The sequence below is a fragment of the Scophthalmus maximus genome, chromosome 6 (genome assembly GCF_022379125.1).
Source record: "Scophthalmus maximus strain ysfricsl-2021 chromosome 6, ASM2237912v1, whole genome shotgun sequence".
Lineage (NCBI taxonomy): Eukaryota > Metazoa > Chordata > Actinopteri > Pleuronectiformes > Scophthalmidae > Scophthalmus > Scophthalmus maximus.
The window spans coordinates 15,212,516-15,319,859 of record NC_061520.1 but is presented as its reverse complement, the minus strand read 5'-3'; the positions used below and the strand labels follow the sequence as shown (position 1 = coordinate 15,319,859).

The 107,344-nt window shown below is 41.8% G+C and overlaps 9 protein-coding genes across 14 annotated transcripts; 3 read left to right on the top strand and 6 right to left on the bottom strand.

The window, feature by feature from the left end:
* Window positions 1-2,975: 2,975 nt before the first annotated feature.
* Window positions 2,976-14,572, top strand: LOC118310009 (transmembrane protein 198). 3 transcript variants are annotated; one of them, XM_035632725.2, is made up of 5 exons: window positions 2,976-3,355; window positions 12,020-12,266; window positions 12,408-12,983; window positions 13,423-13,496; window positions 13,740-14,572. In XM_035632725.2, the coding sequence occupies exons 2-5, from the start codon at window positions 12,113-12,115 to the stop codon at window positions 13,887-13,889; spliced, it is 954 nt and encodes a 317-aa protein (XP_035488618.1). In that variant the 5' UTR covers window positions 2,976-3,355; window positions 12,020-12,112; the 3' UTR covers window positions 13,890-14,572. The 3 variants fall into 3 exon arrangements, with proteins under 3 accessions (XP_035488618.1, XP_035488617.1, XP_035488619.1); XM_035632724.2 differs by having other exon boundaries at window positions 2,977-3,355; window positions 13,423-13,571; XM_035632726.2 differs by having other exon boundaries at window positions 2,978-3,355; window positions 13,423-13,500.
* Window positions 14,573-14,779: 207 nt separating this feature from the next.
* mmp19 (matrix metallopeptidase 19) lies at window positions 14,780-19,425 on the bottom strand. Its single transcript, XM_035632720.2, has 9 exons — window positions 18,849-19,425; window positions 18,637-18,722; window positions 18,412-18,542; window positions 17,866-18,078; window positions 17,529-17,774; window positions 16,777-16,902; window positions 16,304-16,468; window positions 16,092-16,219; window positions 14,780-15,989 (listed from the first exon to the last, which is right to left on the bottom strand). Exons 1-9 carry the CDS (start codon window positions 18,939-18,941, stop codon window positions 15,759-15,761), a joined length of 1,419 nt encoding a protein of 472 aa, XP_035488613.1. The 5' UTR covers window positions 18,942-19,425; the 3' UTR covers window positions 14,780-15,758.
* A 1,227-nt stretch (window positions 19,426-20,652) lies between these two features.
* Window positions 20,653-29,850, bottom strand: suox (sulfite oxidase). Of its 2 annotated transcripts, none has more exons than XM_035632715.2 (5): window positions 29,656-29,850; window positions 26,514-26,584; window positions 26,069-26,246; window positions 24,605-24,865; window positions 20,653-23,943 (listed from the first exon to the last, which is right to left on the bottom strand). In XM_035632715.2, exons 2-5 carry the CDS (start codon window positions 26,570-26,572, stop codon window positions 22,720-22,722), a joined length of 1,722 nt encoding a protein of 573 aa, XP_035488608.1. In that variant the 5' UTR covers window positions 26,573-26,584; window positions 29,656-29,850; the 3' UTR covers window positions 20,653-22,719. The 2 variants fall into 2 exon arrangements, with proteins under 2 accessions (XP_035488608.1, XP_035488609.1); XM_035632716.2 differs by lacking the exon at window positions 29,656-29,850 and adding an exon at window positions 29,158-29,602.
* A 1,640-nt stretch (window positions 29,851-31,490) lies between these two features.
* mcrs1 (microspherule protein 1) lies at window positions 31,491-38,559 on the bottom strand. 2 transcript variants are annotated; one of them, XM_035632722.2, is made up of 14 exons: window positions 38,479-38,559; window positions 37,379-37,533; window positions 37,037-37,175; window positions 36,771-36,935; window positions 36,505-36,614; window positions 36,284-36,392; window positions 36,047-36,185; window positions 35,337-35,412; window positions 35,219-35,247; window positions 34,860-34,952; window positions 34,638-34,720; window positions 34,414-34,501; window positions 32,668-32,795; window positions 31,491-32,585 (listed from the first exon to the last, which is right to left on the bottom strand). In XM_035632722.2, the coding sequence occupies exons 1-14, from the start codon at window positions 38,488-38,490 to the stop codon at window positions 32,499-32,501; spliced, it is 1,413 nt and encodes a 470-aa protein (XP_035488615.1). In that variant the 5' UTR covers window positions 38,491-38,559; the 3' UTR covers window positions 31,491-32,498. The 2 variants fall into 2 exon arrangements, with proteins under 2 accessions (XP_035488615.1, XP_035488616.1); XM_035632723.2 differs by having other exon boundaries at window positions 38,349-38,533.
* Window positions 38,560-39,435: 876 nt separating this feature from the next.
* On the bottom strand, window positions 39,436-46,211 carry LOC118310005 (25-hydroxyvitamin D-1 alpha hydroxylase, mitochondrial). The gene is made up of 9 exons (XM_035632718.2): window positions 45,850-46,211; window positions 44,747-44,937; window positions 44,307-44,497; window positions 42,834-43,034; window positions 41,955-42,118; window positions 41,706-41,872; window positions 41,522-41,603; window positions 41,159-41,356; window positions 39,436-40,677 (listed from the first exon to the last, which is right to left on the bottom strand). Exons 1-9 carry the CDS (start codon window positions 46,075-46,077, stop codon window positions 40,564-40,566), a joined length of 1,536 nt encoding a protein of 511 aa, XP_035488611.1. The 5' UTR covers window positions 46,078-46,211; the 3' UTR covers window positions 39,436-40,563.
* Window positions 46,212-54,294: 8,083 nt separating this feature from the next.
* Window positions 54,295-62,891, bottom strand: mettl1 (methyltransferase 1, tRNA methylguanosine). Of its 2 annotated transcripts, XM_035632257.2 has the most exons (6): window positions 62,676-62,891; window positions 62,254-62,366; window positions 61,943-62,127; window positions 58,117-58,230; window positions 56,025-56,126; window positions 54,295-55,754 (listed from the first exon to the last, which is right to left on the bottom strand). In XM_035632257.2, exons 1-6 carry the CDS (start codon window positions 62,753-62,755, stop codon window positions 55,638-55,640), a joined length of 711 nt encoding a protein of 236 aa, XP_035488150.2. In that variant the 5' UTR covers window positions 62,756-62,891; the 3' UTR covers window positions 54,295-55,637. The 2 variants fall into 2 exon arrangements, with proteins under 2 accessions (XP_035488150.2, XP_035488151.2); XM_035632258.2 differs by lacking the exon at window positions 58,117-58,230.
* A 1,990-nt stretch (window positions 62,892-64,881) lies between these two features.
* Window positions 64,882-71,815, bottom strand: LOC118310136 (E3 ubiquitin-protein ligase MARCHF9-like). The gene is made up of 4 exons (XM_035632962.2): window positions 71,357-71,815; window positions 68,175-68,330; window positions 66,487-66,679; window positions 64,882-65,796 (listed from the first exon to the last, which is right to left on the bottom strand). Exons 1-4 carry the CDS (start codon window positions 71,696-71,698, stop codon window positions 65,477-65,479), a joined length of 1,011 nt encoding a protein of 336 aa, XP_035488855.1. The 5' UTR covers window positions 71,699-71,815; the 3' UTR covers window positions 64,882-65,476.
* Window positions 71,816-77,227: 5,412 nt separating this feature from the next.
* On the top strand, window positions 77,228-87,573 carry cdk4 (cyclin-dependent kinase 4). Its single transcript, XM_035631448.2, has 8 exons — window positions 77,228-77,490; window positions 82,356-82,590; window positions 82,700-82,835; window positions 82,988-83,155; window positions 84,113-84,222; window positions 85,379-85,429; window positions 85,515-85,650; window positions 86,615-87,573. The coding sequence occupies exons 2-8, from the start codon at window positions 82,373-82,375 to the stop codon at window positions 86,714-86,716; spliced, it is 921 nt and encodes a 306-aa protein (XP_035487341.1). The 5' UTR covers window positions 77,228-77,490; window positions 82,356-82,372; the 3' UTR covers window positions 86,717-87,573.
* Window positions 87,574-87,712: 139 nt separating this feature from the next.
* Window positions 87,713-106,769, top strand: LOC118309386 (arf-GAP with GTPase, ANK repeat and PH domain-containing protein 1-like). Its single transcript, XM_035631443.2, has 20 exons — window positions 87,713-90,219; window positions 90,761-91,979; window positions 96,261-96,319; window positions 96,523-96,610; window positions 96,901-96,986; window positions 97,108-97,249; window positions 97,370-97,504; window positions 97,627-97,748; window positions 97,891-98,052; window positions 99,193-99,276; window positions 99,544-99,648; window positions 99,734-99,893; window positions 100,954-101,082; window positions 101,202-101,339; window positions 101,493-101,552; window positions 101,834-101,985; window positions 103,193-103,283; window positions 103,944-104,166; window positions 104,352-104,655; window positions 105,124-106,769. Exons 2-20 carry the CDS (start codon window positions 90,845-90,847, stop codon window positions 105,403-105,405), a joined length of 3,657 nt encoding a protein of 1,218 aa, XP_035487336.1. The 5' UTR covers window positions 87,713-90,219; window positions 90,761-90,844; the 3' UTR covers window positions 105,406-106,769.
* Window positions 106,770-107,344: the final 575 nt, after the last annotated feature.

Here is a 107,344-nt window from a genome sequence, read left to right as displayed (position 1 = left end):
GACTTTTTGAACTTGCCCACAAGGACTTTATCAACTTGTTACAGCCTTCAAAGATTAGAGAAGGCCTCCTCGGTGATTCTCCTGCTGCAACAGGTTACAGTTATAATTGTTGGGTACATTCTGGGGTAAATATACTTGTCTGTTCAGTTGAGGGGGCGAATAAGCTTCCTGATTTGCCTATCACATCATTCATTTTTCCACAGAACTTGTTTGGAGTGGAAACTGAACTTCACGTTGCAACACAACAAGAGTCATATGTGAGTATCAGGGAAGAAAAGAAGACTTCAGTTCAGTTTTCCACTTATTAAATCAACAGTTTCTTCCGTTGCCAGCAGTAGAGCAGAACAATTGTCTATTGTTAGATCTTCCTGCAAATACATTTTCATGATGTTTCAATAAATGATCAAGTTATATCAAGAAACCGTGGAATCTACAAGGCATGCCAAAGCAATAATCTATTATCTATAATAGTCTGCTCAGTCTAATCAAACCTGACCGTTACTCTAACCCATAAAATGATCCCCATATGTAAATGTCAACTGTGGACACCCTGGCGCTGGTGAACGCTGCACACGTGGAAGTAGTTGCTGAACTGTTAGCATTGTGGCCGTACATTCACTGTTATAAATAAATAAAATCCTGTCCCTGGCACACCCCTCACACAGCCACCTCCTCCTCCGCCGTACCCCGGGGAGGGGAATGAAGTGCTCCCACAGTCTCAGCACGCACAGTTCTAGCTCATTCCCCCTGAATGTACCAACCCAATCCACAAGGTCCTGTGTCACCAGTTGGTGCTGTCTGGGAAGAGAAAGAAAAAAAGAAGCCTCCAAGTCCTCTTCAGTGTGTAGCTATAGGAATACCAAAGAGTTAGGATGTGATTCCACTTGTGTATCTTCACATTCAAATTCTGGTCACTGTCCCAACATGTGGAGTTTATTACAGGCCCAGTATAGATAGTGCTGTATGTCACTCGTGCCTGCATTTGACTATTTTGTAAATAAATAAACTCTTTCTGTATGAAGCAGTTATACACCATTAATCAGGACCCTTTTGCATTGTCAATATCCCATCAACAGCCAACTAGTGACATCGATCTGCAGCCATAAATGTCGATACATGACGACCAAGAAGGGTCACAGGTTCCTCTCTTTCTCACAAGCCAACAGCTAAAGTTAGCGTGTTTTACTATGTGTGGCCAAGATTACCTGGAAAGCAGCATTGTTGAATCGATTATCCTGGAGAAATAAAGTGGGTTGAGTTGAACAAATTGTCAAATTCGCTAATATATGGATTTTGGCTTAGAACTTTTGCAGCACTCTTTCCAGAGTATCCCAGTGTTTTGAGTGGTTTACTGGTTGAGTGTCCACAACCTGGCAACTCAAAATGTGTTAGTTTGAGTCTCTATAAAGCCTTCATATTAACCATTTAAAAATCATTTAACTACAAAAACAATTTTTTTTAAAACACCTCATATCAGAACATGAGGTCAAATTGATGTTAACAGAACAATTGTTTAACAAGCCTCTACAGAGGGTTTTTAAGTTGTGATTAATGCGTCAAGGGACTCCCGTCAGTTTGTTCTATGTTCCACTGAGTGCAAACAAATCAAAGTAACCGACCACTAATCAAATTTGTTTATTACCATTGCCAGTTTAACCTGTTAAGGGGCCTCGGGGCAAAAATTTAATTTGACCCCCCAACTGAAAATGAACACTGCAGCCTCCAAGTTCTTATTAAGTCCTGTCTAATACTAAGAATACTTATATAAGAAAATGCTCCTTGTGAGCAAATAAAGTAAATGATAAATAAATGATAAAGGTCTAAAACTAAAGATCATCACAGGACAAGGACAGATAACTCTTCTAGATAATAAACATGACCACCCTTAGTTGATATTATACTTAGGTGGGGCAATAACTAAACACAGTTGTGGCTAATCAAATTGCTAAAACCTGTGAAAATGGATGAACCTTTGGCCTTTTGGGACCCTCGGGGTCTGTGGCTCCTGGACAGTTGCTCATTTTCCACAGTCAGTTTTCCAGCCTTGTTTCTATGATGTAATAATACTACCTTAGATATGGTTTTAATTACTATAAAAAAACAGAGAAAATATAAAATACAGGAACATTTGATCTGGACAGGGTTCCTCTATAACTCCGGGGGCCACAAAATGGAGGAGCCTTCAGAAGTGATATTCTATTTCAGTTGTGCAAATTTCAAACAAATGTGTGATTCACCGAGTTATGTAGACCAAAATCATGTATTGTTAAAAAAAACAAAGAGGGGGTTGTACGCCAGAGTATTATGGCCATATTGAAGGGGGGGCGCAGATATTTTGAGAATTCAGATTCTATATTAAAAGAATAAAGTCAAAATTTGTCTAGAAAAAGTCACAATATTTTCGTGAAAATGAAAAGAAATGACCAGCCCTTTCCTCCTCCACAAGAGAGGCCATTTCCTTCGTGTCTGCGCAGTTCTTTCTTCGGAATAGACCGTTCCCTGCACAATCTTTTCAAAGTCCTCAAACTTGTGATGATGTGGTGATGAAAAGTATTTTGTACATCCCCCCTCTAAAGTGTCAACGACTCTTTCTCGTAAAATGACAATTTCATTCTTTTCATATGACTCTATTCTCATGATATTACCGCTTTTTTGTGAAACAATAGGACTTTTTTTTCTAGTAATATGCTGACTTAATTTGTATAATATTCTGACTTTATTTGTGTAATATCATGACTTTATTCGAATAATATTATGACTTTATTCATCAGAGAAGCACAGGTTTCATTTAAGCAGCTCATCAGAGCCGGGGGGCCCCACCGGCCCCCCCCCCCCGGCCCTTCCAACGGACCAACGGACGACGCTGGATGGAGACACGAGGGGACTGGCCCGGGGGAGGGAGGGGAAACTTCTTTCCTCCTTTGTGTTTTTTTAAATGCAACCGTCCCTGCTGCCGCGGAGAGGAGGAGGAGGAGGAGGAGGTGTGTGTGTGTGTGTGTGTGTGTGTGTGTGTGTGAGGGACCGAGGGAGGATCGGTCAGACTTTCCAGATACTGTGTGGAGTCACAGACCAGAGGAACTCCCCAGCAGCTAGAGAGTCGTCTGACTGGGACCGGGCCAACCTCACACACACACACACACACACACACACACAGGTCTGCGCCCGGAGCGAGTTCCGCCTTTCGCAGGGGATCTGCATGCGGCAGGGAGAGAGGAACTCCACGATGCCGCTGTTGTCGTCGCTTTAATGAGTTAGAAAGAAAAAGGGCGAGCGAAGAAGAAGAAGTTGGGAGAAAAACCGGTTCTCCCTCCTGCTCCTGTGTGGACGGTGGAGGGGAAGGTGGCCCAACTCATCGGTGAGTTTATACCATCACTTCTACTTGTAGACGAGAGTGTGTGTGTGTGTGTGTGTGTGTGTGTGTGTGTGTGTGTTCTTTATAAAAACCTATCATTCAGTCACGGGTCCCTGGACGTGTAGATCCAGTGAACTCCATGGAAACAATATCTCCAGATCCACATTAACCTCATGATCATATCTGAGTGATTCCAGTCCAGATGATGATGAAGACCGATCAGAGCCAAACTCCACAGATGGAACTGTTTGTAATAACACGTAGCTCTGCCTCGATGCCCCCCCTCCTCCTCCTCCTCCTTTTAAGCATTTTACACTTGAGGGGAAATAATGCAACTTATCCATCAGCCTGTGAGGACACGGACGTTAATGATCCAGGATAATAAGGTCTCTATTGGTGTTCACTGAACCGGCCACGGAGACCAAAGTCCTCCAGCGCTGCTCTCACCAACTCCAGGTTTGAAATGGGTTGTTCAGCAGTTGTACTGATGGAATATGGTTTTCAGACAATCAAAAAAAAGAATATGGATTATCCTTCAAGTGTAGTTATTATCTAGTTATTTGTGTGTCTTACTCCGCAGGTTGTTTGAATCTGAAACAGAGCTTGTGTTTCTTTTCATTCTTTTATTTTCATGCATCCTCTCAAACCATACACAAGCTGTCCTTCGTGTTGTGAGGACAACAGTTAGCGTCCCTTTATGGCCCATGTTGCGGCCCTGTGGTTCTGCTGTGCGATCCGAGGTGGGAGCGCCTCTCGTGTGGTGACAGGCCTACAGGGGAGAGCGGTCTGTAGTTATACAGCGCCTCAGTTCAACCCCCCCCCCAACCCGAAGTCTACTTGACCTACTCTGTCAGCCTGCACCAGATGGTTTTGTCCCTTTGAAAAGGCAGAAAAGGAAACCCTTCCCGGCCTTGGGAAGAAAAAAAAAAGGGGAGGCAGGAAAGAAGGCATGGAGAGCGAGGGCTGACGAGAGTTACACTGCACATGTTGTTTTTCACGGTACCTTTTAATTAGCACCGACACAAGAGTCTCCTTTTTTATTGTGTTTTTTGGTGTTGTTGTTGGAGAATACGCCGCCACCGCGCTGACTTCTCTTCACTCCCAGCAATTAAACACACAATATGACATCAATGTAAAACGTACACTAAACTTCATTGAAAATACCTTTAGCAGCTTTCAGGCGAGCGCTGCTGGGGACAGACGATGGTCGACAGCTGACCCGCGAGGCCAAGCTGGAATTCCCGTTTTTATGAGGACAAGCTTTAATTTGAAGTTTGGGTAATTGCTGTGTTTGCATCTGCTTTCTTCTAAAAACACAGGCAGTCTTTTACCCCCCCTTAAAGACAACAGAGCCAAAGGCTACGGTTTATTCTTTCAATTAAGGTGTTGGCCCGCTGGACGACCTTCTCCGTATCCACGAATCCAAACTTCCCAGAGAAGGAGGCGTCGAAGTAAAAACAAATACACAATTCTTTAATTTCTCTTCGGCCACAGCTGATTTAAAACCCTAAGCCCCCTACAGTAAAATGCAGTTTAGTCTTTCATTCAGTCATATGGTGTATATATTCATGAGCATTCCTTTGGGAACAATGGCAGGATCATGTACATGTAAAGGTCAGCATCTTCTCTGCCGTAAGTTGTTGTCAAATGACATTATTCAACCTGACAGTGAAGCCATCACAGATGCAAATTCAGTATCACAACGACGCTATTGAGTATTGATTTTTTTTGTAGAAGACTTTATCTCAGAAGTCTTCAGGATTGTTGCGTTATCACTCCAGCTCTGTTGGCCATGTGCTCGGGCCCCTGTGTCCGTCCACAAATCTTTATGCCGATGAGTGATGGGCTTGTCATTATGAGTAGGGGCGGCGTTAATAAAGAGCTGTATTGTAGAATGAGCAGTAGACTCATTGCGGCGGTTAATCTAATACGGAGAATGCAATGCTTTGTACCTCCGGCTTTCTCCTTTTCCATGCTACTGTTTTGCCTTCATAAATTAAGGCAAAACAGTAGCATGTCAATAGTTCCAGGTATTGTTGTCTTTGTTGTAGTGCGGAAGAAAATGTCTTCACCTCTCATTTTCTTCTTCTCAGTTCCCGTATGAAAGTATCCTGAAGGTGACCCACATAGCTTTTTTGTTGAGTTTGAGTGTCACATTACTTTGCTGAATAGAGCTTTAATGAGGTAAAAGGTGAGATAATTGAACACATTAGCCTACATCGTGCTCTCATACAGTACAGTGACAAGTAACCAACCCAACTTTTAGGCTTCTTCTTCAATGATTGTCACAGAAATAGCCTCACACTGTGATGTGAAGAACAACAAGAGTTTGTGTGTGACTCTGCCGTGGAAGGATCTGGAGACTCCTGGGTGCAAGAAGAGCCCCATTGTCACGGAAACCACACAAAACCGATACCAGTCATTTTGCAACATCCATCCATAGGCTACTTATAGGACCTTAAACACGGGTTATAGTTGTGACATGAGAGGAGTGTTGGCTTGGCTTGGAAAAGGAAGGACATGCGTGATATTTTAGGATCATGAGATCGCTGTAGGAGGTACAATTATTGCAGACTGGAATCCGACGGAGAGGGTTGCTCTAAATGACAGAGCTGCAGTGGAAGTGCTGTAGACATTGGCACTGCATGGAGCCTTTATCCTTACGCCCCTCGTGCGGCTATTGCAAAACCACCTACAGAAGATCACAATTCAATCAGTGGTTTATTTGATTTTACCATGGTAGTCGGCCTGAGCAACTGTGTTTCTTTGTCACTTGTAATCTCCCTGTGTCGAAATCAAATCACAAGTTTAAGAGCTAAATAAAGTTTTAATAAATACTATTATTGTATTATGATATACCCTACTGGAATAGTAGCGGCTCGACGTACCAGGGAGGTCAGAACGTGCCCGGACATTAAAAGGGCGTTGGTGTCTCGCTCAAGGACACTTCTGCACGATGGATGGATACATTTAGCTTCTCTCGACCAACATGCTGTTCATCAGCGGCATAAATTATCCCTTACACAGTGCTGTACTGTCATGCACTCACTAACATATGGACATCAGACTCCACCACACCGCCTACTAAATGCTGCTCTCCACCACAAACCCTAATGGAGTGTTGTGGAACTGCCCCTCCTTACTACACAGACTGTGCTGCCTCCTCTGCTGCTGGCTCACAGCTCCGACTCACTGCAGCACACTGCAGGGCTCATTTGGTGGATGGACATTAGTACTTTGTGTGGTTATTGCCATGTTAATGCCCGTGTGCAGCTGTGATATACGGCGTGCGCACATGCACCATTGACATGTGACTCTCTTCTGAAGGCCTCTCATTGTGTTTCTGATCTTTTTTCATGTCTCTATAAGTAGCTCTCTGCAGTCTTTAGTTGAAAGGCCTCTATTGTTTAGACTAAAGTCAGGCAGGCATGAGATTGAGAGATTATGAGTGAAAAGAAGTCACATAGTACTAATAAACTATTGCCACAAATCAGCGACTATTAATGGGGTCTAGAGCCTCGGGGCAAATTATTTGGCAGCTAGAATACGTATAACAGCTGCATCATCTACTTCGAGCGCAACCAAGTATTGCAAAATTATAATATTTCTATTTCACAATAAAAACGACCAAACTCTGGGAAAGCCCAACTGTGCTGTGTGCAAAATGAAGTTGGCTAAATGAAGTGGGTCAGCTTTAGTAGGCAAATATCGGAAATCGTTTTGCATAAAATCTGCAATTTTGGAGAATGTGTGGTCACAAATATGTGAATTATGGACTAGAGAGGGAAAAAAATGTTTCCTTCAGACTCTTTGTTTTGAGTAAGATTCACTTCACAAAGTGAACATGTTTGTGTCTTATCTTGTCAGAGAGTTGTATCAGATCCTGTACGTAGGTGTCTGATTCAGAAGTGTAGTTATCGCTCTGGGTTAAACAGCTGATAACCAGGAAGAGACCCCAGTGATGTGCTGGCAAGACAACTGACAGAAGAGATTTGACTTTCAGGGCCATGCAGGGGAAAAACGTCCTGCTGATGACGTTGCAGTTAATACTTGTCCCTAAAATGGCTCATTTGTTTTGCAATAAGAAGTTTAAAGATGTGAACGCACCCACAATGTTATCCGGGGACATTGGGATCCAGTCACTCGAGCCACATTCAAAGACTCATGTCTGTGTATGTAGTGTGCATGCAAATGTATCCCGTGGGCTACACAGTGCGGGCATCTTTGTATTGTTTGCACAGCACGAGAGAGAAAAACAGCTGACTTAGACACACACTCTGATAAGGTTGCTCTAGCGAGGAAACAGGTATTCACTTCAATGCTTTTAATCAAGGTTAGTTTTATTGCTGTATGCATTTATTCATCTGTGTGTGTGTTCAGTTTCAGCAAGGAGGAAGTGTGGTAAATCTGGATTAAACAATAAAAAGTGTGAAAAGGGTTTGGAGCCTCAGCTGCTACAAACTGAAACAACAGGAATGTGACTGTTGTGGTACGTTTGGTGACTGTGACAGGAGACACATGGGACATGTGGCATTCAGGGCCTGCTGCATGGATCACAAACCGAGTGTATGTGAACAATAGTCACAAAACTTCAGCAGGTAAACTTGGGGAAAAAGTGTAGAATCACAATCATGTGGCGCTTTGTTTGTTATGCAAGTTGGTACGTCACAGCAGTAGCTGCCCTGCACTAACACCCGCTGAAATCATCTCAAACACGCAAACAGAGGCACTTGGTGAAACAATGGCAAGTGTTTCAAGTAGATTAGCCCGCGAGCCAGACGGATTACAAGCTTATTGCCTTCATTTGGCAAGGTTTGCCTTTACTGTTGTTAACTCATGGACAACGTGCTTCTCTCTGGTGGTTTCTGCTTCCTCTGCCGTGCAAAGGCCCAGGTAGCTGCCTCATCTTTTCCCTTGTTGTATTTGTTCAGATGAAATGTGTGTTGATAGTTGAAAAGTAGCTTCAGGTCTGACGATCCAACTCTTTGGGCCCGTGTCAGAAACACAAAGGTCAGTTCCTGCTCGAAACCCGATGTTCCACTTCCTCATCTGGTCCCGCGCTTCCTGCTTTGCAGGGACAGGAAGCTGTCCTGACTGGATCAGTCTTTCGGCTCTTTGGAGTGCTCAGATGGAGGCGGCATGATTTATGGCCGCGCAGACCCGGGTGCATCTCGCATTCTTGGTGGAGTCGCCCAAGGGAAGCTGTCAGACGGACAGATTTTCAGTTTCTCAGCTGGTCCTGACCGTCAAGTCGGAAGAGCACTTGCAGAATCCTTGGCTGTGATCACACACACCCTCCCCTTGATTAAACACACCCAAATTAACTATGTGGGGAACTTGTGGCCGACCCTGCCTGTTCCTCAGCAGCTGAGCACTCAAATCTGTGCTGCCCAGCCCCGCAGTGTTTGTTCAGGGGGAGCGCGCTCTTGGGCAAGTTCGTGTTTCGAGGGCAGCACAACATTTCAACAGCTCATCTGCAGCTGGTCCCCATCGTGTATCAACTCTCAGTTCCTTAATAAATGCCTGTTCAGACTGGTAACGTGTTGTGTTTTATGTGTTGTCTTATATCTGTGTGTTTGACACTTTCAGGCCTCTAATGGTCAAACTAGTTTGTGCTGGGAAAAGAACAGTCACAGAATCAGTCAGTTCCTCACTTTGGCCAAGGCTGAAATATGGATTTTGATGAAATTGACCTTCATGTTCCCCGGAGGATGAATCCTACAGACGTTGGTGATTCTCTGAATTTTTCCTCTTGTATGGCCAGTTTTGTTCTTGACATTTTGACAACTTCTTTATGGTTAACCATGAACTTTTTTCCAGATATTTGCCTCGCCTGATAAGAATTCAAATAATTTCTTGATCCTCTCACTTTTCATCAAACACATTTCATCAGGTCCAAAATCTGGATTCTGAATCAGTTCTTTGATTAATGACCAAAAACCTGAAAACCTATTTCCATTAGCTTTAGCTGTTTTTGTGTATTGTTTTTGTTGGCTTATGTGAGCATGGTACGCTGCTAAACTAGATGGGGAACATTGTAATTGTTATTTGTGAAAGATCAGCATACAGCATTGTCACTGTGAACTTAGAATGTTGATGGCTGAGTTTCACCCTGATGGCTGTTTAGACTCTTGTAGTCTTGACTCGTATTGAGTTTGTTGCCAGGCGACCTCAGCTTGTAGAAACTCTGAGAGGATTTTGGGCCTCGCGAGGGAGAGTTCAGTCATTAGGATAGATAGTTCTGTTTCTGGTCAGGACCACCCTCCCTCCATCACTCACCGGCCCCCTGAAGGCAAATACGTGGAACCCAGCTCAAAGCAAACAGTTGAGCTCGAGCAGTTTCCTTGGTGCTCTCAGTCATCTTGATGTGGTCCCCTTGGTTTTGTCGGCCCAGTTTCCTCTCAGTGCCACTAGAGGTCACAGCATGGGCCCAGAGTCTTTGTTGTGCCCCATAATGGCTCCATTCTCCCGCAGCAGCACAGACTTCCAAGCCGGCCAGTCATTGGACACCATTGTGACTCAAAACGGTGGTAACATGAGGACAATGTGCAGAAGCTTGGGAGGGTCCATGGGTTTACATGCAATTACTGTTAAGTTCAAAATTAATTATTAACTAGTTCACGCGGGTTGATGAAAAATTGAAATCTAACATCTAACAGTAACCAAATGATATGTAGTAGAAAGGCCTTTTTTTTATTGCTTGTTAGCATTCATGACTTATTCTCACGGTAGGATGACCACAAAACATTCATTCAAAGTTGTGGTCTTCTCGAAGCAGAGAGTGATTCACCAACATGGAGAGGGAGATCATAGAGACGCCCAAACCAGAGGGAAACAAAAGCTCGTAACAGTGAAGTTCCTGTCACCGTCTGTCCTCTTTCTAATCCTCATATCCTGTTCATGTTCTCAGACCAACACACTGACACTGGAAGTTTAACCTGAACTTCCTACGACGTAGAGGTGTTCCTTACAGATGTGAACAGAATACGATAACTCCACACAGGAAAGTCCGGATCAGCCGTCAAACTCTTCTTGGTTTAAGGTGACAGCGTTAACCAGTGAGCCACCGTGGGGCCCCGACTTCCGTGTTTAGTTATATATTAACCTGTTGTAGAGTTTTGGTTTTCTGCCTAAATTGGCAGGAGTTGATTTGAGGTGTGTATTCTAGACAGTATACAGAGCAGTTGCTCATTTTGTTAGAAAAGCTGACGCTATATCCTTCTTTAGTCAACTGAGCATGTATCGCTTCGTGTTCCTCAGGTTCAATTTATTTGCAAATAGTTTCACAATCAAAGCTTAGTTTGTTGCAAAGCGATGACAAATTCTTGTCACGGCTGTGAATTTTAGAGTAGTTTATTTTTTATGAATAACGTGAAAGCACGCACTTCAGCTGTACACAAGAAACCTATAAATATATATATACATATCCTCACTCCTAATTGTTGTACAGAATAGGGCGAGTATCAAATCTACACATTCACACTCATCACAGAACCAAAGTAATTTAGCTGTAGTACATATTATCTTAAGCTATATTTTCATTCTCTTTCAGAAAGGAAATGAGACACTGCAGTTGTCAGTAATAGAAAGCAAAAAAAGAGAGAGATAGGTTCTAAAAGAACCTTGAGTTGCTGAAGAAGTTATGAAAACTTTCCAATGGGCTTTCATTTTTTCCAAGTACAGTCATTCTTACGCAGGACACAAACTACACAGCCTCGTGCCTCAAAAGAGACTGGAAGAAAGTGTCACATTTCAGTGCTGGACAGAAAATGGATTTGATGTTGGGAAAGGTTCAGGTGACGGAGGAGGAGAGGTAGAAGATAGACAGAAAGGGGAAAAGAAAGATCTGGCAAGACCGCGTGTTTCCCAACTGTTTGTCTTGAGGAGAAAACGTGAGTTAGCTGTAATCGGATCTCAACTGTGGTGAGCTCATGCACGAGGCCTGCCAGCAGCCTCACAAAGAGCAGTCCACCCATGAGCCCTGAGCCCCAGTGCAGCCCTCTGTGGCTCTCTACAGGCCTGCCAGCTGAAATATCATGTCATTTTAGTACTAGATGGTTTTAAAAGGGCAGTAGTTTTGGATATATTTTGTCCACTAGTGATTACCATCAATTAAGCTTACAGTATGTTTGTGTCTGTACAATAAGCGCTAAGCAAAGTGGACAAGTAGGAGCAACATCACTGTTATAAAAAAATCAAATCAAATGCTGAATTACTTACAGAGAACATAGCTCAACGACTCTCCCTTCCCATGTAATTCTTCTACAACAGTTAAAACTAGATTATTTCTGATTAGTTACTTGAAAGAACTGATTCCATGGATCCAAATTGCTCTTGTCAGACGACTGTCAGGGGTCACGACCCTGGACGTCTGAGGAGGAACAGAGCCAGATCGGGGCCCTGGCACACGGATTATAGTGAGTGAATGAGCCGCCTGTGTGCATGCCCAGGCATGCTGGGTCGTACTGAGTCGCATAGCGTTGTGTGTGTGTGTGTGTGTGGACAGCTGCACATACATCACAGTAAGGAAGAGGTCGCAGTCACACCCAATCTGTAACGCTGAACTACATTTCTGTGTTGTTCAGGATAAACCGATTGTATTTTAAGATCCAGCCACACTTACTTACCTTTCCTAAATTAATCAACACTTTCTTCCTTCCCTTACAGTTGCCTAACCTGCTCAGATGGACTTCAGATAACGCCACCGGAAGTTCTACCCTTGTCCCAAACCTCTCCTCAGCCTTCCCACATTCAGCCAGAATGGCAGATCCCACTGGGCTGAGCCCTGACAGGGCTGGGGCGGGCGCGACCGAGGTCGACTCCTGTAGCCTGGAGATAGAGAGGAAGTATGATGTCATCCCTGCCGTCATCTGCTCCATGTGTTGCCTGTTTGGCATCATCTACTGCTTCTTTGGTGAGGATGCCTGCCCTGTCCCAGACCTTGACATCGAGCGAACATGGAACACGGGATGACATAACACAGTCAACACATACATGCCAATAGATTTACATTATGGCTATATGATGGATCTCTCTCCTGTGTCTCCTCTTCCAGGTTACCGCTGTTTCAAGGCTGTCATGTTTCTGTCAGGCCTGATGTTCGGCTCCGTCATCATTTTCTTGCTGTGCCACAAGGAGCACGTGCTGGACACCCAGCTGAGCGTCGAGGCCAGTGCGGGGATCGGCCTGGGTATAGGTCTGCTGTGCGGTCTGGTGACTATGCTGGTGCGAAGTGTCGGCCTCTTCATGACCGGCCTGCTGCTGGGACTCCTCCTGGCCCTTGCCGCTCTGCTGGTCACTCACCAGTTCTACACGCCGACCACAGTCTGGGTGCCGCTGGGCGCCCTCCTGGGAACGGGCATGCTGTTTGCTGTGCTCACGCTGCAGTGGCAGAAGTTCTTCACCATGCTCTCCACGGCTGTGTTCGGAGCCGCTATCATGACAGTGTGTGCTGATTACTTTGTGGAGATGCTGGCACTCGCCACGCACGTGTACGAGTGCTTGCGCCTCACGCCGGGGCCACCTCTCTGCTGGTACAGCTGGGTCATTCTGGGCATCTGGCCCGCCCTCAGCCTCATAGGAGCGCTGGTCCAGTGGAAACTGACGGACGACAGTTTCTCACACACCGAGGGTGAGGATGAATTATCATGGCGCTTTGAGTTCTGTCGCGGCGATGGGTCACTGACCATGTTTATCAAAATACACGCAGAAATGTGGTCAAGAGCCACTTACTCCTACCGAAAGTAACATTAAAGGTGACTTCCGTTCAATCACATAAAAACATATTTGTACCAAGAAAAAGAGCTTTGTTCACTCTTTAAAAAATTCCTTACATTTTCTCAGTGATGATATTCTGCAAAAACTGTAACAGTTAAACTGACAACAACCATCTCATTTATTATAAATAGGAGCAGAGGGTTTGTGTTCACCTGCAAAAACGTTTAAACTGAAGGATTTTTACTTACTAATATTTCACTTTGGTCCAGATATTTACATTTGGCAGAATAGACCCAAATGTTTATACAAATACGCTTAATTTCATGCCCTTGTATCTTTCCCTCTCCTCTTAGTTGTTATCAGTCGGCGGCAGAAGAGAGTCCAGCTGATGCGGATTCGGGAGAAGGACGCCAAGAAGCGTCAGCAGGCAGGTGGGCAGGAAGGCACTTACCGTCGTAAACCCACCCCAGTGAAACGTTACGCTGGGGATCTACTGGCACCGGTCAGTGTCACCCAAAATGGCGTGTGCTGTAGTTGCTGATTATTGTTATTGCTTACCAGTAAGACAAAAGTACTGAAAAAAGACAGGCATGTTTCTAGGTTTCTTTCCAAGTTGAGAGTATCTTTGTGCACCTCACTTATCTCTCATTGTGTCTGTGTCTTCTCTTAGAGCTACCTGCAAAGTCTGCGGGACAGACAGATGGGCACAGGCACTTCCCTTAGCAGCCTGGGCACTGCCAACCACACCATGATCGACTTGGAGTACGACACCGGCTCCACTGTGCCCCTCACGGCCACAACGCCAGTGGTCCGGGTCTGAGCAACCCAGTGATAAGAAGGGACTTCGTAATGCTCTCTGGTTCTTCAACAGTGTCTCCCTAATGTAGAACAGAGCCTATGAACTGATCCACTCAGCTAAGGGTTTTTTTTATTTTATTATTGCCCTTAAACTGATTTGGAGCGAGGATGGATTTTCTCCCATCAGTGTGTGTCGGTGAAAACGAATGCTGCTTTTTGTCGAGAAGCCAGAAGTGTCAAGCTCCTGCTTGGTGAATGCTACAACCACTACGAACAGTGTGTTTCTCAGAGAAACATTTTAAAGCTAACACAGTAAAGTTAGGTCCGCCATTTCATTTCACCGTGTGTTAAATACATAACAGCAAGTATGAGCCTCGAAAGCAGATGTCGATCTGTTTTGGAAGTGAACATGACGAAGCAGTTTGTTTGACGTTACATCATGTACTGTACTTGAAGAGTTAGCGACTTGCAATGAAGTGTTGTGTTATCACCTGCCTTTCTGTTTAACTGTGTGGTCATAGGATTCATGGATTTGTGTAGTTTTTTTTAGATGAAGCGTGGTGAGAGAGTACATGTAGATGATATGTTGCCATGATTGTGACAAAGTGAAGCAAAAACTAAATGATGCAAATGAAATAAACTGTTGGTATGTAAAAGCTCTTTGCCTGAGCTTTTAGCAGGAGGTTTTATAGCAGCACTCTAATAATTCTGTGACCTTTTTTGTTTGTTTTTGCAACGTAGCTGCAGTCAGGATACAGTAGGTGAGGAAGTTAGACTGTTGCTTTTGGAGTAAATGTTTAATAATTTATTTTATGTAATGGAAAAGTATCTGGTAGTTTTGGGGGGAAAAAGACTTAAAAAAAACAAAGCATGTTTGTTGTTCATTTGTAGATTTTTAAATAATTATCAATCTTTTTTTTGTTTGTTTGTTTGTTTGTTTAATTTTTGCAGGGGACAATGCACATGTTACCTGGATCTGTACATACCTGTTGATAGAAATTTCAAAGATAAATAAATGTGTTTGATACAAGAACAGTTTTCACTCACTGCTCCCGTCAGACCAGTGGCACTGTTTGTCTCCTCGGGCTCTTAGCAACACTGGCAGCGTTACCAGCTCCACTTGTCATGGGCAATAAAGAGGTCATGAGGATTTCCTACTCTGCAATTGGTCGGGTTGCCATGGTGCTTCTACAGTTTTTTGTTTTTTTTGACAAACACAATAGAGGACAGACGGGCCTTTCATCAGTGTGAACATTAAATATTTTTCTATCCTTTTCAGTGGGAAAGTTGAGCCACTTTTCTGGTTCTTCCAGAGGGACAGTTTTGCTGTTTTACATTATGTCTTGTTTAATGTTACAAAATCTTTACAAAAATCCGCACACAGACCCACAGGGCTTCTCGTAGACCAGTGTGACTCATGCGATGATAGTGGAGGTGTTACGAAGAGGAGCGAGCGCTGAACACACATGGGAAGCTGTTGGTTTGGACCGAAGTCTGAACTGAAAAGCGAACACTCCCATCATCATATTACATCTCACTGAAACTATTAAGACACATAATCCAACACATATGTTGGAGAGAGAAACAGAAGGCCTCCCTTGATTTCTCCCTGAGGTCACAGATGGGCTTACATAATTCTCGCTGTCACAAAAACACAATTGAGTCTTAAAAAAAAAGAATCTAAAAATCAGCCTGCTTTGGAAGGATTTGCTTCGTTATAAACAGAACCAGTGGGGGGAGGGGGTCCCATTCCCCCTTTTCTCATGTTAGATAGAATGTTCACAATTGATCACTGCTGTTGAGGTTGCAGAGTTATCAATGTCCTTGGAGGAGAAGCAGCACCCACCCACTGTCGACCTCTTGATGCCTGCTGCCCCCCCATGGTCGATTCCTAGCACCGCATCCAGCGCACCCTCTTGCTCAGCGGGTATCCTCTCTCCACTCTCAGCTGCTCGTTCACTCGCCAGTACTCGTCCCCCTTGAAGAAGAAGATCTTGCCATTGGTCCAGGTGAAGGCTGCGTCCACGCTGGACGGCACTCCGGTGAAGAGCATGGAGAGCGGTTTGGGGTACAGACTCAGGTCATTGTACTTCAGTTCATCCCACTGCCAGTGCTCCGAGCCCTAAACAGGCCGACATCGAGGAGAAGACATTTATGAAAAAAAAAATGAAGATTTCGATGCAGCTACAAGTGAAACTGCTGCTCATAGTTTGGTCAAAGATACCTTAATGAAGACCAGCTTCTTGTTCTTCTCCAGGTATAAGGCCGCGTCAATATTAGGAGGAACCCGGGTCACCTGTTTGGGGAAGCCGTAGTCCAGCAGGAACCTGGTATACTTCCACACTTTATTCCCTGTGACCAGAAAACAGTCCATCGTTTACACAAGCTGGAGAACTGAAAGCCGTGCTGGTCGTAAGTGTTGGGCAACAACTGTACCTTTGAAAAAGTACGTCTTGTTGGTTCTCTGCGAGTGCACGGCAGCGTTCAGGTTTCCAGGGAGTTCCCTCCACAGCCGGTCAATTCTTATCGGTGTGTTGTGTCCGAGGTCAGAGACCGTCCACACGTAATCGCCGCTGAACGCAAAGGTTTTCCTCCAAGGACCTGGTGGGAAATTACAATGAGCTTTGAATTCATCATCAAGTCATCGAAATGGACTTGGGAGTCATCAAATGACAATTTCAAAAATGAGATTGTCGACCGCTGCAAATGAAACATCTTTCCCTCTTTGTTTGAGGCTGATACACCTGCAGGTCTGCCACCTCCCAATGAGTCAGTCTCTTTGAGCTTCAGTGGTTACTATCATATTATATATGTTTATTTTGTCTGCCCACTATAACTCCAGTGTGTTTACGTGCTGTGGTCTAGAGTAAAGTCTCTCCTCCTCCTCCTCCTCCTCCTCTGTAACTTACCTAACATGACGGCATCCAGTGAGGCCGTGCAGGGGTCAGGCATGTTGTCAGTGTCTCGGCTGCCTTCTGTGGGAAACAGACTCTCGGGGGTTGTTGGACTGGCTAAAGTGCTGGTGATGCGTTTTCCTACAAAACAGAGAAGAAACAAGGTTTAGGATAAATGCACGCTTTCCATGTTTTTGGCAACTGAAGACTTTTGTATGTTTGTACCTGGTGGATCAGAGAGAGATTAAACAGGGAATCTAAATCTGTCTTCATCTGTTTGTGCTTTTATATCTCTTCTAAAATGAAAACGTTCTTTTGAAGAAAAGGTATTTAATCACTGTTTAACTTTCATATATAAGGATAAGCTCAGCATCAGATGCCATTAGGCAGAATAGTCATATATATTGACCACTGACTGTGCATAGTGAGAAAAAGACATGTTAATCTATTAATGAATGTAGCTCGGCTGATACTGGACCTTTTGGATGAAACATAAATAAACTTTTTTGCGTGGACATAAACTTAACATGACCATTCTTGAAGACAACCTCTTGAATATTATTTTTTTAAATTGATAAAATCATGCACTGAGCAGGAAATGTTTTAGTTTTTTAAATTGTCACTGGACAAAGTGTGTGAGGAGTCACACGTGCTGATGTGTGCAAATTAACTAATACTGAGAAAATACCATTGATAATCATAACGACAGTCCTGCTTCAGTCTTGACACCGACACCTTGCCATGTGGCCTTCTTCAAACACACTCACCGTACAGCGCCTGGATGCCTCTCACGTCATCTGAGTGCAGCCTGAAGTTGGCACGGTAACCCGAGTAGACCGGCGCCATCAGAGCACTTCTGAATTGAGAGTGACCCAGGCCGAGGGCGTGGCCGATTTCGTGGGCTGCCACAATACGCAGATTAGTGCCAAAATATGTTCCCTCAGTCCAGAACTCATCCTCGTCAAAGTGAACAATGCCAGACTCTGGGGACTCAGCGTGGGCCAGTACGTGACCTGCAGGTGGCACAAACAAACCACTTGTGTCAGTGTGTCAGAGGTCAAGTAAGGGTGAAAAAAACACCATATATTTGTAGAGATCACTCACCGCGGCCATCAAACGGGACGGCGCAGTAGCCATCGTTCTTATGGAAGGAGATCTTTATGTCCGCTCTGCCGTAGTCGACCTCTCTGAAGGTCAAAGGAGTCACGTCGCTCCAGTACTTGAAGGCAGAGAGAATGGCCGCTCTGACCTCTTCCTTCTTCAGGTCAGGTGTGTAGTTGTAGATGCGGTAGGTCAGACTCTTCTTTCTCCAGAGACCTGAACGAGAAGAATCTTTTTTTGCCAACAGTACGCACAACAAAACTGTCCACCTCACCAGGAGGCAAATGCTTTTTCACTTTCTTGAGACTTGTTTTTTAAAGTGTTTTCATCATGACCCTGACGTACAAATAGGATCTGACATTGTTCATACTACCCCTAGCCTTATGTGAACGGTCTAAGAAGTTAACAGATCTATAACAAGGTTTTTTTTAATGGCCATGGGCACAAACAGTAGTTGGCAACAACTATTTTTCCTTAAAAGACACATTTCTGAAGTCAATAAAGAGAAATAAATGTTCTAACCACCGATGCTCGGACTTTGCGACTCACCCATCACTCTGTATTTGTGAAACTTCTTATTGAAGGGGTCCTCCAGGCCACAGCGGGGCTGTCTCATCACACCCAGGGTGGCCTCATCTAATTCTCCGGTAGGTGGCAGATCATTCACCCTCTGGAAGACCCTGGAGACAAGAGGAGATAGAACTCTGCCTCCTCCACCCACATATAGCTTTGACTCGCAACCTTGTATAACCCCTCGTGTGTTGTCTGTGTTACCTGAGGGCATTAATGATCTCCTCCAGGTAACGAGGCTCCTGTGGGTTACCGGCGTCATTCAGGTAACCATACTGCCTCAGGTAGGCCTGTAAATGTACAAGCAGAAAAATTAAAGCCCTCATAGGAATACTGTGTATAGTATAGTATGTAAAAGCAAAACAAAAGCATCTTGTGAATACAAGTGTTCAAACATATCACAACTATCTTCCTACCTCTGCGTCATCTAACTCTTTCCACTGCACCACAGCACTCAATGCTCCACTGAGGCTCAGCACCAGGAGCAGCAGCAGCCCTGCACAGTCCATACTCAAAGTTTCATCCACGGTTTCTGTCCTAGATATGAAGGGCCGGATGTTTCCAAAGCTGGAGAAGTGCTCAGCTCAGAGTCCCACTGCAGACTCTACTTGTTCTGCGAGCGCTCCAGCAGTTTTTAAACTCTGCCCGGGCGCATGAGTCAGCCCTGTGGCTACGATGATCCACCTCTGAAGAATGAGGATTACAAGAGCAGCCAGTTGACCCACATCCAACACGTCTGCTGTTGAATTGTACAGCTGCTCAGGGCAGACGTGGAGCTCCAGCAGCAGTCACTTGACCAGTTCCTAGAGTCACCAGGCTGTAGGCAGTTAAACGTTAAGAGAGCAACAAGAGCAACTCTACAACATTCCCACATTTTCCCTCCAGGATTGTGGCCCTTGTGTGAGTCCTCATGTGTATCACCTGAACCGCAGGAAGTGCCTCACCCTCCGACTCCACATTCCTGTTGTCCCCACTCGAGTCCCATCTGGGACAAATGTCTATGTTTAAAACATCTCCAACACAAATGAATCCGTCATTAGACCCTTCCCTGCAGACGGGTAACCGGGGACGAATGCCGAATGGGTTTGGTATGTTTATTACATGTTTTCGACAACAACAATTTATGTTGTTTTGTGATTGTTGAGACAAAACCAGCACAAATAAAAATCAGAAGGATTTTAAGGCATCGACCTGAGCTGCCACCGAAACACTAAATACAGTTCGTGACATCAGACCTAAATTTACTGACATGTTTTAACAGTCATCAGCCATTAATGTTATTTGATTACTTGATTTCCATAACAAAACATCTATGAAACATGTCACAACCATAAGATATCATCTCATAAAGAAAACTGTAATTATTATTAAACCTTCATCCATCAACATCTGAGAGATTAACAACTACTAAATTACAATGTGTAATCATTTTTCATAGTTTGGTGCAGCCTGCAGCAGGTTTTAGACCAAATAAAGAGGAAGCTCTGGTGAGAATGATGAATTAACTACCATACTAATGGAACCACACTTTGAAATGTGTGTATTATAGTCATCATTTATTTTTAAATAATTTAGTGGAAGGAAGCTATTTTGCTGATGCATTTTGTGTAATTTTCAAGAACTGGAAGCAGATGTTCGGCTGTGGAGGTAGATTGAACGAGTTAATCACTGATCAGCTGTCACAATTTCTGTATTTCTGTTCCTGGAGGACCATTTTGGTTTTGGCCTCATCAGCCAAACTAAAGTCCTGCTTGATTTAGATCATATGACTGATTCATTTAGATGTTTGCAGTTGCGTAGATTCTATCTATAGTCTCATACAACATAAAGTCTATGAAAATGATAGACACTCAAATATGGAGGACGAAAGGTTAATGTAGTGTGTTTTTACCTTTATCATTGCAGGAGTGTAGGACTGCTGGACTGAATGAAGTGGGCGTAAGTGTTTCAGGAGCATGAGCTGGTGAAACAGCTGGTCTCAAGATGTCAGTGCATGGTTGGCATCATCTGGCCTCAGAGGTACTACACAGTCTACAAGCGGAGACAACACACTAACACTAGAAGTTTGTCTTCATGTGCCACCAGCAGAAGTTAAATCCAGATTTTCCAGGAGAGAGAAATATCGTTTTCATCTTCTGGCATTAACTGTTTCCTGTCAATGTTAAGACAGAATCATTGTTACTAATGACGAGTAGAAAGGAAATTAACGCAGGGACAATATGCAAGAAGAGAGTTGTTTTTAATGAGGATGCTTCTGACACCTTGAAAAAAAAGGAAAGGGAAAAAAGACTAGAATAAGCAGAAAATAGTCTGATGAAAGTGACAACTGTCTGTGTCCAAAACAAACAAACACAGGAGCATTATATTTGATATGTTTGATCCGAGCATGAGAAAACAAATTATCCAGTTTTACACGACAGACCAGTATTTTCTAATCTGATTTCTGAAGTATTTTCTTAAGATATTAGTCATTTTGCTGCTGATGTTTCTTTCCTCCTCTTTCTGTCCATGTCTCCTCAGTCTTAGTGAGTAGTGCCTGGTTGTACTCAGCATCGACAGAGCACGACAGTTCTCACAGCCTGGTTCAACTGCTGAGCAACATAAATGTGTTTTCTGACGACCAAAGTTTTAGTCATTTATGAGTCAAAGAACGATCAGAAAGAAAACTTTATAACAAACATGACTGACGAAAAAACGTTCCCAGCAGGTCACTCCCCTTGATACGTACAAACAAATGAGTCCCACTGTATTTATCATGCATGCAAACTAAGGCCAGAGTGGTCATCGTCATCGTCATGACAACGTCCTTTCTTCCAGGTCATTAAGAAATCACACAAATTATGGCCTATAGATTTAATTCACGATAATTATCTTCTAAATGGTGTCAATGTGCAACTGAACTAATCCTACAACTTACTGTTGGTTTTATGTGCAGTTTATATATATATATATATATATATATATATGTATATTTTATGAAATAATTACTGTCTACCCTTTTTTCATCCCATTAGCTTCCTCCCAGCTGCAATATTTTTTCTCTAGGTTAGTTCATATCCTGTTTCCTCTGTGACGACATTGAGGAAAGTTTGTGTGAAAGTTGGTTTAACTTTTCAATAAAAAAAACAAAATCCAGGATATGACCCATGATTTTGGTACCATAGTGTAATAATGATTAGAGATACATTCGCATCAGATAAAGCCTTTGCAACTTTAAACTTGATTTCTGTATAATTAAGACAATATGTTTTAACACATAAAGATTATTTGAGATTTTTGAGCCGTCGACATAGCAACAGGCCCCTTGGCACAGACAAGACACCCAGAGTCAAAGAGAGACACTGTCAGACATATAAAGTACCTGATATGATGAGAACAAATATGACTTGTTGGCTATGACGACAGTTGAAAGTGAAATTCATCTAGATCACATTACCAGAATAGAAAAGTAGTATTTTTGCTCTTTCTTCTGATGATGAACAAACTGTTATGAATATGTGAAGCAGATCAAAAATAATTAGTCAGACTGCTTCTGTTGCCAAAACAGGGTAGATAAGTAGTTTGATGTCAGTATGATCAAAATGTTATTTATAATAGGGGGAAACTCTTGTACTTAAAATATGAGTCAAAGCAAAATGTCGTTATAATCTGTATTGAGTTGAAATTAAGCTGAAATAGTTTTAAATGTATACGTTTAGTAATAAACTCTCACTCCATTTGTTAGTGGACCCATGGAAAGTCAAAAACTGCAAAACTATTCCACTAATTCCATAAAAATACTGTATCTCTTGCTCTTATTCATCACTTTCTGGTCAACTCTTTTGTCCCTTTCAGGATCCTGTAGACATGAGGACTCTGGTAACTTCTGATAAATATTCTTCAAGCTACTAAAACTTCTCCCATAAAAATAGATTTCATTAATTTATCTGTTGCAGAGGTTATTGATCGGCGAAGCCATAGCTGCAGATTCCTGGATGATGGATCCTCACATATTTTCTCATGACTACAGTGCAAGTGGCTTATCACTTGATGAAACATTGTTCAGTTGAATCCTTCATAACCTTAAGCTTTGTTTAATGTACAGTATGTACATTGTGTATAGTCTCACAGGAGAAATGGCTGCATAAATACTCTAACACTGTCTGTCAAAACATTCTGCTGTGTTTGTTAAGATACTTATTAAATATTGTGCGTGCTTTGTCTCAGTTAAAAAAAAAGTCCAAATGATGTACAACAGTGTCCCCTTTCTGAACGTCTGCATCTAGAATGTGGAGCAAACCATGGATTCTACTCCTCCTCCTCGTCCTCTCTGATCGTCACCTTCACTCTGTGCCAGGCGTTACTCAGGACGCCCCTCAGGTTCCATGTGGGAGCGACTGTGTCTGGCTGCATGTTGTAACTGTTGTCAACTGCCTTGCAGACTATCTCCAGTTCCTGAGCCTCGGTTGGAAGAGGAGCCGTCACCTCCCACAGCTTCCAGGCCCAGGCTCGTCCCGGTGGAGGTGACGGTTCAGCCGCTTGCCCCTTGTCATTTGTCCTCAGTCGGGCCACATGCCACGTCTTTCCTCCGTCTAGAGAAACATCGACACGTACCACCTCTCGGCCCCCGCCGCTCCAGGCGTAGCCCTTCACAGTCACCTCCTCTTCAGAGCGATCCACCACGGCGCCGTCTGCAGGTGTGGTGATGGCAGACTGAATGGGCAGCTCTTGAATGGCCGGGGCAGACTTGAAGTCCACTGTGTCCCAGTCCGTCCCGGGGGAGAAACCCTTGTAGTCGTTCTGCTGCCAGTGGCTGCCGCTCTCATCGGCGCTCACTATGATCTTCCCCAGCCATTTCACATTGCGTGCACCCACCGTGCCTGGTACCACCACGCGGACAGGGAAGCCGTGGTCGGCGGGAAGCTCCTCGCCGTTCATTTCATAAGCCAGCAGCACGTCACCGTCCTCGCTGACCGCCTTGTTTAGAGGGATGGAGGCACCGTAGCTAGTACCCGTCACATCCGCATCCAGGCCTTCAAACTGAACATGTTGAGCCCACTGAGCCACATTGGGCCCGTAGCCGGCCGCCAGCAGCACATCCCTGAGTTTAGCGCCGCTCCATGTGGCATTACTGATTGCAGCAATGCCCCAGTTTAGTCCTTTCACCTGCTTGACCTTATTCATCTCAGAGCGGCGGTTACCTGCGCACTGCAGTGTGGCAGTGACCGTGTATTTGGGGAAGCGAGTCTTCAGGTCCTGTAAAGACAGCATCAGCGATCCTCCTGGTAGTCCCTCCACGTGGAGCTGGTAAGAAGCCGGGTCCACCTGAGGAACCGGTAGGTGATTTCTTTTGAAGAAGAAAGCCGGGGGGGTGATGTAGCTGTCGGAGAGGATTTCAGGAGGCGGCTCAGCATTGAAGGGCTTGAGGCTGTTGATGCGCAGGACGGGGTGACGCTCTGGATCAGAGGAGTACGGGTCGGATGATTTAACCGCCTGCTGCTTCTTCCGGTCTTCAGCACTCAGCTCACCGACCTTGTATCAACCAAAGACACAAAAGTTTCATTAGAGCACATCAATGTGAACTTTTCTCTTCATCTGAAAACAACCAAAAACACAAATCAAAGGCCAATGAGACGACGGACTGTGTGTGTTTACAAAAAAAACATCCAGACTAAATTCAAGCTAATGATAATAATAAAAAAAACATCAATCAAGTATTTTCCTCACTGGCCACTTGAGGGTGTATTGTCTGGTTTTCCTTTGTGTGCGAGAAACTTTTTGCATATTTGTCTTCAGTGATCAACTGCAAGTTGGACCAAATAAATGATCTTCCCAGGATCAAATTCAACAGACTTACAGTTAGAAAGCAATTCCATCATATAGATCAACATAAATCTATATTTTTCAGTTAATGAACATGTATGTGTGACTTTGTGTTTTTGTACTGGGATTAACATGTACTGAAAACTAAAATAACTTAATTAAAGCACTTGGAGGAAAACAACATTGGATTTTATGTCCGTACAGTACAGTACAGTGATAACAATGCACTCATTCCGTCACTAACCACGGCCCCAACGGGTTAAGAAACATGAGCAGGTTTTAAGAGTTCAGTTAGTTTTGCTACAACTTTATTTGAATATGTTTTACAGTCTTTTGGTTAATCATTAACAGAAAACAAGAATGTGCCCACCTTATATCCTGAGAGCATTTCCAACACATGCTCCTGGTTGTGTACAGCATACAATGCCCAAAAGGGTTCGATGGCCCCACCAGCTGCCAACAGGATTTTATCCCCGCCAGGGTGCATTGCCACAAACTCAGTGATGTCGTAGACGCCACCTTTGTAAGTGACCCACACACCGTCCTCCAGAGAGCGGTGCTTTGTGACTTCTTCCTGGCTGAAGATGGGAAGAGAGGAGCTCTGTGCTCCGATGGTGTCGACCTGCTCAGCCTGTAGGAGAGGAAATACAAGAGAAGTGACAAACTCGGAGAGCGTTCATGACCTCCACAGCCATATGCTGCATACTGTAAATCCATACAGTATATGTTGCACATGTGACTATGTGGTCATTTGGCTTCTTCTGTCCCAGTTGTAATCGTAGTTTTCTGGCATCATTAGACCGCGGTGCAGTATCACCGTCCCTACTGTGAACCTAGAGGCCTTTGTTTATTGTGCAAACAGATACAAATACAGCAGCAGCCGCATTTACTGAGCTGTTGGTGATTTTTAAGAATATTTTGAATTGCACATTTCTTGTGGGGGGATTAAAGTAGAACAGAGAGTGACAGCTTCTGAAGCAAATGAATGATTACCACCATTTGTTTGTCTGTCTGTCAGCAGGATCACTCAAAAACAACTGAACCAATTTCCATGAGATTGTGGAGTGGTAATGGATGACACAGGGAAGAACATCACATTACATTTTGGAGCGGATCTTGGTAAATATATAGTGGTGTTAGCCTTGGCGGAAGTATCCGCTATACAAGCTCCTTTTTAGTTCATACCACGACTATTATTACACAGAGTCTTGAAACTGACATTTTGCAGGATCGCTGTGTTAATAATTCACTGATTTATATCAGAGAACTACAGTACTGCTTGTAAAACATGATGTTTTCTCGCATGTGTAAGCACCATAGATCAGTAAATGTCATTTACGAGTGCTTGAGTAGGTGAAAATAATGTTTGAATGTCGGATTCAGAAATAAATGAGTAACTTTGTCCATCACTGTGAGATACAACAGACTCCAACTTTTAGTTTGGTCATCGATGATTAATGTGACGAATGACTTGATGATCTATCAATGATGCAATAAAAACATTCCTGCACTTGTAGTCAGCAGTTTGGGAAGCAGATCATGAACCATTGTTGGATTTCTTTTTTTCTTTTCTTTCTGGCAAATGAGCTGACAGAGTGAAAAGGCCAGGTCGATGATAGGTCGATGACCTATCAAATAGCCATTAACTATAAGAAGGCGTGAGAGGCAACAAGGCAAATTCTTCTTCTTTTCAGATTCTCATAATCTAAGTCGTGTTTTCATATGGCTTGTTCTGTTGAACAATGGTTTAAAAACATGTTAAGTTTAGTTTTGGCACACCAAAAAAAGCTAATTTAAACATTGACTCTCTTTACACATCTCATCCTCCTCTCACCTTGTGCTGGTGGAGGCCATAAGCCAGCACTGCCCCCGTACCGGCCAGCAGTCCCGCGAGGCCATGTGTCCAGGTGAGACTGGGGCTGCGCTGGTACGATCTCTGGTCGTCACCGCCGCCGCCGCTGCTGCTACAGAGGCGAACTGCACACGGTGCAACAGCAGGTACCACCTGATGCCTATGAAATGGAAAAAAAACAAAAACTGTGAATGTTGATCTTATGCAGAACAAGCAGAGCTCATTCGGTAGAGAGCGTGTGTCTAAGAATAGCAATTCACATCTTGTGTGTTCACAAAATGTCAGATAAAACATCAAAAGGGGATAAATACAGTAGTCAGGCTATAGTTTAAATTTTTTACAAGCTTTCAAACGGGCCATGGAAATGTTTACACGTAAAACGTAAGGTATACCTGTGACCAATGTCAATTTAGTTACAGTGCTGTACCTTTGGATAGAGCGAGGGCCAAATCGAGTAAGGCTGTGGCAACCTCTGAGAAGCAGCATTGCATTGATGTTCTGGGGAAGAGTTGAGGGAAGAAAAGTTGATTTCACAATGGTATGACAAACAGAACCTTACTAATGAAGTAGAGCCCGACCCATATGGAATGTTTGGGGCCGATGCCGATACTGACACGGATATTAGGGAGTAAAAAAAATTATATATATACTGTATATATAAATAAATAAATAAATATTTTAATTTTTTTTTTAAAAAGCGGACATTTCATAAGCCAGCAGCACGTCACCGTCGTTAATATGCCGTTATCAAACCCTTATGACAAGAAATGTAATTGAGGCCTGATATTTTACAGTTTAACCATTAACTTCATAATTAATAACTATGAGTAAAAAACACAAATACAATAAAATATATATATAACATGGATTAAGAAAATAAACACCATGTTTTTTATGTAAAAGGTCAACATAAATACACATCTTTTCTGCTTCCAAGTTTTCATGTTGGCAGCAAACACAAACGCTGATACCAATATGTCTGTGAAGGGCTCACATAAATCAGTCTCGCTCTAAATTAAGGTTATGAACATTGAACAAGTTACAATTCTTCTAATTTGTAAATAATGTTATATTTAATGGCTTAAAGATAAATAAGCTTGTAGGCATTACTAATGCGCAATCATTCACAAGAAGAGAAAGTACAGAAAATCTTAATTGATCTAGTTTTCTTATCTTGTCAATCATCTTGTGGCCCCCAGATTTGTCTTTTGACCCTTTGAGGAGGTCGTGGGTCAAGAACAGACAAAAGTTTTCTAATGTGGCTAATGTTTATGGCTAGTGAAGTGTGACTGTTCCTGTCAGCAACTTTCTGTACTTTGGAAAATAAGCTTAGTTTAACCTAAGTTTCAAATGAATTGTGAATCAGTCCGTCAGCTTGCAGAAACCTTCTGAATACAAGAAGTGTGAGTGATGATCTAACATAGCAGAGTAGGCTATGTTAGGCTTTCTACATTCTAATATAGTTTTTTTCACAGCATGTGATCTTGTTAAAACACGAACCTTTAAACCCGTCTACTCCTACTGAGCTGACCAACCAGCTGTTACTTCAACAAGCAAAAGGAGCCAACCAGCAGAGGGGGAGGGAGCAGAGAGAACGCGTAGAGGGGGGCTTCTCTTCCCTCTCCCCTCACCGCAGAAATGCTGATGTGTAACACCATTGTGGTAAACACTGGCAGACTGCCAGCATCCAGCTCAGAAACAAACTGTAAAATGAAATGTGATTGAACAAGATTTCATCTTCTGTTGACAGAACCCTGACATTTCCACAACGAGGAAATAATGACTCAGGTATGGCTTTACCCAAAAGCTTTGAAGCTTCGGCTATTGCCACGGTAACCAACATCAAAAGTAATATTTGAATGCTTTAGTATAAAAAAATAATTATTGTTAGTATTAGTATTGTTATTATCATCACCACACACATTCAAAATGGCCAATGAAATAGCAAATGGTAATCCAACATTATTCATTATGCATCACTGTAACTTATTATCTGCTAAACTCAGACAAGGACATTTAACATGTTGTGTGCCACAAGCCCCAGTTACAACTACGCTGTGAATAAGTGTCTGGAATCATGTCCAAATATGCAATGATGATGTCACACAATAAGTGCCAAAGGAAACTCTACTCCCCAAAGAGTTTCAGGCAAATTAACCGACAGCTCCAACAGAAGTCTGATCTTTCCAAACCTGGAATCTCTTTAATTTCCCCCTGAGAGAACAGTCAGAGAAAACGAGTGTAATCCCCTGAATCTAACTCGCTCACTGTCACGTCTTCTGTTCAGTGTCCCACTGATAAAGGCTGTGGCCTGTCAAGCTGAGGGGAAAAATGTTAATCGTGTTTCCCAAACCCTAAGATGATGTTTTGTTTTGTCCACCAACTCAAGATATTCAGTTTAACATCATAGAGCAAAGAAACCAGAACATTTTCACTTTGAAGAAGCTGCATTCAGAGAATTCTTACTTTTTCCATGAAAACTACGACATTGTTTATCAAAATAGTTGGCGATTGATTTAGGAGTCGATTTCTAATGGACTCATTGTTGCAGCTCTATTGTCAAGCTGTGCTCGATTCGTCCTCTGCCTTTGTGAGTTCAGTTTTGATATTGGAAAACATTCATTTATATGTGTGGAGATGGGTGTGGAAACTAGTTTTTCTTTTCTCCCTGAGGGTCACAGACTTGCATCAAGTCTGAGACGGGCAACAACAGGGAAGTGAAAGTGATTGTCACTGGAGAGTGTGAAGATTATGAAATCACCGTAGACAAGTGTTTATTTCCCTCTTTACTGCACTTGATATGACCCCGACTCTTCTTAGAGGTCATGGCACTTCATGACGCAAAAGAGACTTTTAGCCCAGGAAACACAAAACCAAGAGACAGAACAGGCCCTGAATCGGACATTTGCCAAAAAACTACTGTCATAAAAGAAATGTATGTTTCAGTCGGATCGGTTTTCGTAGTGGGCACAAACAGCTGACATGTCTTCATTAAGAGAAACAACAGCTGTGGTGTTACAGATAAAACCTTCAAACTACCCGCATCTTGCAAATGTGGCGCGTTCTCGTACTTGACACGTTGGAACCAGGTGAGACGTTAACGAGGGAAACGACAACCACACAGCAGAGCAGCGGGTCACGACAGAGCAGAAGTGAGTCGCCGACTCCCCGTGGTTGGACGAGACCTCGTTGTGAAATCACTTGAGTGCGGATGAAGTCCGTTAGCAGCCTCGGGTCTGACACGACATCGCCATCATCCTCCTCATCGTCATCATCATCATCGTCGTCATCATCCTCCTCCTCATCGTCGTCATCATCATCCTCCTCCTCATCGTCATCCTCACCATCCCCATCATCATCATCATCCTCCTCCTCCTCCTCCTCCTCATCCTCCCCGAGGCTAAACCAAGCTAACACTAAGCTAGCAGCTCACCGCCGACACCGAGCCCGCCCCGGCGTCACCCCGCTCGCTCAGATATGTTCAGAGACAGGAGGAACATTTACACCCTGTTTCCTGTTCCGTCGCGTAAAGCAAAAAAAACAACCCACACCGAAGTCCCTTTACTCACTTCTGCCGCGCTTGTATCCAGACGCACTCTCCTCTCCTCTCCTCTACACGCGCGCGAGCGACTCCTCCGCCTATGTAGCACTGCACCGGGACGTTACGTTACCGGCCGTGGGGCGTTCAGGGCCCCTGCTGCTTCTCTCTCTCCCCGGACACGCGAGTGTGGATTTACAAAGCAACCGTTTGAGTCGGTTTATCTAATGAAGAACACTGGCCACTGGGAATTTATCTAACAAATTAACAGTACTCCTTTCTGAGATGACTTGTGTTTGACATTTCAATGATACAAACTTTATGTAATGACTTTATTTGTGCTATGATTACATCGTGTAATAAAGCCGAACAGCCAATCAGATCAAATGTGGGGCTGTCAGATTGTTAAAAAAAACGTTGATTTATTGGCCCGCTTCGTACGTCACCTGGTGCAAAGGGCATTTATTACTAATACATTATTAGTAAATTATTAGTGATGACTTTTCAACATTAATACATGCGTTGCTGCAAAATACCCATGATGATTAATTAATTGATGCGTGTGGATCAATCAGTAGATCAACTGGTGTGTGTGTGGGGGGGTAATATTATATATTATATTATAACAGCGCCTGAGATGTGTTTCGCTTCTGATGCGATGTGGGAAAAGTGTTTGACTCTATGAAATGAGTTTAACTAACGTGAAGCTGGTGTTTTTCAAGAGACAGTGATTTTGACTTTGTGCTTTCACAAACACTTTAGTGAGAGATCCGTTTCCACCAGAGGTGTCACATAGCCTCGCGTCACCCGAGAAGAGCTGTAGGGTGCATGTAGTTTCTGCCATTGCCAGGCTTCTCATTTTACAATGTGTAAATATAAATATGTATGTATATATATAGTGTAGTGTGCGTGCGTTTTATATATACATTTAGTTCTCTTATATATATATACTGTCAGTTAGCACTTTTTTATAATGTGTATGTACAGTTCATATACTATTTAGCTCTCATATACTGTTTGTATCCTGTATATATACACTGTATATACTGTAACATTTTCAATTCTCTATACATACTGTGTATGTACTGTACATACTATTTTGTTTTCTTCATATATACTGTGCATATTGTACATATACTATTTAGTTGTCTCAATAAACTGTATATATAATTTTCTAATAGTTCTTTTGATATGTTCTGTGTATGTACACAGTATACTATTTAGTTATCTTCATATACTGTGTATATTGTATATATACTGTTTAGTTATCTTTACTTATACTGTGCAATAGTTCACTAATAAAAAAAAACACTGTGACAGTGAACCAGTTACAGCAACGCTTTGGTTTCTTCCTTTGCCGAGTACAATATTCTGACATCACACTTATTTGAGAAAAAAGAACTGTGTACATGAGCACTTTAGTGTAATATGTGTCTGTGTTTCCACTTTGCCAGGTTGTTTTTACTGGAACCCAGTAACACATAGTGAGTGAGGACTGAGTTGCTGTTGCAACAGCAGATTCACTGTCTGTTTTGATGACATATTTTCAACCCTCATGGTACATTTTACACCGTATTGACAGTCAGGTATATTTGTTATGTATTGGGATGTGATGTATAGTATATATGTATATATACAGACTTCTTAGTTCTCCAGGTTATTTCTGTGGGTGTGTAAATTGCTTGTTGTCCTTCCAACAGCATCAGGTTAGTGAGGTACACTTTGTGAATGAACCAGAACATCCAGTTGCAGTGACATTTCACCTACAAAACATTCCTCATAAGATCACAAGGGAGGAGACAGATCCATCAGATATTTTGACACACTAAACATTAGCCAACAACCATGCCATGAATAAACATTACACACCTTAAATACATATTTATTAAGGGGCAATGATATGACCAATGTGTCTACTCTGTGCAGTTAGTTGTACTGTTTATGTTACAGAGCAGTACATGTTGTGGAACTCCATTTAAGTGTAAATCTAAGTTTAATGTCATATTTCTGAATGATGCTATGCTGATTAGATTTCTGTTTATCTGTGTAACTAACTATATTGAGATGAGTGATCAGTATTTCAGCACCATAAGAATTACATCAAAAATCAGAACCAAATTCAACAAGTCAAGAGAGAGAGTTTGTTTCACACAGGACAGTGTGTGGTGTACGTTCCTCTCTGTGGAGGAATTATGTCATATATGTGCATATTTACAACCTGGAGTACCCCCACTGTCTGCCTCTACACGGCTCTCTAGCACATCATACTATCATTGTTTATTATATAACTTCAGTTAAAATCAGAAATACTTTGCACCGACAACCCAGTCCTAGGTTGCAGATGCAAAGTTAACAAGTCAATAAAACAGCGACTGCGGATTGTCTGGTCTCAGTGTAAGAAGACAGACCTGCACGCTTCAACTGAATCTCTAGTGACCACAGATGATTGCAGGATGTTGGTTTTTCACACAGTAGTTGTTTTGTTAATATGTGAAACAACAGAGGACTGAAGTGTAAAGAGCACTTAGTGTACATGAACATAGTGTATCCAAGTTTCATATTTTGCAAAAGCTTTACTGCAGCATTTAAATACAATATTTTGAAAAACTGGAAAAAACAAAGCATTACCATAAGAGTATCTACATTACAACATGAACATGTTCGAACACCAAGTAAAACTGTTACTATTTAATTCCAGGATTCAGCGGAAGCTTGTTTACAATCCCACATTTCAGGTTAATGTGGCGGTTGTCAGTCTGATTCAGGGTAATGGTGCTGTGCTTCGTCAGAACACTCTTCTGCATAGAACAACCGAGTGGTCCATTCGTCTGCATGTATGTCCGTGTATGGATTCTTGTGCTGGACGGCTGTCATTCACTGCTGTGTCATCTTGGCTGCTTCAGCTTTTATAAGTGAGATAAGTTCCAGGTTAATGAGAAACACAAAGCGGAGACCTGCAATCTGAAGAGACAGACACATTATGTTAAGGCATTTTAATGTTAAGGTTAATTTAAAATGTTATACAACACAGACGCACACACACCTCCACCACTGAGTTGTTATTGAGTTTCCACTTGTTTCCCGACAGGACTGGTCTGCCATCTATGTAGATTGGTCGTCTGCCCTCATTGGCGATGAAGAAGTCTCCATTATTCTTCAGTTTAATAATTCCTGTAAATTTCAACATACATACAGTGACCAATGGTTTTTATTACACCACAAGGACTCACAGGTTTATCAAGTGATGCCAGCTGAAACACAAGGTTCTAAAGCAAGAATAAAATCAATGCATCTAAAATCAGCAGTCTGTTAAGAACTATGACAATCCTTCACCATTTAAATCATTATTATCACATTTGTCATTTGACATTTGTGACATTTTTGCCTTTAAGCAGTTTGCCTAAATGCTCCCAGAAAATTAGCTGGATAGATGCAGGTTAAGGTTCCGGAGTTTCTAAAAAAGCTAACTGGTTTCCAGGAAGAGTTACTCCAGAAACTGACATCACTCCTGCTTAGGGCTGTTTTAGAGAGGGACGTGATTTTGTTGAGAGGGTCCAACTATCTCAACACATCAAGAGCACAGAAATGAAAACAGAAGTTTTTTTATATTCACTCCCAAGGCAACAATACTAGGAAAACAAAAGAACTTAGCTGGAAGAAAAAGACAAAGCTGTGAAGAACCCGTCAGTCAGGGAACTAACCCAACCACAGAAAGAAGTCTTAGCCAAAGGAATTAAACCACAGCAGTGATGATCTCATCACAGCAACATAATCAAGCATGAGGAAAAACAACCTTAGAAGCTAAACAGCTCCGGTTGAAGATTTCTGTGTCTTAGGTGCCCCCTTCCATACTCACCGTCCAGGAAATGAAAGCTGTGACATCACTGTGTAAGGACCAAAACATTACCATCCTCCCTCCCGGCAAACAAGGGAGATGCACAGTGGTCCTTAACACAGCTGACTACCATGCCAAGGTCACCAAACTACTCAGTGACGCCAACACATGAAACCCTGAGGTGAAACCCCACTAGTGTCTACAAGAGGAAGGTTAAAGAAGGTCTACAAAAACTTCAGAAAGAGGGAACCATCGACCGCCTCCAATATCACCGCCTGTATCCTGGAGAGGCCATTCCATGTATCTATGGTCTCTTCAAGATCCACAAAAAAGGGACCACCTCTAACTTTGCGTTTTGCGCAATTGCCACATTGTAGAAAACTGTGCAGCGCTCTTTGTCTAACTCCCTCTCTACTTCCCACATCGGTATCCCATCAAAACATCAATACGTCTTTGTCATCCAGGCAGGCAGCCCTCGTCATTGTATTCTGCTTTCCCCAAGTGTGTGCGAGGTCCGTCATGCAGTTCTCTGCAGGCGAGAAGCTTGAGTCTTACCTGTCACTCAAGCTGGGGGAGCTAATTGCAAGATCTCGTGCCCCAGGGCACAGACCACACCCCACAGAGGTCAAATACCTGGGTTTCACCACAACTTAGTTAGAGCTGGAGAAGCCTTGTGGATGAGAGGTGAAACATACTAATGAATCTACAACAATCTACAAAGTCCAGTGGCTCCTGATCCAACGCCTCTGGATTTGTCATCATGTCGCGTGCAAAACAGTGTTGCGCTATTTAACCAAATAATCTCAACATCAAAAATGCTGAAAATAAAAATCCTCAATTGTGGTCAAGTTTCAATGTTTTATGTCTGTTTTCAATGACTTATTATAAAATAAAATATTTTTGTATATTGTTTTGCATGTGATGTTACAGCCTGACAATGTAGTGTTTAATCACCTTGTTTTCTTGATATTTTCCAGGCTGGTCCTTCTAGCGACAGATCTACGTCTATCTGTTTGTCCTTGGTCGCCCTGCCCAACGTGATCTGTAAGAATATGATTTCAAATAATAATCAGCATCATGGTGAAAATACATCTGCACGGATTAGAAACCATTTTCACTGTTCCCAAGTGTGTGCATTGCTTCTCTGTAACAACTGTTCCTGACAGAAGATTACTCACCTCTCGTGATCTCATGAGGTAGCGCACCATTCGTCCTCGTAGTGCTGCCAGCGTCTGGTTGTCAAAGTCGGGCATGCTCATCCCTGGAAGAAAAAAAACACACACACACACACACACACGCACACGCGCACGCGCACACGCACACACACACAGAGATTAGCTCCACCGCACTGGATTTTTAAAACAAATAAATCTATAACAGCCGAGTGAAACTGTTCATACCTGTGATACTGTCCACCAGAACCTGCCAGCGAGGTAACTCCTGCTCTAACTGTCTGATCTCCCTTTTCTGGTGGCGATCAGAAATCATCAGCTCTGAGATGGAAGAGAAGGAGAATTTATATTCATGTTATACAGTGACAATACATCCATAAGGACATTTCTGACTGTAATAAGAAATTGATATACTGCCTTGACACTGACAATAACAATTTAAAGCATAGAAGAACTGTTGCTTCGGTTTTGCCATTAGGTCAAGTAGAGAAACATCTGAGCTTCATCTCCCTTTCAGGAGTTACACTTGAAAATTTGCTGCTCAACATAAACTGCATTCAAGTTGTTTCTCTATAATGATTTCTTACCATGTTCCAAAACCTCATCTCTGCTCTCCCTGTGTGAAAAGAGACATGAGCAGCATGTTTTAGTAATAAGCTGAAAAAAGCCATGAGATGAATACATAAAATTGAAAAAGTGTCGTACTTTAACTTTACATCATCAACCATCTGCTCAGCATCAGAGAAGTTGAGGACTTGGTCGCCTTTAGGGAGAGGCTGGACTGCAACGCACAATCAAAACCAACAAAACCATTAGACATTGTTTCATAAAAGGAATGACAGTGGTTTTCTCATACATTAAAATCACAACTATTGAGTTAGTCCGGGCAAGCATACTGGCAAATCACTGCAGTTATAACATTGGGCATACATAACCAAAATGAAATTGTCTTAACATCCATTGTAGTCAGCCTGATTAAGAGTTGAAAAGCCTTTTGTATGACTGACCGATGCTTTGGCCGTTTTTATGGTAATCAATGTCCAAATCAGTATTTGAATGCCTTTGTCTTAAAATGGAACATTATTATTATTATTATCATTATATAAGCATTACCACAAAAATTCCACACGATCCACGGAATAATAAATAGCAATCTGACATTAATCATTATGCATCAACGTTAATTATTATTAGTTATTCTCAGACATGGACATTTCATTTTGCGCGTCAGTGACATATTTCAAATCCCAATAAGCAGACTGAGTTTTCTTAGAGAATCACTACCACAATCACTTTTCCACAATTAAATATACATGAAATTTGCACAAATAATCCCAAATCACATTAGTTAAGGCTCCAAATGTTAAATGCATCCTGCAGACAATGTTGTTACATGGATGTACAATCAAACTCACCACTCTGGTCATCCAGCAGGTAGTACTGTTTAAGCAGCTGCCAGTGCACCAGGAGGCTCTTAGGAGTGCGGGATGGGTGAAAGACACCAGGGTGTTTGCTCAGAAGCTCCTGGAAGCCGTCCAGTTTGGGCTGACTCGTCTATTCAATGACAAACATAATGATTGTGAGTACAAAAGTTAAATTGCTTAATTTATGAGATGTTAAAAAAAAGAAACCCAAGTAACAATTTTACATACTGAACCAATCTTGGCAAGCAGTGCCTCCTCAGCCTGACTGAAGAGGGCTTTACTTTGAATTGCCGCAATGGCCTCTGGATGAAGCTGCCGCATGGCCTGCCATGCCAGCCTAACCAGATAGACAACAGGCAGAATGCGATTCAAAGATAATGAAGTGTCAATGACAAACATAGAAACTTGGAGGAGGTAAAGGTAAAGTCACTCTTCGCTTAGCCACTTACTTTGAGATGACAGGATCGTAGAGCAAAGCATACCACCTCTCTTTGATTTCCCTCAAAGTGAAACGACAGCTAAACTTGACCCCCAGATGAACAGAGGTGAGATCTGTGGTCTAGAGAAAGATACATACAAACTCACAGATCTGTGGTGTGCACATCACACACTGGGGCTTTATGTACTGACAGACAGATTCATACACTAAACAAGTTGCATTCCTCCTTAACAATATTCATCTTTTAGAAAACTATATTAATTTTGCACTGCTCACCTGCAACACCGCATTTATTAGGAGAAGATCATCGGTGGGTTTCCACCGTCCCAGGTCTTTAGTAATATGAAGAGGTTGTCTACTTTTCTTCACTCTTTTGGTGATAGGTGCAGGGTTTATCACCATGGCGAGAGGTGGCGTGAGAGTGGTTCCTGACTTTGTCACCTAAAAAAAGGGACAAAAATTACCCACGAAATCTCTACATGCTCTACTACCTGAGCCTCTGCTTCCTGAGGGAATTTGTGGACAACGTGGTAATACTGTACCTTTTTTTTCTCACTAGATGAAAGTTCACTCCCTGAACAGCGGACAGGCTCTATGACAGGAGGGCCTTTGACTCTACTGGACGACTTCACAAGACTGCTTTCCACAAGCTCATCATCAAACTTCTTCCTCTTAATTGACCTGGAGACATAGTTTTGTTAACAATTTTAAATCCACTCATTTGCTGACACACCATAGCACACATATAACTTGAGAAGCACTAGACAGCACATATAATTTCCTATTTTATTCATATACTGTATATGTAGATATTATTGCCAAAAAACCTACCAGCTACTACACAGCCGGACTTAATGAAAAATATACAAGGAAATATATCAAACCTGGAGGAACTTCTACGTTTGGGAACACCACTGCCAAATGCTTGTGTTGCTGTCCTTTTCACATCTTTTACTCCGAGCGAGTCTTCGTCCTCAGACCGACTCTGGGCACCAGCTACTGCCAGAGATGTACCAATCACAGGGTCACCTGCTTGCATCTGTTCAGACACAACATGAGACACAACATGAAAAACAATGCAGACATGTCTCAGCTCAGAGTAGCAGGACTCAATTCAAGACACAATTGGCTGACATCCTTTCTGCAGCACACGTTATGAGCCCATGGGGCTTGAACGTTGAGTCTAGGTTGGATATATAACTAATCTTTTTTTTTTAAATAGCAGCTGGCAGAAAGAGAAGGTGAGCAAGCGACCTTAAACTCCAGCTGGTGCTCAAAATTAAATAAAGTAAGGGATAATGTGGAACATGTCAATCTGCGTTCACCACTTTATCAACCATAATGTCATCCCTTGGCAGTGAGCATCCAAACAACGCTGTGTGACAACGTGGTATCAGCTTTAGCCTCAGTAGCAACATAAGGCAAAAGCACGGGCTACGTGTCAAAGTAAACCAGTAATAAAGAAGTACAATCCCAGTTTTACTTTACAACTGTGTGAGACCCGTGTTCGGGCTCTGTTTTTGTTTAGCATGTTCGGAAGTCGGAAGCGCGGCCAGGCTAATCAACTTAGCCACGTCTTTTGTTTACATCCAACGCTAGCCTCGGCCTCTCCCGCCGCCTTCAATATCTCATATTTAGCAGGATATTAACCGTTGTTGTGGCTAAGATGGTCAAACCAAAAACACATTACACCATAGGCCGTTTTGTTAATGCACATAATTTGATCGCAAACCATTAATCAACGGGTTCATGCAGACTAGCTAGCATTAGTTGAGCTAACACAACGTCCTCAAGGTAGCTAGCGCTAGTTGACTAGCGAGCTAATACAAGCAGCTACCCAGTCTCGTGACCGACCTTTCCTTGTAAAATTGTTGTGATATCCGGTCCTTTAACTGTAGTCTGTGGTCTGTCTGTACCTTCTATCAACCCCTGGTTCGCTGCCTACATGACTAACTGACAACACGAGTTTGTGAATTTGACGTACGCCTGTTAGCATTAGCTGCTCTGCTGTTTTCTTCCTGCGCGCTTTGATGACGTAACTCTACCGCCGCCTGCTGGACTGGAGTGTCGACCTGGATCCACAGTGCATACAATATAATATATGTTTTATATAATTTCCCACCTAACTAAAGAACAGGATATTGGGTATGTGATTTTATATATACATATATATATATACCTCTCTGTAAAATGAAATACAGTTCAACAGCACCACAAGTTAAATCAAAACAAAATAATCCTACAGATGAATTTACATCTTGCTAAAACAATTTCCACAATCTGAACATTCTAACCATCCATGAAGGGAGGATTTATTGCAGGACTGTTGTGTTAGTCGGTATTAGTTTTAGCCATGTGCACACAGTAAACTGCCATGTGAATGTATGTGTGACTACCAGTAAAATGTATTAACATAATGCAACAGTGTATTGATTCAAAATTAGCTCTCTGTGACAAGAACATTTTCAAGCCCCCTCAAATTTGTCATAAACAGGTTATAAATTTGTCTGTAGCTTTACCTCTGATGTTAAATAGCACAACTTTTGTTGCGAGGTGGATGTTCAGTTACATATCATTTTTCCCAGGTAGATGTGATGAGCAAGGCTGTGGAAGGATTCTTGGAGAGTGATTATTGACCCACAGCTGCTGCACCACAGCTCAAACTCAGTCCACATGTCACACAGGAACTTTGATACTCAACGCTGTGCTTCTTAGAAATCACTGCCTACGTGCCCAGTGGTTGTTTGCTGGCATCAAACTAATGACTTATTACAATGTGTTTGATAGGTTAGACCTAATCTGGGGCAGCTGATGGTGTTAAAGGAGATTTAAGTGCTGATGTAGGTAAAAGAAACCGGTGATATTAAGGATATAACCTGGATTCTAATTGACTAAACTAAAAAAACAAAACAACAACACATAGGCACAAGTGACACTTGAAACTTTTTATTGACGTTACAGTAACAGTTTCAAAATGTGTTAAATTAAGAATAAATACAGAATCTTACCAAGTTTACAAAATACTGATATATCACTCATAAGTTTAGATGTAAAAAATAAGAAAAATTAAAGAGAGATACATTTGCATTGTGCTGCACTGATGAATGGTGGCATATATTTACATTTTAGAGATGATAAAGACATGTACAAAGCCTGAGTGCAGAGTAGCCTACTTTCCAGATTTCAGTGGCACTATGTACAGTATTCCTACACAGGAACCAATTCAACAGCTGCCATTTTTCAAAAGATAAAAGGAACAAGTCACAAACAGTTTTTCACAACAAGCACCTTAATGAAATACACTTTGATCAATATTCTGAACATCATATGTACACAACTCTATTACAGTAGCTATATAAGATCTGGAGGTATTAAAAACAGTGTCTCCATGTGTCAGTCTAAGCCTTATGCTAATGCTATTTAATAATTTACAACGCACTGTGTATCTCAGATGTAAAAATAAAATGTAATGCAGAAATAAGATATACAGAAATACTCTTGAAATTAGAATATTTGCATGATCAGGACACAAGGGAAATCGGTGAAACTGCTGTACTGCACATAATTAAGAATGCATATGATCAAGTTCTTAATCTGATTCACAACATATTTGGGGGAGAGAAAAAAAATAATTCCATGAAATGTACCATGGTCTGACTCACTTTAAGGATATTGAAAGTCTGTGTGAAATGTATTGAAGCTCCCTGACTTGCTTGTGGCCTATGCACAAAAATATTAAAGTGCTAAATGGTGATTTTGTAAAAAAAAAACTAAAACAAACTCCACAGTATTAAATTTGGAGTTACACTGCTCCCAGTGGAAAGCTTTCGGGATGAGTCGTCACTCCTCACCCTTTTTTTGACTCTTCCGTTTACACATGTCCGCCTGTTCAAACGAGGGAACAGGTTTAAAGGGCTTTGGTTTTCGTTGTGTTGAAGGTTGAAGGTCTGCTCTGATATGATCCACTGTGAGCAGCAGGCTCATGGTTCCTGTAATAACTCCCGACTGCCAGTGCGCTCTGCTGCAGAGAGTCTCACATTCACGTAACTGTTCAGCTCGGGAGAGCAGGTCATCGTTCGATAAACTGGAGGCTAATGACATTTTCAGGAACTAGAAGCGTCCGTGTCATGGGCTTCACGGAAACCCCTTCTGGGTCCGGCTTCACATCGAACTCTACCAGGATCTAATGAGAGCAGAAACAGAGAAAACAAGTTTACTACAGTGTGACTGAAATAAAAAAAATATATCAAGTGGTTATCATGTGATAAGTACTGGGTAGTGACTCTTAACCGAAACCCCAGGATTAAGTAATCAAGTTAAATCATTAAGAGCAGGATTTGTACACAGGTTGTTAAGGTAACAGGCATGTTAACAGAATATTATTTCTACTATATTTATATATATATATAGATATAGATATTTATAGATATAGATATTTATACATCTATATATATATCTATATCTATATCTATATCTATATATATATTGTATATATATGCAGGAGGCAGTGCATTGTAACTGTAATGTAAATGTACCTGGATTTACTACAGTCTTGCATTTTTTTAAACTCAAACTACTGACTCACGTCTGGATTAAAACCAGATTTTGGTGATCCTGTTTTAAAAGCTGCAAAATTTCTAAAAACAAAAAATCTGCAAACTCACCCTAGCAAGGGCAAGATAGAGCTCAAGCTCAGCAATACGACGACCTATGCAGCTGCGTTTTCCCACCCCAAATGGTACAGAGGCGTATGGGTGATGTGTCTGTTCCTTGTTCAACCATCGATGAGGTTGGAATTCATCTGGATTGAGAAACACTGCCGGATCCCGTGATGTTGCAAAGTGGCAAAGGGTAATCAGAGTCTGCATAGAAAGATGGTTTATGGTCAGATATGTGTCTCATCGCAAAGGGGAACCATTAACGTAACATTCATCCAGAGTGAGTCTTTCTATTGGGACCAAATGGCATATGCCAGATTCAAACTGTCATCACAGATTATGAATGCACATTTATTCCCTCACACTCACATTTTTAGGGATGAGGTAGCCTCCAACCTGGATGTCTCTCTCCGTAATGACCCTTGCATTTGCAGGAATAACAGGGTACAACCTGAAAAATTCAAAAGAAGATTAGTAATGCCACCATATTTCAATTTGTAGATTAACAATCCGGTGTTTGTCAGGGAGATTACTGCAACCTCTTGACTCATACCTGAGCACTTCTTTGACTGTGGCTTTCAGGAGAGGCATCTGGGCCACATCTGCCGCCTCCGCTACCCGTCGACCCTTCAGCACGGTCAACACCTCATCCCGGAGAGAGGCCTGCAACTCTGGGTGACGGGACAGCTCATATAGGGACCAGGACATGGTGCTGGAAATCTGAAATGACAGAGAGACAAGAGTTTTAATGATATGTCGGACAGAATACGGTGAAGAGGAGGACAGAGCGGTCTGGTCTTACTGTGTCAACTCCTGCAAGAAGCAGCTCCGTGACGTTGCTGTAGACAGTCTTTATGGGCAGGCCCGTCTTGGACAGGAAGTAGGTGAGATATCGGCCCTCCACCTTCTCTCCACGTGCAACCTTCTCCGCTTCGGTTGTCAGGCGCTTGTCGATGTGACCTTTAGCTACAGGCACAGATAGTATTGGCCGTTATGACAGTGATGGTAAATGTGAAATAGACTAGAGGATGGGATCATTCTCAAAAATGCCTAAAATCATGCACGTCAATATGCTGTTGATGATATCCAAACTTTCTCAAAAGTTTCCAAATTTGAGGAAAAATAACAACTATTATGTTGATCATATCCCGAATGTCATCATTAGGCGTAATGTTCATGTTTTTTATTACAGCGCAGGTGATCTTGTAACTGCGTGAGGGTTAAGGACTTTAACCTCTTGTTTCATGATCCAATGATTATTTTAAACATGTTTGATTTTGACGTCTCAGATCTGGATAATGTCTTGATGTACTTCAAGAGTGAGTGGGATGACAACCTGGTGCCAAGTGGAAACCAGCGACAGCCAATGACAAATGAGGCGACTGGAAGGAATTTGAATACAAAAAGTGTGGAAAGACATTCGATGTTCCACCGCCATGTTTGTTTTGGTTCCATGTAATGGGCTGCTCGTTTTGTGTGGTGCATCTTGAGTTTGTCCAATTTCCCTGCTTGTTGTTAGATTACACATTTTCTGACTTTCAAAAGCTTTTTGTGATCTGTACTATACGGTATTACAGTACAATATCACTATCAGAATTACTGTTTCCATGTAGGAAGACAGTATATGTTGCTTCCATTTCCTATACCAAACTCAAATTATGCATTAGGAGTAATAACCTACCAAAATCAAACATGTAGTCCCAGCACCCACAAAAGACGTTCCAGGGTTTAGGGAACAGCTGGTGCAACCAGCTTGGCATGGCCATAGTAAGAAGCGTCATCACAAACATGGTGTTGATTGACTGGATGAAACGCTCTGTCTCTTCAGGAACAGCTTGATCCAGGCAACCGATTCTGGATTCAAACAACACTGAGGAAATACCTGTTGAGGAAAAAAAAAGAGAACACAGATAAAATATTGGAAGATTAAAATCAACTACCACCAACATGAAAAATATTTTCCTTTCGTCTTTCTTAATATTAACGATTACCTTTGTATTGTTAACATTTATTGTAAATAGAAGGTACAACTTTTACCAATGTTTGGATCTTTCAGAGAGTCCACTATGAACGGTTAACTTGTGGCTTTTTATAACATCTACTGTTATATAAAAGGTAATTCAATCTCCTTTGGTAACCTTTAGTTTCTTCCTATATGTCACAGTCTAGTTCTTGGCCCCTATTTCTATTCAACAATCCAGTCATTTTGGCAACGGTAGACTAAATGTTTGAGAAGTGTGCATGGGACCAAGCAGTCACTGGACTGAGTCTGTGTTTAGTCTGGGGAAATCTGACAGGAAAATAAATGAATGCAGCTCCCTCCTCCTGCAAGGAAAGCTGCACAGGAGCACTGAGGCAGAGGCTATATCCTCAGTCTTCCTTTCACAAACTGAGAAAGTTGATCACAAATATCTGGAAAGTTCTGCCTCTTAAAGCACGTTTTGCAAAACCATAAACATAGGAAAGGTGCAGTGGTGGAAAGTAACAAAGTACACTGACTGATGTACTACACTTAAAGTGCTATTTGAAGGTACTTGAAGGTTCTTTAATTGAGCATTTACATTTTTACTATATATTTGAACTTTATTTCATTTAGAAGGAGTATTGTACTTTTCAACCAGCAGTCTAAGCAGGGCATTATAGATGTCCATCTCCTCAGCAACATTTTAACTGAGAATAGCATCATCAGCATCACTACCATCTGACATCAGACGCCTCGCCTGAGTGGTTGGCTTAATATATAACATGGCCCATACAAAACACTTCATTCTAGCTATTCTACTTCACAAGTACTTTTACTTTTAATGCTTTAAGTATATTTTACTAATAATACTACTTTACTTGAAAGTGTATGTATAACTTTTCTTATAATGCAGAATCATGACTTAACATGATATAACTCAAATAAAGCATCTGAATAGTTTCTCTGCCAATGGAAAGGTGAGACAAAGGTTACTTGTCCGTGGTCTGAGGTGGAGATGATGATGTTATCACAGCACGTCGGGCTCTGACAGGCATGCTTTTAAAATGTCAGCGATATCACATTATACTGCCTCCTTCATGCGGCTGCCGCTGATTACCAGTGTTTACATAGTGTGATACACCCTGTGGAGGTGCATGACATTTCCACTCATCAGAATACACAAAACCCTACCCTCGAGGCCGAAGCGATAGAACTCGCTGGCGATATCAGTGACGAGGCCTTGAGGGCGTCTGCTGTGGCGAAGTTTGGCAATGAGGTCACTGACCACGCTGTTCAGGGTCTTATCATAAGCTTCCACTGCCTTTGGGCGCAGCATGTGCTTCCCCAGGAGACTTCTCACCGCCTGCCACTCCTCCCCCTCTCTGTGAACACAATGAAGACAGACATGCATTTCTGTGCACAGCTGAATTGTAGGACTTTATTGTTTACCCAGGGAAGATGGAGAGTTTATATAGTAAGACACTATGTAGGTGCTAAATAGTTTCATGTAAGAGTATGAAATAAGTTGGGATGGGGAAAGTTGAGTATCTTATCTTCTGGGTGAGGACAGGGCAAAAACAAGAAAACTCTGCAAGTGAAGAGAGAATGGTTTGAGATTATTAGACACTCACGATGTCAAGAGTCCGTAGTGATGACCTCTGAGCTTCCTGTAGTCCTTCCAGGAGGAAAGGTCAGAGCGCATGGGGTGCTGGCCCTCCTGCCTCAGTACCTGCTCGATGAGCGCCGGATCGGCCACATGAACCGTCAGGATGGGGCCGAAACTTGCCTTCCACATGGGACCATAGCGGCGCGTTCCTTCCAGCTGAGACAACGAGACATGAAGTTTACCTTGTGAAAACCCTGCACATCACGAGATGACTTGCATCATCCGGAGATGCGCTCTCTTTTAGTTTTAAAGCCGCGTGCTGAGACAAAAATGCCTGCAGGCTTTTTTTTCTCTCTGCACAACTAATGCTTAGATCATTTTCAATGAGGACACAGTTCGGTCAGCCAAATCTTCAGCTTTACTTGGCAGACGTATTGATGGAAGATGGCTAGATGAACTCATAACGCATTATAAATCAGTATATATAGAGAACACAACCGTCCCATTCCTTCTCAAGTGTGTGTATGTGTGTGCATGCGCCATCTTGACTCTAGATGGCTCTTTCATATTCATCTGTTTCTCTTGTTTTGTGACATCACATCTAGTTTGGAAGACCAATCACTGTGCAGTATACGCAACTTACACAAGTGAGAAAGTGCACAGTCACTGAGAATGGACGTGTTCAGCTGAACAGGAGACATTTTGTGTGTAATAAAAGAGCACAATTTGCATATTCTTAGAATCTGCAATTTAGATATGGTTTTGAGAATTTTGTGTCTAGAAGATTGACCGTCTTTGTGGAAATACCATGTCAGACACAAGTTACTATTCAAAGCAGAGCATTTCTAAATGTCTGCTCTTTTACCAATTACGCATATTTTATTATGCATGGTTTTGATCAATATTAAATATGTCTTTTTATTTCATTCAACAATGCATTCAAAGATGTTTCAGACGCACAATAATTGTGTTCTCTTCGATCTCTCGTGTTTCTTTCATCAGTTCACAGTGATGAAACCTACATGCTGTAAGTATTCATTTCTAGTAACAATGCAGCATTTTGGACATTCTTCTGTTGTACAGTGTTTGTGCGGGTTCCTCGAACACGCTGAACTTGTATCATCCTACCTGTAACTCGTGCAGCCTCGACAGACCCCTCTTGGCGAACAGGTCCCAGGCGAAGCTGGCGACGCTCGGCCCGGGCATGTCGTCCAGCGTGCGCGCGTCCTGCAGCCCGGTGCCCTGCAGGCCGGCGGACGTGCCCTCGGCCCACCTCTCCATCCACTTGACCAGCGGCACGGCGCTGCGGCCGGATGCGCGAAGAGCTTGTTGCAGCATCCTTCTCAGACAGGTCATAGATCGGGGGCCGGACGCGGCTCTGTCGGATGTCGGCGCTCATTTTGTGTTGGCCGGCCGGACGCTCTATTTATAACGCGCGACCTGCTCGTCGGACCCGCGGAGATAAAGCTGTGAATTTTCTCATTTTGGGCCAATCATGGGTGTAAAAGGCAGCGCAGGCCCCTCCCCGTCCCGGATGAGACTGCGAGGGCGTGAGTCGAGAGGAAGGTGTGTCCAATCAGAGGCCTGAGCTCAGACCATCCCAGACACAGCACACGTGCAGCCCCTGGATACATAATACATGACTTCTCCGTCACTGTTCAGGCTTATCTCTCCACCTGTGAGGCAACTTGCTCTCTGATAATCCGGCAGACTGACATATTTAGAGCGATGGATATGACCGCTTGTCTGCGATATCTTGTCTGCCACTCACCCTCAAGGCCAATGTTATTATAGATCCCCCTTATCTATAAGGGAGAAACCAGGTCTGTTTGACAGAGATAAGAGGGACAAGTCAGACACAAGACAAAACCAAGTGGGTTCCCTAGCCAGGGAGAAAATCCTGACCTGATTTCAATTGAGCTGGATGTCGTCCAAAGCACAGACTGTGAGGTAACCACCCCGGGGGCTGTACTCAGAATCTGCTTTGACATTTGCTCCCCTCTCATTTTGTAAACTCTTAGGAGAAATCACAGATCACCCAGAAACGATGATCTCAGCATTCTTTTTATGGATACATATCTAATGCTGACAGGGTGAGGATCAATGCGGTCCTGACATGTCAATACATTTTTAACAACTGTATTGTCGCAATATCAAATCCATATAGTTTTTTGATTGGATATACAGACTGAAGCTTTAGAGACACAAAACTGACCAAAGTGTCTTAATAAATACATTGAGGCATATAACTGTAAAAAACCCTCGATATAAAAATGCTAATTAAAAAGAATGTACTTGAAATTTGTATGCATCAATATTTTTAATAATTGGACAAAAAAAAAGACATTGAGAAGAGGCATGAAAAGAAAAAGACCAGGCCATGGCTTACTTTTTTGAACAAGGCGATTAGAAATGGTAGGCTTAACCCCCATTCATCCAATGTTCATCCAAATGGCATTTCGCAGAAAATTGCATAATTCTTCATGACGTCATTCTTAGATTCGCCAAAGATATTATTCTGTGAATTCACTAGCATATTGAATGAGGACCTCTAAGAATCACAATATATGCTCATTCAATATATTTTCATGAAAATTGACTTTGACCTTTAAAGGTCCAATGTGGTATTTGACCTGCGAATTGGCTCTAGTTTTGATATGTATGGTCAATTGGTTGATAGGTCATCTATAAATGCATTTTTGATAGAAAGGTAAAAAATACCTGAACTTCGACGAAGATTTTTTGCAAGAAGACAATGTTATGGGTCAAATCAAACAATCGCCAATTGGTTCATGAGATATATAGGATAATATATTTTAGGGATATTTTACCCAGGTGAGATGACCTAAGACCTTGGTGATCCAATAAATATTATCATGCAGATAATATCCATGTTAACTCCTATACCAGGTTTCATAAAGATCCTTCCACCCGTTTAGGACTTAATGTCTAATATTGTAGATATCCACTTGTGTGGAAACACAGACACTGACAAGCCCAAACGACACATCACTCATCCTTCGGAGGTGACCTCATAATTGGTTCGGAATCAGTCAACAATAATACCAAGATATCTTTCAGACCTAACTTCTGATAATAAAGACAAGCTCTTTTGTACCAAACACTGTGGCTAAAACATTCCTGTTGGGTATAATGTCCTTTTTTTTGGTGATGATTGTGTATAATTCCTCTGAAATGTGTGATTATCAATCATCCTCTCAGCTACTTATCACCTCAATACTATGTCATAACCATTTAAATCATAAATTATGAACACAGTATGCCAGCCAAAGTCCTATAGGTGTGCATGTGAACATGTGCAGACTGAAAAGAGAAAGAAATATGGGTTGGTGCCGGAAAATGAGCCCAGCAGCCCAAAAATTACATATTGGTTTTTCCTCTGTCTACTTACAATGCTGTGCAAAATTACAGCACACCGCCACATCATGTATGTGGAAATATGCAGTAGATTTACAATAATGTAACAGGCCTGTTATGTTCACACTCTGTCAAACAGCGTGAAATGAGTCAAACAGGGATTCAGTGAAAATTGCCACTGCAAAATCACATGTCCAACCAGTCTGCTGCCAGGTTAAAGGTTCATTGCTGACATGATATACGTGACATTTAGATTTTTAACAGCCAGCTGCTGTTGCGGGATCTAGTGCAGAACTCGTACACGTGTTCTTCATTTTCTGGGCCGATCTCGTGTCTAAGCACTCCACGAATGTCAAGAGACGTGTGCATGATTTATTTAGCTGAGGGCAAAATTCAATTAGTTTCCAAATTAAAAAAAGAACAACCCACGCTGTTTTGTGCTTTTGGAGCAATTTGAGTAAAAACCCCTTGGTGTCAAGGTATCTTTTTATAACTGTCACCACAGATTAGGATGAGACAAATTTTAGGAAATGTACTTACTACATTTAGGTCGGTTTGTCAGACAAGTGCAAGAAAGCTGATTACATAACAAGCATGAACAAGGAAAATAGCAGCAGTGAGATTGTGACATAACAAAGTTAGGACACGTGCACCATGGTGATCATGGCCTTTATACTTTAACATGAATGAGAATCAAACACTTGCCAACAGCTCCAGCTGTATATGCAGCCTCAAGGCGAAAAGGGGAAAATTGGAAGATCTTTTTTTTTTGCACTGCAGCAATCCCCACATGTCTGACCTCACTATTTACAGTACTTGACCTGAACATGTGAATCAGACTTCTGCTTTAGAGGCCACAAAAGAATGTGTGTGTGTCTGTGACGCTGGGTTATGAAGATGAAAGTGCAGCATTGAGCAAAGATCAACGCTGCTCTGTCAGAAATCGTCTGACACGAGACCTGTTCATGAGACTTCCTGAGTGGAAGATTATCTTCAAGATAAACAATGACCTCTGAAATTTACATGAACACATAAACAAGTTTGAAACAAGGTCACTTTCTTTGTTGAGTTTTGGTCTTTCACAATGTACTGCAAACAAATCGAGTCCGAGATTTTCTGTTCGACTGCTGATAAGAATTTTTTTTTTCTGTCTTTGCATGTCTGCAAAAGAAATTTCAACGTATGTCAAAATACACTTCTCACTTTCCCCAGCTTTTTCAGGAAAGATGCACATATTTGAAGATTTTGCTCCGGCGCAGAGGCTCAGATGCTCATCTTTGGTTTCTTGTTCAGCAGGTTAGTAGCTGAAGACCACACAAGACGCTTGGGACAAAATAAATTCTCCCCAAAGCGAAACATTCTTAATTAATCTTGCCCTGCCGGAGTAACACGGGATTAATATTGATTTTAAAACTTAATAAGAAATCCCGTGAAAGAATGGCTTCTTTGTGCTCTCATGCGGTGTGAACTGATGTGGCCCAGTTGTAGATCATGCTATAGAGCATGGCAGCGATAGCCAAAGAGGTATTTCCCTTTATTGTATTGGCCCAGTGCCCAGGAGGGAGACGGCTATACTCCCAAACTAGTGTGCTAAAGTTCATGGCTGCAGTCTGCGTGTCTGGGTATCAGAGGAGTGTGTCTCACACTCACACACTCGCACACACACACACGCACGCACGCACGCACGCACACACACACACACACGGAGAGGTGCACATGGTTTCCATCACTCAACAGGCTTGTGAGGCTAATCCTCTCTAGCCTGTCCGATGGTGTTTGATTGGTCGTGTTTAATATATAGTCAGGCCTTCACTACAGCGCCAACTGAGCTGTCTCCAGATGCTCTCATGAATGGGTCGTTAACCAGAGATCATTTAACATAATGAATTATATTTAAGATGGATATGACTGCTATATATTTTTTTGTGATTGTTAATGATTATGTGTATTGGTCAACTTTATGTTCGCACTACACTACTACATGGACAAGCTGAGCCTAATATATACACATGATCCTTTTGGAGACTATTTCATCAATGCAACTGTTACAGTCGCTCCGCTCACTCTCTGTCCAGCCTTCATGCAATTTCAATTGCAAGTGTTACAGCTGACAGCTTACTTTGTAAATATAATAAACATCAGTGTGACGTGAATTTGTTATCTTTGTTTGGCTGCTTATTTTAACCCCTCAACACAAATATCTGTCTTGATTTATTCACATAAAATCACAATTTCTATTCTTCAGTGAAATGAGTTAAGTGCCAGTCAACTGCAGAAACGATCCCTTGGGGGTATAACTGCCTCTTCAGCACATGATGCACAAAATGTTCAGGACATAATGTTCAGAATGTGTTAATGGTGCCTTTAGACATGACATAAATCTGTACGGCAATGAGCTGAGGAGCTGAGGGGTGCACTTTCGCTTGTGACCGCATGGGGATGTGGTGATGAAGAGAAAAAAAAGAGCAGTAAAAATAGCAAATCCATCCATCCATCGTCTTCCGCTGTATCCATTTAAGGGTCGCGGGGGGGCTCGAGCCAAACCCCGCTAACATTGGGCGAGAGGCGAGGCTCACACTGGACAGGTCGCCAGCCTATCGCAGGGCCACATACAGAGACGTACCACCAATCACTCTCACATTCACACCTACGGTCAATTTAGAGTCTTCAATGAACCTAACCCCATTCTGCATGTCTTTGGACTGTGGGAGGAAGCCGGAGAACCCGGAGAGAACCCACGCATACACAGGGAAAACATGCAAACTCCACACAGAAAGGCCCTGGTTGGTTTGAACCGGGATTCGAACCGAGAATCTTCTTGCTGTGAGGCAAAAGTGCTAACGGCAGCCGAAGTACCAAATAAGGATTTTTATTATTGCAATATGTATGGTAATTGGTAAAGACTGTGCAATTCCAAAAACTAAAAACTGAAACAGAGCATCTGTTAGATTAGGAACTGAACACCAGAACCTGGACACCAGATGTGCTGTGTATGTTGACAAGTGACAGAAACGCATGTGATAGATGATGGATTGTCTTTGTCCCTGGGCTGTATGTGGCACACCCACTGTACATAATGAGAAAATAATGATCATAATAATAAAGTAATAATAATGAGAGTATCCTCCTGGAGGATGTTTCTCTAAATTCTATCTAACATACACCATGTTCACCATGAGAAATGAAGAACTGTGGACAGAAAACCACCAAAAGGCTATTGTGAATCAGTCTTTTGTATTAATTTATATTATATCCAAAATATCAAACCATACCTGTATGAAGCTGTATATTTGAGATGAGCTGCTTTCATCCACATTCACTCATTTCGCTGCTCAAACATGTAGAACAAGTTGACCTTAATGCCGTTATAAAACCCCGATTACATTCTTTGTCTCTACTGGGTTTTCTTAAAATCCTTCCCACTTAAAGTAGCTCCGGATTTGCTTTCGTCTGAGGCTTGTTTCTTTGACTCATGGCTCTTATCTAGCTCTGTGTAGTTGATCAGCAGGACATAAAAATACAAATATGTAATGTAGTCTATTTTTTACATATCTGAAATGTTGAGATGTTGAACTGTAAATTTTCAAAAGCATTCATGTAATTTTTTTGTATTTTGAATGTATGACTTTCTCTAACTCAACTGTTCAGAATCAGATTCAGAATTACTTTATTGATCCACAGGGCAAATCGGGACATTCATCCTCTTAAACCTATTTGCTTGACATGCCGGTGCCTATCCTTGTCTAATTATTTACCAACATCAGGTTGTAGCCCTGGTGCTTCCTTTATCGCATACTATGAGAAAATGTTAAACAGAGGAACCAACACACTACCATTTTTCCTAATTCGATCAGTTAGTCAATACAAAATGTAAAATTTGTTCTGAGGGCTACAAGGGAAATTAAAAATTAAAAAAAGAGTAATAATAATAGATGAGTACATTTTTGTGCTGAGTATGGTGCAAAAGAAAACCATGTTCCGTATCCAAAATGGGTGATTCATCTAATGGGTAGCAAAAAAACATGCTACTAAATTTCCCGGCGAGCTGTATCAAAATATGGAAAGAGTGAAAAATTGTTGCAATTATTGGTCATAGGGAGAATTTTCATTGAAACATGACCATTAGCTTCAGAGAGATCTTGTCCTTGACCACAGCGTTTGGAAAGATGGTCAAACTGTTCATGAATAAAAGAGTTCGTCCAAAATAAAAGAGCCATACTTATATTCTATTTTAAAAAATGGAATAGGACAAGGTGCAGATTTAGCCTCTAGTGAGCGTACAGCAGTGTAGACATGACTGAGGGCCACTTGGCACTGCGAGATTCAAACGTCTGATGCAGGGGAGTGTGGAATAATGGAGCAGCCATGATGTCAGGAGCAGCAGGTGTGAACAGTTCGAGAGGGCTGCAGCTGCTCTCCACTTCAAATGAATTACTGGTGTCCATCAGCAGCAACGTTTACTCTGAAAGGTTCGGACAGATCACATTTCCTGCAATCTATCATGAGCATATGGTAGAAAATGGACTTGCAATAAACATGGACTTGCAATAATACCGGGTACAATTTTGCCTTCATTTGACTCTTTTCGGAGAGGGCAGGTTTTGTCGGATGTTGCCTTCTCCTTTCAGTTTATAAACCTGAGATTGGTCATATACTGTATATTTTTTTGGGGGATGTTTCCATTTCAGAACAGATATTTCCTTTGCATCCAATTAATGAAATTGTGGAGTAAGTTTAAAAACCCATCATCGCAATTGCAAACGCCCTTCAGCAGAAAAGAAAAAAGTACTACGATGTTACGAATAATTTCTCCAACATGAAATCATCCCATGAAAAATGTATGACGTGTCTAGAAGAAAAGAGAAAATGTGTTATTATTAATACCATTTCTAAATTCAGTACTTTATGCACAGGAGAAATGTAGAGGAGAAATAAAGGTGATGTGAATGTTTCTTGAAGAGATGAACTTGCAACAATAGGCAGATTATTGGTTGTTATTCTGAAACTGTGACTAAAGTAGAAAAGTCATTCCAGCCTGAAAGGAACCAGCAGGTTGAAAAGATGATTTTTGGTAGAGAAATTACAAAGTCATAAAGTGTAACCTGCTGCTGTGTGAAGCTTAGAAATGCCTACTTTGTCTCCTCACAAGCAGTATGGGATGGATGGAGAGCAACTGGGAGAAGATAAATACAAAGTGAACAGTTTTTCTTTAAAGCGCCTGAAAAACAAATTGGATTGTACACTCAGGTTTCTCATTAGTCCAGACCTGAAAATCCCAAGTGAGAAAGGATTTGGAGCAGTATTTAGGCCTGCAGGGTTGCAGAGCCACACCAGGGTTGTTAATGCTGTGGGAAGGAATTTCTGTGGAAGTACAACAGCTCAGCTCTGTCTTTGGGCTGAGCTCCAAGTGGTGTGTAGACACTACCCAGCTCGACAGATAAGCCCCCACCACAGTTTTGGGGGAGGAAAAGAAAAGGCAGAGCATGGTGCCAGTGATTTGACAAAAACTTAATTTGGATTATGGATGTGGGGAGGAGAGCAGCATAAGGCCAGGAGAAACACCAGTGGACACAGTTCAGAGACCTTCATCACAAATGTCTCTGTACACCGCCACAATGGGTTTGAAAGGAAGCAGCCAGGATGTGATTAAAGTGAAGACTTTCAGGTTTAATTTAAGGGGTTTAACAAAAGAATTGCATTAGGAATCACAGCCCTTTTTTACACATAGTCCCTCACTTTTCAGAGGCTCAGCAGTAATTGGACAATTGACTAATGAGAAGTCCTATGGCCGGATGTGGTGTCTTCCCTCGACATTCCAGACAAAATTAAGTAGATAAAAGGTCTGAAGATGATTATAAGCATTTGGTGGCTGTTCAGGCCAGTGGAACTGTCAACATGAGGTCTAAAAAGGTCACTCTGCACACTGCAGTAGGGGAGGCCATCGTTGGGCTGAAAACCCCAAAAATGTTAGGTTTTGCAGAGCGTTGATCTCTCTCGGCCAGCACACGCCCTGTATCTTTGTATCTCTAAAGCATGTCTTCATATATGAACGCTGGAAAATTGGGTCTGGATATTTTCCAGAATTTGTCGTTCATATGAAGATGGCAGCGGGAGATTGTCTGGGTCAGACGCTTTCACGACATCGGGACATTGTGTGGCAGAAATTGACTGAAAAAAAGACAAAATGCAATGAGGGTGATTTGGTAAATTGTATTGGATATATCCCGTCAAAAAAGGCAGATTAATGGTCGAATGCACATAACCTAAGCAAAGGACACTAAAATGAAATGATCCATAATTAATTTAAAGCACAGGACAGCACAAAATTTTTAGTTTATGACTGCTTCAATTACTCTGCAACGTTCCAGTGTCTGGATTTCTGTCATCGGGGCATGTGCTGTCCTGTTCTTAATCACCACCCCCTGCAGCAGTAGAAGGGCGTCAAACCTGCAATGTCCTGTTTCTAAACTCCTGACAGACAAAATTACCAACCTGTAATATACGCAAAAAATCATAGTCATGACTTGAACTTCACACAGAACCTCAACAGACACGTCTAGAAGATGGTACCAGACAGATAATGTGCTGTGTCTTTTATCAGCATGTCCCACATTGCATCAACATCAGTTGGGGTCAGTACTTGGTTTTAAATGAGTGAATTAAGAGAGAATTATAATTATCAAGGGTCTTTAAACATGACTGGATCAGCTGCAGCAAACTGGTTTATCTTTAAACCAGACAATGACCCAATAAGCAAACATATACTGTAGATTGTTGGAAAACTTCCCAGAGTAACATATTGTATAATCAGCCACCAACACTGCAAATGAATACAGAGAAGTTCAAGTTATATCCTCACACGGAACTTTTAAAAACCCCTTCAAATGAATGAAAAAACCAAAAAGGCTCTGTCACATGGAGGATGATTTGAAAAGACTGCTCAGTTCAACCTAAACTCATCTTGGGCATGGACAGATTTTTTTAAAACAAATGCTGAAGTTTTTTTTGTAGCAAACTTGCTCAAATCTGTTTCTTGAGAAAAACAGCACACAAGGCAACTTTTTTTTCTGTTCATTTATAAACAGTGTAAATGGACAGTCAAGTAGATTTACTGAAATCACTGAAGTTACAGCTTTACAGGAAATCCAAAACAGCATTGTCAATTTTTGCAAAAGAAACTAAAGGTCACCGTTAAAAAAAAGAAGAAAAAAAGTCAATAATTAAAAGAAGCTCCTAAAAGAGTTTGCGGGTCTGGTCCAAATACATATCCTCTTATGATTGACTGTCTTGGTGCAGTCTTGTTATGAGGAGAATAATCTATGTGACAAACTTCAAAACAAATCCTGTCAGGAAATGTCGCAAATGTTTGTTCATTAAACCCCAAAAAATTACAACAACCATCACTTTTCATCTGTTTGGGGAACAAGCCACAGCCTCTATTTCCACAGAGCGATATCATCCATGCAATTCATGTCTGAGTGACTGCATGAGACCGTTAGTCCAGTTTCCAGCTTCCAGCGTGTCCAAACCGTTTGGTCCTAGTTTGAATTCTCGATCCTCCGGAAAACGGCAAGGAAATTCTTCCCTCCGTTTCTCAGCACTTTCTTTCCTTCTTCTGTACATGTGCCCAAACGATTGACGATGATGTCCCCAACCTGCCAGGAGAAGATTGTTTCTCAAAGGTTCTTGAACACATTTACATTCAAAGGTGCAGAGAAGGATAAAGTCCAACAAACTTAAAACGACCAGTGTTTATTATTGTCGTCTTTGAACAATAACTGTTAAAAAAACTAAACCAAACTTCTTTTGTCTTAACAGACCTTAATTTCAGATCATGACTTTGACTTCTTTTCCTCCAACAAGCAGATTAACAGCAAACCTAGTCTTCATGACACCAGCGATGAAGAGCTCCGTGTTTAACGTACCAGTTCTTCATCCGAGACGCGTGTAAACAGTGGATGTTCCGAGAAGTGCTTCACCATCCAGAGGTGAACTTCCTCCACATCGGTCATGGTGTACACCAAACCCTGACACGACCACAAAAACACAGGGAGGTTATTGACAATATAACAACAAAGCATGACAAAACAAACTCACTGATAAAGTAAATGAAATATCAAGGTTTTTTCTTAACATTTTCAACTATTTCCAGCGTTAGAGTTAAGTGCTGTCATCCCTTCTGGAGAGCAATGGTCCATGCCAAAAAGATAAAAATAACCTACAGACAGCACAGAGGTTAATCACCTGTGTCACAGCAGTTTGCTTTAGAGGCTGATAACATTACTAGAACAGGGATTTCTTAGAAAAACTCAGCAATGGCACAGATTTCCACACCAGTGCATATTGGCACGTATGTTTTTTTCCCCCCAGAGAGGCCAGAATGAGTTTGTGTGTTGTCTGCACAGAATTATGTTAATCACACCTCAGAACGTTGTAGATTAAAAGAAAAAAATCCCTTATTCAGAATAGACTCGATATGAAACTGCCTATAAATGAGTATTTTCTTGGCAGCTCCCCCAACCACCAGCAAAGTCTCTCACACATACGCAGACACGCACACACACAGGAAAAACGATAAAAACATATTCAGACACAAGCCCTCCATTGTTTCCAACCTCCTCCATCAGTGTTCAAGTGTCCCACCGCTGCCCTGACGACTTTGACAGGCAGGGGTAGGGTGTGTACAGACATCTGCCAGCTGCAGGCCACACCGGTTGCTCAATTTGACTTCAACGAATTTCATGGTTTTTCTACACACTGCAATCGATTGAATAAAATGATCCCGATAGTGGCAATTCGTTGCACAACTACTAGATGGATTTTTCAATTCCATGAAATCTACAAATGAAATCCAATTCTCTTTTGTTGTGATGAGGTAATGGTAAGGTGCTCTCAGCTGCAGACCTTTAAAAAGTACAATTACATTACTTGAACCGTGAGATCTTGAACCATAAGCCAATTGATACTGTTTGCCTTTTTTCCCCACGTGAAAAGAAAGATCCTACTTACAAGTACTGTCTGTGTAGTCTAAAACACCTTATTCCTCTGTGCAGTAGAGCTGCATTGTTGTCCAAAACTATTAAGGACATCCATGAGCCACACTGTGACACTGGCTGGGCTCATGGGCACTGAGGCTCATTTAGAGAACTGCTGCCGTTAATACTCACTTCGAGCACCAGACGTGCTTTAGTCCGCCGCTTAAAACAGTCCCCAACTTTTTACTCATGTCTAAGTAACGTTTTCTAAAGGCAACAGTGCGCAGGTGTTTCAGTAAATTACAGAACCCTTTTTCTTAAAAAGGAAAAAATACATATGTGATTCTTAAATACTCTCACACACCTATATTTGTGACTTTTAAGAATGTATGTCTTTAGTAGGAAGACTGACCCACCAGCAGGGTCTGAAGGTAGGAAAGTATTCAGATGCAGACGTGTCGTATTGTAGGTGTTTTCATAGAACAATGCCCCAGCCTTATTCTATAATGGAGAAATACCACTAGTGGTAAGTGGGAAGATGTCTTTTTTCCTGTGTTTTGTTTGAACTGCCCCTTTAAAGGACGACGGTGTTTTCACACAAAAAGATCACAGAGAGAATGAATAGTTCTGTGCGTGACCATGACTGCGTCTAGAGCTTCGACTAACAAATATTTTCATATTATTAATAAACCTGTATTTCCATTTTCCCAATTAGGTAAGAGCTGAGGTAACATCTTCGAATTACTTCTTTTGTCCACTAACCGTCCACAGACGTTCACTCACCTAATATTTCAGAACCTAAAACCACTTAAATGTTTGTGCTTAAATTTATGCATAATAAATCACTTAAATAATTATCAAAAATATTGTCAGTGAAAGTTTTGATGGACAAATAATTTTAGCTCTAGCTGCAACAGGTCTTACGCTGCCCACACATGATCAGTGGGAAAACCTCTCTGTGCTGTCTCTGCTATGGTTGTTGCAACTGCATTGAGCAAAGACCAGATTTCTTATGATCTGAAGGCAGCTTTACTCTACATACCCCGACTCTCAGCGTGTAGGCATACTCTGCCAACAACGTGGGACTAATGATCCTCCACTTGTGCTTGGTCTTCTTAAAGTGAGGGTCAGGGAAGAGGAAGAACATCTTACTGAGCTGAAAGAGAGAAAATGGTCAGAAACTCTTCTATTCAACTCTTGATCAAGATCCAAATCTTTGTATTTTAATCTACTTTGATAATATGGCACCAAAATGTGGCCCCCATGACAGTTTGTGGTTGGCTTTTGAGAACCGTGAAGTGCAAAACTGGAATTTCCCTCCTTGTGTGCAGGCTCCATTGATACTAGTTTGGCTGATAGATTACAACTCATTCCAGAAACTGTTTTTATTAGTTAAAATAAATAATGTCAGGTATAGACAGAGAGATGTGGTGAGAATCACTTGGGACTGCTGCAGCCTCAGGGGCCACTTCAGTGAAGATGGAAAAACCTCAACACTTATGTTTGGGTTGCAAAACATTCTAAGGATAAGAAAAAGAAGGGTGAGGGAAAATCAGATCTTTAGAATATGCCGTTTCAGCATTTAGTTCACGTCATGCTTATGAGCATATATTTTTAGCGCTGGTCAGGGTGGTCGACTTTTATTCATGACTTTGACAAACCTTGGCTGGCTGAGACAGTTGGAAGATGTAACATTGAAGCTGCAGATGGAAAAATGAACATCTTTGGTAAATAAATACGAGTCATGTAGTTTATGAATATGAGTAACACTCTCTGCAATCTACGGCATCTTGATGAAAATTCGAGCCAAAGTTCTCTGCTCCTCTCTAACCGTTCAAATCTTGGCTTAAAGTCAGAACGCCATATAATTTAATCATTTACAGCTATAAAAACACCTATTAAAATTAAGTAAATGTTTTTATATGAACCACCTGTATAACTTGTACGCCATAAAAGTGCCAGTGTTACTGAGATTACTTTCCAGTGTTCATTTCTTAATGTATAGTCACTCTGGGCATTTGAGGTGAGGGTTTTATATCCAGTGTACCGAAATTAACCCTGGTACACTAATCCCACTGTGTAATCTAATGCGAGTTTCAACAAGTCATAGATTACTGCTGCTAATTGGAATGGATAAATGTCGTCTTACACGGCTCCATGCTCAGCTGATGCAATGCATTGCGTGTCAGTCAATGATTCCATTGTTGTGAAATCCTGGACTCATTGAACAATCCATATTAATCAATTTAAACATGAGGAAAGTATATCGTTATTGAGATTGCAACAATCACTCTATAGTTTTACTACAGTTAACTTTGCTCTTTTTTACTTTATTTTATTTCATCTGTTTTTGGTCGTTCCAAAGTTCAAATGTTAAACATGTTAAGGACATGTGTCTCAGTGGGGTGAAGACATGTATACTGAAAAGGCACTGGCGTCACATCAAGCCTACGACCCGCTGACGTCCCCAAACTGTTGCATTCTACATTTGTGAGGCTTTTTGAAGGTTTTTAACAAAGCCGCATTCAGTTAACGTTTGTTTCTCTTTGGTTTCCCCCTTCAGTCTCCTCTTCCACTTTTCCCCCCGATGAAGTCCTTTGTTGTCTTGGCTGTGTGTTTTGGGTCATGGTCTTTTCGCATGATGAAGTTCCTCCTGATAAATTGGTTGACAAAGTATTTCTGTACATTTTTGAATTCACTAGCTGCCGCCATCAAGAGTTACACAGAGGAAAAAAAGGATTAGTGAACACTTTCCAGAAGCAGTCCTGCAAGCCCGAGGCATGAATCCACCTCAATCATGCTTCAATGGCCTCAAGTGACCTGATCACGAGTGGACAGCTCAGCGTTTGTCAGTTCACACCAGGCATTGGAATGCATCTCTACGTGTGTCTCCAGTGACCACCACTTGAAATCGGATCTCACTTCCCTGCTCTATATGCAAATACACGAGTACATCATTTCTGTTCGCAAAGAGCAAATGTTGTTTTTAGCCACTCTGACAGTGACAAAGGATCAGTTGTCAATGCTAATGCAGGTTTGTGTGTGTTTGTGTGTGTGTGTGTGTGAGTGATAGAAGGTGGGGCAAGGAGAAGCTGTGTGCAGCTGTAAAATTAAATCGGGTCATTTGAAATAATGTAGTAAAAAAACAAAACTGTTTTTTTGTTTTTTTTATCACAGCTCAATGTTTGGTCGACCTGTCAATGTCTGTTACTGAGTATACCAGCATTTTCTCTCTTTTTGTTGGATAATCCAGATTGTTGTATCAGTTATGTCTATTGTTTGTGCAATGGCTCGATTATTCCTTTTTACTCTGCTTCAAAATTTCTTAAAAAGTCAAAAGTGAAATATCACATTGACATGAGTATTCACACACGACTCAGTATTTAGTCGGAGCTCCTTTAGTGGGGATTACAGCCATAAGGATTCTTGAGTTTGACGTGACGAGGTTGTCAGCATTACGGAAGCAGAGGCATGACATGTAACACAAGAGTGTCTGCGTCTGTCCCGTCGTTCTGTGTACAGTGTCACTTGCCACAGCATGCAAAGACAGCAATTCCTGTCTCATATCATGATAGGAAGTAATCCCATACAGAAACAGCTTATTTGGTGCCATTTATCATGTCTGTGTTTTCTGCAAAGGCCAAAAAGAAACTGGAAATTTTTTGCGGTGTCCTAGAGTCTATCTTGTGGCATATCAGTAATCTGCAGCAACAACGCTCCTTCACAAATTCTGATGAGGATTCAGTTTCTTCGTTATTAGCTCACTCACCACAAAACTTGCCTGTACAACAGACTGCAGTCTGTTGAGAGTTTCAAGTTGCACACCCAAACTTTGACAACAACCATTAACTTTATCCAAGTACATTTGCCCTTGCAACTCATCCAGTTTAGCCTTTTTCGAGCTGTAAAGACGCTTGAATTCAGCCTTTTTCATAACTGTGTCCCCAAAAACTAGGTACACTGTCTTTTAAAGACAAAAAAATTGTAATGTTGTTCATTTCTCTTATAGAGTTCTTGCGTCTTGTTCACCCTGACTGTGACCTGACCTGACAGGCCTACAGCCGGGAGGGACCACCCTGTTGGACATATTAGTCAAATAGTAAAAAAAAAAAGTAATTATTGTCATGAGATTTGTTTTCTATTTCTGAGTTGCTTTTGGGGCCAGATCAAAGTCCCTTCGGGCCACATAGAGGCCAGACATCCCCCTCCCCTTATATAGTAGGAAAATAAATGTTTGGTACACCCACTTTATACTAAAAGTATCCAACCATCAAGACATAGTTTTAGTTTTATTTGTCCAAATTTTCAGATTGACATTTCCTGCCTCATTCCTAATGAATAGAGGTGAATGGAATTTCGTCTGCGGTTCTTACAAGACTTACTGTCTGACTGACCCATTGATAGTGTTTTTGAAAAAGTTAGCAATTTAGTGTTTTCATAAGTTCAGTGAAAACTGCTCACAGCCATTTTATGTCATCCGGATGTCACCAGGATGTCCTGATGTGTTTATTTGTGATCATTTTGGCTTGAAAATACTGATTTTGTAGAGACTTTTCTAACAATGATGTTGTTATGTATTACTTTGCAACAAGTTTCTCAGTGACTAAAATCATTTATAAACTAATATTCACTGCATCAATGCACCAAACGATTCATACATAGCTTACTTCTTAGTTACACGTCAGAAAGGGGTCAAATCAGGAGAGAACAAGCAGTGACTAGCTGGATTTGTCAAATTGCAACCTCTCACGAAACTGTCTAATGATTGGATGAATTGTAATTCTTGTGATCTCAAGAGCAAATATTGAAGAGAGTATTCCTTCGTGAGCATCTTTGTGTCAGCGGCCAACACCCACACGCAGACCTACCTGTCCTTTGGAGAAGAAGTTGGGGAGATACTTCATTGCGTTACTGCGAAGGCAGGCGATGTTCTGATAGCTTCCAGGCTCAGTGGCACGCAGAGATTGGATACGATCCTGAACATAATCTGAAACTTTGACCCGGATCTCCAGGCCCAGGATGAGCTTGTCTGGGAAAAGTGGAGATAACTCCACTGAGAGAAAGTAAAACATGCAACAGAGAAAAAACAGAAACATGAGGCATGAATGCAGCGGGTGTGAGGACAATGTAGAGCAAAACTGTGAGCTGCACACACTGATCAGATCTGTGACATGACTACCTAAAAGTCCCCCGTATCCACATCCAATGTCTGCGAACTCCACTCGTGGCGTCTCTTTTTCAGGCGGTTCTGGATACAGGGAGGACCAGTCCATTTCCTCCGGACACACGGGGCTGAGAAGAGCCGAAAACAGTCAATCCCAGTGAGCACTTTTCAATGACACTCTGGTCTTCTGCAGAAACCGTCGCCATAAAACCTGTTCAAGTTAGTAACCATGGAAACAGCAATGTGGAAAGAGATGGTGCTGATTAAATTTGAAATATCCAAGAAGTTTTTCTTTTGCTCCCACTAGAAGTAACACGTGACTTAAACAAGTGTCCTCTTGACAGCCCTTCTACGTTTACAATTGCACAGCAGGAAGTGACAGAGGGTGACACGAGCAGTGTGTAGTGTAGTTGGTCAGACACATGGACATCACTCACTAGTCAAACGAGTGGTAAGCCATCGGGTTAGAATGGGCTCGCTGCCTGTAGTATCGCTTCTGAGGCATTGACGAAGTCATGTTGGATTTAAAAAAAATGCCAACTCTCGTCCCGACAATATTCAGTCTGTCGCGTAAATGTGAAATGATCTCAGGAACGTGTTTTCCCGCAGTCACGTTCGTTTCTGCTTTGCTACAGTGTGTGAGTCGCGGCGTTATGTCGTCATCACTGAGCGTCTTCCCTGGGTTGCCAGGTCTGTTCGATTGAGCGCAGATTGGTTAACTTATTGTGGAGAGGTAGAAGATCGTTTATGTAGCTCCTAAAGTCAAAACTGCAATACCTTAAAATACATATGCACAATGCAGTCATAATATTGCAGTTGAAAGAAGAACAGAAAATATGCATAACGTTTTAAAGAAATATAAGTAGACTAGGCTTACCTCTGAGTATGTGGCTTCAACTGTTCTTGTTATAATATCTACTGGACTTCTTTATGGATTATGGTTTATGTTTATATTTGTGTGTGTGAGTGTGTGTGTGTGTGTGTGTGTGTGTGTGTGATGAGTTCAATAATAATTTTCCACTATAAAATTTTTACAATAGACACATTAAGAGGTAAAGTTTTATAATTTCCTGTGATGTGTTATCTGCTTGATCTGCTTAAAGTGGCCCACGTGTGATTGGATCACTCAGGACCAGTTCTGAACAGTGTCAGAGAGAGCACTGTTTGGGAGGGAGGGGGTCCTCTGCAGCTTCTTAGTGCAACAAAGATACTAAGATAGGAGGTAAGCTGTGTTTCCAGAGTTATGGTGGGAGGTTTGCTGCATGCTGTGCAGACAGAGGTGACCTTCAAGAGCTAATGTGGGGGTCTCTCCCTCATTAAAAAAAAAAAAGGATTCAATTATTCATTTGGTTACAATATGCACCATTCTTCTACATGTCACTTAAACCTTCCGAACCACAACAAGCCATTTATTTTCGATACTGTCGCAAGTGATGAGGGGATTGGGGCAGTGTTGACTCCGGAGGAAGGGGGGATTTTGCAAAGAATGCAAATATGCAACCCAAAAAATAGGCTTTTGTGTAAAACACTATTTATCATTATTTTTTGGGCAAAGAGGTTGTTTTTTAGTTAGATCTGACCATAACAAAGACAACCGTACAAATCAATGCCAATACTCTCTCTAGTTTACCAGCTTTATTAAAGTAGGTTAAAAGTCAGGTTCCTGTGTGGGATCAACATAAGATGCAAGACCTCTTTGAATCTCTCTTCCCCACTCCAGTGCTGCGTCTCAGGTGCAAGTTGCGTTGACTTGGTTGATGGTGCAAAAAGGTCCAGAACAGATACATAGTGATGCCACTGGGGGTATTTGGATGTCCAAAAGCTGCAAGGGAAGGTTATGGACCATTGCTATTGGCCAGGATGGTTTGGAGACATCAGGGTGTGGGTGTAGTGAAGTATGGGAATCCAGGATATGTTGGTATATGGATGCTGCACAAATGATAATCTTACTTGTGTTTCAAAAGTGAAACATTTTTTTCGGACGCCTTAGCCACATGTTTACACTTTAGCTGAGATCAAAATCTTTACTATTAATCATTAGATATACTGACTACATGCATCAGGTTAGCTCAAGTGTAAAAAGTCTAATTTAAAAGCCAAACTTAATAACCATATTGATATTAGCATTTGAGATTCCAAATGTTGATATTCATCAAGAGGAAATTATTTGATGTTTTTACAAAATCTAGATAAAGTTTCTCTAATGTGACTGGAATTTTTAACAAATATCTACCCCTGTTTGTTTTGATGAGATCCAACCATTATCTTTAATGCTTATCCTTTGAGGGTCACAGGGGCTGGAGCCAATCCCAGCTGACATTGGGCGAAAGAGGGGTACCACCTGGCCATCATCATCATCGCTGAGATTGAGAGACAAGCAACCATTCACACTCACAGTCACCTATGGGCTATTTAGAGTTGTCTGGATGAGATACAAGGGTGAATTTTAACTATTTAAAAAAAAAAAATCCACTGTGTCTTAAGCTTGTATTGTGAGATTTGTGTAATTGTGTTATTCTAACAGGAAAATCCAGTCTACTTGTATCAAAAGTCGCATTTGTTTTCAAACCACTCTCAGCAAGCTCCATTTTTTTAACCTAAAAATCAGAGACTACAAAGCATTCCTTCTTTGAGATCAACAACGTCTTTATTACAAAACATGAAATGTACTTTGAGGGTATATTTTCATTAATTGTGTATGTGTCAATTGTTTTATAGGGTTTGATCCATCAGTGCAAGTTTCACCTGATAACTGATCAAATCTACCAGATCATGGTAGAACCTCGAAGGCTCGGACCATAGTTGTATATGTACAGTCATATTCACTATCAAATCTCAGTTATATTTGGAGTCCAATCCAAATCTAAAAGACAAAGTAAAAGAAAAATAGTTCAATGGTATTGTGTAACATTGGTCATAGTGGTAAAAAAAGAAGGTAAATAGCTTTAAGAACCAAAGTTTCCTTTTTCAAAATGTTCTGTTTTTCAAAACATGTTTTCACAGTCTTTGTCTTTAAAGAAAAAAACATCAGCGTTCTCCCTTTGCTCAAACTTCAGAAATATTTTCAACAGTCCACTTTGAGCTCAGGAAGAATCTACAAACAAAATATCACACTCAGAGTAAACGGCAGTGTTTGTGTGGAAGATTAGGATTTCTTTTTTTTTTTTTATGAATCCAAATCACTACTTTTATCTCCCCGTTAAACATCGAAGCACATTTGTCTGTATATTACCCAGCCTCATACAGTGGTCACTCTCATGACCACCTCATGGTTGGCATTGTGCAGGCTGCTGGGTCTTAACTGCCTGAGGATGTGCCATATAGTATAGCCACAGTGGTGGTGGAGAATAGTCCTGACATGCCGACTCGCCCGCCGTCCGCTGACCGTGACAGTGTGAGCAGAGTTCCTCTCAATGCGACCAGCGCCTTTACTGCTGGAACTGACGCGGTCACCTAAGTCCTTCGCTTTCTCATAATTCAGCACTTTCCACTGCTGGTTCACGGCCTGCCAGCGCTTATAGATCCGGTAAACAGACGATCCTTCATGGATTATGAGGCCTGGGCATAAAGGACAATGGGTGGTGGGGTGAGGGTGTTGGGTCAGGGGCAAGAAACGGGGTTACATATAGACAAACAGTTGTTTGTTCATTGAGTATGAGGAAGTGCTAAAGGTACAGAGTAAATAAGAACTATAAGGTCTAAAAAATAAAAAGATTAAATAAACTAGACTTGTTTGAAACGCGTGTCGATGGTAATCCCTTCACAGGCACAACAACACACCACAGAAACAACACGGCACACATGTTCACATCATGCGTTTCACTGGTGCCCATGCTCCTTGAATAAACAAATATGCAGATATGTGTCAACTGAAAGACAAATTGAGAACACTATGTTGCACAGGTACTACATTTCCTAATAATCTCATAGGAAGTTTTCCCACGGCCCCATTTAAACCTAAGTAAATATTTATTTCTTGTAAAAAATGTATTATCATATATGCTGAACTGTACACTCACCGGTTGTGGACTGATTGAAACACTCTCTTATATGTGCAAGTAATTTGAATTACCTACACTGTTGCTACATTCCTTTCAATAGCTACCTAATTACACATTTCTCACCAGGACGCGTTTACGACATGGTCGGGAAGATAAATATGTAACAGGCGTTACTTGCGTCAGGTTGTTGATATTCCAACCACCTGTGAAACAACACAATATGGTGGCGACAGTATCTGAGTCTTACCTATGCAAACGATGTCCATGAAGCCATACATGCCGTAGCATATCTGAAAGAGAAGGTCCTGTCGCTGCCACTTGGCTGAAGGGCTGAGAGAGGACCACACCAACCAGGAGACACTCGCCATGAGGAACAAAGAGCCCAGGATAATGGCTGCGATCTGCACCTTCTCAATCACAGTCAGGGAGATGGTCTGCCACTGGAAACACACAGAGAGACGACAATGGACCCAGTAATGCAGCTGAAAAATGTACAATTGTAAAAAAAAAAACCACGTTTGTCTCGGTCTCTGACAACATCTTTGCAAACTGAAGCACTTTTCTTCCAAATAGCCACTTTTCACTGCAACACACATTTCCCTTCATGTTTTCTGTGAGCTCAGCATATAATCACTTCCAAGTTTCACATGCAATAAAAGCTTTTGGCTTTTTCTGAGGACTTGAGGAAAGGCCTGATTCGATATTAAACCTGCCGTGCTTTTCTTGGAGCAGGATTTGTTGAAGAATTTTTTTTTTTTAATAATGACTTCATTAGTCAAACAACAGCAAATAAATCTGCGAACAAAAATGAGCCAACGCTGTAGAAGTGTGGCTGAAGTGAATGAAAGCACGTGTGTAATACATAATGTTTAACTTGAATGAAAACAAGAACGATGTAAAAAAAAGGGGATTTACAGAACAAAATCAAGTGGTACTTTGTCCTCCACTGTTATTTTGTCATTAGTATTAGAATGGGACTTCTGTGGCAACGGTTGTCAATTTATTTGGGACCTAATCCATTTACTGTACAAGGTTGATGGTTCAAGCCCTGGCTTCCCCATGTCAAGACACAAAACTTCATTGCCATAAATGCTCTATAGTATAGTCAGAAAGTATTTTCTCACACCCTCCGGCAGTGAGGTGTCAGTTTTGGAGTTGAAGTCATTCATCAACTGAACCGGCTGCTCATGTCTTCTGTGAGAGAAATGTTTGATTGCCCCAGTCCACACGGTGGGTTTGAGCGCAGACCACTGCACCTCTCGAGTGATGTAACTGCAGTGCCATGGCCTTCACTAAGAAAATCAACCTCTGATGGTAAAAACTCACAGTATATTCACGTAAATCTCATAATCAATAAGCCCAATCCACACATTACTTCTTCTTCTTTCTTATTGTAGCTTTTGAGAAGAGGATGGTCAAATTTCTTATTCTTCATATTTAGGCGACTGACCGAACAAGAGTTTCATCTGATAATATCTGGTGATGCCTTTCTGTGAGTCGACTGTCCTTGTGCCACACTCATGGTGGAATCACATGCCAAGTCTTTGAGATGAGTGCAGAGTCTCATGAATTTGTTTCTTGGCCCGTTCCATTAACTACTCACTACTTTCCTCTTCTCCATTTAAAATCTGCTTTATCTGGCAACAGATAACACTAATGTGCTTCCTGAAGGTGTGTTGTCTGGAGAAAAATCTGTAAAAATTTACTGTGGCTTTGGCGATATAAACACTGCGCTGTCTGCCATTACATTCACCTTATAATCAGTGACCCTTGAATATGATTAATAATCTTTCTCTTCCAGTCAATCACTGAAACCTGGCAGCATTATGAATGTGCATGGTTTGTCTGCTGTGTAGCCTTGCAGTCTAATGTCAAGGACTTCACCCCTACAGCTCCTTTAAGTAGTAGATGTATGGTGATACTGACTGACTGTACCTGCAGCGGGTTCTTGGTGCTGATGGCCAGGACCTGGTACTTGCAGTAGCACAGTTCACAGCTCCAGGAGCCCCTCTCACTGATCCAACGTATAAGGCAGGACTGGTGGGTACAGCGCACAGAGCCATCACAGCGGCAGGGGCTCAACAACTCCCCCTGCGGGACACAAACAACAGCTGCATGACACATGAGGACATTTCATAAAGGCTGCTGTTAATTAATGAATCCGCCTGTGACGAGGTTTGATTTGGTAGAGAAAAACTGTTGTCACGAATTGGCCAACTTGGAAATCCCCATGCCTTGACACTGTTCCTGTCAGACTTAACATTGTTTGAGGGGTCATGGAGCTGGCAAGGGATTTAAAAAGATGGACAACATCTTGTAGCAAGTATCGACAGATGTAATCAATATGCAACTATGCTATACTATTTGAATGGATTAATCAGTGTTAGCTGAGGAATGTTATCCGACTGCAGTTTTGGAAACATGAGTTTTCCTCATGTTTCCTTCTTTTGTTGCAGCCCCCCCCCCCCCCCCCCCCCCCCCCCCCACACACACACACACTTGGGTGTAGCTGAACTTGACATCAGTTTATTGCTGGGACTTATTGAGATGTCGCTGCAATTCAGGCTCCAGTGTTGAGCTACATTAAATAAATAATAATCAATAAAAAAATTATGACTGCAAAGAATGATAATTGGATGTCACGAATCAAACAATGTTTTATTACCTCCAGTATATAGTTTTCTTGGAACCATCAATTCTGTCATTTAAAGAGTATTTGAGTTATAGTGTTCATTGTCTCTGGTTAGAAGAGAAACTGTGGTGGTAATATCAAAGCTCCCACATTCCCATTACACTTAATGTTTGCCCTCGTTCCCGACCGGTTCTATTTTTATGCTTCTTTTGATATTTGAACAAACCAGAGCTTCACATTTTACCACAAATGTGTTCAAAGCTTCAGTTTCTGTTTTTGTCCTTCACTGAGTATTATTCCTTGATTTAGCATCCAGTTCTGCTGCCTTTCATTGTGCTGTTTTTATGTGTTATTGATTCATCTCACACAAATTGATGATTAGAATTTCTTCATTAATATCAAATGCCTGTTACTTTCCTTGTCCATAAACCCTGAACACAGCTTCTTTATATACTTTTTGTTTTTTTGGAGGATTGATATGTGTGTTATGTAGCTCCAGTCTATGTGAACCTCTCCAAGAATGGATGGACAGAACCAAACAAGTGCGCGTATCCACAACTACCGGTTCAATTTCTGAAAGCTGATTGTGGTGCTGTGGGGCAGTTTGATCTGCTGAAACAACACATTTGAATGCCATGACATGTCTGATCATCATGCCAGTAGCTTATAGTCCATGATGGCAGAAACAAGGTTTTTCACCATTATAAATTGTCTCGGATTAATTCCACATACATGACAGTGATTTCATCTAACTGCACTGGCTTCCCTGTTCACCAGATCTCCTTCCAGATGAACATTTGGGATGAGATTCTTTGGGAGCAACGATCGGCTCCGTACTTGACACACTCAAATAAATACTGGAGTCAGCGCAGGACAGAAATCCTGAGGAAAAAACCTTTGATCCTTCAGCTAATAACCGTTAATTAGTGAATACGAGCAAGGCCCCTAATTCTTATGTAGATATATTTCAAGTGTCATGTGAAATGAATGGACAGTTATGTGCTGACTTGAAAGAAAAAGATTCTGCGGATATCATCTAAGTGCATAAATGATCAAACAACACTCCTGCCCCTATATAGTGATCTTATATGCTGCAGACGTTCAAAACATAAATCTAAATGTTGAACAGTGAGAGTATATGGTGCTGCTGAACGCTTTCATCTGGATACAGTTTTCCTCCCTCGTGTCACTTTTCGGCAGCCTCAAAAGAAATCACAGGACATCTGGCGCAGGTTTCTGTTGTCAGGATGAGGCTCCCCGAGGCCCTCGGACTGACAATGCCCTCGCACATCTCAATTTATTTCTGTCTGTCTCCAGGTGATGTGCTAGTTCTTTAATCAGCTGGATATATCTGGAAGGGGAGACAACAACTTTCTGAGACCTCGAGCAAAGTCTGTCTCTTCACGGCTGGAATGATCCGGCAGATTATTTGACGCACTCAGACATCCATGGCTTTGATGACGTAAACATTGGAAAAAAAATTTAATTAAATTAAATTAAAACATCCACCCAATCTGTTCTCCTTCAGCTGTACTTGTGGCCTAAAGGAATGATCAAAGGTTTGGTCCCTGCTTTAATGGTTTCTACTGAAGAGTCCTTCAGCAAGCTATTGAAAACATTCTAACCTAATCCCGGTGAATAATAATGAGTACACATAAGCAACTACTAAAAAAAAAGGTATTTTCTGTCGAGGAATCGTTTTGTGAAGCTTTTATCTTAGAATGTCCTCATTTTTGCATCAGATGCTGAATATTACTGCAAGGAATTCACTTGTTCACATAATAAATATTCAAATCCTCCTGCTTCTTCCCAGCCTATTCTTAACTACTGCCCTTTGCCTGCTATTTTCAGATTACTGTTGATAGATTAATCCCTTTTTTTAGTCTCTCTGAAATTTTAATCTGTGTCAGATCAGACTTGATGCTCACTTGCAGATCTGTAACCGTTTGGTATTGATGTATTATGACTCATTGTGGGTTTTGGATTAAAAAAATTGTTTGCGCAGCGAAATTGCCTAAAGGGCAATGATTTCACATGAAGATCGATTTAGTGTTTAAGTTGTCACTTAGCCTGAGAAAACAGCTGTTCAATGTCTCTTGAGGAGAATTTTCAAGTGCAAGAAAATGTCATTATGGTTAATACCTCAGCTAATCTAGAATACCAGAAAACCCTCCTCTATAAGGTGATTAAGATGATGATGGCACTAAGAAAGGTAGAGAAGTACTCATACAATTATCACACATTAAATGCAGATAATGTTTTTGCAACTTGGGCCAAAGGTCAGGATATTCATTTTCATCATCAACAATTTGGATTGTTGTTTGATGATGACTCTTTTTTTTTTACTGTAAATCTTTCTGTGTGAAACCCCATCAACTGGTTCTAAAAACTTGGGGTTTATTTGAAGATGTAATATTGTAAAAAAACATACAAAAAACATTAAAGCACAAGAGTCCACACTCACATCTGAATCACTGAACGTTACCTTCTCTGGCCCCTGGAAGCAGATCCGGCACTGCGGGGATCGCGTCCCGCTCTCCGGGGGACTCGGGAGCGACGCAGCGTCCAGGCCTCCTCCCTGGGGCTTGTCTCCTTGTGTCTCCTCCAGCGACAGGCTGCGGGGCCGCGGGTCACAGCCGTGATGCTCCTCCTCGTCCCGGTGGGAGCAGCTGAGCGGCGGCCAACCGCAGCCTCCTATCGCGAGCCCTCGCATCCTGGCCTGCGCGTCCGGGTCTGTGCCCTCGTCGGTCCGCCCGCTCGACCCGGAGCGCATCAGCAGCAGCACTCGGAGTTCATTGAAAAACAGCCGGATCGGACACTTCAACATTCTTCAGCAGCTTAACTCACACTGACACAAGTGCTCAGTGAAACAAAACAGGCTTCGGCTTCACTGTGGCAAGTCCCTCATAAATAATAATAATCATTATTATTATTACTATTGTTATTATTAGTGGTGGTGTGATCAAAGCATGTATCTATCTGCTTCAACAGCGCGGCTCACATAGTATTAAAATAAAATATAGATCTCGGTCAAAAAAGCGTGCGAAAAATATGATAGGCTGGATCAGACCCACGGCTCTTTGCATATCCTGTTGTTACAGCATGTGCACTGCAATCCAGCCAATGGGGAGCGATCATGTTCCGTGGACAGAGGCGTTTTCTATCGAGATTCAATGGAGGCTGAGAGCCACGAAGTAAGAGGCACTGTCGCCAAAGTCAGAGGAAGTCGCGCAGCATCATCCTGTCATGAGGGTCCAGCAGCATCATCCTGTCATGAGGGTCCAGCAGCATCATCCTGTCGGTCCAGCAGCATCATCCTGTCGCATCATCCTGTCATGAGGGTCCAGCAGCATCATCCTGTCATGAGGGTCCAGCAGCAGCATCATCCTGTCATGAGGGTCCAGCAGCAGCATCATCCTGTCATGAGGGTCCAGCAGCATCATCCTGTCATGAGGGTCCAGCAGCAGCAGCATCATCCTGTCATGAGGGTCCAGCAGCATCATCCTGTCATGAGGGTCCAGCAGCAGCAGCATCATCCTGTCATGAGGGTCCAGCAGCATCATCCTGTCATGAGGGTCCAGCAGCATCATCCTGTCATGAGGGTCCAGCAGCATCATCCTGTCATGAGGGTCCAGCAGCATCATCCTGTCATGAGGGTCCAGCAGCAGCATCATCCTGTCATGAGGGTCCAGCAGCAGCATCATCCTGTCATGAGGGTCCAGCAGCATCATCTTGTCATGAGGGTCCAGCAGCATCATCCTGTCGCATCATCCTGTCATGAGGGTCCAGCAGCAGCATCATCCTGTCATGAGGGTCCAGCAGCAGCATCATCTTGTCATGAGGGTCCAGCAGCATCATCCTGTCATGAGGGTCCAGCAGCAGCATCATCTTGTCATGAGGGTCCAGCAGCAGCATCATCTTGTCATGAGGGTCCAGCAGCATCATCTTGTCATGAGGGTCCAGCAGCAGCAGCATCTTGTCATGCCTGCGTTCCTCTTCCAGTGGGTTTACGCGGCTCCTCTCGGTGCTTCAAGTCGACAGGAGCTGTCCGAGAATCGCAACAAAGTGTTGGGTGTCTCTTCTTACTCAGGAGCAGTGATGGTGGGGGTGGGGTGATATCAAATCCTATTGACAACTGACTCAAATCCGATTTATATTCGAGCTGTCAGTCCGTTTACCTTTAGCAGGGAGGTGGAATCACAGGAGGCGACACGCGCGTCTCCTTTGTTGTCTCGCACTGGCATCAGTGGACCACTCGTCTCCTCTTCTTCGACTTCGCCTCTCCGGCTTTCACCCACATCCCAGTTAAAAAGTTACAGTGCAGAGGCTGAATGTGCGAGATGGATGCGAAAAAAAAAAAATCGATGAAAAAAACCCACTAAAAGATCATCGTCAAGTTTCAATGCCAGTTCCCCTCTTCTCCCATCGATCTCTGCGCGACATATCAGGAAGAGCGGCAACACATGCCAGATACGGATTCCTGCAAACACCTCACATCAACATCCACATCATCATTCAAATAAAATAAAAGCAAGGCCTTGAAGAACCAGGGAGATAACACAAATCCCCTCCACACGACAAACTGTAGCGATGTGTCTGAGTCGGCAGGTCTCCTCCCTCATAACGTCCCCCGGGTGTTCAAACTCGGCCTGAGTTAGTTTTCAGGGCATGTCTGCAGAAAACACCAACTTCTTCATCTGTCGGGAAACAGACGGCGGTCGTCCTCCCGCCCGCAGCTGCACCCGCACCGAGGAGCGGCGAGGATCTGACAGGGGCGGCTGTCCAAGGTGCTGATCTCCCCGTGACGTGGAGACCACGTGCTGATATCCATCTCGGCTGATGGAGGACAAAGACGAGTGACAGCAACGTCGTGTGTGTGTGTGTTCCATGGTGTCAGAAGACCGCAATACAGAGCAAAGATTCTCCAGGATTGGGACAGTTGGTCAATAAAGTGGCTATGAAATGTTGTTGTAGTTTTTTGTGAAACATTGTAATGTTTTGTTAAATGTTGTCATGTTTTGTTGAATGTTGTTGTGTTTTGTTAAATGTAGAAGTGTTTTTTTTAAATGCTGTAATGTTTTGTAAAATGCTGCAGTGTTTTGTTAAGTGTTGTAGTGTTTCGTTAAGTGTTGTAGTGTTTTGTTAAGTGTTGTAGTTTTTTGTTAAATGTTGTAGTGTTTTGTTAAGTGTTGTAGTGTTTTGTTAAGTGTTGTAGTGTTTTGTTAAGTGTTGTAGTGTTTTGTTAAGTGTTGTAGTGTTTTGTTAAGTGTTGTAGTGTTTTGTTAAGTGTTGTAGTGTTGTAGTGTTTTGTTAAGTGTTGTAGTGTTTTGTTAAGTGTTGTAGTGTTTTGTTAAGTGTTGTCGTGTTTTGTTAATGTTGTAGTGTTTTGTTAAGTATTGTCATATTTTGTGAAACGTTGTTGTTTTTTGTAAAATGTTGTTGTTCTTTGTGAAACATTGTTGTGTTTTGTAAAATGTTGTAATGTTTTGTAAAATGTTGTAATGTTTTGTAAAATGTTGTAATGTTTTGTTAAGTGTTGTAGTGTTTTGTAAAATGTTGTAGTGTTTTGTTAAGTGTTGTAGTGCTTTATAAAATGTTGTAATCTTTTGTCAAATGTTGTAGCGTTTTGTCAAATGTTGTAGTGTTTTGTGAAACATTGTTGTTTTTTGTAAAATGTAATGTTTTATTAGATGTTGTAGTGTTTTGTTAAGTGTTGTAATGTTTCCTGAAACGTTGTTTTGTTTGGTCAAATGTTGTAGTGTTTTGTGTAACATTGTTGTTTTTTGTAAAATGTAATGTTTTATTAGATGTTGTAGTGTTTTGTTAAGTGTTGTAGTGTTTCCTGAAACGTTGTTTTGTTTGGTCAAATGTTGTAGTGTTTTGTCAAATGTTGTAATGTTTTGTCAAATGTTGTAGTGTTTTGTTAAGTATTGTAGTGTTTTGTTAAATGTTGCAGTGTTTTGTTAAGTGTTGTAGTGTTTTGTAAAATGTTGTTGTATTTTGTTAAGTGTTGTAGTGTTTCGTGAAACATTGTTGTGCTTTATAAAATGTTGTAATCTTTTGTCAAATGTTGTAGTGTTTTGTTAAATGTTGTAGTGTTTTGTGAAACATTGTTGTGTTTTGTCAAATTTAATGTTTTGTAAAATGTAATGTTTTATTAGTTGTTGTAGTGTTTTGTTAAGTGTTGTAGTGTTTCGTGAAACATTGTTTTGTTTGGTCAAATGTTGTAGTGTTTTGTCAAATGTTGTAATGTTTTGTCAAATGTTGTAGTGTTTTGTTAAGTATTGTAGTGTTTTGTTAAATGTTGTAGTGTTTTGTCAAATGCTATAATACTTTGTCAAATGTTGTAGTGTTTTGTTAAGTGTTGTGGTGTTTTGTTAAATGTTGCAGTGTTTCGTGAAACATTGTTGTGTTTTGTCAAATGTTTTGTCAAATGTTGTAGTGTTTTGTTAAGTGTTGTAGTGTTTTGTTAAGTGTTGTGTTGTTTTGTAAATGTTGTTGTGGAATGAAACATTGTTGTGTTTTGTAAAATGTAGTTAGATTTTTCTTTTTTTTCACTGTAACATGTCAAGGCTCTAACTCATTAATCCAAATCAAACTTGACCAACAACAACAACAAAAGTTATATATGAGCGCTGAGAAAACGAGGAACAGTCTTCATTTGTTTGCTTTATTCACAGATAACTGTTTCATGTTTCAAAATTTCTTTCTCTCTATTTTGGACACATTATTAACAGTTACATTTTCACTTTTCTTTGAATTCCATCCATCATCTACCAGTTTATCCATTTAAGGAAGAAGTGTGTGTGGGGGTGGGGCTGGAGCCGATCCCAGCTGACATTGGGCGAGAGGCGGGGTACACCCTGGACAGGTCGCAGGGCAACATACAGAGAAAGACAACTAACACATTTACATCTACGGACAATTTAGAGTTTCCAATAAATCTAACCTAACCGAACCCCAATCTGCATTTGGGCTGTGGGAGGAAGCCGGAGAACCCGGGGAGAACCCATCCATACACCCACAACCAAAACATTTAATTTTATATTATGATCCAGTCAGTGATATCAGTTGAAGTCAACTGATTACAATAAATCCATAAGAATATGTGACGGAAGAAAAAAATGCCCATGTCTGTGCAGTTTTTTACTCAAATCCAACAAACAGACGTATCTTAGGTAAGAACTTCAAATGTAGGCTAAAATAGTCAAATTATTATACATTTTGTATATTGTGATCATATTTCTTTCTGCCTGTCAATAGCAACTGATTTATATGTATCTCTATCTGTTCATTCTATTGGTAAAACGTACCATCTATGTTATTCTTTCCTTCTACATCTACATACAGATTCATAATTCCCTCACTCTTATTTTCTTTCAAATCAAATTCTCTCTTGTTTTATATTTGTTTCAGTAAAATGTCTTTTGTTGCTGTTTGATATTCACAGCAATTTTTTAGTGCATACATTTTAGTGTATTATGTTTTTTTATATTGTGTTACTTGTTGCAAATAAATATAACCAAATAACTTATATTGAAGCTCCCTCATTAGCAGCGCAAGGACCTTTAATAAATGCTTTTTTTCTAACACTATGATGTCACTCAATTGTTTTGATGAATAGGACACTCATGAGTGGTGGATGAAGTAATACAAACTAATGGATGACAATGTAGTAGTATTAAAACAAAAGTCTTCATAGGACTTATTTTAATATACAACTAATAAATGCTATAAGGGAAACTTGAAGTATGTGTGTGACACAAGGTCTGTTTCTGGTTTGTGGAGAATTGACAACAAGAGACAGCAGGGGACATAAGTCTCTCTGTCTATAATATATACACACATTATATACAGTTATATATGGAGCTTACAAATCCACTGTTTATAAGTTCTAGAGTTATGAAATTAAATGATTTATTTTATCATAAAATAATGCAGATACTGTTCAGGGCTAATTCCAAGTCAATTCCAGACTGTGAATGTGCAACTCTCTTTTTGGGGTTTTCAAGTAAGTGGTTTGCAATGCTTTTTTTTTAGGGTTATAAATGAGAATAATTTAATTCCTTGTTTCTTTACTCATGTCTTCTTTTTTCCCTTTTTCCTTGAGGTGGGTAGATTTAATGGATAAGAAAAATAACATTGGCATATATAAGCTTTTGCTTCCGCCTCACATTGTGATATGTTTATTATTATTATCGTTTTATGATGATGACTGAATACGCACACAAACAAACATCGTCAAGTTAAAGTTCTTTCATATATAGATACATTTTTTGTGCTTTTGGAGATTTTATTTTTATATTTTATTTTTTAGCTCCGCCTCCTCCAAGAGTTGCTAGAAGCAACAGGAAGCGACAACCCCAAAAAGAGTTCAGGCTGGAGGAAGAAGAGAGGAACCCACGCAGACACAGTGGAGGAGGTGTAGAACCGTGCCGCTCGCCTGGGCCTCTTCCTCGTCGGACCCACCGCCGGGCCGAGAGCCTCCATCCGGGCCCCGACCCGCCCCGACACGACCGGGTCTGTGGGAGTCGGACGATACGTGGCACATGGATGAACATGTCCTCCTCGCGGCGCTGAAGTAGACGAGCCGCCGCAGAGAGCCAGCCAGCGGGCGAGGTGAGTCCACACGAGCCCCGCGTCTCCGCCGTCGTTCACATCACACGCGGGGGGAGCGAGTCACGTGTCGGACCCGCCGATGTCTTGTTTTTAATCTAATGTGGCGCTTTATGTGGGAGAAACGCCACTCGCAGGCGGGGGACGTGTCTCCTCCGCCGCGGCGCGTTGCCCTCCGCCACGTCAGTGGACGTGTAGGTGAGGAGGAACTAGTCCCCGTGGCCCGTGGAGCCGCCGCCGCCGCCGCGGCTCTCCTCTCTCCCCTCCCCACTTTAACGAACAAAGGAGCGCCATGGAGGAGCACCACGTGTCGGACGCACAGGGCTGTTCCGTCGGCCCCCGCTCCCTTCTTCTCCGCCTCATCCGCCCACGAGCCTCCAATGTCCGGCGGCGACGCGACGCGACGCGTCTCGATCGAGCAGATAAAAAAAATAAAAAAAAATGAATGAAAAGTGCGGGAGAACGCGCGAGCTTCCGGTCCGCGTGTCAATCAATACTGACAGGCTGCGTCGCGGCCGATCGATGTCTGTCGTGGGCGGGTAGGTTGAACGACCCCGGTGTCTCTAAACCTTCCAGGCGCCGTGTCACGGAGAAGGAACCGGGGGAAGGAAGTTTTCAGGGCGACGAGTCGCGCACAGCCTGACCGCTTCCGGTGGCACCAGGACCACAACAAGCCCCATCATTCATGATCTTTCAACAGGCGGCTGCTGTGAGTCAGTGGGGAAGTTTCTCTTTTGAAGTCGAAATTGGTGTTTTGCCCTGTTGTGAAATCAAGGACACGGTGCAAGCGGCTGTCGGATAAACCAGCCGGATGACATTACTGCAGATAGTGGCTCACTGCTTATCTGCACTTTAGTTTTCGACAATACTGCAAAAGTAAGTAAGTAACTTTCCACAGTTTTAAAACCGAGGCCCTATCTTTCTCTGTCCACAAGTATAGAACAGACTCTGTGGGCCTTTGGGGCTGTGCTGCCTCCCACACCAGTTGCCACACAACCTGCAGAGGAATGTTTCACTCTCAATGAGTTGATGGTAAACTCCTACAATCAGATGCAACTTCACTTTCACGGGTCACTCATTCATCTGGAAACTATGTGTAATGCATGATCGATAGAGCCGACCAAAGAAAATACAAAAAAAATGTGTTTGTATATATATCTATCTATATATAATATGTATATGAATGTATTTAGAATAAAAAAACAAGTTAACATACAAGTTATGACATAATTAGAAAATGAATGCACGTGAGCTATAGTTTAGATAACATTATCTCAACCAGAGATGAAGTCAAATGTTTTTTCTTCTCCCCCATGTTGAATGTGCATGTAGTTAATTGCAGTAGTAACATTAAAGTTCACATGTTGCCTCTACATGAATGAAAGAAAAAGAGGTTTCTATTAAATATGTCAACTCTGCTCAGAAAAATAAGACATTCCACTATGTTTTTTAGGGGGGGGTATCTTATTTTGCAGGGGAGATAGTTTTATTTGCATGTTGAGTTCCCACATGGATGTTGTCGGCCGGATTTTGTTTTTCTAGCAGATAGACAAGAATGCAGACAGATTCTTGTCTGCAGAAACTCTGACTCAACTTTCTTTGCAGAAGAGGAAGAAATGTGGTTTTCTTCAACCATAATAATGCAACAAACGATCTTCTAGAGTTTATATTAAGAACTTAAAAAATTGTGCTTTTGTGTAGGACTTGCACGAGCAAAGATCAAAAGGCCTAAACTTCAAGCTCAGATGATTCTGATAATATTGTTTATCGCAATAACTTCTAGGACAATATTCCGTGACAGGCCTATAAATTATATAATCTAGAGTAAAATAGATGATAGCCCAAGGTTTGCTTTGCAGCATGGATACTGTGTGATTGACAGCTAGCACCGTCCAATGGGGGTAGGTTTCAGCTGTAGGTGGACGTGCAGTGGACGAGCTCTCAGTCAGACCCACCCCCCGCTCCTCCAAATACTTCTGGTTTCAACAAACCAAGATGGCGCTGGCCAAAATACTAAACTCGAGGCTTCATAGTGGCAGTTCACCAACCAATGGGTGATGTCACGGTGGGTTGCCAGTTTATTTTTTTTCTGTTACTATTAAGACAACTGATCAGTGTAAGTTGCATATACACGGATCAGCCACAACATTAAAACCACCAACAGGTAAAGTAAACAGCAGTGATTATTTTTTTGCTATACTGCCACCTGTCAAGGGGCGAGACATGTTAGGAAGCAGGTGAACTGTCAGTGTTTGAAGTTGATTTGTCGGAAGCAGGAAGAACAGGCAAGCCTAACGACCTGAGTGAAATTGACACGGGCCAGATTGCGATTGACTGGGTCAGAGCATCTCAAAAACGGAAGGTCTTGATGGGGTCTACCTGGCATGCAATGTTTTGTACCTACCAAAAGTGGTTCAAAGAATACCAATGGGTAACTTAGGCTCAGTGATGTGTGTGGGTAGACAAGGCTTGCCTGTGTGGTCCTATCCAACAGAGGAGCTACTGTTAACTACCCTGTTAGGCATGTGAGCATCTAAACTTGACCATGGAGCAATGGAAGGTGGCGGCCTGGTGTGACGCATCACGTTTTTCTTCTACATCATGTGGACGACTGTTTGTGTGGAAGAGATGGCACCGGGATGCACCATGGGAAAAAGGCAAGATGGCAGAGCCAGTGTTTTTCTGGGAACACCTGGGGGCTCTCATTCGTCAGCTAATCGGTCACATATATTTTTTTTCCAGTAAGTAGTCGGAAGAATCCAAATGAACATGTAAGTGGAAAAATATTGACATGAACCTACATATTCTAAAGAGTCATTGTATCACAAAACAATGAATGCGAAAACAACCCTTGATCATTGGATGACTATTTATTAAATTATGTAAATTGAGATGAGGAATTGAGAACAGGCTGAGCTGTCTGCCTCTCGTACAGGGGAATTGTACCAAACTGGTCTGACAGATTAGACAGGCTGAGACCTAAACAAAAGGAAGGAGATGAATAATGTCTGGCAGGTGACAGAGGGGATGAGTCAGAGAGAATAGAGGAGCATCGGTACAGAGAGCTGTTTGGTTTGAGTGGTTGATGTTTCCTGTGCTGGTTAAGCAGTGGCCAAAAAAACCTATGTCAAGTAAAATGGCATCCCATTCTGTGAGTGATTTGACCTCTTGGAGGAGGTCAGGTACTTCGTCGAGAGAGCTCTTACGAAGCTATGCTCTGATAGAAACCAGAACAAATGGACATGAAACACTTTGCACTTAGCTGCAACAATAGGTGCCAGAATTGTTCTAATATAAAGATTTTTTTCACCTCGTGTGTTAAAGATGCATCAATCAATATTTTATATTGACATTGAGACAAAAATGACTGTGTGACTGTGACTTTGTATTTTGAAATGGGTTACTTATTAAAGATGAAGCCACAGAGAATTATCACCTGTGAAGATTTATGGAGCATCTTTCAGCCAATTGTTTTGGTTTTCTGGCCCATAACTTCACAGTTAACTGCCCTCATACAGGGACATTTTCTGCCACAGAGGCAGTTGGCTGTTTTTAGCGAAAAAAAGCTCAGACAAACAGGACGTGAAAGCTGCTGTGACTGATGAGTAAAGCTCTCTCCTCGCTCCTGTACCACTCCTTCCCCCCTCTTTTAAACTGATGCTTCCTGTAGCCGAGGCAACACTGAAGAACTTCAGGAATGACGATGCTGTCCAAGGAACAAGCTGAGGCAGATGAGTTGCAAAAGTCCAAATAAATTTCAATGAACAAAACAAAAAGTAGTGATGCTACAGGTGGAATCAGATGCACATTTCAAGGAATTTACAGACTTCATGAAAACATGAGCAGAATAGATTTTTCTATGAAGCCCCCATGAGGTCCTAATGTGCAAATGTCTTTTGGCGACACCGTCTGGGGCAGGCTGCTGGCTGAAAATAGATTTATTCTCTTAAAAACAGATGCACAAGATCTTGTTAAGGAGCATCCATTAATTATGGGTGTGACATATTTGTAGAAGAAATGACAATGAACTTCATCTTCTTAAGTTCAGCCTGCGCACTGTTCCATTTTTATTGCAGATGATCCACCGGTTTCTCTCTCAGCCACGAGTTCATTGAAATACCCGCAAAAAACAGTCACTTTCCCCAACAGCCTCAGTTGTATTTTGCATTTAGCACTAAATAGCAAATGTTAGCATGCTAATATGCGAAAGTAAAATTGGAAACATGGTAAATAGACCTACTAAACATCAGTATGTTAGCATTGTCATTGTGTCATGTCATCTGCCCTATTGTAGTGATCGACATTTGGAATTATAAACTTATATCTTATTTGGACTTAGTCTGCAAATATAACCATTTAGATATCAAGAAATAGTGGAAGAGTGGGAAAACAAACTGAACTAAATAAAATTAAAAAAACAATAAACAATGTTTTACAAAAAGTAGTTTTGTTCATCCCAAATCTGTGAGCTTTGGTGATTATTTGTTCGTCACATTGTTTTGTGTTTTTCATTTTTATTTCATTTTTTAAATCTACCAAATTTATCTCCTACAATAATCAGTTGTGATTTCACAGTTGATTTTTGTTGCGACTCAACTTGCTACTTTGTATGGTTGAGTCGAGGGACCTTTTGATTGACACGTGGAGGTGGTAGTGTGTGTGTTACCATGTAGTGATGTGTATCATATGAGGATATGGTGTCCCACTTATTCCCCTTGTTCATTTTAAGTAGAACAGCTCCAGGCTGTTTGTGTGATTGAATCCACATAATACAGCAATGCATTATCATTATTTTTATTTGTCTATTATTTTACAAGCATTCATAGTTTCTGCATCATCTTTTTGTGTTGTGTATGTGTGTCTCTCAGTCTGTTTCACCTTGGCAATGGCCCACGCCACCAGTATCCAGTACGAGCCAGTGGCAGAGATCGGAGGAGGCGCTTATGGGACTGTTTATAAGGCCCGGGACACGGAGAGTGGGCAGTTTGTCGCTCTGAAGAGCGTCCGTGTCCAGACGGACCAAAATGGCCTGCCGATCTCCACAGTCCGAGAGGTGGCTCTGTTGAAAAGGCTGGAGCAATTTGATCACCCAAACGTAGTCAGGTATATTTTTTGTTTGTTTGTCTGTCTTTGCAGTGTTTCATCCTGTATTGTCTACAATCCACTGTGGGTGACTTATCACGCGATTCACTGTTTTGATTGCATGTGTTAGACTCATGGATGTATGTGCCACCAAGAGGTCGGATCAGGAGACTAAAGTCACTCTGGTATTTGAACATGTGGACCAAGACCTCAAGACATACCTCGAGAGAGCTCCGGCCCCCGGATTATCTCCTGACCGCATTAAAGTGAGAAACAATATCTAAACTGTACAGAACATAAACAATATGGAAATTATGCAATGTTTTTTTATTGAGGCGTAAAATAAACAACTTACATCTTAGCTTGATCTGTTAAAATGTTTAGTATCATATAAAATATATCCGTGTGTTTTATTCAGGACTTGATGAGGCAGTTGCTGTGTGGTCTTGCATTCCTTCACTCTAACCGCGTGATGCACCGAGACCTGAAACCAGAGAATATCCTGGTGACCAGCCAGGGCCAGGTGAAGCTGGCAGACTTCGGACTAGCCCGGATCTACAGCTGCCACATGGCTCTCACTCCTGTGGTAAGGACACGCCTGGGCCATGTAGTCCCAGTAGTTTTTTTGTGTCATGCACTCAGTTCAAAATACAAATCAACCCTTACCCATTGAAAATTTGCCCTAGATACCTAATCTATCATACTGATCTTTTTCTTTTTTTTGCCGACGGTGCTCTTAGATGTTTCAAATTCAGGTTTCAACATTTGTCAGACTGCTGCCAAACATTAACCCTGTGAATACGAAGGTCACAGGACTTTTATGGCAACGTCCACATCAGCTTATTATTTGTTCCTGACATCATAGCATAAATTTGTTGATTATTTCAGTAGGGACATGGTGGCAGTGACTGTGCTTACATGTTAATGTTCATCAGGTAGCTCATGATTACTAGGTTCACTGTCTAAGCTAAGACTTTGCAAGGTTCGCTAGGTAGTTCAAATTTGCTAACAAGAGCACTCAGAGAGCGCAGACCTCCGCCGTGGCTGAGCAATCCCCACCTCACATGCTGCTGCACCCAAAAACGTGCATTCCCATCTCCATCTGACCTACACATTTTTGGAAGAAATGACTCAAAATGTCAGATATTAAGATATGACTCAAAATGTCGAAACCTGTGTTTGATGAAAATGCTCATGCAAATCTGTTCCACAACTTTTTGATTAATCCTGCTGAAAAACAAACACACAAATGAAACCAATCACATTTCCTCCTTGGCATTTAGGTAATTAGCTCTACACACGCACAAACACAGTAGAGCTTGAAATTTGTAATGTAGTAAAATTAAGTAAAAAATTTGCCACTTTGATGGTTAGAAGTCTAGAAATGTAGGTTTTGGAAAATGCTAATGTAAAAATTTTCATCACTAACAAGCCAAAACCTGTATAACCACCACTATAGTTAAATCATTCCCTCTGAAAGTTATTGGGTGCATGTACCTGCATTATAACAACTAGTGTTGATGGACATATCTGTGTCTCTTAGGTGGTGACACTGTGGTATCGGCCTCCCGAGGTTCTGCTACAAACCAGTTATGCCACACCTGTAGATATCTGGAGCACCGGCTGCATCTTCGCTGAGATGTTCCGACGCAAGTGAGTCATCAGAATAATGTTCAGATTAAATGGCCGACGCACTGTGGTGATTAGATCACTGTGTTTGTGTATGTGTGCGTCATTGTTTGAATCCAGTCTTTTTCATGCAGTTTGGTCAAATATTACCACGTACTAGATATCGGTGGTGATATGACTGATTGATGTGAAAAGAAGCAGAGATTTGATTACATATCCTGACCTGAAGGTATCTTAGCAAGGTGGAGGTTTGTGCACACAGAGATTTTTAGTTTCTCAGCGTTTGCCTCACCAAATACGTTTGATTAGCTTTGATTCATTCAACCAAACATTTTGGAGGAAAATACTGCTGTTTTCTTTTATACTGCTCACAAATCCTATGCAATGAGCGTAGGGCACACAAAGTATGGTATGTCCAGCCTCTCATTTGTTGTTCAGTTAAGGTTACTAAAACACTGAGGGTAAGGCTGGCGTAAGCTTAAGGATAGATTATGGCTAAATATGGTTATTTTACTATATCGCTATCAATTGGTTAAATATGGACAAAACTCCTGTGCCATATTGTACTATATATCAGTGTTGACTTTTTCAAGTTAAGTCAAGAGAGTGAAAAACATATTATACATTTGCAATTAACGGCTTGAAAATATGGAAATATTCATAATGTTATGTTGATTAAAACTCATTTCTCTCATTGACTACAGTAGGTACATTAGTGATGTGTCCAGATTTTGACTCTTACAAAGCGCTGCTGACTTTTGCAGAAGTTCTGGATGTTCGGATTGTATTTGTTAATGTATCACATGAGATTATCTATGACTTCAGGGAAAGATATATCACATCATTTAATTAGAGTTCAAAGGTAAGCACATTCCATGGTCCTTAACAGTTTTTTAAGACTTCCCCAAACTGCTGGTACAAACCAAACCAACTGACAACTCATAGACTGAGACTTGCTTTTTTTTTTTTTTTTTTTACAATTTCAAAAGTCAGAGTCAGTGAATTTCAAGGCAGTAGTATTTGGTGAGGGAGTTGCCTGAGACTTTTTGCTACGTCTTGCTGATCAGCTCAGTGATACACAGTAGCTCCATCTACTGGTAAAAAGGACACATTGCATGATGACGTTGGTCAGTCTGGGTAAAGATATTCATGTCTCAAAATAAAGTCTTTGTCTGTTTAGACCATTGTTCTGTGGGGATTCAGAAGTGGACCAACTTGGGAAGATTTTGGAGTGAGTTACAAACACTTCCCATCACATTTATTTGAGCAGGTGATTCTATCTGTACCTATTTCATTGAAAATGAATGTCATTTCAGAGTTATTGGCTTGCCACCAGAGGACGAGTGGCCGACTGATGTTACACTCTCGAGAAAAAACTTCCCCTCGTTCATGCCTCGCCCGATTGCTGAATTTGTCTCAGAGATAAATGAGCAGGGGGCACAACTATTGATGGTAAGATTTGCTTCAGATTTTGATTTGAAAATTACAGTGAAGATCTATCCTGCCCGGTAACTGATGCACTTTCACTTGTAAACAGAGTTAAGATCAGGACAGTAATAGACAAGTAAGATCAGACTCCAGAATAATTGTCTTTGCTCAAAGTCTGGTGATATTCAACACAAACCACAATAATCTCCTAACTTCTGAAAATCATCTGATTAATCTAGGGGCCAGAGCAGGTTTAAAGTATTATTTCTGTTCCATTTACAAAGTGCAGATAAAATTGAAAATTAGACCTAAAATTATTGCTTTTCTTATGGATTAATATGTAGTTTACCAGTGTCTGTAAAAAAAACAAAAAAAAACAATGACCAATGACATTCTGTCTCCATGTGATATAATCCGGAAAAAATAGGTTTTATAAGCGCAAAATAATAGAAAGACACTATCAGGCAAAAGTATATTGAAATAACAAGGCCTGAATTAAAATGAACCATAATGACCAAATGAAGATAAGGAGTTATATTAGTTCATTTTTGTGACTATCCAGTGTTTTCTATTGCTTTGACAATTTTCAACCAGTAACTGCCTCGAGTTTCTGCTGGTTGCCTGGCAACTGGTACAGATGAATGAGTCTGGCACATAAACAGACAAAGTGCCATTTTATTTAACTTTTTATTTTGTATGGATTAAACAAACACGATATGTTATGTTATTACATATTTATAAATTAGATTTTGAAGGTGCTCATCAGTGGATTTTTTTTATCACCTTTGGACAGAGCCAGCTGTTTGCCCTGTTTCCAGTGTTTTATGCTTCATATGAACTGTGCAGACAAACGAGCAGTATCAACCTCCTTGCCTAAGGCTTGGCAAGAGAGTGATAAAGGTGTTTCTCAAAATGTGAAACTAATACTTTGAAACCTGGAGTTTGACAGTGACACAGGACTGACATCTTCCAATTGTTTCCTACGCAGAACATGCTGACCTTTGACCCCTTGAAACGAATATCCGCCCTGAATGCACTAGAACATCCATATTTCCGAGACGAGGAGACACTGACCCAGACAAAGAGATGAAGTGATACAGTGAAATACGCGAGAGGTAACAGTGTCTAAGTTTAGACCTGACCTGACCATAAAGGATTTCAATTTCATTCATTGCATTGCCTTTCAAGATATCTAGGTTATGCTTTGGGATTTTATTTTCTTACTTCTGCGTCAAAAAGGATTAAAGCCTGAGAAATGGGATAAAAAAATGAAGAAGAGTGAACTTAACAATCACTGGATTGCTTTCCAACATGTAAATGTCACAGTTAATGATGTTAACATGTCATGTCTTCAAGGACAGTACCAGTGTTTTTGATGTTTGGATTCTGTATCATTCTCATCAGCAGGGACTCTTCAACAGAAACGTCTCATCTCTTCTCAAATGTGGCTCTTGTTACTTTTGTACAGTGTTTAGACAGAAGGAAGCGGAAATGTTGCCTGTTCTTGTTACAGGCTGAACAAAGTCTGACACGAGTGCCACCTCAGGGGGTCAAAACAGGCAAAGCAGTTGTTGGTGAATTTACTGTATTTCTGGCAGAAATGGTGAAAATCTGTGTGAAAATTATGAAACTTAACTCTATTGAAATCATGAAAAAAAGGCAACAATAGTCTGATGTAGCAGAACAAAAACGCACAAGAAAGACATGTATTAAAAAATACTGGTATTGCTCTTAAATGCTGATATAGTAAAAGTTTCTTTTATTGGATCACTGAACGGTTGGATCTCATTTTATGTTTAACCTTTTTTTCCCCCGTTGGTAAAACCATCTGAAATCAACGAGCGCTGCACCTACAGTTTTAATCACATTTAGGCTTTATTTGTGTGTTATTATTATACAGATCGAAGTCTATATGAAATTAATAAATGTGATTCTATAAAAACTGAACTGCCTGAAAAATTTCGTGAAAAGCACACTTAACAATGTTGAATACTGACAATAATTCAAAGTTATTTAGCTACCTCATCAGACTAGCCTTATCTAAATAAACAGTCAGTGAACCTGGCTGCCAAAATCAGCAAGAAATGTTTTCTTTTTTGGAGGGGGTCTTGCAGCTAAATTTATAAATTGTTTCACAAAGGGATACTCAACGCGTTGAATTAAGTTAAGACACTAAGAAAAGATGACTGTTATGAAAAAGACTTGGTGGAGAAGGACCTGAGATACTCTGAATGTCAGACCCAAATTTCCCGTATGTCGAGCTCCAAAAACAGTGGATCCTACACTTCCCATAATACATCTGGATTGTATCTATATGTTAGAAAATCATTTAACTGAAAAAATGCAGTTTCCAGGCCCAATCCAAGATACTATCCCAAACCCTGATGACATTGCCAGGGGTTCCTGTCAGAGCCACAGATACAAACAATTTTCACCCAATTTATACAAATGTTTTGGCAGATTGAGTAGTGATCTCCATGAGGTAAAGAGATTTAGATGAGGGAAGTCCCTTTGAATTATCTTCTCTTTTTTTTTACTGTGATCTGTTACAGTCAACCACTACAACAAATGTGCAATATTACTCAATATATATAAATGTTGCATTAAGCTGCACACACTTGAAACTATACAGCAGGATGTAACTAATGCGTGAGGCAAATAAAGGAATAGTGAATTTTGGGACATTTGTTGAGAGTACATGAGAGGATCGCAAAAGCACAACGACTAGAAACAGGGGAAATGGCTCCCTTTCCATTTGCCTATTAAATGCTTATATGAGATATAGTATGTTATAGACTGTATTGTTCACTTTTTGTGCCATATTTCATAATCATAATTGGGACACAAAATAATGGCTAATAAATAATGTAAATATAGATCAAAGTAAAACCAGTATGTGCAAAGTATCTTCACCCTGCTGAGCTACACATCTAAAGAATTCAAAGCACATAAATAGACTTGCACTATTTACTGAAAATTCACAGTATGTCATGAAAAAATATTTATGTGCACGTGTTCTACTTGTCACTATTGGATTATTTTAAAAAGCATTAAGTTTGTGTGGGTTGAGTATATTTTTTTAATCACTCGAAATCTTGACAGGTTTATAATGAGGATACAAGCACAGAAGGCGGACAGGCGGCTTCTCTTGAAGAGGGATTGTGTAGTGAACAGAAACATTTTCTAGCTTTTTATGAGCTTTTTTGTGCATTTTTTCTTTCCCAGGACACACATCTATTTCCCTCCCTTCGTTTGAATATTATTCTAAAGCCCTGCATCTAATTATCCAAATTCTTCAGTCTCATCAATATCTTCAGTTCCCTCTCTATTCCTTCTAATACCAATTAATCAGATGTTACTTCCTTTAGCTTCCCTCCTTTAACATTGATGTTTTACACACCAGCCTATACTCTTTTTTTTTAGATAGATAGATAGATACAGTAGATATACAGATAGATGGATAGATAGATCACTTTATTCATCCACAAGGGAAATTGTGTTGTTACAGCAGCAATTACATAAATCACACGAACATATCATACAGACACCTTCACAGCCATACATCAAAATATACATACATTGTCTACCATATAACTTGATGAAATAGATCGAATTAAATTAAGAGAGGAAAATAGAATGTGAATTATAACAATTCTAGTAATCAGAAGATAATCCACATTGTCCTTCCTGTGCATCGTTTCTTCTTTCCCCCCTTTAGAGTGGACAGACTGTGAGGCAGGGAGAGGAATCAGGACCTGCCCATAAATTGCTTTGGAAAAGGAGAGGGGAGAGAGAGAGAGAAGTGAGGGAGATGGAGACAGAGCAGATGCATTGGAAGGAGCAGAGCTGAGGTTTTTTTCTTCTCCTCCCTCTTGTCTCTTTTGTTGTGTCGGCACAAATAAAAATCTGTTGAACGTGGGCAAAGACCACCACCACCACCACCTCCTCACTGCAAGCCCCTCAAACGCAGCCCATTTGCCAGAGCTGGATCCCAGTGTGGAGCTGGTTGTGCGGCAGGCTAACGGAGGGCTAACGGGGGGCTGCAAGACTCTGTGGCAGCGAGAAGAGGAGGAGGAGGAGGAGGGGCACTGGTGGTGAGCTGGTGGGCTTCCTCTGCCTCACAGACACATTTTATTGACTTGCTAATTGGATGAGGCACTCGGAGGAGAGGATGCAGTGACCGAGAGGAGCTGCTCTCCAGAGGAGGGATACAGGCACAAGGAAGCCTTGCTTGCGTTCTGCGTATATCCAGCTACTTCATCTCTTTTTCATACATTTTTTCTTGAGACATAACAACAGATGTTTTTCAGCATCTCCCCGTGACCCTCACGCCGCGCGTTCATAATTTTATGCATGACATTGTCGAATGGAGGCTCCAGCTGCCAGGCGCTTCGTGACAAGTGAATGATTTCCATTTTGATGTTTCCTCCCCCTGTTCCCTCTCACCCGTTTTTCTCTGGGACTCATCAGATGGAGCTCAGCCTCGTTTGATGTGCCATTTGATATGAACGGTATTATGAGGGCAAGATAAATTCCTCTTCAAATCAAATGCACATAGAGCTCTTCAATGGATATGCTTCGGGGAAAATGAAGGTACAGTACGATATGAGCAAAAGCCATGACACATACTGTAATGAGGGGGCATTATTCAGCCAGTATCAATTTCAGTCTTACTCAAGAATTGGATCGACCAAATGTATCGACTGTTGCATAATTCCAGACTGAAATCTGAGGCTAAGACGGCGACTCTGTTGAAATAAATGTCTTCTTAAATGTATCTGTGTGTCAGATTTGTAGAGAATAAATGAGTTTAAGAGGGGAAGCAAAGGAGACACAGGCAAGGATTATGAATGGATCAGTGGTAGAGACCAGTAGTAGCGGTGTGCGTTGAAGGAGGTTTAACGGAGGCATTCAAAAAAACAGTCTAGACCTGTTACACCACTGGGTCAATCTTTTAAATATATTCTGGAAATTTGCATTCCTCTTTTTTAAAGCGACTCCTCGTGTCTCTAGTAAAGGGTTTGAAAGGATAGAAGGATCCCTGACTCGGTCCTGATGTCAGACTTAATCAGCAACACAAGGTTTGTTCAGATCTCTGTGTTTTATCTCCGATCTTCTTTCTCCCCTGCTTCAGTCTTGTCCCTTTTGCCATGACTGAGGTGTGTGGGTCTGGCTAGGTCGGAGAGCAGGTGCCACTGTGCTGAGGTCCGCTGTTCCAATGAGCAAAGCCGGCAACCCACAGAGACGCACCACGTACCTCATCTCCCTCACTCTGGTGAAGGTTGAGGCTGTGCCAGAGGATGTAGCAGGGAACCAGAAGGAGGCTCTCCCAGAGGGGGAAGGGAGCCCCAAGAAGGATGAGGAGAGCAATGTCCCTGAAAAGGAAGAAGGACTTGTATGTGCACAAGTGGTGGGGAAAGAAAACACGCAGGTGGAAGAAGATGCGGAGCAGGTGCCGGTCAAGTATGGTACCCCCACTGAGAACAGAGGGAAGCTCGAGAGGAGGGAAACTCACGGACACCAAAAAGACATTGCAGCAACTGCTAAAAGCAAAGACCCTTCTCTCGTACACCCACCTGTTCGGCAAATGGTCAAAGTGTATGGAGGAACTACCTCTGAGGGAACTGTCCGCAGAGAGGGGCCTCGCTCCGAAGCTCTGCGCCCTAAGACGGAGCTCTACCGGGAGCCACCCATGCTGTTCCTAAAGGGTGAAAATGGAGCAGACGTGAACATTCGCTCACGTTGCAGCCTCCCCTTTTCCATCCCACCGCAGGTCAGCCAGCGTCCTGAAGTCCTGATGAGGCCACACGCAGGAGGCAACTCTGCAGGCTGGAGGGAAGCCAGAGAGGCCAATACCAGCCTGTATCACTCTGCTAAGACGCTGGACCGCCGGGATAACCGTATCGGGGACCATTCCGCCTTAATGGCAGCTACAACTCTGGGGCCTTACAGGGCGTCCTGGGCCGACAGCGACGGCAGGGGCACACTCATTCGCCCTGGAGCTCCCACCAGCGGAGGGTTTTCAGGCGTAATGGCCCGGGACAGTCCACAGGGGGAGAGATTTAAGACCGTTTCGGTTTCCCTGCCTGCACCTCCTGCCACTGATGTGTCCAGGCCTCAGAGGAAAGGTACAAGTCGTACCCTGGACAACAGCGACCTCCATTCCCTCTCCGAGGACCTGAGGAAGGGGAAGGAGGGCCAGGGAGGAACAATCCAGCGAGCTCCTCCTCGTGACCGCAAGATGCTGAAGTTCATTAGTGGGATTTTCACCAAAAGTGCAGCTGTGCCACCCACTGTCAACACTGCACCTCCCCTCTATCCAGCTGTGGAGAGGGGCTCAAGCGAAGAGGAAGGTGAGTTCACCTCTTGCATTGTGCCTGCACACAAAACATTTAATATAAAATCAACCTAATTTTATTCCACCATTTCAGAACTGATAGCGTCATACATTTGACTCGTCCTCTTCATGAGTTGCAAGTGATTTTCAGCCCTGCACCGTTGGTCATCTCAAACAGAATAAAGAGGAAAACAATAGTAAAGAGACTGTTGAACACATGAACCAGACGAGCATCATTCACACAACTATGCAGTGGTAGAAATGCAAAACTATTCTTCCATGAGAATTTGATGACAGCTGCAGAAAACACTGTCACCATCTGCTGTTTTGGTTCATCCATCGTTACTCACCCGGGTTGAAACTGAGCAGCTAAGAGGAACATTTTGTCCAATGTGAATGAACAGGATCACTTATTTATCACCAGTTGCATTGCCCTATCTGGAGCTGCGTGGACCTGAACCAAAAAAAAAAAATGTCCAGCGTAGACCCAGTAATGCTCTCACATTTCATTCATTTACTTTATTTATTTCGGGCAGTTGCTGGGAATTAAAACACAGTTGCGACATTCACTTGTCAGGTACATTTATTATGCACATTATTATGCAAAGTGGATTTAAACTATAACACTAATAAGAGTTAAGTGTCCTCTGGGATTTTCTTCTGTTGTGTTGTGTCTTACACTGTCCACGTGCTCTTCCTTTGCTTTAAGAGGAGTTGAGAAGTTAACGTGAGCATGTGGTAACAACAAGTGTCTGCAACATGTTTGGTAATAAATTATTGAGACGATTTGAAGGTGACATATTAGGCAAAAATCACCTTTTCAGTGTTTGTGCACATGCATTAGGATATCTGGGGAAACTGTGTAGAAAGACCACCCTATTGTTTTTTTGTGAGCTGGCTCAACCCTATATAGCCTGGCTCTGAACCACTGGTTGAGATTTCCCTCCCACTCTGATGTCACAGTTGGACTCTTTTGGGATAATTCCCCACCTGCAATCTGAGAATCTCCACTTTTCTGGTGAAGGGGCGTGACATTTCTTACACGCGTGAAAGCGGTTGACCAATCACAACAGACTGGGCCAGCTGACCAATCAGAGCAGACTGAGGTTTATCGGGAAGGAGGGGCTAAAAGAATCCAGGCGTTTTAGACAGAGTTAAAAGAGCAACTGCAGGAATGGGCAGTATGAGGACACTGAGGCATATAAGCATGTAAAACTTTTCAAGTGGCAACCAAAATTAAATCTATGAACCTGAATATGAGCACAATATGTCACCTTTCTTTCCACTTGAAGCTGCAGAAGGGTGAATTTTTAAAGGAACTGCACATCTGTAACACCTGTATGACATTTATTCTCTCAATATTCACGAACGGCACAAAAGGGTAAGCCAAAGGTCAGTTTCCACAATAATCTGTGCATTAAATAACAGACAATTAATGGAATAAAGATAAACTCAGGAAGATAAACTATTTAGATCATCAGTTTAGTTATTTTCAAGCAAAATTATCAAATTCCCTGTTCCCTGTACTTCTTTGTTTTATGTGATAGTAAACTGAGTATTTTGGGTTTTTGGATCATTTTGTTGGGGTTTTTTTTACATTTTATTGACTAAACTATCAATTACTCAAAACAATAAGAGTCAGATTTATTGATAATCATTAGTTGACTATAGATGCATCCACATGCCAAGATGATTCAACTCACTTCAAAACAAAAGATGGATCTGGCACTAAAGATCCTATAGATCTAAAATATTTTCGTCAGAGTTGTCAAGGGAATATTATTTAGCTGTGATTACATAAACTGTTACTAAGGTAACAGTGCGATAAACTCACCGACAAGAAAGAAACCACCAATGATTAGGTTTTTTAAACTTAAGTTTGATAGAGTTTTGATATAGTTTTGATTAACAGTAAGCCACACTAAAGCTTCAATCTTGGTGTTATAAGAAAGGATATTTAAAATGCTGTCACTGCTCAGGTGATATATTATGTACACGTATATCTCTTTACTTTGTACTTGATTGTCTGTTTTGTGGTGAATTCCCCAAACCCTGACACACAAATGAATTCAGTCTAGTCAGAATCTATGAAAATACTTAATGAAATATTTAGGTCTTCTCTATTTGAAGTAAAGGAAATGATGCAACTTTATCAATCTTTAATCTTTATTAATATATTCCAAAGAAAATCATCTTTGACAGGGAGTGTAGGATTGGAGTAAGCTCTGAATAATTTGTCAGGAGTAAGTGGGACATGAATAATTAAGGTCGGGGATACACAGAGCTGTGTTCATCGGAGGACCGAGGAGAGCGGGAACCTGCTGCATCCTGCTCTGTGCATAGAGTTAATCAGCCTACAAAGGGAGCCTGTTCATCCGTCTATGCTATATTGTGTTTGTGAGCATCATAGTCAACATTCTGTCATGTTGAACCTGTGATTCATGAGCATGTTATTCTGTCAACAGATAATCAGCGTTGATCATATATTATTCAGAAAATATTGGTCAGCAGTTTCAAAAAATATGAGAACCACACTGTTGCATATTTTCAGCATCTTGTGTGCACAGGTGGACATCATGTCTCTGTGCCTCTCTCTCTCTCTCACACACACACACACACACACACACACACACCCACACACACACACACACACGTCCCTGTATCCATGAGAGACCATTTATTGTATAGAGACCTGGGCTGGAGACTTCTGGAAAATTGAGTTGCCATGGCAACAGCAAGCGGTAAGATATGCTATTTGGTCTGTGGTGTGACGCTGTTGATGGAGGGGAGTGTGGGGGTGTGGGGATTGCCCAGAGATGTGGATGAGGGAGAGTTGTAGGGGTTTAAAGTTAGAATCCTTGATCCCAAAGAATTGTGCCGACACCGCGGCCCCGCCCGAGCACGGCGTCACCTGACAGCTTCACAGTGTGTGTGTGTGTGTGTGTGTGTGTGTGTGTGTGTGTGTGTGTGTGTGTGTGTGTGTGTGTGTGTGTGTGTGTGTGTGTGTGTGTGTGTGTGTGTGTGTGTGTGGGTGGGTGGGTGGGTGGGTGGGTGGGTGGGTGGGTGGGTGTGTGTGTGTGTGTGCAAATGGTATCTGTGTCGTTGTCTCTGGTTCTGTGTGTCCTTCATTGATGTACATCTGTAAGCACTTTCATGTGTGTGTGTGTGTGTGTGGCAGGCATTTGTCATTGTCATTGTCTGTTCAGCCTCAAATCTGCAGATGATGCCCTTCATGGCCTTGTGTATGTGTGTGTGTGCGTGTGTGTGTGTGTGTGTGTGTCACTGAATGAGCTGAATGTGATTCAGATTACTATAACAGACTCTCATAGCTATAAGAGTAATAAAAGTATGAGTACAATTTTTTAACAGTTGCTGTACAAACGTAAACACTAAGACTGAAAAAATTTATGTAAAATGTAAATAGCCTCACTCTCTATACCTCCTTTATGAGTTTTTATGATATAATGTAAGTACTTTTACAAAGTTTTATTTTGGTCTATTTGCATCAAATCAGGTAAAGCATTACTCACTCAACAATAAATATCTGCACGACTGGCTCGGACGCCCTGGCGCTTTTCACTGTGCTCTGTCCACACGCACTTAGAAATAAGTGGACAACAGGCCACAATGACTCTTTTAAAGGAAAACTGCAACCTTATTGGGGAAAAAATTATAGCTTACCCAGTCTAAGGATGGGTATCAATTTCAACGTACACGAAATACAGTAGATCCAGCTCCAGACTGACTGAGAGACAGGGGGCTTTAAGCACGCTGTCTAACAACTCCTTGCTCTTATCTAAATGTTATCTTGTGTTAAACAGTCATAGAACAACCAGAGAGCACTGTGGTTTGTGTGGCACTTAATTTTTTTATGTGTTTGAGTTATTACTATGATGGGTCTAGTAGCTGCTCCTCATTTTCCGAGAATACCCAGGTGACTCATGAACGTATTAGTGTCGGGTTTGCTAGATAACATGATTTTTCAAAGATGTATTTTACCACCAAACGGACATAATGGGAGCCAACCACCTCTGTTTTTCTCTTTGTACCATTTCAGGCATCCTGTATGACACACTTCATAGAACAATCTGATATTTAAAAAAATTGTGTTGTGGTCTTGCTGTCCATCAATGTGTTTCTGGAACCAACGTTTCTTTGGGGGTTGTTTAGCTTCCAGCAACTCAAATTTGTAGCTTGTATTCTGTATCTTGTTGTGTAGCAAATTACCGATGCATCAAATCATTACAGTGCTGAGCTTATTTTTCAACTTTTTTACCTCGAACTTTGTACCATTTAGGTGCATTCACCAGTAGTCAAGAATGGACCATGACCCAAACTGTACAAGAGCTTCACCTGGTAAGCACTAAGATACATATATATATATATATATATATATATATATATATATATATATATATATATATATATATATATATATATATATATATATATATATATATGTGTGTGTATATATTTTTTTTCCTTACATCAGTTGAGCAGGATTTTAAATTGAATGGACCTTTTCTTTCCCTCCATCTGCATGTATGCGTGGTCTGCAGGGTGTCCTGGGAGGTCTGTGCAGTGGGAAGTCTGCACTGGTCCACAGACACCTGACAGGAAGTTACCTGCCACTGGAAAACGCTGAGGGTTGGTTTCACATGTCTTCATCTACTGTACGTCTGTTTTATGTCAGGGTTAAGGTTAGGGTGAGGGTCACTGTCAGTAAACACCTGATGATAAACCTTTATCACAGCAGACATTTGTGACTCCTCATTACGGGGCATTACTATAAACATTAATGCTGGATTCGTTCCATGTAGAAGGTCCAGATCCAGGGCCATGCTTCGTGCTTACGATGTCATCAGTTATACATATTCCTGCTGTGAAAATGTCTCCTGAGAAAACCTAACAGCTCTTGTTTATTGCCATATTTGCAGGACGCCAGTACATTAAGGATGTCCTGGTTGACGGACAGAGTCACCTTTTGATCATCAGAGAAGAGACAGAGCTGCCAGATGTTCAGGTGGGTCGGGAGCTGACCGGAACATGAATATAATGAACAGCTAATTAAACTTCATGTAATGTAGTCTTTCCTCTCAGCACACTCTCATATAGTTTTTCTTCTTTCTCTTCCTTTTCTTTAGTTTGCAAGTTGGGTGGATGCAGTTATCTTAGTCTTCAGTCTGGAAAATGAGGCCAGCTTCCTGGAGGTTTACAAAATCTACCATCAGCTTGCAATCCACCGGCCTGTCACTGAGATACCTTTCGTAGTAGTTGGCACTCAGGGTAACACACACACACACACACACACACACACACACACACACACACACACACGTGTGTGGTTTCCTTCAAATGTTTGCAGAGGTGAACGCTTGCAGTATTTGTTGTTTGCACTTCTTCCAGATAAAATCAGCAGCACCAACCCCAGAGTAATCGATGATGCCAGGGCCAGACAGCTGTGCTCAGATGTGCGGCGCTGCACTTACTATGAAACCTGTGCGACGTACGGCCTCAACGTGAACAGAGTCTTCACTGATGGTATGTGTCCCTGTCAAAGCCAGAACAGACTATAGAGCATCGTAGAAGAGAAGAGAAGAGATATATGGAGGTTTCGCTTCTTCTTTTTTTACAGCGATGATATTTATTGTTTTGATCCACAGCTGCTCAGAAGATCATGGCAGCCAAGAAGCAAGCTGCTCTGCTGGCTTCCTGCAAATCTCTCCCTAACTCCCCCAGTCATTCTGGAGGCTCCACTCCAGTGTCAGGCGTCTTTCCAGGACAGGTAAACTTGTTACAGACCATCTGTTCCACACGATCTGAAACAAGTTGGACCATTTAGCTTTTTTAGTGAGAGTACTGTTTATTTCAGTTTGCTGTCAGACCATTTCAAAGGCTGTAAGCACACTGTCTTCTGCTCTCTTTAGGCCAGTAACGGAGGTCAGAGCAGTGACTACTCCTCCTCACTTCCCTCCACCCCTGTGATCAGCCATAAAGAGATCGGCAGGACAGCGAGAGGGGAGAAACAGGAGAGTGCCACGCCCGGGTCTGTCCGCAGCACCACCCGACGACGCACCCCTCGATTTGCGGTACATACTGATCAAATGATTGTTATTTCTGTTTTAGGGACCCATATTTGCTTGGGCACTATTTACTTTTATTCCCTTTCCTTTTGATCCTTTGAGCTCACGTGTTTAAAAACGCTTTCAATTTAATTGACCACATGGGCAGAATAGCACACACATTATCACAATACCAAGGCTCAGTGAAAGCAGAGATTTCCTATAACCCATCGTCACAGTATGAAATTCTACTGTTTATTCATCTGGATACACAAATATTAGAATATATTTTGTTTGTCGACACAACACATATCAGCAAAGAACGGAACTTATGTTGGCAGTTTGAGACATTCTTCGACTTTATTCTCGACATTTATACTTTTTTCCTCGTCTCATTTCAAGGCAGGTGAAGGAAAAGACACTACGAGTGTCAAACTGTGTTCACAAACATTTGTCATGTTTTGAGATAATAAAAGTTGCCACTTGTCACCCTGCATCAGGCTTTTTACAAAAAGAAAGAAAGTCATGCAGAATGGAGAAAAGATATTGTATAGTCAGTGGCTGAGGCTTATGTTGTTTTTTTTGGGGTTGTTGTCTTTTATTGTTACTGTCAAACAAAAGACTAAAACTGCATTTATTGATTTGTGGCACCTGAGGAGCAAGGCAACAAGCTGGGAATACAACACTGAGCTATCATCTTTAAGAAAATAAGATTGCGAACATTTTAGCAAACAGTCCCCTAGACTTACCTACCCAGCTGATAAATGGAATAACACATGGTGAGAGTGAATTGATGAGTTGAAGCACTGAAAGATGCTGAAATGCTCCGTAGGGAATTGCAGAGTTCGGTGATAATAATGTGCAGGTTCGTTGCTTTATGAGTGGGCCCTTTTAAATTAACCTGTAATCCACTTTAAGATAAAAAAAAAATATCAATAGTGCAGCTTTTCTGTAAATGGCACTGATATTAAACCAATTTCTCTGGAAACAGCTTACATTTTACTGTGAGTCTTCACAGTCAGCAGCATCTCCCTTCCCATTTCCAAAATACTGTACTTTCTCGAAACGCAGAGTAATTCGTAGGGAAAGCTTTCATGCTTGTAAATAATATTTTTAACCAATCACCTCATTATTGCCTCTGATGCAGTTATTCCTTTTTGTCTATAGGGTCGGAGAGGCAGTGACTCAAACAGAAGAAGTGCGGACTATAAGGGGGATCTGGGCATTGGACGCTCCATCCCCATCAAACAGGTAGGACACAGATCAGCACCGGGTGTGGTGTGATGTTATTTAATGACACTACGCAGAGGACATCACACCAGCAGTCACTTGACTTCTAACGTGTGAAGGCACTTTCATCATGTGGAGCGATGAAGTGTCGTGATTTGGTCTGATGAATAGTTTGGCGGGTGTGTTTTTGGCAGCCTGCAGTCCTCATGCTGCTGAAATCTGTGAGAGGAACACACGAGACATTGCCAATGAATTCTCACTCTTTGGTTTTGTCACCTCCGTCTACAGGGCATCTTGCTGAAGCGCAGCGGGAGCTCGCTCAACAAAGAGTGGAAGAAGAAGTATGTCACACTGTCCAACGACGGCATACTGTCCTATCACTCCAGTGTCAATGTAAGTCAGTGTGTTGACATGATTCTGCTCAAAGTGCTACTTGCAGCTGGCGGCTGATGGTAATGGCTGACGTTTGGTGTGGCAGGACTACATGCTGAACACCCCGGGGAAAGAGATGGACCTGCTGAGAGTGACGGTGAAAGTTCCCGGGAAGCGACCACCTCGTGCTGTACCTGCCTGCGGCCCTGCAGCCGGGCTCAACGGCCGGGTCAAAGACGTCCCAGGACCTGAGGGTGTCAGCCCAGGTCAAAGAATATACACGCTTTCTGCATTTGATACCATGAGAGGATGTGGTGGGATTTAAATGATAGATGCTTCCTTTACATAAGTCTGAGCATAAGCATGAAGCATAAACAACAAAAAAACAGATTAGCTATATGTACACGTGCAGCTGTAACTGTAGCCCAGTACAACATTTTGTGCAGTGGTAGCTCTGTCTGCTGTCATTCATTCAGAAAGTCGTGATTTCAAATGTCCAACATGCTTCTTGTGTTGGTGGAGAAGCGATTAAAACTGATAAGAGTTAAAAGAAAAGGGAGTTAAAACCAGAGTTTTAACCGTTCACGAAAAAAGAATTAAAGTGTCAGTAAACAATTTGAATCCACTTTTTTATAAAATTCAGTGAATATTTCCTCACGGTCCGCTAGCTGTCAGTTCTGTGTGTGTGTGTGTGTGTGTGTGTGTGTGTGTGTGTGTGTGTGTGTGTGTGTGTGTGTGTTTGTGTGTGTGTGTGTGTGTGTGTGTGTGTGTGTGTGTGTGTGTGTGTGTGTGTGTGTGTGTGTGTGTTTTTTTCCCCAAAAATCTGTTTTTCCGGCACAGCCCCTGGCTCTGTAAATTGAAAACCAAAAGATGGCGCGGACAGCGCCACAAACCACTGCATGTGCAGTTTGTAGGTTTTGGCCTTGTGGTTAGCACGTCTGTCAGAGAATCATCAACAAACAGTCTTTCTCCAAAAACTCTTTCTGCCCCTTTAAATGGAGATAGCAAGGTGAGGAGAAGCAGGGCTCAAAACTAGACTAAATGTTCGGTTCCTTGAATTTGAAGACTTGTGCATCAAGCCTCTGTACCAGAGAGGAAAAAAAATTTGCAAGAGAAGACAAAATCTTTGCATAAGAGAAAAAGAGCGCCATAAGGGATTTTGCCTGTTTTGCAAGAGTGTAATATTTATTCAACATCTTTTATTTCCTCTGGTGTTCACACAGAATCAGTGATCTGGTTTTTAAATCTCAGGAGCTCAGTTTTACGTTCAGTGTTTGCCTAAATGTCTCTGTTACTAAAAGTACATGCTCGCTGTCGTCTCTGTAGTCCTGGTGAGTGCCAGCAGCCTCCTGCAGGTGGAGGAAATGGAAGGGCTGGGTGGTGCACTCTTCCTGAGGGGTAACAGAGGGGTGCAACGATGTCCCTCCACATTATCGAACCACGCTCAGAGTGTTGGTGAGTAAAGGGCCTCAATAGGTGCATGACTTGAAATCATGCATGTCTTTTTCTTTTCTTTTCTACCAGGTTCATGTAATGCATATATAAAATACATTTCCCTTTGATCTTGTTGCCAGACTCTGCAGTTGAGGGAGTCTCCAGCTCCTCCTCCACCAAAGACGTAGGCTCTGCCTCGCCAGTGACCGACAGGAAGAAGCATCGCAGGAAGAAGAGCATGAACCAGAAAGGAGATGCAGCCACTGGCCAAGCAGATGGTAAATGCTAACACATCCAACTGATTCTGACTTTTTTTTTTTATCATATTGATTATATCAAAAAATAAAAGTCAGAAAATTGTCATATTGAATTGAACAATGTAAATTCCTCTTCTGTGTCTCTTTGTTTTTTTCCGTTCCACTCTCATGCAGCCAAGCGAAAAATGTGGAAACTGAAGAGCTTTGGTAGCTTGAGGAACGTAAGCAAGACAGGTAATGTTGATCAGCCTCACTGCGTCTGTCACACTCACACTTTTCACATCGGGGAAAAGACGTTGTATCAAACTTTATTCTAGCATGTCTACATTAAACTACTGTTATATTAAATCTGTAGTCTTCATATATTTTGTTCCTTTTTACGTGAATGCAAATTTCTTGGATGTGATCCACTGAGACAAAAGATGTGCAACTGTTGTGGCTCACTTTACCTTCTACACGAGCACAATAGCAAATTAAAATAATCTCTGTTTGTATGTTCATATTTTCCATGTCAGACGAGGATAACTTTGACTTCGTCGTTGTGTCGAGCACCGGCCAGACGTGGCACTTTGAAGCCCAGAGTGTGGAGGAGAGGGATTCCTGGGTCCAAGCCATCGAGAGCCAGATCCTGGCCAGTCTGCAGCTGTGTGAGAGCAGCAAAAACAAGGCAAGGCAGAACAAAAGGCTTTTTCTATGGACAATACAATCACTGCAGTTTATGATTGTGATGGAAAAATTCTTTAATGTCCTTATTTAACTTCCTGAATTATGTCTATACTGGTTTTGTAACCTGCAATTCATCCTGATTTAACCGCTACAGCCGTGGCTGTAAAAAAAAAAAAGTAAATATATAATTTGTAATAGAATACAACCAAAAATATTTTTAAAAAGCATTAAGCTTCACCAGTTCAATACGTTACACATGATTAAAATATGTGAGTGAGGTCTGTATGAATTCCTTTATGTTCCCTTAAGTACAGATTGTGTGAAACAGTTCTGCTGTGTTCCCCAGTACAGTAATAACTAGATTGACATTGTGAATATCATAAAAACAACAACTCAAGATGTTTTGGGTTTTGTTCGTACTATGTGGTCAGAAATGTACCTGCCTGCGTCGAGGTGGGTTATTCATACACCTGAGGTTTGTTATGCAAAGCAGGTGCTGCAGCGCAATATACCCACATTGGCATGAAATTGCGTCTGTGTCTCCATCTGCTCAGTCCAGCTCTTACTGCAAGTCAACAGTATACTCCTTTAGACTTTAGTCGCCGGAGGCACACACACACAAAATACAATAATTTTGAGGAGCAGTGTTTGTGTCTGCAGGATCAGACCCTGACCATTGCAAATCAAAATCAGTGTTTTAGTTTCCAAAGGTGCTTGAACTGATTGATAACCTAACGTAGTATAGTAACATCCTCGTGCAAATGTCCAGTAGATGTATTTAAATGTGACTAAAGGAAGGCAAGGAGCTAAATATAGGAGGCAGACAGGAACAGTGGAAATACAGTTTATTTTGTGTACTAATAATTTTTTTTTAGTATAACTTTATGAGCAGCATTATGCACAGAGGGCAGGGTGAGGCAATTTCATGAAATATATGTTGTGATTTAAAAGTGACATTATCTGTCGTATAATTTTACTGCGAGCTGTGCATTTGTGCCCTGGGACTCATGAGAACAGGTTTCTCTCTGATGCCGACCCGAACGCTCGTCTCAGCCCTTTGGGAAACTGTTACTGCTGCTGCTTTTGAAAGGGAGAAGAGCGGCTAATTTGATTCGCCCATTACTCAAAGCCTGCCCTCTCCTGTTTCACTTTTGGTTTGGTTTCTTTCATTTTAACCATACTGTATAAACCTTTGTGTTTCCCCACAGGCTCGCAGGAACAGCCAGAGTGAAGCGGTGGCTCTGCAGGCAATCCGCAACGCAAAGGGCAACAACTTCTGTGTCGACTGTGATGCTCCGAGTTAGTAACACGACTTTTCTCCTCTTTGTACAGATGCGTGTCCTGTTTTAACCGAGTACATGTGTCACCATTACAATCTACCCTTCTTATTTACCTGCCTGCATGTTGGTGTCTGTGTGTTTGTCTTATTATCAGTATTATTGTTAGTATTAACTTGCTGCCTCTTTCATATCAAACTCATCACCTAAATGCTTTATTGAATCTGAATTGAGTTGTCATCCAGGCCTTGGACTGTTTTACTCACATAAGAACTGCGGCTCCAATGTTAAGTGCAAGGTAAAAGAACCTGTTAGAAGAGGATGTGGCAAATATTTGAATGTATTTGAACTCCAACCCTGGAAAAAAGGGCTGCAAAAAATAGTAATGATGGAACTTTGTTTTTTGGAAATATATTTAGCAACATTTCAATCAAATCTGTGTCTCAAAAAATGGAGTAAATAGTGGATGGTCTTGTGACACTGGAACACTTTAAAGGGAACAGAGTTTCAGGGGAATATCATGTTTGGCACACTGGCAACAGATTTAACAGCCCTGCTTTGAAACTTATCCAAACAAGATTTCACACAACTTCAGACACTATCATGGCATTAAAATGGCCAAACTGGCACGTGTGTTGAAAGTGTCAGCGTCATTTGTTGTGTGCACCCTTCCTCTCCCAAGATCCAACCTGGGCCAGTCTGAACCTGGGCGCGCTCATATGCATTGAGTGTTCAGGGATCCACAGAAACCTGGGGACCCATCTGACGCGTGTTCGCTCGCTGGACCTCGACGATCTGCCCCGAGAGCTCACTCTGGTTCTCAGCGCCATCGGCAACTACATGGTCAACAGTATATGGGAGGCGCGCACCCTGGGCCAACGCAAACCAGCACCTGATGCTACAAGGTAAGGAAAGAGAGTGAAAACCAACATAATGTTTGAGCTGTCATGATGTAAATGCAACATAGGGCAACAATGCTTCAGTTAAATATTTGACACTATGTGTGACTTTTATTTGTTAAGTTCCAGTAGAAGTGTGAATAAAGTTCCCTGATCGTTCGACTTTCTCCTGTTTGTCTGTTCTTGTTCAGAGAGGAGCGGGAGTCATGGATCAGAGCCAAGTATGAGCAGAAACTGTTTGTGGCGCCGTTGCCTCCTCCCACTCCCAGTGAGGGCCCAGACATCACGCTATCTGGCCGTCTTCTGTTGGCAGTGATGGAGCACAACCTCCCAAAGCTGCTGCTCCTTTTGGCCCACTGCACTAAGGAGGACATTAATGCACCTCTCAGCCTGGCCCTCTCCTCCAGGTCGCTCTTAGCGCTGCGACTGCCCGGCTCTGCCCTGCACGCCGCCTGTCAGCAGGCCGATGTGGTGATGACGCAGCTCCTTGTTTGGGTGTGTTTGCCTCTCTACCTGCTTATCTCACTGTGGTTCTGCCAGATGTGATAAAGGAAACAACAAAACACCAAAGGAGTGCAATGCATAGGAACAGAGATAATGGTGCACCGGGGGCACAGATTGAATTGAATTTAAATTCTGTCCTCGGCAAACCTCCGTGTTTCATGCAAAACTGGCAACAATAATAGTGTTCCCCTTCTGTAACCTGTAAGTAATAAACTCAGCAGGAAACAAAATGTACAAAAACAGTTGACTCAGCAAACCACTCAAGGTGATGGACTGTACATGTATATGTGTGAAAGCCACTAAAGCTTACAGAGTCACGCCCTGTTAGGATCATTTAACGCAGCCCTGTCAGGTTTTAGGCCACGGGCCATTTATTTCACGTGGTACATAAAATGTGGAATATAGAGTAGATGCATCATCGTATCCAGCTTTTGATCCTCTTGTTCTCTCTTTGCTCAGTATGGCTGTGACGTTCGGTATCGGGACGCTCAGGGCCTGACGGGGTTGGCTCTGGCTCGCAGTGCTGGCAGCCAGGAGTGTGTCGACATCCTTCTCCAGTACGGATGCCCAAATGAACCGGCGGCCCCCTCCATCGCCACGACAGTCGGCTACGCAGCCGCCGCTACATCCAGCTTCCCTGTTGCCATGACACCCAGCCTGACAGTTGCCACGACACTCAAGATCTCGCAGAGCGGTGGCACAAGTTTGAGCTACAGCACGTCGAGAAGGGCAGTGTCATAATGAAAAATGTGGTATAGTGTGTGTGTGTGTGTGTGGGTGTGTGTGCGTGCATGTGTGTGTGTGTCAGTGATGAAAACCCACTGGTGATCACACACAGGCACATTCAGTCTGCTAGAATGATTTAACCAAAACAAAAAAAAGGAGAAGTTTTCCCGACCACACTACATCGCATCCAGATTCCTCTGCGAACAGACTTCATAGGAATGTATTGCACTGTATACCAGCTGGTATGATTCATATTTCCTCATGCAGTCAATATTCCATCAAGTTTGAATATTTACTCTGTTACAAATGCAGTATATTTACTCTGTTGAGAATGGAAATCTGCCTTTGGCCTCAAACAGCTTAACTGAGCATCTAGAGCCCAGAAGTGAAGAACTACAATAAGTTTACTATTTGAAAGATAGACGTCTCTACTTTCAAGTCTGTCAAACACCTCCATACTACTTTCTAACGTTATTGACCATGAATGTCAGTTTTGAAATTTAGAGTGTGTATACTGTGTTAAGTTGAACACAGCTGGTTGTTTTGCTGCAAAAAATAATGTTGTGTAAGTTAATAAAAAAAAAGGCCCAAAACTGGTCTAAAACAAAGGCTGTTTTAAAGCTAATGAAAAATAACTGTATAGAGATACACAAAAATACTATAATAGATTGTTATTGTATGATTTGCACACTTGGTTCTGTGTATAAAACGCAAAGAGTGACCTAGAGCTGTTCAGAGATTTACGATTAACTCTTTGACATCCAACACTGAGATTTCTTTGTAATGTTTGCATCATGTGTGACATGAACACTGCACATGATGTGTGCGTCATGACAGCAGGTCATTATCAAGGCCAGTGTGATATACTAGACATGTAAACCAAGACGTGGAATGGCTTGATATTGATTGAATGTATACAGAGTTTGTCATTTCAAACACTTACTCGTGTTTTCCAGACGATACTTTTAGGATGTTTTATTCTTTGATCAACTCATAATCCCGCTGTGACGAATAGATCAAAGGTTCTGATCTATAAAACTGGGCCTTTGAACGACTACAATTATTTACAAGTGGCTGAATATCAACATGAAACAGAATGTTTGCCCAAATTAATATTTTTTAAAAGGCTTAAAAAAAAAACAGTACTGTATGTATTTTTGTGTTGATCTGAAGACTCTGCTGAGTGTACTTGTCTGTGATGTAAGCATCTCTCTCCATTTGTATTTTTATACCCATGGAATGATTCATTGGTCATTCATTATCAATACATTAAGGCTCCTGCTCAAGCTGTGGTGCTCTGTCAGAGTCGTGTGTGTGTTTTTCTGTGTCGGGGCTCTTTGGCAAACCTGAGCTATTTCATAAACATCAGTGAGAATCTGGTTATTTATTGACTTATTCTGTAGAGTTTACTCTTGAGAGGTCACGGGAGGCTCCGTCTTATCATGAAATCATGAAAATCATGCAGTGCAGTTGCGTCATGCTTCAAAAGTGTTGCAGCCTTGCTCTCTGGACAGGTGGTGTCACCCAGTAGCCGGTGGCCATCACTTAACACTCTTCTAGCATTTGAACGTGAGATCTTCTCATTCCGACCAGTTCTTGTTCAAGGCCCCGACTGGCTTTGACCTACTTCTTTTCTAGGTCGAAGACATTTTTATTCCGTCGCACCATCTCCGAGATGGTTTCAGTTACATGCGTTCACAGAAACAAACACGTGTAGAGGTAAAAGAGAACCAACAAACACAATGACCACCAGGGCCACATCAGAACTGATGCCAGTTATGGCGATGGTTCGTCGATTTATAGGTGTTGGTGTTTTCAGGAACCATATCAAAATATGAAAAAAAAAAAACACCAGGTTGATAAACAAATAATATAGAACGCCCTCCATTCAAACTAAATATTTTCCACGGATTTGAAAAATGTCAAAGTATTAAAAGAAAAATGTAGACTTTAA

What these genes read in the sequence shown, in the direction of transcription:
- LOC118310009 (XM_035632724.2), top strand. Translation starts at nt 12,113, where the DNA reads ATGGCAGATCCCACTGGGCTGAGCCCTGACAGGGCTGGGGCGGGCGCG. An exon ending in CATCATCTACTGCTTCTTTG is followed by an intron (nt 12,267 to 12,407) that starts GTGAGGATGCCT and finishes CTCCTCTTCCAG; the next exon opens with GTTACCGCTGTTTCAAGGCT. An exon ending in CTGGGGATCTACTGGCACCG is followed by an intron (nt 13,572 to 13,739) that starts GTCAGTGTCACC and finishes GTCTTCTCTTAG; the next exon opens with AGCTACCTGCAAAGTCTGCG.
- mettl1 (XM_035632257.2), bottom strand. Translation starts at nt 62,755, where the DNA reads ATGACTTCGTCAATGCCTCAGAAGCGATACTACAGGCAGCGAGCCCAT. An exon ending in TGGATACGGGGGACTTTTAG is followed by an intron (nt 62,128 to 62,253) that starts GTAGTCATGTCA and finishes ACTTTCTCTCAG; the next exon opens with TGGAGTTATCTCCACTTTTC. An exon ending in GCGTCTCGGATGAAGAACTG is followed by an intron (nt 55,755 to 56,024) that starts GTACGTTAAACA and finishes TTCTCCTGGCAG; the next exon opens with GTTGGGGACATCATCGTCAA.
- LOC118309386 (XM_035631443.2), top strand. Translation starts at nt 90,845, where the DNA reads ATGAGCAAAGCCGGCAACCCACAGAGACGCACCACGTACCTCATCTCC. An exon ending in CAGAGCTGCCAGATGTTCAG is followed by an intron (nt 96,987 to 97,107) that starts GTGGGTCGGGAG and finishes CCTTTTCTTTAG; the next exon opens with TTTGCAAGTTGGGTGGATGC. An exon ending in AGCCACTGGCCAAGCAGATG is followed by an intron (nt 101,340 to 101,492) that starts GTAAATGCTAAC and finishes ACTCTCATGCAG; the next exon opens with CCAAGCGAAAAATGTGGAAA.
- LOC118310005 (XM_035632718.2), bottom strand. Translation starts at nt 46,077, where the DNA reads ATGACCTGTCTGAGAAGGATGCTGCAACAAGCTCTTCGCGCATCCGGC. An exon ending in CTATCGCTTCGGCCTCGAGG is followed by an intron (nt 43,035 to 44,306) that starts GTAGGGTTTTGT and finishes TTTCCTCAACAG; the next exon opens with GTATTTCCTCAGTGTTGTTT. An exon ending in GGACTACATGTTTGATTTTG is followed by an intron (nt 42,119 to 42,833) that starts GTAGGTTATTAC and finishes CTGTGCCTGTAG; the next exon opens with CTAAAGGTCACATCGACAAG.
- suox (XM_035632715.2), bottom strand. Translation starts at nt 26,572, where the DNA reads ATGCTGCTTCTCAGAGGTTGCCACAGCCTTACTCGATTTGGCCCTCGC. An exon ending in GGCCCTCGCTCTATCCAAAG is followed by an intron (nt 26,247 to 26,513) that starts GTACAGCACTGT and finishes TCCATTTCATAG; the next exon opens with GCATCAGGTGGTACCTGCTG. An exon ending in ATGGCCTCCACCAGCACAAG is followed by an intron (nt 24,866 to 26,068) that starts GTGAGAGGAGGA and finishes CCTCTCCTACAG; the next exon opens with GCTGAGCAGGTCGACACCAT.
- LOC118310136 (XM_035632962.2), bottom strand. Translation starts at nt 71,698, where the DNA reads ATGTTGAAGTGTCCGATCCGGCTGTTTTTCAATGAACTCCGAGTGCTG. An exon ending in GCTTCCAGGGGCCAGAGAAG is followed by an intron (nt 68,331 to 71,356) that starts GTAACGTTCAGT and finishes TGTGTCCCGCAG; the next exon opens with GGGGAGTTGTTGAGCCCCTG. An exon ending in GCACCAAGAACCCGCTGCAG is followed by an intron (nt 66,680 to 68,174) that starts GTACAGTCAGTC and finishes GTGTGTTTCCAG; the next exon opens with TGGCAGACCATCTCCCTGAC.
- mmp19 (XM_035632720.2), bottom strand. Translation starts at nt 18,941, where the DNA reads ATGGACTGTGCAGGGCTGCTGCTGCTCCTGGTGCTGAGCCTCAGTGGA. An exon ending in TCACAAATACAGAGTGATGG is followed by an intron (nt 18,079 to 18,411) that starts GTGAGTCGCAAA and finishes CTTCTCGTTCAG; the next exon opens with GTCTCTGGAGAAAGAAGAGT. An exon ending in CGTCCCGTTTGATGGCCGCG is followed by an intron (nt 17,775 to 17,865) that starts GTGAGTGATCTC and finishes TGCCACCTGCAG; the next exon opens with GTCACGTACTGGCCCACGCT.
- cdk4 (XM_035631448.2), top strand. Translation starts at nt 82,373, where the DNA reads ATGGCCCACGCCACCAGTATCCAGTACGAGCCAGTGGCAGAGATCGGA. An exon ending in GATCACCCAAACGTAGTCAG is followed by an intron (nt 82,591 to 82,699) that starts GTATATTTTTTG and finishes TGCATGTGTTAG; the next exon opens with ACTCATGGATGTATGTGCCA. An exon ending in CAACTTGGGAAGATTTTGGA is followed by an intron (nt 85,430 to 85,514) that starts GTGAGTTACAAA and finishes ATGTCATTTCAG; the next exon opens with AGTTATTGGCTTGCCACCAG.
- mcrs1 (XM_035632722.2), bottom strand. An exon ending in CATCTAGTGAGAAAAAAAAG is followed by an intron (nt 36,936 to 37,036) that starts GTACAGTATTAC and finishes CCCTTTTTTTAG; the next exon opens with GTGACAAAGTCAGGAACCAC. An exon ending in ATAACAACTCAGTGGTGGAG is followed by an intron (nt 32,586 to 32,667) that starts GTGTGTGTGCGT and finishes CTGTCTCTTCAG; the next exon opens with ATTGCAGGTCTCCGCTTTGT.